At 38.6% G+C, this 121,896-nt stretch overlaps 1 long non-coding RNA gene across 2 annotated transcripts; it reads left to right on the top strand.

Moving 5' to 3' along the window:
- Nucleotides 1–5,892: 5,892 nt before the first annotated feature.
- LOC140608609 (uncharacterized) lies at nucleotides 5,893–75,306 on the top strand. 2 transcript variants are annotated; one of them, XR_012010587.1, is made up of 4 exons: nucleotides 5,893–5,988; nucleotides 6,128–6,335; nucleotides 13,050–13,157; nucleotides 74,066–75,306. It is a non-coding gene; the product is annotated as an uncharacterized lncRNA (long non-coding RNA). The 2 variants fall into 2 exon arrangements; XR_012010588.1 differs by lacking the exons at nucleotides 13,050–13,157; nucleotides 74,066–75,306 and adding an exon at nucleotides 6,872–7,017 and having other exon boundaries at nucleotides 5,895–5,988.
- Nucleotides 75,307–121,896: the final 46,590 nt, after the last annotated feature.

Here is a 121,896-nt window from a genome sequence, read left to right as displayed (position 1 = left end):
AGGACTTTCGTTTTTTGAGTGACTTTTTCTCCCTATAAAATCCCATGCTGCTTATTGCTCTTGTTTCTATTATCCCATATAAGCTGTAGGGTTTTTTTTTCCCCACCCCAGGGGCCTCACAATAGACTTGCCAAATTGTAATTATCATGGCAAATCTTTGTTCTGACAAATAAAACCTACATGTTTTATTTTATCCCATTTTCTGGAGCTACCTAGTTCAGCCTAAGTTTTCAAAAGTAATCACCAGTCTCTTTGAATCTTGGAAGGGTATTTCTTTAGACCCTGTAAATGTGCATAGTGTAAAACCATTTAGAGTTATATTAATTGTTTCTTAGAAATACTATTTCAAGTAATCACACCGAGAAAAAAAAGTGAAAATGACTATTTGCATCAACTGAGGACCTCACTGAAAGTTGTTAAAGGGTTGAAAAATAGGGGCTATAACGGAAAATTTAAGGAGAGGGACGCAGATTATTTAGCCAAGAGACAGGTCTAATAGTATCTACAGTTCAAGAACAGTATAGGAAGAAAGTCACCTGCTGTTCTCCACATCTAGAGAAGACATAAGAAAAGGAATTAAGTTTATAGTAAAATGCGGAAACTGTGAAACTTTGTAAGATGTTCCAGCTCTGACTTTCACCAACACAAGGAGGGAAGACCAACCAGATACTCAGATTTAAAAAAAACATGAGTGTGAACAATCCCTACAACTAACTCATTGATTAGGACCCTAAGACTTCCCCCATCATATGTGCAGAGGCTTCTGTTTATTCAGAGGTATCAAATTTAGAAGAAAGTATAAAAGGGACTAATGAATTCAACTGGCTTGGTAAAGTAATTAATGATCATCTCCATTTTATAATAATACAAGAAAAAAAACCCTAAGGAAACAAAGGTGTGTGTATGTGTTGTGTCCACTGTGTGAGGGACCCTGCAGAAGGAAGAACACAAATTATGCAGGTTCACAGCCCCCAAGCACTATGTGTCTCTCGCCTTCTTGAGAATGTCTATTTAGTTTCGTGACGTCTGTAAGAAAAGTCCCTGGGCACATACCTGACTCTGGTGTTCAGTCTAGCTCCTACACACGCCAGAGGGCTCCTTCTGTATCCTCTCTTCCAGATACACAGAGCTCTTTGGTTCCACCAGGATATGGTATACAGACTATCTGTATCCAGCACAAAGGCTGACGTGGCTTTCTTAGTGTCCACCACACACATGTATCTCTGAAATATGACTCTAAGGCCATAGGGTTCTTTTTACTTAGCTTTCCCCCCTTTACCTTCCTTTTTTTTCTTTTTTCCAATCTAATATTTTTGGTTTGGATTTTGGGAACCTTTTAGAACCTAGAAAAAACTGGATATAGCCTGGATTTTTAAACAAATAAGGGCTTACTAATACATATTAGTGTGTGTGTGTAGTCACATAGATGACAGATCTGTTTTGAGCTGGCCATTTATTTTTTAAAAGATTTTATTTATTTATTTGAGAGAGAGAGAGAGAGAGAACAGAAGTAGGCAGAGCAGCAAGCAGAGGAAGAGGGAGAAGCAGGCTCCCCACTGAGCAGAGAGCCAGACACAAGCCTGATCCCAGAACCACAACCTGAGCGGAAGGTAGATGGTTCAACCGACTGAGGCACCCAGGTGCCCCATGAGCTGTTCATTCATTTATTAGAAGCTGCTTCATGGGACCATGCATTCGTGTTGTCGTACTTGGTGATCAGCTCTAAATAGGTAGATCTGTCCCTGAGAGAGACTGTCTGGGGTTGGTTCAGGGCAAAGAAGTCATTTTTAGCTGATCGATCTTAAGGATCGATCTTTAAGGATGTAATGCTGAAGGCTAAACACCACATGGAAAAGAGGACCTCAGGCTGGATGCTGGTACTGGCTGTGACCTGGGCACTGAATCCTGTAGGGAAGGGTATGTGCATCCCTTACAAAGAGCCTGGGGTGGAGGCGGGGGCAGGAGAAGACACCACACACACAGGTGTGTAGGTTCTTGCAACTCCAAAATCCTGTAATTTCACAATTTTATGTCTCTAGCAATGTCCAAATATTCAGTGAGGATTCGACACACTGTGCATTTAATTCTATGTTTGAGTCTGAAACATCAGACATTTCTCAATCACTAAGTACTCTGCTCAATAAACATGCTGCAAAGGATCTCCTTAAAAATGTACAGTAGGAAAAAAATGTACAGTAGGAAATAAGCCTAAGGGATGGACCTGCAAATGGTGCACTGGAAAGCCAAAAGCTATTAACAATCTCCTTGTCCCCTTCCTTCTTGCAGAGTCCACCCTGGAAGGCTTCAATTTGTGGTTTCTCGCCCTCTCTGGCAGTCAGGAGAGGCCATTGGGCAGATTTCTACACCAGAAAAGGGATGTGGAAACTTCTGCTGAGTCCTCCCCTTCTTCATGCTCAGAGGGCAGAGATGGGGAAACAAGTCCTTGACCTCCCCCCAGGCTTTTTGTATATGTTGTGTGCAATTTTTATATCCCTTTCAAGGTAAGCCGGGAAAGCAGGAGTTTAGAGTATTCTATTATTTTAGCTGAGCACACATCTCTGCTGCAAGAGGTTATGTGATACAGTGAGTCGGGGCTAAATGATTTCAAGAAGACCCCAGATAACCAAAGCTATGTGGGTTTTTGTTTGTTCTAAGGCCGATACCATCCAGTACCTGTAAATCCCCCTAGGCTGGATGAGGTAGGGAAGCTTTCTCAATGGGTTTTGGCCATCTAACTCCTACTCCTCCCTCTTTGTTTCTTAGAGACTTAAGATAGAACTCAAGGTCACATAAATTCACCCATTAAAGTGTACAGATCAGTGGGGTTTTTTTTATGTTTGGAGAGTTGCACAATCATCACCATGATCTGCTTTCAGAACATTCTACTATCCCTAAAAGAAACCCAAGAACTCCTCTGTTTTCTTGGCATCCTACAGAAAGTGCTTTCATAACGTGCTTTAATTTCATGGCAAATAATTCTATTTTTACAGAGGTATCTACTCTAAAACATGAGCACCGGCTTTCACATTGGCCACACGAACTTGGCAAGAAGTATAATGAAGCCCATATCTAAATTTATACCTTGGGTATCCTCACATCTATCACAGGGTAGGACCAAAACGAGTTCCACGGCCACAGATTGGATAGAGTTGTTCTATGAAAGATGAGACTGTGATTTCCAAGCATTTGCCTATTGGGATGTAATTAGATTAGTATTAAATGGAGTCAGAGCACATTCAAAAAGAGATTCAGATAAGAGGATGGATGACCTGTTCTGGTTGTGTGTGGGTTTTTTTTTTTTGTTGTTTTGTTTTGTTTTTTTCTTTTTTTTTTCTCTCTCTCTCACGAGTAGCTCCCTAAAGCAGATTTGTGAAGTAAGAGAAAAGTTCCTTTTGGCTCTCGTCTTTCACACAATGTGAGTACACAGCTGCTGTAACAAGCATCCCGCCCCAGTGGCTGAGACAGAGCAGCCCTGAGAGGGGCAGCGTTCACACCCTCTGCTGTACGAAGTCACCCAGAACAGCACACAGGCCAGGCCACGTGAGGACACAGTGAGAAGGTCCCCCGTCTACAAGCCAGGAGAGGCCTCACCAGGAGCCAAACCTGATGGCACCCACATGGAGCACTTCTAGCTCCCAGATCTGGTAAGCAGCTGTATTTCTGTGATTGAAGCCAGACACTCTGGCATTTTATCATGGCAGCCCTAGCAGACTAGCACCCTAGATTACCAGCACTGCCTCCCCATTCCTGCACACAGGAAGACGAAAAGGGACATGGGGGGGGGGCATAAGCAGCTTCTTTTTAGGAATATACCATAGAAATTGCAAATATTATCTTTGCTAACTTCTCCTTGTCCAGAATTTAGACACAGGGACATGCTCAACCATGAGGAAGGTTAGAAACTATCTACTAGGTTGCCCTGCTTTTTGCTAAAACTCAGTGTGTGTGTTTAACTAAAAGGCAGAAGATGGGGACGTACACTGGGGACCTAATAGTCTCTGCAACAATCTTCCTCCCAGTGTTAGCATCTCTTTCTAGGTGCCTCTTGGGTTACTCCTCAGCTTCCCAACAGATGACTTCGTAGAACTGGCCTGTCAATAGTACCCTATATTCTGAACTTGGATATTTGATCCAGTTCTTCAAAGTTTTTTTTTTTTTTTAAATTTTATTTATTTATTTATTTGACACAGAGAGACAGAGAAAGAGAGAAAGAGGAAGAACACAAGCAGGAAGAGTGGCAGGCAGAGGGAGAAGCAGACTCCCCAAGGAGTTAGGAGGCTGACCTGGGGGCCCCCTGACACGGGGCTCCTTCCCAGGACCCTGGGATCATGATCTGAGCCAAAGGCAGACACTTAACTCACTGAGCCACCAAGTCCTTCAAAGCTTTTGCAATCCTGTTTCGTTCCTCAGCTCTATGTTCTTAGTAGCGATCTTACTAATTCATACTAAAATGTTAATAGATGATAAATTTGTGGCTACCGGGTAATAACGCTCCCAGATAACTTTCCTTTTTAATACAAACCTTTAGGAATTGCTAAATCCTCACCTAAATTGGTAAAACTCTCCATACCAAGTTTCAGATCCTCGTGCAGATAGACGAGTTAGAAATGGGGGGGGGGGGGGCAGCCCTCTTTTCGGCCACACGGAGACGCTGCAGAAGTAGCTGCCTGTGCTTAGAGGATTTCCTCCTTAAAGACAAAACAATGACTAACATCATGTCAAAGTCTTCTCATTTTTTAACCGATTGTCCCTTCCCCGCTCCCCTTTATTCTGTTGAGAGGGGACTTCCTCTTGCACGTTTGTATCTATCCCACGTTCAGAAAGACTCCAGAACATCAGAGAGGCGGCCAAGAAGCGCAAGCTCGGAGGGGAAGCCAGCGGGCTCAGGCCCTGGTTGGGGCATCTTCCTCTAGGAAGAGACGTGTGTTGTCTACAAAGGCGCTGGGGTGTCTAGAACCATCAGCAGGGCAGATCTGGGCCCTGTCTTCTCGGCGCTTTGAGATGCACGAAAAGACTGGAAGGGCGCGGTGGCCGGCGTGTCTGCGCTCGGAAGAGAGGAAGTGGAGGCCGTGGCGAGGGCTGCCGTCGCGGGTGAAAGGCGGGAGCCCGGGGCACCGCGGTGGAGGCACGTGCTCCCTCCGTCTCGAGGCCGTCGAGTCCTGGCCGGGGCTGAACCGCGGCCCGGGGGGAGGGGGGGGCACAGGCGTCCCCGCCCTGACCTCGGACGCCCCCACCCGCCTGTCGTGCTCGGCGATGCCTCCGTAGCCCCGCGCTCCTAGGGCACGGGTGACAGCCCCGAGGCCGCGGCGGACGCCAACGAGGAGGGGGGGCTGCGGCGCCATCTTCCCTGACAGCCGTGACACCTCTCCAGGTGGACGTCTCGGGACCTCCTGACAGGAGCTTACCCCGACAATGCAACGCGGCTGGTGCCTCCTTTCTAGGGTGGCTCTTCTGGGGCAGAGGCAGGCGGACTGAAGTGGCCCCCAATCCCATCCTGCACCCGGACGTAGGATCCCGAAGCCTTAAAACGCGCACTTCGGCCGCGTTTCCACCCGGAGCGTCGACGGTGATTTAGTTTTACGAGGCTCGAGGGGCGACTGCGGCGGGCGTGAGCGGGTCAGCGTGGGGTCCGGCCTCCGTCATGGCGTCCGCGGTGCTGGATGTGCACCGTCCATCCCGGTGCACGGCGGGCGGGGCGCTCCCCCCACAGCAGGCGGCGGCGAGGGCCCGGGACACCCGGCGTCTGGGCTCGACGCCTCAACGCGGCCTCCGTCCGAGAGGGCGGTCGGCGACCACACACCGGGCGACGCCCCGACGCACGTGCGGCGAGCGTGCGCTCACGTGCCGGGCTCCGACTTCCGGGTCACGGCCCGACGTCAGGTCACGTGCTCTTCCCGACTTCCGCTGGCGACCGTGTAGAGACGCAAGGGCCGGCCTGGGCCCCGGGGCGGAGCCCCCCCCGTCAGCCTGCTCTCTTCCTCGTTTGCGGTGAGCTCTCCCCACCGCCCCCCGCGACACGGCCCCGCGTGGGCCCTTCCGCGCTCCCTACCCCCGCCCCCTCGTGACATGGCCCCGCGTCACAGCGAAGCTGGCCGGCGGGCTGAGGCGTCTCTGTCCGGCGTTACAGGCCGCGCGGCGACGGGAGCGGAAGGCCGAGGCCGGCGGCCGAAGAGCCCCCTGAGGCAGGCGCACCCCGTCAGCTCCGCCGGGTCGCGGGGAGCAGGTCGCGGGTCGCGGGTCCCTCTGCCGCGCGGGGGTCACGTCTTGCCCGTAACAAGTGTTTGCACACAGGCTCAGAGAAAGTTCAGAGCGCACATCACAAGTACCTCTGATACGTAAGTGAAGTGATCTGTAGCGCCGCTAATTAGACCTAAATTCTTGATTTACTATTTATAAAACAAAATTGATTATTACTTCATCAACAACATTTAAAGCATCATTAAGAGAGGTCTGCTCCAGCAGCCTCAGGTTAAATTTTTTAACAAGCACTTTAGTTGCTAATCTGTGTTATTGCCAACATATGTAAACTTCCTAATGCTAATTGCATTCAGCTGTGAATCAAACAATGTCTAATTCTCTTCAGGATTAATTATGCACATGTGCTGCCTGCATTCCTAAACATGGTTCTCATAAATAATAAGAGATATATCTAAGCAGATGGGATTTTTTTTTTCCCCCAACTAAATGATCTGTTTATCATGAATAAAACAAATGACACATTCTAGACTTCAAATGCAGAGTCACTGCAACTTCACATGTTTTTAGCATTAATAATTACCCCCACAGTTGTTTGTGTGAACACATTCTTGAACAATCGAGCAGCAGACCATGTTTGCTCACATGCTATATTTATCTCTCACAACGTTTAAAGATCTTTTTGAACTGAGAACTGGGAACGGAGTCCGGATCTCAGGCACCGACCGGGTGAAGAGAATTGTGCACTGCAAGGATTCCACTCCTGTGATCCCCAGGGAGTTGTGTTTTTTTTTTTTTTTTTTTAAATGGACTTTGTAATTAAACCGATAAAATGTTACGCGGGCGCATTCTTACTTTAGAGAGCAGAACGTGTTTGTGGGCATCTTTTCTAGCGTTTGCGATTTCTAGAATCATTTCAATAGCTCCATTCAACGCTTTGTTCCTGCAACAAAGATAATTTTGAAAGAAAATGTGCTTGTATAAAAAAGAAAAGAAAAACACAGGCAAATGTATAGAATTGTTGCTAATCTATTCGATTTTTTTCCGTGGGGTTTTGTTCACTTGTGTAGTGTACCCGCGGTATATTCATAGTAATATGAGCCAACGTTGAATTGGAATGCCTCGGCATTCCAGAAAAAATAAGGATATTTTCCTAGGGGGAGGGAAATCCGTAACAGCTTCTTCGAAGTAGGGTTGAAACCTTAATACCAGTCCCACGGCCTTCTCCCTTCCTTTCTATCCTTTTTAATCACAGGGTGACCAAAATTTATCTTGTCTTGTCGCTGACCATTTTAACTGGATTTTGCTAGGTAGCGAAGCTAGTTGAAAAATTATTCCCAAGTATGGCTCTAACCAGAATGGAAGGGTACATAAACCTTAGAGGACACAAAGACCTGAGTTTGAATCCTGCCTCTGCTGCCTGAACACCGTGAGCTTGCAAGTTATTTAATCTCACTATGGAATTTATGCCCTTCACCTGTAAAATAGAGATGACACCAGCTCCCTGGATAGCTTCTTGTGAGGATTTCTCGAAACCTTCCTAGTTCTAGAAGATGCTTAGCGAATAGAAATTCTTTCCCTTTTTTCTTGTCCTTCCCCAACACACCATTTACCTCTTAGCATTCACATGCAGAGCCTCCACAGAAAGGGGACACGAGGCACTTTCAGTGGGAGATAGGAGGAGCAGGCTTTTCTGGAACTTCTCAACCTCACCCAAGTCCATCGTTTAACCTACATGGCCTATAAAAAACACAAAACAAAACAACCACCCTTCCTTGTCCTAAATTATGTAATCCTTACTTAGCTTCATCAAAGCACACACACTGTTTCAAAGCACAGACTTTGTGATTATACCAGTGAAATAATATAACCCTGCCATGTTTTTCACAGGACCACTTAAAAACATGACCTGTGTGATAGAGAAATAAATTAAAACATTCTACCAAATATTAATTCAAGCTGGCAAACCTGATAACTTAGGTTATTTGACTGTGGCAGTGACTATTTCAAGCTTACAATTACACATTTTTGGCTAAACAACCAGCCAAAGCCCTCCCTTCTGGTTTTATGAAGACATCCCAGGATTCTGGTCTCAATGTGGCCGGTTAGGAAGTGATGGTGTGAATGTGCTTAATGGTAGGTGGAGAACGTGAAGGGAGGTGTCCTCTGGCACAAGCTGCTTTATCTCAAACATTGCAGTGGGAGACATTCTTGCCTCTTCACTTCATATCCCTCCAACTGCCCCGGAACAAGGCCTTACCTCTCACCCCCACCCTCCAAGCGATGTGCAATCTTCTTGCCCTCATTCAGCATTTGGCTCATCTAGATTAAATGGAAACTGCTCAGATTTTTCACTTCTTTAATCAAATTTGTAGACTGAGAATTCAAACAGATCCAAAAGCAAAGCAAAAATGAAACAAAACTCTGGACTTAGTCCTGCCAATAACTTGTTTGCCTACTGATACTTTCAGCACAATTAGTTATTTTTGTTACAGGAAGACTGAGGCATTTGCGATACTGAGACATTAAAAAAAAAAAAAAGTGCATTTATATCTAATAGCTGCATTTCCCAAGTCAGGAAAGTAGGTATTTCAGATAGTTTCCCATCAGGTTAAAACTCAAATGGTTCTTGAACTTCACCTTGCCTCAGTCTTCTCATCTGTAAAATGGAGATAAAACTACTAGTAAATATCTTGTAAGATGATTTGGGGGAATGAAATAAAATAGCAATTGTAAAATGTTTAGAACAGTGCCTAGCAATAAGTGCTTACTACCGGTTTTCTTCTGTTACTGTCATTAAGGACTTACCAATTCAACCAACCCAAGCCCTCCAACACACTTTTGACCTTCATAGGACTTTCTTATTAATCATGGATTTGAGTTAATAATCTAAAGTAAATAATGCAGGAGGATTTTTAAAAATCATCCGTCCTTAAAACTGACAAGCATCCAAAAACATAAAAGGAAGAAAAGGAATAAAACACTGGATTAATGAAGGAAATGGTGCTATTGGGGACTCTGGTGGCTGCACAATATATCTGCCCTGGGCACTGAGCCCGAGGGTGTTTTTATGGGTTTCCCCCCTCCTTCACTTTTCTCTGGGCTCATGCCCACATGTAAATGCAAGCATCACTCCATTCTCCTCCCCATTAGTGTCTTTCCAGACTTGATAAGGATATTCATGCTGTTCCCGAGGGTTTAATAATTGCCAAAAGATGCATTAAATGATAACACTGATTGTGAAGTACTTTAAGTCACTAAATTCTCTTTTTTAACTATTAATTTCATATCCTTCCAAAAACAATTTTAACTGCTTGGCACACAGCATATGGTACTTAATATTATACTGACATTTAAACAAGTCTAAATTTGCTAGTTTCATTAACTAGCTTTACGCTAAAATTTATTTGATTTCTAAAATGTACGTTTGGCAACGAACGTGCTATCCTATGTAATGTAAAGGGTACGTGGGTAGGAGGCTGCAGTCCAAACATGGTCAATAGCTTGCTAATGGATGTTAGAGAAATTTCTCCTGCTCAGTATCAAAATTTTAAGTCTGGGGACTTGAAAGTGAAGTAAACTTAGATGCATATACAAACTCATTTCTATGTAGTTTATTTGAAATATAAAAAGGAAAAGCAGACAAAATTGCCTGCACACTTTTAACTTTAACTATCAAAAATATTCGCCTGTTGCTAACTGATATTACTAAACTTTTATACGTGAGTTAAAAAATAAGGCTAAAATGAAACAACAAAGAAAATGATTATCAGTGTTGAGTCATTAGATAAATAGGTATTTTATCTTCATAAGTGGATTGTACCCCCTGATTTCTGAGGTTTCTTCTGGTTTAGAAGTCTACCATTCCTTGTTCTCCTAAGATTTTGAATTTGCATATATAGATTTATTTCGGTCTAATTTAATCTGATTATTCTAAATACTTGAAAAGATGAAAGATAGCCATTACAAGGCTGCGTTACAGCTTTTGTGGGTCCTAGGAAATTGTCTTCCTCGAGCCTTCCTCCATTAAAAAAAACATACGACAAACTATATTTCACAGTTGTGCTTTTATAAAGCTGAATATATTGAGATCACGTATTAACACAGTTTCTGCTACATAAAAGTTTATTTTTTCATTCTTAATTTTTGTTAGATTTTTATTCTTCATGATTTCACAGACCCCTTCAAATATTGTGGGTTTTAGCCACTGTCTGTTCCGACAAGTGAGTTGGCCCCGATTCATCTACTCGGTGTATCTGCTAGCTCCCAAAGCATCTAGCTACGGTGGTGCTTCTCAAATATTCATCTGCATGAAAAACAGAGAAATACTGTTAAAATGCAGATTCTGATCCATTAAGTGTGGGGTGGGCCATGAGATTCAACATCTCTGAGAAGTTTCCAGGTTATGCTAACGGAGCTGGTCCATGGCCCACACTTAGAGAGGCAGGGTGCTAACAAATTGTTACAATCCCCATGCCCAGGACTTCCAAACATCCATATATTGTTCTTCAGCACCCACGCTTTCTTTAGGTGCTGCCTTGTAATCACTGGTCGTATTTTTCTCAAGCATCCAACAATATACTACTGCCTGCTTCACACACATCTATTTACCTACTGACATAGACTCATACTGGGACCCATACTTGTATCTGAATCTGTGTCTGGAAGAAGGTATGCCAATATATGAGCAGAAATCATTTATTTGTGGTGGAACTCTGGATGATACATAACGTTATCTGGGTAGTTCACTGTTTACCAACCCTTTTCACTGAGCATGTGCCAATTTTCTAAATAAAATATTTTTTATTGTAAATGGTTAGAAATAATATATAGTACAAATACATCCATGAAAAGAGAGCAATGTAAATCGGTCAGAGTATTATAAACAAAATGTCATTATGGTGATCTTGTTGGAAAAGATGGGGAAAATAAAACCTGGCTATTAAGGTAGTAAAATAATACTGTAATATGAAAGTACATGGAATAGAACTCACAGTTTTGCATGTACTACAATGAAAGCCAATTAAGCTGTAATGACATATTTTTTTAACTATGTGATGCTCCAGATTATATGATAGATCTTTTCACCTTCTGTGACCAACACATTCTAAACACTTACTTTGTAATTGCTTTCTAGTGAGTGAATAAATACATAAAAAGTCTATTTACTTTAATATTTTTGGCAACCACCAACCTAATCAATTATGAGCAAATCCATGAAGATGGCCTAAAATTCAGGGTCTGTTACCCAGGTTGTTATCGTAACTTGAAAGACACCTACCACACTATTCAATCCAACTCTTAAATATCATTGGCACTTAAACTTTAAAAAAATGTGTCTTTGGGGATCGACAACACTACCCCAAAGTTTACTTTTACAATTTTTTTAGAAGTTGAAACATTGCTCATGAAATATGTTCAGTTTATCTGAATAATATTAAGTGGTACTACTTCACTTTTTCCATGAAATCTTAATGGACATTATTTTTATCGCCTCAATTTATTATAAAGTGGTGATATTTTTTCTTCGAAAACTCATATTTTAACTTACAGTATGTGAATATTTTTTTCTAAGTCTTTCTCTGATCATCCATCAGGCTTTGATAGGTATAAATGCTAGCTTAAATCCAAATGATTTTAACAGAAAAGAAAATAAAAATCCGTAGTTTGAGATTGGACAAATATATTTTGCTTGGCAGTCAAGATCTCATATAACTGCATAATACAGTATGTCATCGCAACATAACAAATACAGTATATATGTATGTGTGTATATATATATATTATAATCTTTGAAGTTTTAATATTCTCTTTGTGCTATACCTTTTAAAATTTTATTTATAACCAGTATATGACGTATAAACAATGGAAAGCTTTCAAAGTTGAATTCATTACAGGTATTAAATGCACCCATAATTATACCTTTCTCCATTCACTTGAGGTGACCTGTTATTTGGCACTTTTTGGATGGAAATATTCTTATTCAATTCATGGAATGTTTTCAACTGTATTAGTGCAGTATGTAGTAACTGCCTTATCCAGACATATAATTCTTACAGAAATACTGGAATGGAACTCCATGAAATTAATATTCTGTGTTTCCCCTGCAGACCCTTAGAAAGAGGAATTTTATATGATTTTTGCAGAAACCTGATATAAGCCTGTATAACTTAAGGATCACATTCAGGTTATTTCCCATAATTACTTAGCGCCAGGCCAACACCCTGTGTACAATGCCATATTTATTTTAGGTGAACTATAGTTTTGAGGTTTTATAATTTCTTTGCGTAATGTGTATATTTAGAAAATATATACATAAGGTTGACAGACGTTATAACTATCCCTGCTACACAATATGGCCATTGAGCCTTTGTCTCTGAATCACATAAACATAATCTTATGAACTGTTTGAAACTTCAGGAAATAGATGACTTTATCCCATATTTCAAATTTAAAAATTTTTATGGCAATATGTATATACACAATATTTATACATGCTACAGAGATTCATAATTGCCTATGTTAAGTCTGTCTAAATTAATGTATTCACGTATTTCCCCTGAAAGGCTTCCAGAGTGGCCCTTTGGTGGTGAGAAACGTGATGTCATGGGAGAACCAGTGACCTAACCACAAGGGACAAAGTCACTTCTAGAAAATTAAATCATTTAGGGAGGCAGTGATAATTTTAATTATATAACATTTGAAATATAAAAAGAGTATATGAAACAGATATGAGAGTTGTGAAGCACAGTAGGCAAAAAAAGCCCTGTGATTCCACTCCACAACCTAAGAGCTAAGATATTACTGAAGGTGTTTCGTCTTTTCATATGTTCTCATTACTTTTCCTCCCTCAGAGGTGATCGCTACACTGAATTTTGTGTTTATCGAATCCTTTTAAGAATAGCGTCATCACAACAAAACATGTTACTTAGATTTGGTTGCTCCTGAGTTTTACAAAAACGGTAAGTACTACATGAGCATGAGTTTTCAACATTATATAGTAGGGCCTGGCAACCTACGGCCGTGGGCTAAATCTGACCATGAGTCAAATGGTCACTTCACTTTTTCCATGAAATCCTAATGAACATTATTTTTATCATCTCAATATATTATAAAGTGGTGATTTTTTTCTTCCTCCCAAAGCTCCTATTTTCAGGTCGGGTTACTCCACAGTGGGAAGGAGACCTGCAGGAACAGCTGGTGTGCCTCACTGTCTGAAACCAAGTCTCCAATAATCACTTAAATGATCAGAGATTAGTAACTTGAAGATTTTGTCATAAAATCCCCACAGGACTAAAAATTCGTTCTAAATTCTGAAGGACTAAAATCAAAGTTTTCACTTATTATTTTTTAAAAGATTTTATTTATTTGACAGAGAGAAAGAGAGAGCACGGGTGGGCGGGGCGGCAGGTGGAAGCAGAGGGAGAAGCAGGTTCCCGGCTGGGCTCCATCTCAAGGCTCCAAGATCCTGACCTGAGCCAAAGGCAGACGCTGAACTGACCGAGTCCCACAGGGGCCTCTGTTTCAAACCTATTATCCGAGTTAGCTAAAGCTGCCATAACAGAATGCAAAAGACTACTTGACTCAAACAGCAGATATTTATTATCTTATAGTTTTGGAAGCTACAAGTCCAAGATCAAGGTGCTGAAGGCATTAAAAGCTCTCTTTCTGGCTTGTAGGGGCCTGCTTTCTCACTGGGCCTCACCGGGTGGTAGAAGAGGGAGGGAGAAGGAGAGAGGGGTAGAGAGGGAGTTAGAGGGAGATGGAGGGGGGATGGAGAGAGAGTGAGAGCCCTGTGTCTCTTCTCATTTAGGGCACTAATCTCATCATGAGGGCCTCAACCGACAAGACCTCATCTAAACCTAGTTACCTCCCAAAGGCCTCATTTCCAAAAGTCAACATTTGGGAGCTATGGTTCAACATAGAAATTTGGGGGAATATAATTCAGTCCACAGCCCTGATGTTTGAATTCTGTACTTTAAATTCAATATATAGATATTAATGTAATATAGAATTATTATATGTAATTATATGCAGGATGATAATTGACCACGCATTGCAATATATCTGAACTTCCGTGGCTGGTCTGATCCCTTGAACACTCAGAACCACAAATCAATACACCCTATTCCATGAAGCGTTTCTTACAACATTGAAGCCATGACTGACTCTGGTATGGTTGAGCAGATGCAATCTTTACAATACAGCTGTTGGTGTTGCATATTTTTTTCATGTAAAAGCAGAACTTTCAGGATCACATAGTTTTGTTATGAGTCACATAACCTATCCCCCCTCACAGCCTTTTTATCACTCCATTCCTCACCTTCTCTACTAAGTACTTAAGATTTCCTAAAATAACAACTCTTTTCTGAAACACCCTTTAAATTCATAAATTCTTTCCTCTGTTCATTCAGTTTCCTTTGACCAAGTCATTCACTTAACGGTATATACTCCAGAAACACTAAAAGGTATATGTTGTATAAACATGTTTTATTTGCCTTTTTCAACTATAAATTCACCTTGTTGTCTTTCTCCAACGTGCAATTTAATTGATTAATTGCTGGGCCTTACTCCCAGAGTTTCTTATGCAAGAAGGTCTGAGGTGGAACCTAAACATTTGTATTTCTGTTAGTTCCCAGGTGATGCTAATTCCCTGGTTGGGGGACCACACTTCAAGAACTATTAATTATTTTTAGCCCTTCCAAAATCCAAACGATGTCCTCAGAATAATCCAGGTCATGGAAAGCTACACCAGATTATTTTGACTGGTATGTAGGCTTTTGCCAGCAGGTCATATTTGAAACATTTTTTTTAAAAAGTCATGGAGAATGGTCTTTAGATTTATTAGAAAGATGTTGGTAGTATGTGGTATGCATTAATTGGCTCCTTTATCCCTTGGCACATTGGCACTATACTACATGGGTTCTTTTTTTTTTTTTTTTTTTTAAAGATTTTATTTATTTATTCATGATAGTCACAGAGAGAGAGAGAGAGAGAGAGAGGCAGAGACACAGGCAGAGGGAGAAGCAGGCTCCATGCACCGGGAGCCCGATGTGGGATTCGATCCCGGGTCTCCAGGATCGCGCCCTGGGCCAAAGGCAGGCGCCAAACCGCTGCGCCACCCAGGGATCCCTACATGGGTTCTTTCTGTACCTGAAAACCTAGGGTAGAAATTTCATCAGGATTCAATGACTTACCATGCCTATTTTCACTTCTGAATTGTGTTAAGTAAATGACCATATTTGTGTCTTTGGGTTGATTCTTAGGCAGCTCAGAGGCAGATTTGTAACCCATCTCTAATAAGTTATGGGAGGAATTATCATTATTTGTGCACTAATTTTATACTTGGCTCTATCTTCTATTAATTATTCCAATTTCTTCCTACCATCCTCTCAACTTCCTCTTATTTTTATGTTTTTCTTCTTAGTGTCTCTATGGGTTGCTTATTTCAGAAGCGAGTAGTGGTAAAGGTTATGAAATAAGTGACCAGCTCCGCAATTGAACAGATAAATGCAGAACAACACAGAGGATGTCAAATTTAGTAAGATGAGGTTCAAATAAATTCCACTGAGTGTAACATAGATAATCTGGGGATCTGTTATATTTTCCCCTGAAGTATTACCCTTATTTCTTGGTTCTACTCCCATTCTTCTTCAACAGTGAGGTTTGCAGTATTTCATTGCTAATTGAAGTTTACCAGGAGTTTCACAGAGCATAAGCTGTGATTGCTTTACAGGAGAATATAGCCCACCAGGTCCAGGATTCTCTTTTTTTGCAAGGAAATGTGGAAGAGTACTTCATAAATCTACGTGATTCTGATTCCTGCTGTACATCTGGAATGTTATATTTATTATTGTACAGGAAAAAAAAGGTGGAATACTATTCACAGTAGATTATTTTTACTCGTTCACGTATACCATGTTTAATTAGCAGGGGAAATACTTGCCAAAGCAAATGTGGAGAGGGTTGTTTTGTATTGTTGTTGTTCAAGGTCTTCTGGCTCACGTGTCAGTGAAATATTCCTCATATATTGCTGTAATCTTGTTGATTTTTTTAAAACAAACATTGGGTCAGACAGAGGGAAATCATTTCCATATTTTGTGCCAAAAACATATGTTTTCTATAAAAAATTTTGGGAGATTTTTTTGGGGGGTTAATTGAGGAGATTAATTTACTAGCATGTTTCATGTTTCTCTACTCTGTAATTTGTTTTTAATTACACATGAATACCATATGTAGTTCATTGACACTCTTTATTAATTCTTGAAAGTAAATTTACTCACCACTCATGTCACTTGTATCATGGGGTGCGTGTTCCTTGTTAAGTGATTCCTTTCTAATTTCTAAATAATTAGCTAATTAAGGGCATGATCCTAGGGTTCTTATGCAAGGATAACACCCACTGGCTTGAAGACAGCAGGATTTGCTTTTATTGTGGATCACAGTGCTGAGTATCCTTATCATGTTGTTTTTTCTAATTAAAGTCATACTCATATTTGCAAATGTTCACCTGTGAAAATAAACTTGTTAAACCAGCTTCTGAATTTCTGTACTATGAAGGTGATGAAGTCATTGATGGTAGATGCTGGAGTATCTCAGTGGATTCCAGTTGGCTCCACTGATAAACAGCGTACTGCACCTACGACCTGGGCTAGCCACCTTGCAAACATCTGTAGTTGATCATAGGAACAGCATTAAATCAGACTAAACATCCTAGCCCAGGGACGCTAACCTTAGTACTGCTAATAAAAATGATAATAATAGCTTACAGTTTTCTAGCACTTACTATACATCAGACACCAGTATGTGTACTATATAGAACTCAGTTAATCGTCACGAAAAACTGTCAGAGTTTGTATATATTCTAATAATAGTGGGTTAATAAGGTCATTATTTTATTTAAGGACATCACATTTCCACAAATAACAGAGTAGTATTTAAATGCACTAGAAATACCAAGGTCGAAGACTGACATGCCCAAGTGTGTTTGATTCTGACCTGTTCTTTGACACAGAATTTGAAAAGGAATAGTGAGATTTCTTCCTCTATCATAATTTATTTCATTAGTTGGTGAGATTTTAGTAGGAAGGACACCTAATGCTGCATTGTGCAGAGTGAACCAACTGTCAATTAAGTATAATGGGAGAACCTTTCTCCTTGCTCAACTGGGCTGATAAGGAAGGTGAGATTTTCTGCATTTATTCCCCGTGTGCTTTTAAAGTAGAAAAGATCCACTGTGCTGTTTAACTTCCTATCCCATATACTCTATTTCTATCGTCATTTGTTGAATTCAAGCCACTGCTGCTTCTCATGGAATCCAGTATGTTAATGTGTGCGCTGGCTCTCCCTGTCTGGGGCCTTCCCTCCTTCCTGTTCGTTCTTCTCTTCCTAAGAGGAATCTTCCCACTGCACTCTTCTGAGCAAGCAGTCCCCCTACAGGAGAACCACGGGTAGGCCCCATTATGTCTGATAAGACCCCAGGCATTGCCAAGACATTATAATGCCTTCACAGCCTGGCTTCTACCCAGCTGCATGATTTTTAGCTCCCACACCTTACCTTTTCACACTTCCCTACTCTCCCCGTGCGGCACTGGCAGCCGTCTACACGGGACATACAGTGCTGAGTATGTCCTGAGCTAGCCATCTCTTACACTGGCTTCTGCTCTTCCTTCTGCCTGCTGTTCCTGCCCTCCCTCCCATCAACATAGAGCAAAATGCTACCAACTCCAAGTCTAAACATCATCACCTCCTCCAGGAAGTCCTTCCTGAATACCAGCTTAGTCAACCTCTTGTTGCTCTGGGCTTCCATTGCTCCACGCTTCAGTCTCCCAGCACGTATTCTGGTCTGTGACGTTTATTTATTTATTTATTTTTCATGAATGGCTCACTATCCCATTAGGAATTCTTTGAAAACAGTAATTGCCCTGCTCTGCCCCCAACTCCACTACCCAACCCCCCCCTACACACACACACACATGCATGCACACATGCCTGTGTTTGGCCTAGCATCACTCTGCAGCTAATGGAGGCCTCAGGGCCCGTGTAGGTTAGCAGTTGTTGTCTTCCAGGTGGATAGTATCTTTATGTCTTTTGTCTTTTAATTTCCCTTTATTTTACTTAGAAGCAATGTAACTTATTATTCTGCTTTTAGATAACAGCCATCCCTCAATAAAATGTAAACCTCTTTAACATTAGAGTTGTCTTTTTAACCACCTATTTATCCCCGGCACTCTGCATACCAGAGTGGCTAAAGAGTGCCTCTGGAGCCAGACTGGCTTCACATCTCCACTCTGCTCACACCACATGGCAGGGCCCCGGGCAAGATATTTAACCTCTCTGACCTTCACAGGACATCTGCAGAATGAGGAAAATGACCATGTAGACCTTGCTGGGTTGTGTGGGCTTAAAGAAGATGTACAGAGCTGGAGTGACACCTGGCCCAGAGTGAGCCCTTGACACCTGCCAGTGGTTCCTGTAGTGCATGGGATGCCTCTCTTCTCTCTCCTGGACCTTTCCCCCCGCACTCCCTTCTGTCATGCCTGGGCTCGGGATCCTTGTGGTCCAGAGGTAAGAGCGATTCCCGTGGAGGCCCCACTAGAAGCTCCCAGAAGACAATTCCTGGTCAGTTCTAGATGAAACACATCTTGGGTTGTATAGATTGCTGCGAGTGTTCAAAAGTGCTGCTGCTTCTGAGCATTTCTCTAACCACCTCTGCCCCTCGCACTACATCCCTTCTGCATCGCTCAGGCAAACGCTAAGAAAAGCCTGAGCAAACAGGTAGGCCTTTCAACTTGTACCCTGAATGCACAACTAAATCCAAAGCTAATGAAGTTCATTCAGATTAAAAGCACTTCATATGCCTACGACAGCTCTTTATATAATGCAGTTAGGGGTAGAAAATTCATGGTATTTCATGCCTACTTATATGCTTTTCATGTGAAAAGATACAGTATAATAAAAGTCGAGGATTACTCATGTTAATTTATTATATTTTGCTGATATAGTCACATCAAGGGCTTAAGAAATATACTTCCACAGCAGTACAAATGAAGGAAGGATGGTTTAAGACATGGTGCATAAATGCTCTCCTTCCTGCCGCTTTTAATGACACTTCATTTAGAAATACACCCTCTTTCATATGGATAACACTATTTTAGAAGTAGACTTCTTTAGGAAAAGACACTATAAAATGCATTGAACTGATTGTTTAGTAAAAAAATTGAGAAAATGATCTTCATATAAATGTACTGAAATGTAACAAAACATGAAAGGCAGATGCCCCACAAGTCTCCTCAGAGTTAATTTTTAGAAGAAATCTATTGTACATACCCATTTAGTTTACTCAACACATTTTTTATGACATGTAAATAAAAAGAACTTTAATTTTAATTGGGTGGGCTTGGTGCCTTTGGGATTATAGTTGGAGCAACCTATATTTAAATAAAAACAAGTTGTGCTCTCTTCACTACAAAATGGATCTTGGAAATCTCATCTTTGATATGAATCAACAAATACTGAGCACCTACATATGCAAAACACGAAGTTGGGTTAGGGGTGAGGGTGGGAACAGAACCAATACCCAGGGAATTGGTAATCACACTAGACATTTTGTAAAATCATATATGCATGTCAACTTAAGTAACTGTATAAATCCATCTGCAATGCAGCCTAAGTTAGAGTGCAGATAATAAGTGCTAGAAGAATTCAGAGGAGAAAAATATTGCAGTGGGCTTGAAACACTTTTACTATTTGGGTTGGCAGTAGGTTATATTTAATGAGCAGAGAAAAGGGAAAAGATCTTAAAGTGTGCAATAGGCAGAGGAAGACGGACTAGGAAGGAAATGAACTCTAAGGAGCATGGGTCCCTCCCCACACCTGTACTCCATGTTGTATTCATAATTCTGCCCTTTCCCTCTTTCCAATCCTTCTTAAAGGAGACCTTCCAAGTCACATAAAATTTAGACCCCACAGAATCCCTGCTTATCTGATAAAGAGAATCAAAGTTGATGGGGAAAAATGTTAAGACAATAAATGCACTGGTCTTCATTCAGCAGAAGGCCCACATCAAAGTGGCCCAGGCCAATGACTGGAAGTGTAGTCCTAGAGACCGACTGTTTCTTTTCCCTCAAAATTCATGTGCTGAAGCCTAATCCCCAAAGTAGTATTTGGAGGTGAAGTCTTTGGGAAGTGATTGATTAGGTGATGAGGGTGGAGCCCGCATGAATAGAATGGGTCCCCTTACAGAAGAGATCACAGAGAACTCCCTTGCTCCTCACATGGACACAGTGAAAAAGAGGCTGTCTATGAATGAGGAATTGGGTCCTCAGTAGACACCAAAACTGTGCCTTAATCTTGCTCTTTCCACCTTCAGAAATGTGAGACATAAATTTCTGTTGTTTATAAACCCTCCACTCTGGTATTCTGCTAGAACAGCCTGGGTGGATTAAGGTAGGTGGTTTAAGAACAAATTGCCCAAGTCATTCATTTTCACACTAAAGTAGTAAGTCGTTTGAAAATTTACCCAGTGTGCAATGGGAAACCACCAGAAGATTTTAAGAGGATGAATATATATTAATTGAGCTCTTATAATACATATCAAAGATGGATTATCATGAATCTCTTCAAGGTGTCAAGGTCATATAGTAAGCGGTGGTGCTGGGACTCTAGAACACATCTCTTTGACTCTATGTAACATCTCCCTATCCATGCAGTAGAGAAGTGGGAAGACAAATCTGGAAGTGAACCAAAATAAAATTAGTGTGAGAAGAAGAAGGAAGAAGGAAAAACAAAACAGAAGAACAGATCGTCACGGATGGGAATCTAAGGAATTGGGTGATATGAAGCATCACAGCCTTTCCTGTTGTTTGGAAAGCAATGAAATAGGCAAAAGAAATACAAACTTTCAATAAAATGATATTTTATTGCTGTTAAAAACCACTCTGGGTTAAAATCACCCAAATCACAGAAAAAAAAAAAAAAAAGCTTAAATCTTAGTTATGCCTAAAAGGTTTTCTTGATTTGCTAATTTTTTAACTATAGAAGATGTGGTGGTAATTTCTAATAAGAGACTACTATCTCCAATTCTCATTAGACCTCTCATACTTGCATTGTAATTACTTTGGAACACATTTTACTAGATTATCACTTTGTGGAGGGCAGGGTCTGTGGCTGCATGTTTTAGCAGAACTGAACTGCAGTATTTTACACATTATTATTGTTACTGTTAATATTTACTGAAAACACACACATGCTCACGTGGATGGCTAATCCCATTATAGCCATGTTGATGTCTAAAGAATGGCTTTCTTTTTTTTTTTTTATTTATTTTTTATTTTTTATTTATTTTTATTTTTTTTTGGCTTTCTTTTTTGGACATCATCTTTTCAATATTAAAGGAACTGAGGAAGAAGATGGTGGGGCTTAGATTCAATCAACAATCAGGTCAAGTGATTTTTGAAGAGAGGCATACTGAATATTCTGAAGAGAAGCCATTTGGCAGACTCAGAGATGTCAAATGGGACCATCAGTGCTTTGGAAAGTTTTATCAAAAAGGATGACTCTTAATTTTTAAATAAATTCTTTGGTTTTCAAGCTTTCATTATTTTTTACACCAGGCATATTGCCCCCCTTCCTTATGAATGTTGTTTTTTATTAGTTCTCCACAACTCAGATTCTTCTTCTTTTTTTTTTTTTTTAATTTATTAGAGAATGCGTGTAAAGCAGGGAGGGGGAGAGGGAGAGGAAGAGAGAAGCTTTAGCAGACTCTGCACTCAGCACAGAGCCTGACACAGGGCTTGATCCCACCACCATGAGATCATAACCCTAAGATCACAACTTGAGACAAAACCAAGAGTCGGACATTTAGCCAACTGTGCCACCCAGGAACCCCTGCACAACTTAGATTTTAAAGTAGTATAGTAATTAAGAGTGAAGGTAGAGTCACACAAAATAGCTGAAATCACAGCTTTAGGCAAGTTTTTGTTTTTCTTTGTTTGCCTTTGCCTCACTTAAATAGTTATAATGAGAAGTTAATCAAATGAGCCATGGAAATGGGCATAACACACCAATACTATGTATTAGTATCTACATTAGTAAACAGTTTTCAGAGTAACAGGACAATAGAGTGAAGGTGGAGGAAGGAGGAGGAAGGGAGGAAGGAGGGAGGGAAAGGAAAGGAAAAGATTTTAAAGAATTGATTCATGGGATTGTGAGGACTAACACGTCTGAAATTTGCAGGGCAGACCAGCATGCTGGACTGTAGGGCAGAAATATAGGCAGAATTGCTATGTTACAGTCTTGGGGAAGAAGTCCCAGCATTCCTCCTTCTCCAGGAAACCTGTTTTTGCTCTTAAGGCCTTCAACTGCTCAGATGAGGCCCACCCACATTATGGAAGATAATAACATTCACACAGCTTCACAGCAACACGGAGACTAGAGTCTGACCAAACACCTGGGAATCATAACCTAGCCGAACGATACATAAAACGAACCATGACAGTATTATTACTAAGAACAAACCTGACTTCCTTGTAATTGCTTGAAGATCCATGCCTTCTCATGCCTGTGTCTCATTAAACCACCTTCCTCTTTATCCTGAAACAATCTGTCCCTACTTCTCTGGCAAACTTGTCCTAATCCTCCAGGTTTCAGGTATTTCCTTAAATTCCTTGCTCACCTTCCCTTAGTACTCCCGGCAGCATCTAGCACATCTCCTGTATTCAAACAGAGCTTTGTAATCTTCTTGAAAGCGACACCATATAAAATTAGAATGTCCCTTTCTGTTTTTATATCCTCAGCACACATACAGTTGGGATAGGGTAAACATCTGAAGGTCTGAATGAATTTTTCAATTATAGAAAGAAAAGGGAGAAGGAAGCTAAGAAAGTAAGGAAGAGGAGAAGGATAGAAGTAAAGGATTTTTAATTTCTTTTTATAGACTGCTCTTGGACTATCCTTAGTTGTCTACAATATTTTCACCTTCCCATTTGACTCAGGGGATGAAGTGTGATAATTTGCCTGCGATCTTCTGAAACTTGAGAACAATGCAACGTACGTGGTACATGTTTATGTGCAACGTAACTACTCCCTATAAAACCATCGCAGAGCTGAAGATTTTGTGGTGGGATCTCAGACCGAGGTAAAAACTGATTGAGCCTATAATTTTTTAAAACAATTTTTTTGTTATTACTTTTCATGAAAAATTAGGGAACTCTAAAATATTTTATCAGCTATCCCATCATGTGTTACATGTCTTTATCATGTTTAATGTGAGAATCAAGCCTGAGCCACCATATCTATCTTCTTGTCAATGCCTTCATGCAGATAATTCCTGGATATCCTACAAGTAAGAGGTCATGAAAACCATTTTCTGGAATGATGTTATTATGTCTCACATGAAAAGCCATCACTTATGGGTAGATAATTCATGGTGCTGCCTTCTGAATGGCTGAGGCTCCTCAGCCGGTTTATCTCCTGGTCACCTCCTCTGCAATCACTTTCAAGTATGATTTGCTACTGGACCCTTCAGAGTTGACTGTGACACACGGGAAGTCAAAAAACTCCTGTATTGTTTATACCTAAAAGAGAGGTGGCACACTATGCTAACTGTGGCCCCTGCGGTGAGAAGGCTTAGAGTGTCCTTATTTTAAATGGTTATTCCACATAAGCAGACAAACCAGTGACAAAACACTGTAGGGCTCCATGCGCCACCATATAACCAAGATGCACATGAGGGGGCACCTGGGCAGCTCAGCAGTTGAGCATCCGCCTTTAGTCCAGAGCGTGATCCTGGAGTCCCGGGATCAAGTCCTGCATCGGGCTCCCTGCAGGGAGCCTGCTTCTCCCTCTGCCCATGTCTCAGCCTCTCTCTCTGGGTCTCTCATGAATAAATGAATAAATAAAATCTTAAAAAAAAAAAAAAAGATGCACCCTTAGTCTTAGAGAAGAGAGATAAATGAGCCTCATGACTAAGTCAATGAGCAAGGAGAACTTTTTATTGTTTCAAGCATTCATTTCACCTCAGTTACCCTATTTCTATAAAAAGTAGTGCTCTCCTTTTAAGTCTTTGTTATTATCTCTGAATTCTGTTGAGGTGGGTTAACAAAACTGTGATATGGGGCTGTATTACAGTAGGTAACTCCTGAGCAGTCACCAAAGACCTTGGAGAACACCCAACAGTCGGGGTGGGGACAATCAGAGAGGGAGATAGTTTCTCTCCCAGCCCTTAGAATTACATTACATACACATATTACATTTATTTTCATTTTTTGGTCATTGATACTTTAGGTTAAGTTTTATCTGAAGTAAAGCTCTTTTTTAATTATTGATTTTATTCACTGTGGACTGTGTTGTCTTCCTCTGCATGCAGTTCCTTCAATTGTCTTAGATAATTGGGTTTTCGGGGTCATTATGAGGAGGAGGTTTTTTTTGTTTGGTTGGTTTGGTTTGATTTGATTTTTGGTTTGTTTTTCTTTCTCTTGGCCTAGTTCTGATCACAAGACAGTGCTTTATCCTCCTGCCTCCCTAAGCCCATAATTTGCATAAAACCATAATTCGGATACTCCGAATTCTAGCTTCTTTCATGAGCTGAGAGCCCTAAGCTATCCCCTTGCTTCCAGCAGAGGAGCTGGAGCACAGGAACCGAGCCCCTACCCCCCACTACCAGCTTTTGGCTCAGGAGCCCAAAAGTCATTTATATTCAGCCACACTTCCCAATTTTTCTAGTCCAAGGAGATGTTTGGTTTGTTTTTGAACCAGGCTTTGTGTTAGGGTGTTTTCTTTTTATATTTTATCTTTCACTTTTAAGTGATAAGAGTGGAGGCGTGCTTCAAAACAGCTCCTCACAGAGCCATTGTGACCAGATGTCCCCAGGGTCCTCACATTATCAAGAGTTCTTTGATATTGAGCCATAGACTGAAAATAGGTTAACTATCCTCTGATGATTCAATGGTTCTCAAATTTTCATATGCCTAAGGGTCACTCAGGTCTTTGTTACAGAGCAGATTCCCAGACTATATCTCTAGAGATCCCAGTTCAATATGGTTGGGTGGGAGGAGGGGAGAGGAGCCTACATATCTCCAGTTTTAATCCACCTAAGTGATTTGGTCTGTCCCAAAGGTGGATAATTGATAGATTCTCAGAGACCAATAGCTAGAGTGTATTACAATTCAAGCACGAAGAGGATTGGTAACAGTGGCAGAGAATTCTATTCTTCTGCACTGGATGGCTATTTGTGTGACCCTCTCCAAGAATCAGGACATCCTGTGAAGAAAGGGAAGAAAGAGAGAACACTAATGACTATAGTCCCAATGTGAGCAATAGAGAGGAACATAGCCAGCACATTCAGTCAAATTCTGTGTAGCACGGCTGACAGAAGGGCATCTCAGATCAGAGATGCAACACAAAGGGAAAAAAAATTTAAGTTTAATGTAGTGTCTCCTATTCAGTCTCTTAATATAACTGTGCTGAGAGTGTTTGTCTTACAGTCTAGAAATGCCCATGAAATGCTGGGGAAGGCAGAGAGGGAATGCATTCACTACTCAACAATATTTTGTGAAATAACCTTTTATGGGAATTAAAATTGGATGGATTAAGGTGCTGCATTTATGTTGAAGAGAACCTGGCTAATAAGTGGCTTAAGGACAGTGATATGAAACAATGAAGAAACAGCAGACCATAGTAGCTGATGGATTCTTTAGTATATGCTGATGTGAAAGTTCCTCACTACAGAGAAAATGGCAAAGTCTTTTTTTTATCTATTTGCATGTCACCCTATGCTGTAAATTATAAAATGAGTGAGCGACCGGTCTCAGGACCTCCTGGCTTGTGGGAGCTAAATGGCACCAGTCCCATACTGTGACCCGTTAGTGCAAAGGAAGAGTACCTAACCTTGGGAAAAGACCATTAGATCATTCTGTGTGTGTGTGTGTCCCTCTGCCAAAAGACGTATCAAAGAGTTCTAAAACTGAACAAGTTATGATAATTCCTTAACAAAACAGACCTTAGTTGCTATAAAATTCCTCTATGCCTTCTGCTCTCTAAATCATCTTGTATATAAGTGGGAGAAAGGGCCCAAAACTTGGTTGCTTTTTCTATTTTCTACTGCAATCTAAATGGGCTAGGCTGGGGCGTGGTTTGACATTTAAATTGTGGAAAACTTAGGCCGGTTCTTCCATAGCTTTAGCTAGAAGTCTCTTTAGCTAGAAGTCTCAGCTGGGGCACAGGTGCACATCGGATGAACCTACCTATGATCCTGCAAGGGAAGTTTAACCCGAGGAAAGCCTGGATGACACGTGTTTTCTAACTTGGGTTTATACTTTTGGTAAGTGACAGATTCGCCCAGCTAAGAGAGAAGCTGAAGGTGGCTATGGGTAAAAGGAAGATCCGACCGAAAGAAAGTGCATCCACGAGGGAAAATTTCAATTCAGAGAAATAATACATTTTAAATACTGCTCTCCAGGAATACGCAGTCTTCACGTGAAGGCAGCATAGTTCAGTGGCTAATATATGGGATTTACAGACAGATCTTGGACCAACTGGGTCTAGGCTCTATCTCTGTACTACATACATGACCTTGAACTTTAGTGCATCCTTTGTCATCTGAATAAAGGAATTATGCAAGATGACGAGCGCAGAGCCTGCTTTCTAGCTCCCCTGGAAGTGTGTACTCGGGGGGGGGGGGGTGGCGGGAGGAGGGGAGAGGGGCGGTAGTGGTATAAAGGGGAAGGATGAGAAGAAAGAAGCAATGGATACAGCCTGTTACGCAAAATGTGCTGGTCTGCGTATGAGACATCAAAACACAAGTGATCTGTGACCTGAAAGCTGGCAGAGGTGGGTCAGGGACTCACCACCTGTGTTCTCAACAAGACAGCTGTTGCCCAGCTGCCAGGAATGCTGTCTTTACACACCCTCCACCTGTCAAGGCCAAGCTTCCTCTTCCCCGGATGGTCCACACCTGACCACTGATGAAGGTGGAAGTATCAAGGCCCAGCTTTGCTGCGGATTGGGACACGTATTCCAGCAGCTGACCAAGGTTTTTGCAGGCTTTTACCACCATTCAACTTCTCCCTCCCTCCAATCCTACTTCCTCCTCATCCCATCCATAGGAGGAGACCACTAATAAACACCCTGTACTCCAAAGCACTCTCAATCTCGAGGTCCAGAGAACCCAGCCTGTGACACAGTGTACCAACTCTGGTCACAGCTACAGAGCACGACAGTCCCGGGGAATAAGCGCACTATAGACATTGTCCTTCACACGGCCACATCCCGGGCAGCCCTGGAGTGGAAAGCTTGTGAGATGCGTAAAACAACACGGTTGTACAAAATCTCTGTGAACGCTTATCTGAATACTCAATGTGCAGAATTCTTGCAAGGTAACGTCCAGGTAGCCAACGTATACAAACAGAAGCTAAAAGCACAAACAAAAGGACGGTTATGGGGCAGAAATAAATGGTGGCTATTGTCGTGGCAATCATTTGGAGAAATCTTCCCTGTAGCCGTGATAGATTTGCATAGGCTTATTACATTCTCTTTTTTTTTTATCTAACGTGCATTCCTTTTTTTTTTTTTTTTTTTTTTTTTGTCTTCTGTTTCCAAGTATAGACATTTGCTAGGTGGCATGCTGGCTTGGGGCTATCACCCCTGACCAAGGAATTTAGTGACAATTGATGACCTATTTTGAGATTATTCTTCAGGGTGAGCTAATCATAACTGATGATGGCACAGCTGTGTCAAAAATATCTCCACTGAGACCTTTTATCTGGAGCTTCCCTGCCAGGTCTGTAGCAGAACAGAGTAAATGTTGTTATTATTATATAAATTATGGAAAAGCTAATAAAACATTCGTGTACCAGCCAAGAGGGTGAACCAGAAGGACTCAGACCTCTTCTACTTACTTAGTACAGCAGAATTCATAGAAGTCAGAGTGTAATATGGGACAAAGACTACTAAGGTGAGTCATCAAATGTCGGGAGTCAAGGTTGGATTGTCAGGCTGGGTTTGGCAAGATGTTGATTTCTCATGGAGCAGAAGATAAAATAAAAAGACGTAATTTCAGGAATATAAGAACTAAATTAGGTCACCAAAATAAATTCAAGGTTGAGAATCCTAGGAAGGGAGAAGAAATAGGTGGGAAATATCAGAGAGGGAGACAGACATAAAGACTCCTAACTCTGGGAAACGAACTAGGGGTGGTGGCAGGGGGTGGGGGAGAATGGGTGACGGGCACTGAGGGGGGCACCTGACGGGATGAGCACTGTGTGTTATTCTGTATGTTGGCAAATTGAACACCAATAAAAAATAAATTTATTATTAAAAAAATAAAGCTATAAATATATGTGGACTTTGAAAAAAAAAAAAAAAAAAAAAGAGAATCCCAGGATGTAAAAAAAGAGGGATAGGGGAAACACTATATCATATGTCCATGGAAGAGCTGAAGTAGTTTTATTAGTATAATAATACGACATTTAAGGAGCATTTACTATGTGCTGTCCACTGGGCTAAGCAGTGTACATGGATGAGGCAACTATTATTATTATTACCTTTATTTCACTAGGTTTGGAGAGGTTAAGTAACTTGTTCAGTCACACAAGTAATGAGGGATAGAGGCAGGATTCGGTTAAAACCTATTTAGAGCCCTCGATATCGAGCATTATGCATCATGGCCTCTACATGGGGTGACCCAAGAAATAGATTCCTAGGAGAGAGAAAGGAAGTGTCTTAAAGGACTTGAAACCATTGATTCCACCTGGCGGTACTTTTGTCATGCAACAAGGCTCTACAGGTTAACCCCTTCATGCTGAACTTAACTTGGTTAGCCAGATAATCGATCTAAATCAATCAACCTTAATTAACCGTATTTTAGTATGCGTGTACAATAGGAATCACTTTTAGAAAAAGATAATCATCACACAGAATTCCTATGTGTCTGATCCCATTCTGTCAGTTTGGGGCATTTCTGTAATAATATAGGACAGTTGTATATAATATATACAATGTTATATAGAAGATACAGTACATAACATAGAACCTCACAAACTTCAAGAATAAAAATATTCCTTGTAAATGATTTAGCCAACTCCACCAAGAGATAACTGTACACCATCCATTAAACAATTACGCTAAGTATATAAAACAATGGAAATGATTTAGAGTGGGGTCTGTTATAAGTTTTCAATACCCAAGTGGATAAAACTCTTCACCAAGTATAGTTAAAGAGAATTTCTCTAAAATAAATCCATTGTTGATCTCCTCCCCTTACCCCCATCCTTGGGTCAACTGTGTTCCGCTGGTCTTCCTCATAATCTCTGATGTTCTTTCCTCAAACATCTAACCCTAGCTCTGTTCCTTTACCGTGGAAGGAAGTAGTTGTATAGTCCCCCCAGTGAAATGGTCCATCCGTCAGCCAGCTGAGCACTCACACAAAATATAAAAGAACCCACAAGGACAACCTTACTTCAGGTCCAAGGGATCTATTCCAATCCACGCAGTCTTTTTGTGCAGGTACGTGACTGTGCGTGTGCGGTGGACGTGAAGTTTCTGAGATATGTTCACTATTCCACTTCACGCATCCCCTCAGCTTTTGTTTGGACTCTGGGGTCCCTCTAGTGACCACCTCTTGCAGTGGTAGACAGACCTCTCCTGTTTCCCTCCCTTCCTCCCTTTCCTCCATGGCCCCTCAGTGTGTTTAAACCTACTGTCTTAGCGCCTGCCCTACCATACAACATATGCCTTTTCTTTTCCTCTGTCACCCTGGGAGCTGTTGGTGTCCTGCTGCTGCTTAGCCGTAGAGGTTCCAGATCCCAGCTGGCAGTTCTCTGGGTGGACTACCTGAGACCTAAGCAGGTAACATGGCTCCCAGACATTACTGATGGTGAAAGAGCATGTGCCTTCCTGTGCTCAAGATGACTGGCTGTGCATCTGCCCAAGCTCCAACCACAGCCTGGGTGTCTTAAACATTGACTCGAGCCACTATAAATAGAATCTTCGCTAAGCAGAAGCTTTTGATAATACTTGCACCCAAAACAAAGGAACATTCTCTGTGAATATAAGCTCAAGGAGATTACTATTCGATCATTTCATGTTCACTTGGGTGTGTGGGTGGGGAAGGGGTGAGGTCCATCCTTGCCCAGAAACTGTAAACTCTCGGTACGAATTCCCTTCAAACACAGATTTAAGAAGTGAAATGATGGTTTCGAACCACCTATTAAGATTTTTATTTAGGAAAAACATATTTTAGCCATCCTCTCTGAGTTCGCTCATCTGCAAGTGGGAGGAAAAAGGAAAAGCCGAACTGTGAGGTCATTGATATTCTTTCTGGTGCTAAGATCCTATGATAATAAAGTACCTTGAGCATGTTGCTTAAACAGTTGCAAAAAATCCAGAGAGCCTAATGTATCCAGCCTATTCATTTTTTTCAATCATTTTCTATTCTGAAACTGTTGAAATGAATTACAATGTAATAGCTTTTTGTATTATGTAATAGCTGACTTTATTAGAAACCACCTTATGGTTTCTGGTGAACATTTGCCCATATTGTGAAGTCATCACACAATCTGGCACAGTGGACACCTTATATTTAGAAGAAATTTAGGACTACAGCCATATTGCAGGTCATAACTAATATATTTTGGCAAAGAAATGCTTGAATGTTTATTCTTTTTTTATTAAAAATCATATATTTACAGTAGGCTAGCAAGGTGCTGAGACTATATTTGTTTTGTGACAAAAAGTCATCACACTGCCATATTTTTCCCAAACTAGAGCCCTACATTAGAAAGCTGTATCCGGAAGGACATAAATGAGTATCTCAGCGGATGATTTCTAACGCAAATGCACATATAAAAAGATTCCTTTTTTTCCTATCAGGACAATGCTGTCTTGTTACAATCAAATAGGGTTAAAAGAAAAATGTCCTAACAATATCCATTGAAAACTGGGTCTTTATGCTATCGAAAAGCTAATGATAGCATGATGAAAATCCAGCTATAATGGTCCAGTAAAGTTCCTAATTATGCTGATATAAACATGATGATGTTTACATGTCTAGGAAGAAAGTGTACCATTTTACTACTTAGTAGTGTTAGTCACAGAACACTTAGAGATAGGTTTTAAAAGAAGTATATGTGGTTTTAGCTGCATGACTCCCATTAAGGTCAATGAGAATTACACCATTAAAGCATGGTACACCATTTTGAAAAATTATCCCAGAGGGCTCTAATATGGCTTTTTATGACTCACCCATGCAAATCCTTTTATTTTCCAATAGCTCTTTGGTGTGGCGGAGTAAGGTAGATGAATTTAAGCATTATTCTTAAAAAAAACAAAAAAAACAAAAAAAACAAAAAAAAAAACCTGTCCCTTTAAGAATCTAAGACAGTAGGATTCCCCCCCCATTCCTAAGTAGGAGTGTAGCAATTTTTAATATATTTTAATGACAAAATACAGTTCTTTCAATTGAGAAGAGTTACTAAGGTATTTTTAGAAATGGAAATTTTGTTAATTTAATTCTGCATATTCTCTTTCTGAATCACCTGATACCGTAGCACCGTACCGTAGCACCATTCTAAGTCTCGGTTTAACTGTGAGTAAAACAAAGTTCCTGTTCTCTTAAGTAGCTTATATTTAGAGGGGGGAGGCTTCATAAGTGAATTAAAGAGAAAAACAGATACTGTTTGACTATTCCATTTGTCACACAGTCGTAAATTTCCTGCTGAAAAGAGATGTAATAACTATTTAATAAAGTATATTATTTCATACTCAATTCTTCTTTAAATATTTATCCCCAAATAGTATTCTTTTATAGGAAAGGTGTTAAGTCTCAGAGAAGTTACAATACTTGACCAGAGGCAGAGGGAGAGACAAGGGCCAGGGCTTATATTCCCCTGATATCACCTAATATGAGGCCAATGTTTCAGAAATAATTTTGAAACAATATATAAAAGAAAAAAATTACAAATGAAAACTAATAAAATAAGACACTATTAATGATATGAATAAGAACAAGAGTGAGGTAAATATTAATAAAATTTAAACAGGGATATCTGAAAGAGAAGATGAATTAAAATATGATAATGAAATAAATGACAGAGACACATGATATTTTGAAGAATGAAGGGTTCTCTTTAAGTAAAAGGTTTTGATTCCTCATTTTTTTTTCTTGCTCACTGATCCAGAAAAATTATTTGGGGTGGTGGGACTTTCCATATCACTGCTGTGTTTGTTTACTTGCTTTGTATATTCACATTTTAAGAGGACTTTAGAAAGGGACCCCTGATTGAGCCTGCTTTATGCTACAAAAAAATGAGAAGGATAAGCCCTGGTGACGATTATAAGGGAGAGTCCAAAGTGACAGGAATGTGATGTTCGCACACATTTGATGAATCCAAGTAGGTGGATGGAGGTAAACAATTATTAAGAAGAAAAGCAGAGAGTTTTATACTGAATAGGAATTACGGTTACTTATATAATTAACAGTCATTGTCTCTGTTGCTGAATGAATCAAATCACGGACCCAGGATTTATTAAACCCCTGTTTGTTTTTATTTTTTATTATCCTTCACAATTGAGTGAAAATTTTTGTAGATGTAAGAAGCTGTATGCTACACATTTATCACTTTTTTTTTTAGAGCACTGCCCATTTTTACATGATTGATAAAAATTGTTAAATAAGGCAAATACTGTACATGCTGCAGTGTAATGAGGCCTATCAGGCAAGGGGAATACTGCTCATCATGATATTAAAATTAAATGTAGCATTTTTTAAATCTTTGACATAAATAAAGAAGTTATTTCTCTGGACCACTGCTTTTTCCATAAACTCAATGTTCTGTATAAGTCATTGTCATAGGATATATTTTATTTTGAGGCAACCCAGTCATTTTCCCCCCATAAATAAGTATCAAATAAAGTATCATTTATCTAAAAATTATGTCTCGTAAGGTCTATAATATGCCAAAGATACTAGTTAGGGGACGTTGACAGTACTCCTGGTAATTTATACCCATCTTTTGAGATGACTCTCACTTTCCTTCAGATAGACAAACGATGCCTTCAGTTTAAAGGTTAGTTGGGATGGTACATACTTACATCAATTTTTTTTAGCAACAACTCAGATGTTTTTGTTTGGGACTCAAGATTCTGGCTAGGATTATCTAAAATATTTCTTTAGAAATATATGGTAGAGGAAAAATAAACAGGAAGCTTCCAGATGAAGATGAATAATGGTAACAGTGAATAATGGTAACACAGGGAAAACACTGTTCTTGGTAGTAATCATACAAAATAAGGGAGCATCCTCTTATGGATGATGATCTGACATTACGTCTCACCCTTCATTTAAAAACAAAAAGTTAAAAAAAAAAAGTTTTACAGGCAAATAAACACTATTAAAATACCAAACAGGTAAGACAGCTTCACAGTGCCTTTTGAATCTTTTCTCTGTTTTCTCCAGTCTATCATATCCACAAAGCAAGGAAGAGATAGAGGTGTTTTAATTACAGGGGTAGGACTGAACTGTACGATCTTGGTGAGCTTGTCTAAGGAGCTTGTAAGGGATAAGGGCAGAATTCAAACTCAGTTCATCTAGTTTCCATCCTAGGAGTCTCTGAACTGCACTCTCGCTAAGGACCTGTGTAGAAAGAGTATTTTATCATGCTATGAATTGAAAACCACCAAATATTAAAAATAATACTTTTAAGAGATCACTTAAAAATTACCATCACTATCAGCCCAACAGTTGAGTGCATCCAGTGAGTAGAGGACTTGCCAAATCTCAACTAAGAAAAACTCCAGGTGCAGGTAATTTTGCTCACCTTCCTTTATAAAACAATTAAAATTATACTTGTTCAGCGTGTTTTGATTACAAAAGTATTGCATATTCATATTTCAGAACAATTTGAAAGTAGGATAAGAAATATAAAAATTAATACTCTCATCACTGTGAATTCTTAATATATATTGGATATACTTTGTAGTTATTTTCAACTTTTCTATGTATCCACATATACACAGTTTTATTTATCTATTTTTATTTTTTTTACACATAGTTTTAATAGGAAATTTATACTACCTGCATTTTAAAAAATACAGGTAAGATAGGGCAAACTTGAACACTTTAATATGGTTGATTTTATCAATTTTTTTTTAAGATTTTTTTTTTTTTATTCATTCATGAGAGACACACAGAGAGGCAGAGACATAGGCAGAGGGAGAAGTAGGCTCTCTGTGGGGAGCCTGATGCAGAAGTCGATCCTGGGACCCCAGGATTATGCCCCAAGCCAAAGGCAGATGCTCAACCATTGAGCCACCCAGGTGCCCCTACTTTATTAGTTGTTTATTTTGTTATTTTCCCCATTGCTTTAGAAACTCCATTCACAAACTGAACAAAAAAAATTTAAACCTGCCTGGATAAGGATTAATGTTTTTAACATATGGAGACTCTGTACAGGCCAATGAGAAAAATAGAGAACACAGAAAGAGAAAGAAAGATTAAAGATCAGAGACAACTCACGAATAAATACAAATGGCTAATAATGTATGAATATGATTGATACACTCAGTAACCAAAGGAATGCACATGCAAACAACAATGCTAAGTAATAAAAGATCTAGAATGAAGGTGGGGAGGAGAGGACAAGAGGGAAGGAGAAAGGGAAGCAGGGCCAAGAGACGGGGGGTGTCATATACTATTAAGAGGAGACCACGAGCAGGAGCATTGGACTGATGGGTAGGGAGATAAATTGCATAAATTGCATAATAAATAGATAAATTTCATAAATTGATGACAAAGACGTGCAGGTAAGGGACAAAGTAAGGGGAAAGAGCAGAGGGTTTGAAGAATTTATCTTGTAGAAAGTCCACATTTAAGGAATAGTAATAAAGAAAGAGACAATGTTGGCTCAATGACCTAGGACACCCTTCCATGCTTTCATTGTCGTCCCTTCTATCATCACCCAAATCCTACCTAATTTCATCCCTTCTAAGCTCCAACCACCATCTTGTTATTTTTTGCCCCAGTTTTTTTTTTTTTTTAATTTCATGCTGTTTTTATACTACCAGAATATTCTACTGAATTCTCTCACGTTAAATACTTAAGGTAAGTGTAAGCAGTTCTTCTCAAATGGGAGGGGACTTTGTCCCCACAGGCACACTTGTCAATGTCTGGAGATGGTCTTGGTTGTCGCAACTCAGGGCAAGGGGTATGTGCTCTCCTGGCATTTGGTGGATGGAAGCCAGGGATGTTACTAAACATCATAAAATGCACAAGACAGCTTCCTCCAGCAAAGACCTGTACCTCCTAGAATAGAAATCGTGCCAAGGTTGAGAAACCCTGGTTTAGATTAAAGATGTGCCAAGTAACTCCTAGTTTAGGAACTGCTTTTCTAAGAACAGAAGGAGATAATAGGTTAATAGGTGAGAAAAGGCCCATGTAGAGAATTAGTTTCTAGTTTTAATGGTACAAGAGCCAGCTAGTGAGACCCATTTAACAAGTACATGTGGACTGTAGGGGTGATTGTGATAATGATGCATTGTCCAGTGTTCTCTTATGAAGCCTACTTGCCATGGATTTTATTTTACTCCTTTTTTGTTTTACCCTATTTAAAAAAAAAAAAATCTAAGCAGGATTGACTTTGAAATAAAACCCAACATGTTTTCCAGTTGATCTTGATTTAAAGGAAACCTTTGGTAGAGGGCCTCAGGGTATGCTGCATATGGCTATTTATCTTTATCCTAGTAGTTTATATATTTTAAGAAAATGATGAATGGAAGCTTTAAAAAAACTCATTATGGTAATTGATTATTATAGAAAAACCTTGGGAACTTTACAAAAGAGAACTGTATTCTCTTGGTATCTTAGCTTTAAACCAGACGTGTAATTAGAAGAATCCATAAACATTTGTCACAGTAAGAAAAGCCTGATCGCTAAGTTTAGAAGGAAACTCTGGAGTCACTTTATTGTCCTGAACTGAGATGACACACAGTAGTGGTTGTCACGTGTAACAGGAGATTAATATGTCCTCTGAAATAAAAGACCACCCACGTGGAACCAGTGTAAAAAGTAGTGATAGCAAAGCCTGATTCATTTCTTTAGAAAGGTTGAATGTGATGCTTTCCTTATAATGTCTCAGCATCTGTGAGTTGAGAAAATTTTTAGTTAAAAATGCCATTTAGACAATTACTTTTGATTTTTATCTTGTGCTTTTACTTTCTCTAAAATTTTAAAGGAACAACAGAAACATGGCCTGAGAATACCATGTAAATATACCCATGTCCACATACTCTCCTCTTCATACACACACACACACACACACACACTCACTCACACATTAAGAAAATGGGACTCCATATGCCAACTCTATAGAGAGCACAAATGATTGTTTTTTTTTCTTATAAACAACGATTTCAATAAGGATTGAGAAAACACTATGGATAAGAGCAAATTATTTCAGCATTAGGGAAAAAAGTAAAGTTTGCAATGGTTATGATAATGACCTGTGATAACATAGTATTGTGCAATTTTTACTCTTTAAAACATACTCTGTAAGTTGGGTTGAAGATCATGGCTTCAGCTTCCAAGTCATCTTGAACCAACGTGACTCCTCCTAAAAGGAGGAACCAAGGCCCCATTTAATCCTGCCCTGAGCCACTGGAGGAAAATTCTTTCAAAACCTCAAAGAGGGCATGTGGTGTGATGAGCACTGGGTGTTATATATACTATATGTTGGCAAATTGAATTTAAATTTTAAAAAAGTGAAAAAGCCCCACCTCATCTCAGGGCTTCCCAGTCATAAGACTGGAAACCTCAGGACTTGTCATCACTACATCCTGCTACAACTCCACCCGGTAGGAGGCATACGGGATCCCGCAAGTCTTATCTCCAACCATCTATACAGAACTCTTTCCAACGTGCATTTTCTCCCAGATCTAAGAAGGACTTCAAGTTTCAGTGCTTAGAACATTAGGCCTCCCAGCAAACTGAACATTTGGTTAGACTGAAAGTAGAGAATTCTGGAACTGAAATAATCTCCCAAGTTCAAAGATCAGCAAATGTAAGAGACTCATACCCTGCCCTCTAAGACCGATGGCAAAAAGCACGGACTGGCAGATTTGTCTTTAAAAGATGCCAAGAGAACTCAAGAACATGTTCTTTTGGGAGCTGAGCAATTAACCTGGGGATTGACATCATCAGGAGGCCTATACAATTCAGCTTCTTGGATCTACCAGTTTCAAGGAAAAGTCCTTAAATCTATCATTTTTGGCTACGTCTCCAGATGCAAGGCCCACTGGCTGGCTGTCATATCAGGTACTTACAAACCTCCCCTACAGCTGCTTAATGCCCTAATTTTCTTCCTTTCACTACTGACCTCCTTCCCGTGACTATTTCCACTGACCTTTCTGAAGTCATCAGTTCATTAAAAACAAGTTCCCCTATCTCCCATGCCTCTTCCTTTCATCCATCCAGGTCTTCTTTTTCTAAGTTGAAAACTGGCTCTAAATCAAGGGCAGTATTTTCTCTGAAGCCTTCCTGAGCATAGCTTGATCATTACCCCAAAACCTACGTTTCATGGGTTTTAAAGGTGGTAAGGGCAGTCTCGTACTTTGATGATACTCACCTAGCCTGTTGCTGCTAATGAACTCCCCCAGACCTTCACAGGTTTGTGAATCTTGATCAATGAATGTAATTGACATTTTCTGTTGGTTGAATTTTTTATTTGCTTATTTGTCTTGAATAACAACTTCTATGAGGCTTTTGAGAGTGATCAGGCATTGGGGTTAGAGCATGTGACAACTCTCAATCATTTGTACAGCTACTGTTAATAAAGTGCCTAGTATATGTGAGATATTGGTCTAGGTTGAGCACATACTGGAAACGAAACAGAAAAAAATCCCCTGACCTCATGTAGCTTATATTCTGATGAACTTCCTGGGAAGGGCCTGACACCTGGGCCACCTTCCACTGGCCTCATTCACAGAGACCTGGCAATGTGCAGGTCCAAAAAGAGCTCTGCTTACGTTGTGCACAGTGCTGAAGGGCAATCAAAGGAAAGTCCTATGATTTCTGGAAGCTTCTGGGAGCACTGTGTGACACAGCTCTGCCATAGGATGATGGTGTTGCTTTGATCTCTCACTCCCATTGAGTTTTCTGCCAGAGATTTTAGGATTTGAGAATGGACCGAGGATATACATAAAGTTGAGAACCACTGCGCCAGCTTTCTCTCTCTCTCTCTTTTAACCCCTTTATCATGACATTTTCAGGAAAATCTCCTCTTTCTTGGAGGTTTACGTCATCAATCTCTATCTCAATTTGGATGAGTCTTCCTAAGAGGCAAGAGCGAATGTTGCTTGAGAATATGGACTCTGAAGTCAAACAGCTATGTGACCTTCAGCCAGGGTCACTCCAGGGTGGCAAAGGCTAAATGGATTCCTACAGATCCAGGTGCTAATAAGTCTGCCCAGCCAATAGAAAGTACCCCATGAAGGGGAAAAAAAAAAAAAAAAAAAAGTCATTTTTCCCTCCTCCCGATACTCCTCCACCCGATTCTCCATCTCACTAAAGGGCAGCGCAACATACTCAGTTGTTCAGGCCTGAAGCCCAAGCCCTCTGACCTTTTACTTCAGTTTCCTCTTTCAATCCTTTAACAAAACTCACTGGCTACCTTCAAACTGTGTTCCTTGCCTGAGCACTTCTCCCACTGACACCCGCCCCCAATATCACTGGTAAGTTCCTAAGAAATTCTACACCCTTACCACCCCTACAACATTCGCAGAACTATTTTTTTTTAAGATTTTATATATTTATTCATGAGAGACACAAATAGAGAGAGAGAGAGGCAGAGACCCAGGCAGAGGGAGAAGCAGGCTCCATGCAGGGATCCCCATATGGGACTTGATCCCTGGACTCCAGGATCATGCCCTGGGCCGAAGGTGGGGCTAAACCGATGAGCCACCCAGGGATCCCCACAGCACTATTTTTAAAGTGTCCATGAAGTTGCATCACTCCCTTCTTCAAAAGCCTCCAGTGGTTTCCAATTATACTCAAAATAAAACTCGAGCTCCTTATCACTGCTTTCCTTCTTCCAGAATTTTATCCTTTTACTTCTTTAATCAACGATCTATTGGTGGCACACTCTTATTCTGCAAGTATTCTCCTGTATTGGGTATCCTGAGGGTTCACTATCATGCATATTTTCATTTATCTTCCTTGGGATTTATGATACTCAAATCTGAGGAGTCCATTTTCAATTGGGGAAAACATTTCTCTCCTTATCTCTGTATAGGGTTAATGTCCATATCTCTTTTCCATTCTGTTTCCTCCTTCAGGAAGTACATTTATGCATAGAAGGGATTTCTTGTTTTGCATTCATGTCTCTTAACTTCTCCTTGACATTTTCTACCTCTTTTACTCTCCATGCTGCATTCTAAGTAATTTGCTCAGAAATATTTTTTAGTTTGCCGTCAAACTTTTCACTGTGTTCAACTTCTTGTTCAGGTATATGTTGAACATTTTATTATGATGATATTTGTTCTTTCTAAAATTCTAGTTGGTTATTTAAAATATCAGTTATTTTTCAAAATATTTTATTTATTTATTCATGGGGTACACAGAGAGAGAGGCAGAGACATAGGCTGAGGGAGAAGCAGGCTCCCTGTGGGGGAGCCCAATGCGGGACTCGATCCCAGGACCCCGGGACCATGACCTGAGCCAAAGGCAGATGCTCAACCACTGAGCCACCCAGATGCCCCTAAAATATCTGTTCTTTACTAATAGTGGCCTATTCTTATATTTTGAATACTTTTTGGGGAATATTTTAAAGATTTTATTTACTTTAGACTCTTTTTTGTAGCATTTTCCCAGTAGTTCCCTAAAGTTCTTGGGAGTCTAAATCGGCCATGGAACATGCCTGCTGTTTAACCCTCAGATATTCTGTAGTTTCAGATTCTAAGTATATATTCAGTGGAGGATTCATGATATAAGCCATATTCCTCCAAAAAGTATTTTGGTTGTTTCTGCTAGATGCCACAGGGTTCAGTAGGGCCCTTATGCACTTTTCATATAAAAATTTAAGCTTAGGAGTTTGGACACCATACAGATAATATAAAATTTCATCCCAAAGCCCTGAGGGGTACTATTCTGAGGCTATATTCTCAGGGCAACTTTTTGTCCCAGTCTGAGCCCAGGTTGAAAGACAGAGTTCCCACTGTCTCCCTGTGCTTAACGAACTTCTCCTCTAGTTTTCCATTATCTTAGGCTGTGGAGCTTTAAATTTTGGAGCTCAGTGCAAAGGGCCTTTGTCATAATACTGATTTTTGCAGGCCCAGGGTCCTATTGTCTATCCTTTTCTGGACATTAAACCAGGCCTCTGAGCTATCACGTGCTGGATGTACTCTAAAGACAGGCACAACGTCAGCTCTAATTTGCTGTTCCCTCTCGATTTTGGTTTTGGAGATTTTTCTTTCTTTCTTTTGATCTTCCCAGGCACATTTTTTTTTTAATTTTTTTTTTTTAAGTTTGTAATAGGCTCTCCAGCATTTACAGCACTTTGTAAAGGAGGTTTTTGCATGGCACTCAGAGCATTTCCAAAGTTTGAGTTCACTTGTTTATAGATATTCTTTCCTTCCATTTTCCACAGCTTTTACTCGCTATAAGTTGTCATTTCACTCATTTTTCATACCTTGTTTGATTGCAGAAAGCAATTGAGATTGCGTCTACCATTACACATTTCTTGGTCTTTACCATTCTCCACTTTAAAAAATCCTTATCTGGTTTTTCCTTCATTTTCCCCCCTTTTTGGATCATATTTATAAAAACATAAGAGATGATTTGTACCATATTCAAAGAAGTCTCATGCTTTGAATTTCACTTCCTGTGTTTATGAGTTTTCTCTCATTAAATAGATTAACCGGTATAATTCCCATACAGTGTATGAACTGGAGTTTCTGAAAGCTATTCTTATTTGTCTTTTAGCTAAAATAAAGGAGAGCATGAGGTCAAGACTTAAGTTTGGAATCTGAATGCTTTCACATGTTAAAGCCCATAAATCTTTATTCTATAGGACTACTCTGCTCTTTAGATTGAAGTTTCTTGAGGACAAGAAAATAGCTTTTATTAGAGCAATTAATGAGATACTTACAACATGCTGGCACCCCAAAAGAATTTACATTTAAACTAGCCATTTTGTATAGCAATATTATGGAGAAATAGAACTAAAATCCTAGTCTTACTGAGCTATGTGCTACGTCAGGCTCCAGATTTACAGACCATCTCTCCCCTGACAGTTACTGACTCGATCTGCTGCCGTCTCTCACTTCATCTTCCCTGTACTCATTACATTGTGTTGTTATTTTTTTGAGTCTACGTATTTGGGAGATTTTCTTTTCTGCCTTCCCCCAGAAGCTTAAAACTAGATTCGAGGTGTATGAATCAGAAGTTACGTATTGAGAACTGCATATCGAAAATTGTGCTCGAATAAGTATCGGCCCTCACTACAGTACCGAGGTGCCCCTGCAATACATCCATCCACATAGGACCCAGCTCCTTCCCCCTGTGCACTCTCATTTGCTTCTGACAACCAGCAGTTTTAGGCATTCTCCCATTTGACTGAATGAGAAAACTGATGTTCGCGGGACTCAGGTAAGCTTGGGAAATCTCCTAGGATTTTTAAATGGCAGAGCTAATGGATACTTAAACCCAATGTCTGACTCTAGTTTCAATGGTCCTCTCACTTTTTTTTTTTTAGGATTTTTAATTTTTTTGTTCATGAGAGGCAGAGACACGGGCAGAGGGAGAAGCAGGCCACCTATGGGGAGTCCGATGCAGGACTCGATCCCAGGACCCTGGGGTCACCCTGAGCCAAAGGCAGACGCTCAACCACTGAGCCACCCAGGTGCCCCTTTATTTATTTTTTTTAATGCTGTCTCCTTCTGTAGAAGCCACAGAGATATATGCACTGTGGGCAGGACAAAAAAAAAAAATGTTGACTCTCTTTGTTAAGAGAGGTGGAATATCTCATTGTGAGACACGGCTTGACCCGATTAAGATTTAAATAACAATAGATGTTCAGTAATACAGGACAGTATATCAAATCAGCAATATAGACAATGAGGGCTTGCTTATGCAAAGAAGTAAAAACGGAATAATCAGAAAATGTCTCAGAGTAGAAGCAGGATTAAGACCAGGCATTGGGGGCAGCTGGGTGGCTTGGTCAGTTGAGTGTCTGCCTTTGGCTTAGCTCGATATCCTGGAGTCTACTTCTCCCTCTGCCCCTCACCCTGTTTGTGCTCTCTCTCAAATAAATAAATAAAAATAAAAATAAAAATAAAAGACTGGGAATTGAAGGAAAAATACGTTTTGAGTCCCCAAGTAGGATGGAGGATAGGATACTAGGGAGGAGGCTAGGAGAGGCAAAGGTGCAAAAATATGGAAGGTAGAGGAATAGTTAGGGAAAAAAGAACCTATGCGATTGCAGTAAAAGGTGTGCTGCCAAGTAATACCTAAGTGTGTGCCATCAGTGCTGCCCCATGTTTGCCACACAATTCCTGTGGTCTAAATGCTATTACCTAGATGGTCACCATGCTCACTGGACAACTTATCCTGCACAAACTAATAACTGAAATAACAAGAATAAATTCAGAACTATCATCACATGCAAAAAAAAAAAAAAAAGCTCCTTGTTTGGTTAGAGAAAGGACAGGAAAGGTTACATTTTCATACTATATATTATCTGCGGGATTGTTGATTTCTTTATGCACTGAGGAAATCAGTGGCATTTGATACTCAACTCAGAAGAATAGGGGCCTTTTGCAATTCCAAATCGGCAGACCAGATTATCATGCTAGACAGCTCTCAGGGACCCTGTGCACAATTAGCAGGTGATCACTGCCATTTTCGGGGCACCAAAGTCATAAGAAACACACTTTTGCAAATACATTTGGAGTCATAATTAAACCCCTGTTGCCACAATAGGCTGTGCCTATTTCACATTACGTACACGTGATTAATACAAAGAAATGGAAAATGTCAACATAAGAGTCAAAACTCACACTTACAGCTTTTTGCTATTCTGAGATGACATCTGAAAACGAGCAGTTTGGTGGGAGAATTTTCCATTAACATTGCTGATCAGCATGTGCTATCAATTCTGTATTGACTTCAATTATTAGCAGTTGCTTTGAATTTTCCATTAACTTTAATGATTGGCATCGGCTATGAAATTTTAGTGCTTTCTATGACCAGTATTTGCTGCAAACTCTCCTCCTAATTATTCTTTGGTCACTCTTTGCTATGATTTTGCTCTGGGTTCTATTTGCTTTTATTTTACCTTTACTTTTAATAGTTAGCTAAAGATCTAAATTCTTGCCAAAGAATAGCAGTCAGCATTTGCTATGAAGTCTCTATTATTTTTTTGGTTACAAATGTATTTCAATTTAAGCCAAATGAATTAGAACCTATAAAACAAAGGAATTCTAAATGCAAGATGCATGTGTAATGGAAGACATTAGAGAACCCACAAGGTTGGAGTCTTAGAGCATGTTTGATAACCAAAATTTCAGCTCCTGACTAACCTCAAATGCTCCTGTATTAGACATCAGCTACCAAGCAATGATTTATGATCAACAAGTTGTAAGATAGACTGTTCTAAGTTATTTTATTGTGTTTATTCCCCAGGGTAAGATATAGACAAGGATGTGATGAAAGACGAACAATCTTTTCGCAGACTGGTCAGGCTTTTATACTTCTACACAATAATGAACTAAATGCTCCAAATGGTTTCCTCAATCAGTAACTTTCATAGTGTGTGTGTGTGTGTGTTTTTTTTTTTTTTTAGAAAAGGAATAAGCCATAATAGATGAAGAAAATTATATTTCTAGTAGAAAGATCATTCTAAACATGAGTATTATTTTAAAAGAATTCTTAGGAAAAGTAACGAAAGGGTGTAATCAACGTTCTTGACTCCTGACTCCCATCAGCCCAGCCTCAGATGGTTTTTTCTGCTACTTCTCGGTTTCTGCTTGGTCCTAGCCTGCACATCCCAGCTACCTTGCAGATTCCTCTTTAGCAAATCCAGTTCTGCAGAATGGGCTGTGGTTTTCTTCTCTATGCTGCAGCAACATTTTTTTAAAATTATTATTATTATTATTATTTATTTATTTTTTTTTTTGCTTTGACAATGGCATGTATCTGATAATTGCAGAGGGCACCAACTGGCTGATTTTTCTGGGAGGTACAGTAGGGAGAGCATTTGGTTTTTGGTCCCTGACAGGTATTTATAGCACATAACTCTGATAACCAAAAGTTAATGGTTTAATGGTGCCTGTCTGTGGGTGAAATAATCTTTTCCTTCTGCCTGTCTGACTGACTCCTGGAGAGAAGGTATAGGGGTGTGAGAACTGAGTGGCTTGGAGAGATGTCATTAAAAGTACCGTGAATCTTGGTTTAGCTATCATAAGCTGCTGAGGTCTGAACTGGGGTCAGGTGAAGCTCAGGACTGGGGTTAATTCTGATTTTTGTCATGATCTTCAGAAATAAGCATTATTTGCAAAATATTGCAAAATACATAAAGTATTTTGATTTTATTACTTTGGTGTACATTTGTAAAGAGATTTGTTTTCTTTAAAAGTTGAGCTGTCTTATCCTGATGCCTTAACAATCTTGGGTTTCGTTTTTTGTTTTCATTTCGAGTCTCATCAACGTTTCTTTTCCTGATTGGGAATTTCACTTTTAAAGTCTATGCTGAGCTTAGAATCACCTTGCAAATGACATTTCCCTAAGTTGCAGCTAAATTTAAGAGATTTGTATAAAATCATAAGTCCATGTTGTATGTGGTTTTATCACTTAAGAATGCATTCCACTATAGAAACATTCCAAGTAAAACTTTCAAAACTTTGAACTTGATCTTGCAATCTGTCTTACTCTACTTTTTAATAGTATGCTTACCAATCAGTCATCTTCCTCATAAACCAGCTCTTTCTGAGACAATCCAGAAAGACACTCACAGCCATGATATAATGGCACTTTTGTCAGGGAACTTGGGCTCCCACCTCTTTAATGTACATTTCATAAGCATTTGGGGGGCACTAAGTTGTTAGTTTTACGTTTTCTGCTTTAAAAGAACCAGAAGGTGAAGAAGATTACCTTTGGCAGTTCTGCTCTATGCCATCACTTTGTTGTCATTCTTGGAATGTCTCAGAAGGTTTTATTAGGTAAAGGCCTCTATAAATTCCAGGTGTTGACCATATGTTCATCATGTGTCCACAAACAGAAAAACGGTTTTATTTTCAAATCTGACTTCCTTGTATAAGTACAGCAAATCCTGCAGACTTGTTAGTACATAACTGTGAAAATCTTTACATAGTGTGAACTCTCTTTGTGAGCTAAGTTTCAAGCCAAAGGAAAATAGAACAGCCTATTCACATTCTCTCATTGTTCCACTGTGTTAGAGAAAAGTTTTTGTGAAATTTAGGAGGGAATGTTATTTATCCCCTTAGTTCATCTGAGGGCAATGATGGTGGTGGTGGGGGGAGGTGGTTAGGATTCCTGCCCCATTAGCTTTATCATCATATCTAAGAATGGTTTTGGTTTGCTTTTGGCAACTATTAAAAACAAATTCAGTTCCAGCAGCTGTGGTTTTATAGTTCCATCATGCTTTGTAATTGGTCAACAACCTAATGTATGTGATGCCAAACCCAATGACAGTGGAAAGTCAGTCAACTGACCCTGGATGTCCTGATCTAGTCCCAACTATGGTTTTCATTTAACTTCCTTTTTGGACATTTGGGGAAAAGGAGACAACAGAAAAGGGTGGGGGAACTGTCCACAAAGATGACACATGCACTGAAGCATCTTAGTGAACCATGAGCTACCAAAACTCTGCTCGTAGTATTTAGCTATAGTTTATGGCTTCTGGGCATTTCTGCTCAGGTTTTGTGCTCAAAGAAATCAACTCCCAATAGTTTAATAATCTTTAGGTTAGTGCCAGTTTGCTTGTGGAGCAGAAGCACAAAACTATTTTGTTTTTGTTTTCATCTATGCCAATTTATCTAGAATTATTTATCTAACTGGTTAACATTATAGACATAGTTGGGAACACCAGCACAATAGAGATGAATACATAACTAATAACCAAAACATTCCATTACTTTAGATAGTTTTCCCCCCAACTCTGGAAATGTGCTTGTTTGGGGTAAAGCTTTTAGTTTTCATTACGAAGCAATAAAACTGTCTGTATAACAAATATATTTTAGACTTCAAATATTTTATATTTGGGTAGTAACAAATTGCACACTATCAGAGGCACACACTTTATTTAAGCTGAAACCAATTGTCCTTCGACATGAGATTATGAACTAAATTCTAACATCTGTTATTAATGGTTCTTAAGGCATATATTAGTTTATTACAGTCCTTTACCTATTAACATATGCACAGTCAAATCTTGAGCATATGAAGAGAATTTATGAATAACAGGACAAATTATTAGAAGCGATGTATAGGGGTGCCTGGGTGGCTTAGTTGGTTAAGCGACCATCTGACTCTTGGTTTCAACTCAGGTCATGATCTCAGGGTCATGAGATTGAGCCCTGCATTCAGCTCCACACTCAGTCCAGAGTCTGCTTAAGATTCTCTCCCTCTCCCCCTTCCCCTCCACACCACTCATGCGTGCACATGTGTGCACTTGTTCTCCCCTCTCTCTCAAAAGAAAAAAATAAAAATGAAATATAATTTTTAAATGACTCATATTTGACTTAGATATTGGACAACATACTAGTAAACACAGTATTTATCTCTTTGATCCAAAAAAATCTATATTACTACTGATGAAATAGTAATAATATGAATGCCTTCACTACGGTTGCCCCTCATGCCTGCCCTTGTGTCCCCATCTAGATCCAGGAAGAAAAAGCATCACCCCTCAAGTTAACACAGTATGAAACTCTTAACTCCCATAAAAAGCTCATTCATATGTTTCTTAAGCTGTTCATTTTACTCATTTTTCACTTTTAATGTCTAACTGATTAGAGCCACGTAAGATAGATTCATGTCAACTGATTAATCAATTAAAGAGAACCTGTGATATGGGTGATCCTTATAAACATGCATTAACTTTTTAAAAGTGAATTTTTATAGTACCACTATATGATTTTCCTTTCATTTCAGATTTTCTAGTGATGAATCCTATAGTCTTATGTCTAAATAATTAAAAATATTTCTTAGGCAGGTAAAAGAATTAAAGGAAACTTCCTTTACCTTTATCGATAAACTCAAGTTCGATGTTTTTAAAGTTCACCATTCCTAGTAAACCACATGTCTTTTGAACCTTGTAATTGACTTGGATTTCCTTGTGAGATTAGAAAATTAAACTCAAAGCAGGTAGGTAATAATAAATTCAAATTCCTGAGACTTTCTTTCCTACTCCAGGCAATGTTCTGTTCTTTCTTTACCTTCTCTAGGAGAGATAGTTAACAGCCTGGAGTTCAGCATTCACAATCTCAGCTGTGCAATGTATACTCGCCTTGTTTCTTTATTTGCTTAAGCCTACTGAAGGCAGGTGACAGAGATCATGCCTCTTTTATATACCTAACTGTACCCAGCATGGAGAAGTACACTGATGAATCAATTTTAAAAGAAAAAAAAAAAAAACATTTCACCGTTTAGTTGTTTTTCCTAGAAAATCTAATTCTCTTTTGTAAAATAACGCTGTTTTGTTAAAACCATCACTTAGTTCATAACTGTTCTCTCCCTTTTCCCGTTTCTATTGCCATTTTTAAAAATAGAGCACCCTGTCTCTACTATGACTTTTGTCCAGTCTTAAATTTGTCCTAATTAAGGCAGATTTCCTTCAACTCACTTTCAATAATCACAACTACAGTCTTGTTAATGACATGCACTCTAAGTAACTCAATGCTGAACAGAGTCCACTGTAATTGGGAAGGAAATGACTTCCATTGGTATTCCTGGGACCCAGAGCTAGAACTGACATTTCGTTATGCATGGTGACATGGCCCCTCTTCTGGAGGAGAAATAAAAAGTATTGCCTACAAATAGGCAACAGGCACCTGACCTGTTGGATCAGGTTACATCAGGTTATGTTGTGTTACATGATGTGACATGCCCTGAAGTGACCTGAGGCAATGTCATTCTGTGTTACCCTGGTGGAGTAGTGCTGCTCTTTATTAAACAACCATGGGAAGGCTCATCAGCGGTGGTCACAAACCATTTTCATGCGCCTTTGCAAAGAAGTAGAGAATCAGCCACAGTCTGAACTCTTCCTCCCAGGAGTCATTTAAGGAAATCAAAGAACACAAGAACCACACAAGTTTCCACAATGGAAATTGTTTTAAAAGTGGAATTAAAATTCTCAGGTATACAAGAGAGACATATATTTCTGTGACAAGGATCATACGTGGCCAGAGGACAGCATGTGCTTTAAAATAAAAAATGTTCCATTATAAACATTTCTAGTATTCTTAAAATAATTACCAGATTCAGATCAGTTTACTTTTTAAACATAAGGCCTGCCCATAATGACCCTTTCAGATGATTAAAAGTGATCTTTTAAAATTATACATTGTGTAAACTAGAAGCCCCAATTAAAAGGTGTGATGAAAGTATGTCTTTAGTCTTACCCTTGGAATGATTTCTATGAAGACAGAGGCTCTCAGGAAGAAACTATCTTAAATTATTACATTATGTGATATTATGTAAAAGGAATCCATTGTGCTTGGTCATTTTTTCTAATGATTTTAATAGTATTTTCCTATTGATATATCTTGCATATAAATTTAGTTTTAATGATCTGCATAAAGAACTGAACAATATTACATAGGTACATCTATCTAGTGATTTTAGAGTAATTACTGGTGCATGGAACAGAATATAACCTTTTGGTTATATTCTGCAGTAAAAGGAATAGGTTAGAGAGGTTTTTATGCAAATTAGAAATGCTCTGTGTTGGAAGCCTAATTGTACTTTTTATTGTTAGACAAGTCAATACTGCTTTAATACACATTTTATAAGCTTCTTGCTGAAACTGTATATGAAAGGGATTGGTTTCCATAGATGAAAGGCATAATCTTAACAATGAGGCCACATAAGCAGAGTGGTTGAAGTACTGATAAAGGATTTGTTAGCTCCAACATAGAATAAGTCTTATTAGCCTTATTAGTCACCACTGTTTGACCCACTACTATTAACTGTGTGAGTCACATGCACTGCAAACTAAGATGGAACAGCACTGTGTTTGACCATTTAGAGGAAATGTAATCTAATACGAAGAGCATTTCAACTGCAAAGAAGTAAGGCCATATCTTGTCCTTTAGTGTCCTCTTCATCCTCAGGGAATTGTCTGAATATTGGGAATCTTAATTTTCAAAAACATTTAATATTTAGGTAATTGAAGCTCAGAAATATCAAATGTAACATTCAGTTTCTCTTCATAATCAACATGACTTACATGGGAGGAAATACAAAAATAAGAGGTCATTGATATAACATTAGGGAAATTTAAGATGAGTAAAAGAAGATTAAATAGAAGTTCTATTAAATCCAAATCATGTGCATTCATCCTTTGTGTCATTTTTGTTTACAAATGATCATGTTTCCCCCTTCATTCAATGATGCGATAAAGAACAGCTGTCATATACAACTAGTATTGCTAGAAAGAAAATTCTAGAAATAATAAAGTTTAAAAATCTAAAATCATAAAAGAAAGACAAGAAAAGCAAATGCCCAAGCACTTAATTTGTATAATAGGGTTGCAGCAGTGTCAGAGTGGATAATGTAGCTGCTCCGAGTCCTACCTACTTTTAGGACCTGCTTTTGTAAACCTCTTGCCAATTTTTTCTAACACATGTATTTACAATAAATTTATTAACTGTTTAATCAATAATTTCTCTTGCTTTTAATTAAGAATCCTGACTAAACCATATATTCCTTAGTTTGCACTGAGAACAAATATTTATCAAAGATATATATATCTTATGTATATATTTTTCTATATAAATTATATATATTTTTATATATAAAAATATATATATGTATAAAATATACATAATCTAATTACAGGTAAAATGTAATCAAACAAAGAGAAAACCATAAACCAACATAAAGGATAGCTATATATGTGATCATTTTACTGGGATAGACTACATACAGTCATTACAGCATTCATAAAATATTTAATATTTATGATATTCCAGGAACTGTTCTGGGCAACTGGACATATGGAAGCAAGGTAGGCAGAAATATTGAACTGTAGTTAGATTTTGAAAACAGAGCAAACAGAACTTACTGATATAGTTGATAGGATGTAAGAATATGTAAGGCATCAATAATTTGTTATGGCAATTAGAATTTTGATTTGTCTATTTGCTAAGATATGAAAGGCTGAAGGGAGAACAGATTTATGGAGAATGAATATCAAGAGTTTGGTTTTGGAGGCACCTGGGTGGCTCAGCTGGTTAAGCATCTGCCTTCGGCTTGGGTCATGATCTCAGCTGACCAGGGAGCCTGCTTCTCCCTCTCTCTCTGCCTGCTGCTCCCCCTGCTTGTGCTCTGTCAAATAAATAAAACCTTAAAAAAATAGTTTAGTTTTGGATTTGGCTTGAGGGTGCCAAGCAGAAATCTAAGAAGCACTGAGAAAACAGCTGAATGTTTAAGAGTCTGCAATGGCATCCAAGAGCCTATGGTAGGCAAAATAATGGCCCCTCCAAGATGTCTGTCCTACTTCCCAGAACCTATGAATATAGCAAAGGGAGATTTAGACTGTTAACCAGGTGACCATAAAATAAGGAGATTATCCTGGATTATCAGAGTTGGCCCAAAGTAATCCCAAAGGTCTATAAATGAGGAAATGGGAAGAGTCATTGTCGGAGTGATGGGATATGATGTGAGAAAGACTTCGTAGGCCACTGATGGCTCTCAAGATGGAGGGAGGGGCCACAAGCCAAGGAATGCAGAGGCCTCCTAGAAATTAGAAATGACAAGGAAAGAAGTTTATCCCTAGAGCCTCCTGGAAGGAATGTAGGCTGTAGGCACCTTGACTTTAGCTCAGGAGACCCACTGCAGACCTCTTTCCTCCAAAGCATAAGATAATTTTGTGTTGATTTAAGCCACTAAATTTATGGTAATTCAGGTATCAGGACAGCACTGGATGTCTCCACACTAACAGTGGAGGAAAAGAATAACAACAGCAACAATAGCAATGCCTTCTTCCTGAAGCTACAGATTGGAGCCGGAAGACCAAGGCTCCAGGAAGGTTGTTCAAGGAAAATTAAAAGGAACTTATGAATTATAATTTAAAACTGATATATTAGACTACTAATTACTTATAAATGTTTGAGTGAGTTGAGAGATTGACAGGTCTGGGAGAAAGCTGGAGCTGTCAAATTAGAGACTGATATAGAGAAAACTAAACAAAAATGAAACTCAAAAACCAACAGGCAAATGGGCAGTCATATTTCCAAATTAAGAAAAAGTTGTATGAAAAAGAAAATGTCGTCATAATATACACCATAGCTTGAACTGTAGCAGTATTTACCTATTTGTAACAAGCAAACAGCAATTCTTTAGTTAACCAAAAGTGTGGTGTATTAGGAGGATGAAGACAGAGAAAAGAGGTTAGCAGTGGAGAACGGCTGTAAAACCTCTAAAACAGGAAGAGAGATAAAACTGAACAGTCAAAACCCAGCAAATTAAATACATTATTTAGAAGTATGAAGGCAACGACACAAAGAACTAAAAAAACTGAAAGTGTCACTGGAGAACAGGACTGCTGTATGTCATCGGAGATTTTAGAACTATATGATTTAAAAAAAAAAAAAAAAGAACTATATGATTTTTAAAACTCTACATCTATTACTTTGATATAAATGAAAATTAAATTTTAAAAGTTAAAAATAAAAAAAAAGAAGTGTAAATAGATTGCGGGGTTAGAGCCAGCGGCCAGGACAGGATAAATACTTCCTGGAGATCAGTAGAGACTCAGGGAAAAAGTGATCTCCATTAGGTATGGGCTGGGCCAGCCCTAATCGAAATTACCAGTAGGCAATTATCTAAAGTATCACAGCATAACAACATGAAGAAGGTTAAATGTTTTTAAAGACATGTTATGACACTCATAAAATGACATGACTAGGATGGCGGAAACTCTTTTTATAATACTGTGTTCCTTCCTACAGACATAAAATTAAATTATCTTACAAGGTATTTTGGCTTAAAAGTGATCGTCTATTTCTTTATAAAGAACAGTGAAGTCATTCGATCCCCTTAGTTTAGGGGAGACACTGATTCAAAGGGAAGAAAAGGCCCTGTCTGGCCATGAGCATTACCTGTAAGATAAGGAAATAAGCCAGCCCCAGATGTAGTCTAGAAGAGGAAAGAGAAAGGATGAATGAAGGGAGGAAACTGGGATGATGCTTTGGAAAAAGATGCTGGAGAAGCAGAGGTTAAGTTGGTAAAAATTAACTCACCAATTCATGAGCCACTGGACCCAATGCAATCTAAAAAGTCCTTCCACCTCTAAAATTTAATGTTATTCAGAGGCAACACCTACTCTGTGTGTGATGTTTATATGGATTACGTGCTGCTAGGGGGCAGGATCTCAGTCTCACTTCAGTGTGTGAAGGGCAAGGAACAGGGGGGCAGACAGGGAGGGTCCCCATGTGATTAACTGTCCAAGCTTAGGGCATCTTGAAACAGGAAAAGGCGGTGCCACTAATAACCACAGGCTTGCATCGTGACTGGTCCCGAGCAAACCGAACGTACAGTCAGTCACTCGGCACAAAGATGACTTCTTAGGCTGCGCTAACGATACCTCAGCCACTGGATAGTCAGCATGAAATAAGCAGCTGTGTTGGTTTTTAAAGCGTACCTAATTGATGAACATCTGGTGGCAGGTAGCCAGCCCATTAAAAATCAATTATACTCAACGACTTGCATCTGAGCCATACTGCACCAATCTCCTCTCACTCATCAGATCCACATGTTCCTGGATAAACACACACACACACACACACACACACACACACACACACACACACACACACCACTCAAGCCAGCGCCTCTGAACTTTGTGCAGTTGGAAGTGAATCTTATCAGTGGCTTTCCTCTGGCCCGCTGCGAAGAGAAGAATTCCTGTTGGTCCACTCCTGATTGTTGACTGGTCGAGAGACCCGGCGGCAGTTGGAATAAAGCTCTAAATTCCAGGATAACCAGAGCAGTCACTGCTCTTCGTAACTTTTTAGGGTAGCGCAATATAGATAGAACATAAATACCAGAAGCTTTGGAACAATACAATTAAGGAGTAGACGGTGATCAGGAACTAGACTTAGGGTATGATCGGGGAATTAGAAGTTAGTAATCAAAGCGAGGGTGCAGCTCCACAATAGGGTGTGGAAAGCTTCCCCCACAAGTCTCAGCTCAGAAGCTGGATTTATCTTTTTATGTTGGGAGTTTCTATCTGCAGCATAGACCAGAGAATAATGAACCACCAGCTTTCTGAGAGGCATAATCCAACTAGTTCTTAACACCAGGGATCGGTGTGTTGGAAAAGAGGATGGGCCCAGCGCCTAGAATACCACCCTGAGCAAAACCAAGATTTCCTCATTAAAGCCATCCTTGGATCATAACCTGAACAGTACCCAGGATGCCTGGAAAAAGTACTGGATCTTTAGTAGACCATGAGGGCTATAATGTAGAGTGCATTTAAGACAGAAGATCAGATCATTTTTAAAAATAACTTTACATTAATGATCATCTAAGAACTACTTCTGCATACACAGGAGTATGGTTGCAATTGGGTAAGGTCATTACCTGCCTTTTACCTGCCTAATAGCTAACAGGACAGTCACAGAGGAGGGTTTTACATTTTTTCCTAAGTATGATTTAGAATGAATAGGAACACAAATTTATGCCATGCCATGCCATGCAAAGGACAGGCATAAAAAATATAAGATCTCTTCTACAAGCATCACTTAACTGAACTTTCCTATAGATCAATGTAGAGCTTTAAACATAAAGTACATAAAATAAGTGAGTTAATTATCTCGGCACTTTTTTTTTTTTTTTTCCTATTTTACACTACAGGATTGTCTCTTTGTAATTACAATTCACTTTGGGAAGAACCTTAGAGATCACTTGATTCAAGCCCCTTCTTCATGATTGAAATAATGGAGGCCTTGAAGGGGGACCCAGGGTCAGATTTACATCAGGTCATGCTCTTTATATGTGGGGACTGGAAACTCAAAGCCAGATCTCCTGGCTCCAGGTCCACTGCTGTGTTTACTTAACTTTTTTTTTTTTTTTTTTGATGTAAGGCTTCTATTTTATATTGACATGTTTATGAAGAGCTAAGCCTGATTACGGTGTAATAGAACTTAAACCCATACTGAATCTTTGGAAGTGAAATATAAGCAAACTAACACTTATTAAGCCAGCTAACTCTTCCTTCCACTGGCCTTAATAATCCATCATCTGACCTTTGCAATATCTTTTGATGCTCACTTATACAAATATAACACACATATACAGACTTATGGCTATATATATATATATATATGTGTATATATATATATTTATGGTATATACACACACACACACACACTGAATATTCATGTGTGTACATATATTTTTAATTTATACCATAGGGGCACCTGGGTGGCTCAAATGATTAAGCAGCTCCCTCCTAATATTGGCTCAGATCATGATCTCAGGGTCGGCAGCCCTGCATCAGGCTCTGCGCTGGACATGGAGCTTGCTTATGATTCTCTCTCCACAAAAAAAAAAAAAAAAAAAAAAAAATTAACTGTAAATTATAATTGTATATTAGAGTTTAATCTAGAAAAATGGGGTCGGAATTTCCAGGCAATTCTGTATAAGGGATCATTCACATATGAAAACTCTATAAGCTACCACTCATCAAATTTATAATTTACACTCATGCTAAATAACTCGATGTTTTGGTGCAGCTTTTGGGTAGTTGCATCTCCAGCCGAACTAGTTTCTTAAAACTACACGCTCACTCATCAGAAGACAACATTCCATTTCCCTCCAGCCTCAGAAAGAATCATTCCAGTACTTTATTGCGTGGTGTGACTTTTTCTGACAACATCTGTTGCTCTGAAACAGAAAAGTACCCAGAGTGACAAAGAGGGTGTTTTCTGCTATTTTACCCATGCCGAAAGAAAAAAAAAAATGGGCCAGAGAGCCGTACAGCCCATAACAATGTGAAAATCTTTATATGAAGTTGTTCACCAGAGACTTGTCAATAGGCTGAGCCATATTGGAGCTGGCAGTCTTTCTACTGGGACAGTATTTGCCTTGAAGTACTATCTTTTCTCTTTTTCAATGTCAGCCTGAAGGCTCTTAGACAACATATGTTCATTTCATGTCTTAGAGATATTGCTTCTGGTATTGCAAATGCATTACCACATTGAGCTTTTTTGTGAAACAGATGGTACGTATTAAGGTCCCTGTTTCTTGTACGATTTCTGTAACAATGGCACCGCATTCCTCACATTGACAAAAGTATCATCAACATCATGCAGTGCGGCCCTCGATTATGTCAGGATGGTAAATGAACACTTCAAACGGAAAGATCGATGACGCAGGTGAACCAAACCCCTTAGAGAACTCCAAACTGGAAACTGGTCATTTCGTGACACTGTGCTCTTAAAACTTTAGTTTTGGAAATATCTAGCTCTTCTGGCCTTTAAAGGCCCCCTGTCGAATGGCTTCTCAAGCAGCACAGAAAGCATATATACAGAATAGTCAACACTCAGAAATAAGGTTATGAAGTAGACTCCCCTGACCTCTCGGTCCGCCCAATAGCTGTCAGTGAAGTGATATCTTAAATGAAACTGCTGTGGTAGGATTTGTAGGGAAGTGATTTAGCACCAACTGGAATCACTCTAGAAGGTCAGGCTATCATCAGGTTTGAAAATCGGGTTTGGGGGGCTCCTAGAGGGGGCTCAGATGGTTAGGCCTCTGCCTTCAGTTCAGGTCATGATCTTGGTGTCCTGGGATCGAGCCCCACATTGGGCTCTCTGCTCAGGGGGGATTCTGCTTCTCCCTCCCTGTCTGTCCCCTCCCTGCTCATGCATGCTCTCGCTCTCTCTCTCTTCCTCCCTCTCAAATGAATACATAAAATCTTTAATAAAAAAAAGAAAGAAAAGAAAAGAAAAGAAAAGAAAGAGAGAAAGAAAAAGAAAAAGAAAGAAAGAAAGAAAGAAAGAAAGAAAGAAAGAAAGAAAGAAAGAAAGAAAGAGAAAGAAAGAAAGAAAGAAAGAATCAGGTTTGGGTTTCCCTAAATAAGCTTATGGCATCAGCTGTTATTCATAGAATATTTGGGATATTCTATTAAGTTCATTAAAGGAAAGAATGTTGAGAGCAATTTCTGGATTCAGCAAATCTGTATTTGGAGATATATAGGAGACTCTCCTATCCCCCACATGTCTTTGTCTACAAAACTGACTTCTAATCTCTGTCTCTTAGACAGAATGCTTTTGGTTTTCTTCATGGATAGGAAGACTTTAAAATAAAGTACATTTACTTGTATAATGCTCTCATTTTGTGTCGATTTTGTTTTGGTACTGGTTTTGGTAAAAGTTTTTCACTGAAAAGACAGAACCACACACAATTAAAGAACAATGATCTACTTATCAAATCCCTATCCTATGACAAGCAGTTTTCGAAATACTGGAATAAAACAGAGAGAGAGACACAGACAGATAGGGAGAGAGAATTCCTACCCCAGTGGAGCTTATATTCTAGGAAGTCAGAAGATAAACTTTTAATTTTTTTTTATTTTTTTTAACTTTTAAATTTATTAATATTAGTAGAAAATAGTGCAAGCTACAAAGAAGAGGAGAAACTATTTTCCTTTCATGAGATAAAAATAACTTGGTCTGCTCTTTCACTGAAAACATTTGATACACAAGTATGCAAGTGATACAACAGTACTTACTGTAAGGTCAGATGCATATCCACGGATCTTACACTGTTCCTGGGACTTGACTACTTAGTAAGAGAGGTTTCAACTTATTTCAGCCAACTCTAACCTTGCTACAAAAATAACGCATTCTGAGAAGGGAGATTTTTACCCGAGGACCTGGGGCTTCAATGCCCTTTGGAATCCCATGCAATTTTAGGACTCTGAGAATAGGGTTGTCATCGGCAAACAAGCCTTTAGTGCGAAATATTCTGTTAGACCGAGGGAAACCAGTGAGATAAGATTTTATTGAAAAAGCTTAAATCTAAGAATAAAGCAGGACACACACATGGAAGCTGAATGATAGAACAAGATAGTTAAGTGCTAAGATAATCTAAATGATATAAAAATGTAAGGGCTACAAATTCAGAAGAAGTGATGATTACCAAAGACATGTACTCAAGAAGACTTCACACAAGGAGTGAGAATTAAAGCTGGACCTTGAAGACTTATGGACCACATGGCCAGCAGTGTCTTGTCTTCCTGCTTCCTATGCCTGCCTTGTTTGGAGGCAAGTTACATTGTAGTAAATATAAAGCATTCAGGAGGTCTACACATTTGATCACAGGCATGAAGAGCAGAGAAAGAAAATTTAAATGCAGAATGCAGCTTTACTCTGGAGAAGACAAATGACTTCTCTTTCCCATGAAATGGTCCAATATGGTACCTGCCATCAGGTCCTAGTGTACACACACAATGCCATATCTGGTGTCAGCTATCGGACATTATTGATAAATTGTGCATTCTATGCCTCCCACAATGAAGTCATCTTTGCTGCAGAGACACCCAAATTGTTGAGCCTACGTAGGACTTTTACTTTGTCTCCTTATGATACTGTTCATGAGCTCATTGAGTCAACTCCCCATAAAACGGAGATGACCAATCAAAACCACAATGAGATACCACCTCACACCAGTGAGAATGGGGAAAATTAACAAGACGGGAAACAACAAATGTAGGAGAGGATGTGGAGAGAGGGGAACACTCTTGCACTGTTGGTGGGAATGTGAACTGGTGCAGCCACCCTGGAAAACTGTGTGGAGGTTCCTCAAAGAGTTAAAAATAAAACTACCCTACAACCCAGCTATTGCACTGCTGGGGATTTACCCCAAAAATACAGATGCAGTGAAAGACCGAGACACCTGCACCCCAATGTTCATAGCAGCAATGTCCACAATAGCCAAACTGTGGAAGGAGCCTCGGTGTCCATCGACAGATGAATGGATAGAGAAGCTGTGGAAACGATGAATCCCCGCCATTTGCTTCAACGTGGATGGAACTGGAGGGTATAATGCTGAGTGAAGTAAGTCAATCAGAGAAGGACAATCATCATATCGTTTCACTCATACGGGGAATATAAGAAATATAAGAAATAGTGAAAGGTATTAAAGGGGAAAGGAGAGAAAATGAGTGGGGAAAAATCAGAGAGGGAGACAAACCATGAGAGACTCCTAACTCTGGGAAATGACCAAGGGGTAGTGGAAGGGAAGGTAGGTAGGGAGATGGGGTGCCTGGGTGACAGGCACTGGGGGGGCACCTGATGGGATGAGCACTGGGTATTAGACTGTATGTTGGCAAATCGAACTCCAATAAAAAATATACATATATGTATATAAAAAGGAGGTGACCAAACAGTCTTAACAATCCTTCTAGTAAGAATTCTCATATAATAATAATAACAACAACAACAACAATATTTGCAGGTCCTGGGGGCATTTTGAGTGGGCCATTCATTAATCTTGTCTCCAATCTTCCTTGCCATCAATACTTCAATTTTTCTTCATCCAATATCCTTCATCACCAAGTTACATTGTTAGATACAGTCAAGTGAATCTTATAGCTCTTGACCTCACACTACCTCACCTTCTGAGCAGGATAAGCATCTTCTCGCATTCGTGACCACTGAGATGACTCAGATGTTCTTACACAATAGCAACACACTTCTATTTAGTTCCGACACGCCATAAGTTACCGAGTATAGCCCAAGTTTGAGGTGATTTTATCCTCAGCTCACCAGTGAGTAAAGCAGACCATGAGCATATATGTGTGATTTAAAATGGTGAATATCATCTCTGGAATAGGTCCATTGCAATGAAACCTCTTCATGTTTCATTCACCAGAATGCATTACATATTTATTTGAGGAGCATTTCTGGGAAGGGAAACAGAATTTTCAGATTGTCTCCAATGATCAAAACTTACCCCATGTAGACAAGGCTGCATTATATCAATACAAAACTTGGTTCCACAACAAGGAAACAGGTGTAATGATTGTTAGGAAGGCAGCCAACAGTTTGCTACAGTAACAGCAACTAAGAAATCGATCCAAAACTTTGACCTCCTCTGTTGAAGCAACCTCAAATCTATAGCCACAAATTTTCTTCAGCCACTCAACTTAAATGACTAAATTAAGCAATTCTTTAAGTACCATTTTTTACTCTGATTATAAATAATTAAAAATAACAATTAATTAATTAATTAGTCCTTCAGGCTATGTCAAATTCAAATTTTAGTCACAACATCATAATAGAGGCTGGTGAGAATTGGCGTCTTCTTTCCAGAAGGAAGACTTAAGAAGGAACATTTCAGAGGAGCTTGGAGACATTTCTCGGGTTCTTCATGAATATTCCCATTCTAAGTATTTAGATCCCACTTTTTCGCTGCCCTTGCTTTTTATAAAACTGACAAGAGTCCAACTTCAATAACTACTATCATTCAGTAGGAAGAATAAATGCTTTCCAGTTTGTTTTTCCAATAACCTCCACCTAACCACTTCAATCAGGGTACAGTTTCTAATAATAGTTCAAAGTATTGTAAGTTTGGGTTAAAGGAGAAGACAATTATCAACTTCAATGCTAGATGGATTCATTAAATAAATAGGACCAAAAAGAGAGATGAGTCTAGAATCATGGCTCCAGCACTTATTAGGAGTCTGACTGTGGACAAGCCATTGAACCAATCAGCTCATCTTCTGTAGGTAATAACCTCACCTAGTCTCAGATGGAGGTTGAGAGGATTAAGTAAGGTACTGACTGTAAAGTGCTTACAAGAGTGCAATGCACGCCGTGACAATGGTGCCTCCGTTAATAATAATAAGTGAACACAGCTGTTTGAGACTGATCTCAAATGAAGCAAATTAAACCTGCTTTTCCTATATGTAAGAGAACAGAAACTGCTTGTCACACACAACTTTACATAACTTACACAACTTTAGGAATTTCCTTTAACGTTTCTTGTGGTGCAGATCTGTTAGTAATGAATTATCTGAGTTTTCTTTCCCCTTAAAATGTCTTTATGTCACCTTCATTCTGAAAGGATAATTTTGTTGGATACGTAAGTGTGGGGTGACAGCTTTTAGTTGCAGTATTTTAATGACATTCCCACTATTTTCTGGCTTCCGTAGTTTCTGATAAGTCAGGCAACATGTAAGTTGTTGTTCCTTCACAAGGAAAGTATCGATGCACTTTTCTGCTTTTAAGATTGTTCTTTTTAGTTTTCAGCAGTTTGATTATGATGTGTCTTTAAGACATGCATCTTTGTACTTTTTGCTCAGTAGATTTGCAGAGATTCTTGAGTATTGATATTTAGATCTTTATCAAATTTGGAAAATGTTCAACCATTATTTCCTAATGGCTTAATTTCTTGTTACCATTATTTTTTGCCCACCCCCTATCCATTCTCCTTCTGAAACACCAGTTATACACATAATAATCCTTTCTGATAATGTTTCATGGGTCTGTGAGGTTCTCTTCATTTTTTTCAACCTCTTAACCACTTTTCAGATTGGATATTTTGTATTGAAATACCTTAGTTTACTAACTCCAACCTCTGCTATGCTATGTGCAGTCTGCAGTGGGAGCCATTCCCTGAGTTTTTATTTTCAGGGATTCAGAATTTGTCTTTCTTTGCTGAGATTTCCACTCTTCTCATTTATTGTGAACACAGTTTCTCTTTTTGATCTTGAGCACAATTCTAATAACTGCTTTTACATGTTATGTCAAATTTCAATATTCAGACATTTGAAAATTGGTTTCCTTATGATTATTTTTTCTCTTGAAAAGAGTTCATATATTCCCTCTTTGTCTCAAGTCTAGTAATGGATCCTGGATTGGATGTAGATACTGGACATTGTGCTGTTATGGTTTTCAGACTCTGGATTTTGTTACAGTCTTCTAAAGGGTGGTGATATAGATAGATGGATCTACATATACAGATCTATCTATATCTGCCGATCAATCTATATATAGGTCTATTTCTTTATTAAGTGAGACATTAACTTGGTTCGAAGCACCAAAAAAAAAAAAAAAAAAAAAAAAAAAAGCTCTCCTGAGCAGCAGATAAAATGATAGCTTAGGTCTTTATGATTTATGTCTCAGCCAGACATCTGGACAGGGTTGAAATATCAAATGTGGGACTTTTGCTGTCTGGTTCTCTTCCTTTGGGATTTCTCCTTCAGTATCTGAAAGGCTCTTGTCCAAAACCTGTTCTCTGGTTTTTCAGACAAGAAAAACTAGAAATTTTCTATCACTTAACTCGCAGCTAAGAGTTAAAGAAAATGGGGACGACTCCGTTGTTCCCTTCCTTCGAGTGCTCACTCTCCTTTATAATCTGCCTGCTTGTGATCACTCTCCAGTTCTTTCCAGTCATTGTCTTTAGTATTCTGACCACTGTGTATAGTGGCATTCTGTGGGAAGACGAGAGTCAATTAACTGCTTAACTGATGAAGCTCAACTGGAACTCCTGCCCCAGCGTGTTTGAAGCTATGTCAATCCTACCACAGAAATAGCATAACTGGGATGGTAAAATTCACCACCACGACAAAAACAACACAGATGGAGTTTACAAAATACCTGGTGATAAATCATCTACATGAACAGCATAATATGAGTAGGTGAGGGGAAAACATAAATAGTACAATGTGGCATCTGTAGGAAAAGAAAAGCAATAGAGTGGGCTTCAAAATATCCAAAAGACATGTATTAGAAAGGGTGGCAGGCCAATTGGACAGAGCAGCCACCATGGAGAGAAGTCTGCACATTTAACACAGTGAAAACATGGGATTCATATCAAGGTGAGAAGGCTGAAGCAGGCATAGGAATACGAATACTCCAAACTAAAACAAAGCAAAACAAAACAAAGAATAAACCTGAGTTCTTTTCCTAGACAAACACGCACAGATACAAAATAAATTACTTAAACTAGGATATAAATTAAGCAAGATGGGAAGAATAACAGCAAAATAAAGAGAAAGGTCTGGATAAAAAGGAGGAAGGAGAGCAGGGGCAGCAAATCTCAGAAAGTATTCTGATCTTTTTGCAAAAACAACCCAAGCAGGATCTCTAGAGTCAGTTCTTCTAGAGAAAATAGAGAAACTATCCTGACCACTCCTTAAGAGTTTAAGTAAACTAATTTTATGTAAAAATGTGCAATATAAAAGGAATCCCAAACACCATTGTGAGAAATAAGAACAAAGAGAATAGCATCCTCTTGGATAATAAAAGCATGCCACAAAAACCTGTCTGCAAAAGGGATACAAAGTGTAACCAAATATTTCAAAATGAGCTCAGTGAAAATAAACAGAAGACAGGAAAGAGCACCATAAATGAGAATTAGAAACAGCCAGAAAGAAATCTGAAAAAAAAAAAAAAGAAAGAAAATCAAAAGTTCCTTTCACAAAGAAAAGTTAAATGAGAAGAAACACAAGCTTGAATAAACAACGGGCAAAACTAAAACACATAATTCAGGGATGCATACAGACTAAGAATGATTACAAAGAAAACAAGAAAATTACTACTACAAAAGTCAGAATAGTAGGTAAGGAGGATATTGTGATCCCATCTCATGACCTAGCTAATAATTACAAAGGTTATTACTCATTCAATTGTATGTTCATATATGATGCCTTTTTTTCTATGTAGAGATCACATCTCACAACTTTTAAATGTTTAAAGCGTTTAAAAGTTATACTATATCATAACCTAAGTGTGAGCAAGCTCAATATATTCTAATTATTCTTAGGATGATCAGGTTAATATCTTTTTTTAGGTTAATATCTTTTTTTAGGTTAATATCTTTTTTTAGGTTAATATCTTTCATATACTTTAATATCATGTTTTTCTCTTTCTGTGGATGTCCCTTATTATTGGTGCTGTGAGCACCTGCTTAGCCACCCTGATGAAGACTGGTGTTAGATGCCAACATGTTTCCAGGCCCTAGAGATGTGGCTGTGAACAAGCCCTGTGAGCGCCTCACCCTCAAGGAACTCACAGTCTAACTTAATTTCTCTAAATCTAAAAATGTCATCATAATCCGCTTAAGACCAGAGGTGTATGGGATTGCCCTAAGAATTAAATATCTGGCTTAATGCCTGGCAACAGCAACTGTTCAATAAAATGTAGTTCCATCCCCCAGGACCAAAAAGGAAGAGCAGATTTTATGTTTCTAGTTCCACCACAGGAAAAAAGCAAAAACAAACTATGTATATCAAATTGTATTCTTCATTCCATTAGTAGATTTCATCAATTCAAGGTACAAATGAAAACTTAAGATTTTTTAAACTAGGGCTCAAGGGTCAAATCTGCCCCATCTTTTGTGTATGTAAATAAATCTTATTAGAACGTGCACACACACGAGAGTGAATCGACAACAGGTATCTGAAGAATAAGTGGAGGGTGAAAAAGAACAATTTTAGAATCCAAAGATCCTAAATGCTACGCTGTGGTGCCTTACAAAGGTGAAGGCATTTAGCTGAATCTCAGAAAGAACCATTCCAAGGTTTTGAAATAGACAAGATATAAAACAAATCAGCAAGTCTTTATTCTTGAAAAACTGCTCTGAAAAAAAAAATAAATAAAAATTAAAAAAAAAGAAAAAAAAAAGAAAAACTGCTCTGTCTTTGGGTAAGAACAGCAGGAATCTGTGGTCCTTCTGTCCGCAGGTACTACCATACGTCCCCCTCTTCTGGCTTCACCACACACACACACACACACACACACACACACACCGACAAGCTTAGGTGCTTCAGATCTGTAGCTTTATTGGAGTGGAGACGGCTGCAAAACCAACAGTTTTGCTGTCAGAGAGGAGAGAGTCAATTTGGAGCAGGAGGTTAAAACTTCTGGCTTTGTCAGATAAACATGGCAATTATGGTAAGAAACAAACTCCTATAGAAAATACATGGGAAAGCCCACAGTTGGCATGAGAGGCAAAACCAGCCAGAGTTGAAGAGAGATCTAGAAGGATTCAGAATGAGATAAGATAACACATCTCTGGCTGACCAGGAGACTGTGAACATCTACAGAGGAGACTCAGGGGAATACAGAGGAAATTAAAAGGCAGGAGAGAGATGTGAGGACCAGATGAACAATGAATGGACTCACCAACTCACACATAAATCGATCACAGAAGGTGGGAGCCTTATGAACTTGACACATTCTAACACAACCTCTGCCCACATCATTGACTGCCTTATAAGCCATGTAGTCACAGGAGAAAGGCAGGGAAGCCAGGCTTAAATAAAAATAAAAATAATAGTAAAAGAACCGAGCAGATCTATGAGGACTTAGGAATACAGAAAAAAGATTTCTGGAGTAAGACAAGTTGCCAAACCAAACCAAACAAAGTGCCCTCCAAAATAAAAAAAGGCGAACAACAAAAAGATGATAGAATAATAAATTAAAATGTGGGGTTACCAAAACAGATTGTCTACAATGTTTAGATCTCAACCAAAAATTAGGAGAAATTCAAAGAAATAGTTTTTTACCCACACCAGAAACCATTTGTAGCTGATCTCAGATTTTGTAGTTAGCAAAGACTTTAAAGAAGCTAAGTGCACGTGGAACATCCTATAGGTGAATGATTCTTTGATCCTTGTGTTATTAATAAATGAACTGCATAATTTCATATATTTGAGGGCTTTCCTAACTTCTTTTTGTTCTTGATTTCCAATTTAATTCTGCTTTACTTGGAGATTTTTCATCGCATTATCTCCTTCCTTTTAATTTATCATGGCTTGTTTTATGCTGTAGCATAATATGATGAAAGTGGTCTTAAACTGGATCATAGTGATTACTGTTCAAGCATATAAATTTACTAAAAATTGAAGGGGATGTACTTTATGGTATGTAACTTATATCCCAATACATAGGTTTAAAACCATACCAAAGGGATAGCAAGTTTCAAGAGACAGTCACAGATCTACAATATAGGAAAAGAAGATGAAATATGATAGGTGTCCTCAAAGAAGAAACCCAAAGCAGTGGAATGGAACAATTACTGAAATGTGTAATTCAAGAAAGCCTCTTGAAATTAAAAAAAATATGTTTACACTGAAATCAGATACTGAATGAAAGGGCACCATGCACCTCTAGAAACATTTACTCAGAACAGCCAACACCAAGACACAGTTTGCAAATCCAGTTATCATTGTTTGAGATAAGATCAACAAAGCAGATAGTCTCTTAGCTCACCTAACCGAAGGCGAAAGAGAGAAAACACAAAATTAAAAATAGTAAGTGGAAGATACCTGAAGATTTTTTTTAAAAATCACAAAATAAAGACATATTTGAGTATCCCTGTGAAAATATACTTTAAAATCTAAGTGAAAATAATTTTTAAAGAAATACCGTACTCACCAAATTGACCTCAGTAGAGAAAGTCTAAACAGGCCAATCACTTTATGCGAAAATCATAAAGACCTCACTCTACTTCTCTAACTTAAGTGTAACCTAAGTGTAAGCAACAGCTTCCCCATCCCTAACACACACAATACATCACCAGGCCCAATATTCTCCTTGGGTACTCCACCAGACATTTAGGTCTTAGATAATTTCTGTGTTACTTGAACTATTTCAGAGTTTGGAAAAGGAGGGAAACTTCCAACTTTATTTTTCTCTATTAAACACAACTATATGGTTTTGGTAGGACTATGTTTTTATTTTTTTAGATTTTAAATTTATGACTAACAACTTTGAATTAGAGTCATAATTTTCATACCTTAAAAAATCTGTCATTTTAAATGTACAAACGAACAATTTTTAGTAAATTGCCAACCTGTGCTATCATCATCACTACGATCCACTTTTTGAGCAGTTCCATAACTCCAGTAAGATCCTCTTGCCCATTTACAGCTAATCTTCATTCTGACTTCTAGCCCTAGGCACCCACTAATTTACTTTCCAGCTCTAGAGATTTGACTTTATTAGACATTTCATATAAATTAATTCATACAATATGTTGTCTTTTGTGTCTGGCTTCTTTGATTTAACACACTGTTTTTCAGGTTCACCCACACTCTAGTATATATCAGTACTTCACTTCTGTCAATTTATTTTTCAAAAGTATGATAGGGATTCCAAAATATGACAAGAAAATTAACCAATAAATAAAGCTACAGATCAAACTGACTTTTAAATATCAAAGTTAAAATCTCTAATGAAATACTTGCAAACAGGACCCCACCATCTTATTAATAGAGTTAAGGAGAAAGGCTGTATGATTATTTTTATGCATACGGAAAAATATTTGCAAAAAATTAACACCATTTATTTAAAACTCAACAACTCAATAAAATTGAGTTGACGAATACTTTCTTAATATGATAAAATATATATGCTGTAACCCAAAAGCCATGCCCTTAATGTGAAGATGGAGGCTTTCCAAGTAAAACCAGGAATAAGCCCACTGTGTCAATTTTAATATATTATTGTTTTAGAGGATATCAGCCAAAGCACCCAGATTCATACAGATTGTAACAAGCATACCTTTTCAGATGACATGATGATATGTCTGCAAAACTGAAAAGAACCAATAGAAAAACCACTGAAAACAATAAGAAAATTTCGTCAACTTCAGGTGCATTCATTTCTATCGCTGCTGTAACAAATTACCAAAAACATAGTAGCTTAAAACAACAAAAATGTATTATCATATAGTTCTGGTCTCACTAGGTTAAAATCAAGGTATTGGTAGGACTACATACCTTCTGGACGTTCTAGGGGAAAATTTATTTCCTTGCCTTTTCCAGCTTCTAGAAGCCATCTTCATTTCCTTTCGTGTGGCCCCTTCTACCTTCAAAGCCAGAAACAGCAATTCGAGTTTTCCACACATCACACCTAACAACAACTCTACGTCCCTGCGTCCCACTTCTGTTTTTATAGGACGCTTGTAATTGCATTGGCCCCACCTGTGTAATTAGGATGCTCTCCCCCTATGTTAAGGTCATTCAATCAAGGTCAGCAAGCTTGATTCCCCTTCCCATTCAACCTAACATTCAGATTCTGAGGATTAGAATGAACACTTTTGGGGGAGGTGGGGTGGGTAGCTCGACTCTGCTTAACCCAGGAGATTATAAAATCAACTTACAAAAATCAAAAGTATTCACACATAAGTACCAGAAGAGAAAAAAGAAAAAAAGGAGGAGGGAAAGAGTGGTGGGGTGGAAATACTGGAGGAAAAGACTCCATTTATCATAGCAAAGAGAAAAAACACAAACATAGATTTAACAAGAAATATACACAATATTTCTGAGGAAACTGGAAAACACTCATAAAGACACAGAAGTAGACTTGGAAGAAATGGAAAAATGTATCATGTATTCAAATAGGAATGTTCAATGTAAAAGTGGCAGTTCTTAATTTATATACTGTATTTAGTGACCCCGCTCCAAAAAAGAAACCCCTACTATGTTTCTGTCTGGACCTAGAGAATATAATTATTTGGTGCAATGTTTTTTAAAGATTTTATTTATTCACTTGAGACAGATACAGAGGGAGAAAGCATAATCAGGGGGAGGGCAGAGGAAGAGGAAGAAGCAGACTCCCCGCTGAGCTGGAGCCTGATGCAGGCTCAATCCTAGGATCTTGAGATCCTGGCTTGAGCTGAAAGCAGATGCTGAACCATCTGAGCCACCCAGGTGCCCCAAATGGTGCAATTTTATGAAAAAACAAGCAAAAGTAGTCTTAAAACCTTGGGAAATGATGAGCAATAAAAACATACCATAAAGCCTATGCAACGAAAATTGTATGACATTGGCTCATGAATAGATGGATGCATTACTTACCTATTACTGTGTAACAAATTTCCCCAAATCATCAGCATATATTCATTATTTCACTCATATTCTTAATGTCAGGAATCTAGCTACTGCTTAGCTGGGTGGTTCTGGCTCAGGGTCTATCATGAGGCCGTAGGCAATTAGTTGGCTGGGGTTGCAGTCGTCTGAAGTTGAGCAGTCTTCCCACGGTGACATAGCGGCTGGCTTCTCCCAGGTTGAGTGATGAGAAACAAGGAAAGAGAGAGAGAGAGAGAGACCGAAAGAGAATCTAAACCCAAGATGGAAGCCATGTCTTCTATAACCTAATCTCCAAAGTGACATATCACATGTGCCATATGCTATTGTTTGGAAGTAAGTCACTGGGTGTTATACTACATGTTGGCAAATCCAACTTCAATTAAAAAAAAAAAAAGAAGTAAGTCACAAAGTCTGGTCATCACTCAAGGGCAGGGAAATTAAGTTCCACTTCTTGGGATAGGGGTAGAGGATCAAAAAACTTGTGGTCATATTTTTCAAAATACCATGGAAACAGATGTAATAAATAGTCCAGAAGTAAACACAATTGCATATGTGAATTTAATATATAACAAATCTATACTATATAAGTAACATATATAATATATAATAATTTGACCTCTCTGATTAGTGTAAAGGAAATGGAAATTTTAATAAGTGGTACTGGGGTAAGTGGATAGCTATGTATCCATTGATCCCTCTTGTGAGAATCTATCCCAAAGATACACTGACAAAAATATGACTAGTTATAGCATAAAATGGAAACAACTTAAATGTCTCTTAACAGAGAAATGGAAATGGATTGAACTGTCTATGGCAGCTCCATACAACAGAAGGTCAGATGGCCATAAAAAAGAATAAAGAATCTTTATTCTACCAAGAAGTGATCTATAAAAATATTATGTAATTACAAGCAAGGTGGAGGAAAGTGTGTATAGTATGTAATTATTTGATCTAATAAAGGAGGCATACAAATATTTGTGTTTGGTATCACAAAACAGGGTAACTCACGAAGTTGAGTCATCTAAAGTAGAATAAGGTAAAGGAGACAGTGTTAAAAACTTACCTTCTTTGAATGTGCCTGCTTATGTAGATTTAATGTTGTAATTCTTTTATAAATTAGTATAAACTTTAGTCTAAGATAAGGATGAGATATAGTATAAAATTAGTATAAAACTGAACTGAAAAAGTAATTTTTAACTATTGAAAAGAATAGGAAAACAAATGAACCTTAAATGCTAGAATAACTACACAAAAGAGTAACTATGATAAGTGACTTTAAAACCCAATTGGGGATCCCTGGGTGGCTCAGTGGTTTGACACCTGCCTTCAGCCCAGGACGTGATCCTGGAGTCCCGGGATCGTGTCCCCCATTGGACTCCCTGCATGGAGCCTGCTTCTCCCTCTGCCTGTGTCTCTGTCTCTGTCTCTCTCTCTCTCTCTCTCTCTCTGTGTCTCTCATGAATAAATAAATAAAAAATCTTAAAAAAAAAACAACAACTCCAATGATTTGACTGTATATCCTTACTGGCATATGCAGAACTGCAACAAATTCTTTTCTTTCCAGATTCTATACATTTTTCTTTCTTTCTTTCTTTCTTTCTTTCTTTCTTTCTTTCTTTCTTTCTTTCTTTCTTTCTTCTTCTTCTTCTTCTTCTTCTTCTTCTTCTTCTTCTTCTTCTTCCTTCCTTCCTTCCTTCCTTTCTTTAAATTAAATTAGCCAGAACTGCAACAAATTTTTTAACTGTTTTCAATAATCGTGTTATGCGTCATAACATTTACACTGGCATTCTGAGACTGTTGTGTACATAATATTTTAATTCTGTTTATCCTTGATTTCATTGAGAAGCAGGCTTCTCAGGTTCTGAGAAAGTAGATATAGATGTAAGATCCAAGAAAATTTTTAAATTCCTGATGTTCTGATTTTGAATTGAAAAATCAATATGAAGCCATGACATATTTTTACCTTAAAAATAAAAAGTAGCAGTACACTAATCAGAGGCCATTAAACTAAAGGACGTGAATTAAAGTCTAGATGGGCCAATCACTGAGGCCAGTGCCTTGGAGATAGGAATCAATGAACTCTATATTTAGACAAGACATTTGGCTTTGGTTATTATCCAATGCACTTGATAGAAAGGAAAAGGACTGGAGATCTTCCTAGTAGTACAGAGAATTAGGGGAGCCTGGGTGGCTCAGTCAGTTAAGCATCCAACCCTTCATTTTGGCTCAGGTCATGGTCTCAGGGTGGTGAGATCGAGCCCCGTGTCAAGCTTGGGGCTCAGTGGGGAGTCTGCTTGAGATTCTCTCTCTCTCTCTCAAATAATACATAAGTAAATCTTGAAAAAAATAGTAGGAAATTATATTACTTAAGAACGGACTGCAATCCCAAGTGTAAAGTAATTTCTAGGCCACAAAACTTGCCCCCAACAGGTTGCCTGCTAAAGCTGCTCCACCTCCAAGAAAGACTTACTCCCTAATACCAACCTTAGGTGAGGCCAAGGGATTCAATGAACAAGGCACCTATTCCTTTGCCAGAGCACGGAGGCTTTGTGGACATATGGGGTTCCTTTTAAGTAAAGTTTACAAACTCTAATGAGGAAATCTCCAACCCAATGTCTGTGATCCTTACCATAAGAGCAATATAGAACAGATTCCTTATAGGAGAAACAATTACTTACCCATGAAGGGAATAAGAAAGCCCACGCCTCTCAGGAAATAATCATCAACACACAATAGAATGTATACGGTTCTGCCCGTGTTGCTGGATCAGAAACAAGCAGGAAAAACTAAAATGAAAAATGAGTAATTATATAGAAAGCTTAGGTTGTGTGTGGAGCTATTTGTAGTGTTTGAAGACAAAAATATGAACCTGGGGGGCGAACAGTAGAGCCTAAATTCCCACATACCAGGAAATTCTTTTGTTCACATTGGCTGGTATTTAACTTCAAGACAAATTATATTTGAAAAACAATATTTATTCGAACATTTAAATAGTCATGCTTTAAATTTTTTATTGTCTCTGGGATTTTCTAAAGGATTCCAGATAACTTATTTGTATGTGTTTAAAATGCAAACCGAAGTACACATTAATATTGCTAATGAAATTTGGGAATCCTACATTTATGTAATTAAAGCTCCACAGGTCCTAAATCCTCAATTCAAAACCACCTCCTTTCCAAATCTAGGTTACGTCTCCCGACATGAATCAATTACCCTGTAAGTCCCTTGATTACACAAAACCTTGTTTACCTAAATGTTTTGCTGTCCCAAAACATTTCTGATAAATAGTGTTATACAGTCTGATAATGCACCTTGAGTTCCATGCATTATGGATCAGAATCATTTCCTGCACACCTGTCACCTTGACACTACCTGACTGTGGTATGCAGTCAACAGTCATTGGAAATGCAAATAACTGTAAAAGATTTGGTTGTACAGCTAGTCTTTTATTTGTCACAGGTTCTGTTACCCATGAATATAGGAGAGGTTTTACTTGGAGTCACATATTCGATAGGTTGGAACCAATCTGAAAATGGGACCCCTTAAAAAGCTCTGTATTTGATCAACTACATGAAAATATTTACTCTGTATTTTTCCTCCTCTTGGCTATGAAGGAGGTTTTTGTTTTGTTTTGTTTTGTTTTGTTTCATTTTTTTTTTCTTGTGGTGATGATGCTGTCATCGTCATTACACCTAAAGAACAGTTGGTCAATAAAAAATTTTGGAATTGAATTGTCACTAAAATTTTTTAAATATCCTCAAACCCTCAAAAAATATATGAGAATTTTAATTAATGGAAGAAGAGGATCTGAGTAACCTATAAGCCAAATCTTCACTTCAAAGGGATACTACAGTCAATACAATGCTTGCAAGATATTGCTATTTCATTATTTACAGCACTGGAGATTTAAAATAAGGATTCATAATGGTCTGGGGAGATTTAACCAGGTTCTTCTTCAACAACTGAGAACAGGCTATATAAATGTACACTCTTTTCTACAAATATTATTTTTTAAAGAGTCTTCTCCTTCTCTGTATATTTCTGTAAGCAAGGAAGCTAGCCCACTTTCCCCAGGACAGGCCGTGAGATAGATTTTCTAACAGGAGAAATAAAAATAGACATTTAATCCCTAAATCATGAGGGAATCTGGTTTATTAATATTAATACATTTAAACATATTAGAAAACTAACAAAATGTTTATAAGTAATATGATGAATTCAAGTTAAATACATAGTTTTTAATGAAACAAAACACTCATTCGTGTGTTCATCAATTTGGAAAACATTTACTTATTACTGCAGCTGGTACTCACTTATATCAATTATAAGTTCCAGCTGGAGATATATATTTATTTATCTGTATCAAAGACTTAGTTTATGAGATTGTCCAGGGCTGGCTGGCTAGGCGAATCCAAATCTAAAAGATAGGCAGCCAGGAAGGGCAGGCTGAAACTCTTGGGTAGAAGCTGACCCTACAGTCCATAGGGGGAAACTTCTTCAGGTCTGCTATCAAGCCCTTTACACTGATTAGATCAATCCCACTCAGATTCTCCCGGAATAACGTCCTTTACATAAAAAAATCACCTGACTACAGATGTTACTCATACCTTCAAAAATACCTACATTCCTGTTTGAATAACTGAATACTTATAGGCTAGCCAAGTTGATGCATGAAACTACCATCTTCTCACTTGGACATACAGAAAGAAATAAATAAGGTCTGTGATATGAGGAGACTCAGAGTTTATTAGAAGGTAAACATATTTCTAAAAAAAATATTTATTTACTAGAGAGAGCAGGAGAGCATGCACTCGGGAGGAGCAGAAGAAGAGAATCTCAGCTGAGCATGGAGCCTGACTCGGGGCTCGATCCCACCACCCCGAGATCATGACCTGAGCCAAAACCAAGAGTCAGAGGCTTAACCAACTGAACCACAGGTGCCCCGGAAGCAAAACATATTTGCTTTCTACATTCATAGGAGGGTTGGAACACATTTTAGATTAATACGAATAATTCTAAAATGTGTGTGAATTGTATGTTGTAGTGAATATAAGAAATATGATGTGAAAAATCCAGCTTGCTTGTTTGTGCATAAGAACCAGTGGAGGTCAGAGAACATTGCACTAACCAAGGAGTTAAGAATCCCTGGTTCTACTTCCCTATTTGCTGTCAGCTAATCGCTGTATGATTTTGAGAATTCACTTAACCTCTCTGACCCTCAATTTATCTGTAAAAACTAAAACTGGTTAACCATCAAGCTTCTACACTCAAATTCCTTTTGTGGACATTTAGGAAATAGAAACAAACCATGCAAGTTGGGTATATGAAAAGAGAGCATTTAAACGAATTTTCCAACAAACCACATTGAGGGAATCAAGTTACCAGCGTGTTGTGTCTGTACCTCATGTTCTCTCAAGTTCTCTTACCTTACTTTATAAAATATAGATTTTCAAAATTATGCCTGCATTTATAAACATAGGCAAAAATCTACATCCACACCAAATTTATTACATGAGTGGCAAACAGGATTGGAGAGTGAAGCATCTATTTGTTTTGTGACAGCAAATCGACATTATTTCATAACTAAAAAGTACTTTTTACTTTTGTAATTAAAATGTAGACGTGAGAGAAAAAAGATGACCTCATTCAGCAATCTTATAAAAAAACTGAATTCTGTGAAGATGGAGTTCAAATGCGATAGTTTGTTATATTTATTAAACATCGCGCATCGTTATGAACTAACGTGTTAATGACCTAGTGCCTCTTTCAGAAAAATTAAAGAAAGCTATTTCTAATAAAGAAAATCTTTGTTGTAGCTCGTAGGTGCCCAGCTGAGGTGGAATGGACATTCCTGTGTGCGGGGAAGGCTCATGCAGAGGCCTCTCCTGACCTGTACGTGTGGGGGCAAAGCCATTCCGAAGCAAGAGAACCACTGCTTACTAACCACAGATGTCTGGGAATGCTCCAGCAGCAGCGAGCAGCTACAAACCTCACCTATGATCTTTATTGAAATTAAATTTTTGTGGTCTCTTCTCACACAATCCTTTTCCCAAAACCAATTTACATAATTTGGTATAATTTGAAATGATTGACATGGGTTGCTAATTGTTGGGGTAGAAACTAGACCCTCACAGTAGCTAAGTCTCGAAGGCAAAGGTTAGAATCCAGCAACCGGTAGTGTGGGTCGAATTGATATTAGTTTAATAATCTGTAAACTATGCAAGAAAATGTAATTGTCCTACATTACAAGGGTAGTCCTTCCACTGCACAGTTTATTCAAATGTATAATCTAAATAATTGAGTACCTCTGCCTACAATAGAGCATTTCCTCATATGCAAACACCATTTAATAGACAGTTAAATCCAAACAGATGGATAAAAGATGCCAGAACATAATTGGTTTGCTTTTGATTATTTCATTGATACCAATTTACTTAAAGAGCAAGTCTGGACATGGTAGGATTTTTTGTCACAGAATATTCGGTTTGACAGAGAGGAGTTAAGGGATTCAGTGATCCTCGTTCAGCCTCCACACGTGAAAGCTTGGGGAGAAATGAAATCTTGACCAAATGTTTGGCTTTGTCTTTGCTTAGAGCTAACAACACAAACCTTTGATAAAAACTAAAGTCTTCTTGTTACTTGAGATCTTCTTAATGGTTTCTTGGTTTCACAGTAGGTATCCACCTACTGCAAATTCTTCTGAATAGCTGGAGAACACTCCATTTTAAAAATATAAGAAGTAATTATTGATGATTGTTTTTAAAATGCAGCTATACTTCCAAGTCTTAGTTAAATTACTGTATTTTAAGGGATCCTGGATGTTTTCTTTAAGCATGTTAAATAAAATCTGAAAACTGAAGGAGTATAGCCGTGAAATCTCTCCTCTCTCTCTCTTTCTCTTTCTTTCATCAACACACAACCCCCCCCCCCCCACACACACACACACGCAGAGGTAGGAAAGAGAATGGCATCATTTCCATTTTACAAATAAGAAAGTTGGACTCAAGGCGATTGAATAGTTCAAAGCTGCAGAGTTAACAAATGGTGAAGCCTAGATTTGAATGTATTTTGTCTCATTGTGAAATCTGTGCTCTTTGGAAAGCAATGCTGCGGGCCCTTGCCCTGAAGCTTCTTAAAGTCTCTTGAAATAGCTCTGTGTCTTATATATGAAGATTTCAACTGTTTTTTATTTTTGTTTTTCGGTGAGCACACCAGCCCAAAGGGTTAAACACAACTATTATTTTTAATACCTTGTATCCAGCAGAACACTATGCTCTGCCCACTTATGTTAAAATCCACATTTGAAAAAATAAATCCACATTTGACTGTGCTTAATCCTATTTTGTAGCTTACAGTAAGCATGAAACTTAAAAAATATGAGGCTTTAAGAATCGCTAAATGATTCTTTAAGCTTATTTGTTTGTTCCTTTGTTTTTTAATAGGAGCTGTTGCATTTAAACTCAATAACAAAAGTCTATGAAGATAAGACCTAAGAATTAAAATAATTTCGAAGATCTCCCTTTTCCTTCCTGTCAACATGAATTTTTCCAAAATTACATACTATAAATACAAATGTTCATATAAATGTTTATAAATGTCCATGCCAGCACCAGACTTGCTGAAGTTCCATGGATCGCAAACGGTGCTTATTGAAAAAAAAGTATTAAATGCATCTACTCATTCCTAATAAGTGTCCATTTCATTGAAAAAGTTGCAAAGGGAAATTCTTCACTTCTAATAGAAAAGTGTTTTCTATTTAGACAGTCTTCTAATATAATACTATTTAGATTTCAGAGCTTTCTTTTAAAATATTTAAAATAGGCATGTATCTTTCTTATGTAAATAAGTATTCGTGTAATATATTTATTTATTGCAAAAGTAATATATGTTGACCGCAGGAAATTTGAAACGTGGAGAAGTGCAAAAAGGAAACAAATTACTTTATGTATCAAAATTATCATCTGATGCCTAATTTTATCTGCAAATCTATTCACTTAGCAGTGCTTAAGAAATATTTTCTCATAATCATGCTTTTTTTTTTCTACAGCATCTTTTCAATGGATATATAGTTTCCTTATTTGACTCAAATGTAACTGGTTTAGTCAATCTTTTATTTTGAGATACCATGTTCCAATTGTTATATTTGCACAAAACTATATCCTTCAGATGATTTTTTACAAGTGGAACTTGGGATGCAAATCTGAATTAATTTTTGTATGACATTGTATTTACATTGCAAAATTATCCACCAACAAGTTTATATGAGTTTTCACTCACGAGTATATGAAAATTTCTTCAAGTTCTTGTCCACATAGACTCCTATATTTTTATATTAGTTCTAATTGATGACATGCTTGTCTGTGGGGCTGACGCTTTTACTACTTAGGTCATATAAAGACAGAGGCTGCCAATTTCACCTGGAAAGTGAGGAAAGATGCACTTACCTACTTAACTGCCACCTGACTCTAAAGACTGTTTCCTCCCTTTTTGACATACGAAGAATGAAAGTGTTTATATTGCTTTTTACACCTTTCTCTGTATCACTCTGCCTACCAGAGAAATACAAACATCAGGAAATTATTTCCTTGCTGCATTACAGTGCAACACTTGGGTTTTATGTGTGTACGGGAGATGTGCATTCATGCTGGTGTGAGTCTACGAGAACGTTTGCGGATGTATGATGTGGTGAAGATAAAAGGAACGGGAATTTTCCAGTTTTAAAGTTTTCCTTTTTTTAATTGACCAAATACTACGAAGTTAATCAAATCGGTAACATTTTATTGGTGGACTGACAATTGTCCAAGACGCTCTTTTTGATCTTTGCGAGGAATTGTAGGCCTCACAACGATAAAACTAAACAATTTTCCCCCAGATTTGTTTCTAAAGTTGCTTATGAGCAATTTGTGGGGCCTTTTTTTTTTCTTTTAGTGAAAATGTTCAAGGGGCTTTATTACCATTAATCTTTTTTGAGGGTGTGTATAATTCATCTCACCAGCCATCAGAATTCCCAGAGGGTAAATTACTCTAGAGATCTCTGTGCCCTCACACTGTATCAAATTGACCTGCTTCTTGTTTGCCATTTTTGTGTACTACATTGCTTATTTAACAAGAAACAGAATGATTGTAATTCTGAGAAGGTCCTTTGATAGTAGTTTTGACACTCTGCCTGAATAATGACCCTCATTATGGTGCCCGTGACAGGCTCTGAAAGTCCTGATTTATGAATATATCACAGGTTCAGCATTAGAGCTCCCCCTACTCACTGACTTCCGATACAGACCGAGATAGGGACAAAGTCCTTTGAGATACAGGGAGGCCGAGATAATTGCACGATTATGACCATTCAAATCATCCCTTTCCCTGATTTAACAAAGCTCTGCCATTTGATTTTGATTGTCTCTGAAGTTATTAGGGCCCTCTGACAAAATGTTTATTAGAAGAATGTGTTTCCGAGAAACTGTGCTGGACACAAAGGTGGAAGTTATTCTTACTTTTCTGGTCCTGAGCTTCAGCTAAATTTCTACTGCAAATACTCATTAATGGCTGATGTGATAATAGACTGTTAGAAGCAAGATTAGCTAAGAGCAAAAAGTCTGTGTCCTTGATAAAACAAATTACAAGACACTCTGTAAACACTTTTTTTGTGCAGAATGTTGTTGATTTATTGTTTCCTCTATAGTGATTATTTAAATAAATGTAGCTAATTTAGTTCATTTGCCAAACTGTATAATTTTGTTCTTTGTGAAGGGGTTATATGTAAAAGCCTCAAGGAATCACATCCCCATTAATCTTTTTACAAGTGCAATAAATAAATAAAGAGACATGGTTTAATTTTGCCAGTTAGAAGATATTTAAATAGCACTGGTGGTAAACTGATTTCTTTTTCTACTGTTTGAAAGAGCTGTGTAAGTACACTTTTTTCTTGTTAATGGTTTAATGACACACAAGAAAAACCCAACGCGACTGTTTTTATTGAGGCTGTAAGAAACAAAGGTTTTTCAATCATGCGGGTTCTGTACAATGACCTTTAAAAAAATGCTGCTCATCCCATGCTTTTCTACTCATAACATTTAAAAAATATCTCCAGTGCCGGTAAAGTCGTATAAGGAAATTTTATTTCTGAAAAAGGCATGAGATGTGATATGCTCCGTGTAAAAAAATAAATAAATAAACTCGCGATTGTTTTCCTACAAGATGCTTTGCTCACCAGTGATAAGAAGAGAAAGTCTCCTCATGATTTCACTAGAAGTGGGGGAGAGCTGAAGATTCTCTCCAGGTATTCTCAGCTGATGCCTTTCGAGACTATCGTCACCGGATGACCCTCGAGATTAAAAATACATAGTTACTAAGGGCAGTGGTTGAAAGTTAATTTTAAATGAAGTCTGGTAATGACCTGGAGTAAATTTAATAAGGGCCCTTCATTTCATAGCAAAAGCAGTCACTTAAAACATAATACGATGATTCTGAAATCTTTAAACAAAGTGATCACATTGAATTCCTTTTAGCAAGCTGAGAATTTTCAAAAGCTTTCTTCCCATCTGCAAAGCCTTTATTCTTAATTCATTAACATATTTTTAGAAAGTCTATTTCTAAAGGGGAAAATGTTTGCCACCTCTGCAGTGGAGGTGTCATTAATGAAATGGATCTTTGAGAAACTTCCATCACCTATTTCACTGCACGGATTTTGTGTAAAAAAAAAAAAAAAAAATCTGAGGATGATTGCTCCTTCCTTTGCCTTCCTGCTAAAACAGGCCTCCTAGAGGAGAGTAGGGCGGCTGTCCGAAGCATATGGTAGGGCATAACAAAACCTTCTGGACCTTAATAACTGTACGCGACTGAGCTTGTCCTCTCTAGCAAGGAGTGAGGTGGCATAGTGACTACAGGTGCACCGTCTACACTAGCCGTATGGGATGCCCCCAGGGCCGTGGCGGCCGTGCAAAAGGCCTGCTTGGTGTGTTCATCATGAAGGGAAAGGGTCACAGGGGCAGGGTGGACTTGTGGTGCATCAGGCCTCTACGAGGAGAAACGCCTAACCTCACTCCATGGCAAAAAGTAATTACAGAGTCATTGTTTCTATGGTGCTAATAGTATTTAAAAAAAAAAAAACTATTAGAAGTTCTTTAGAACTTTAGAAACATGTTCTTTAGAAATGGTTCTTTAGAAACATGTGCTGTTTAGTTCTTGAGTTGACGTCTGCGCCCTGTTCTATTTTATACAGAGCCCCCAGACCAAAGTGCAGAGCAATCAAGGGGCTGAGATCATTTCGCTCTTACAGGAAGTCAACAACAGACAGAAAACACAGATAAAGGAACAGTTTGAACCCCGTAGTTAAGTTTTATGCCCAAGTTAGCTAATTAATGATATAGTCTGCCCAACCAAAGTTTAGAGCCTTGTTCCTTCCAGGACTACGCGCTCCACCTGGAGTCTATCATTCTTGCATTCTGTGGATCTGCAGACTCTTCGATTCGTATTTTTACATCGCATGGGCTCTGTCTGTGTGCCTCCCCCTCCTACGCTTAAATATCCCCACCTTCGTCTACACACGCCCTTGATGCAGGTGTTACTGAGAAAGCACACCGATTGTGTTCACACACACACGTGTGCGCACATCACTAAGAAGCTAAGTGGATGCCACTGAGTAGTGCAGCAGCAGAAAGCTACAACAGCTGGCACCGGGGCAAGTCAAGTCAACACACCGCATGCTCCGGGAGGTGACATCCAGCCTCTCGGCCAAAAGTTATTGCCAACTCTCAGAAGGATATGGACGCTGGCTCCTCCACTAGTCAGGTCCATCTCTCCCTCTTCTAAGGAACCCCACACAGCACGGTCTTTCCTTCCCCCAGGATGAGGGAAGACAACAGGATTCGGTAGATGTGCAAGAAAACAGACTGTCGCTCCTGGATCCGTAGCTGGGACCCCGAGAAATGTTGAGTGCTTGACTCTTAACAACCTCTCTACTTCGGAGTTTACTGAGAGCAAGACATATAGGCTGCATCGGTAAACACTGCTGGTCACACGGCCCTCCAGCGGGAGTGGGATGTTCCAAGGTCCACAGGTGCCATCTGGGTGTCATCCCACGAGGTTTGGGGTAACTGTTCTTCTTATCTGACTACGAATCAAATAACAAAGCTGTGCTTCACCTTGTTGCATTATTCTTTTTTTTTAAGATTTTATTTATTTATTCATGAGAGACGGAAAGAGAGAGGGGCAGAGACACAGGCAGAGGGAGAAGCAGGCTCCATGCAGGGAGCCCAGTGTAGGACTCGATTCCGGATCTCTAGGATCACGCCCTGGGCAGAAGGCAGACACTAAACCACTGAGCCACCCAGGGATCCCTTGGTGCATTATTCTTGAGACACTAATTATTGTCATTAAGTGGGTAGAGGTTTCGATGAGGAGGAAGCAGGGAATCTATGAAAGGAGGCAGACAATATTCTCCGAGGAGGAGTTTTCGGTTAAGTATAGGTTGTGCATCATTTGGAGACACTTTTGCTTGTGTTTCTGCTTCCTGATAAAGGCCCTGGAAGATTTTCACTCATTTAAGTGGATTAGGCAGACATATGACTGCGGAGATAGGATGTACTTTAACAGCAACTTTCTGCAAAATAAGTCTTCGACCGGTCTTCTTTTCCTCTCTTTTATTCAATGCAATTCAACTCATTTCAATATCTTATCTAGGTGCTTTTTATATGCCAGGACAGGGTTAAAACAAGGATTAAGCTAGTAATTTAACTGCATGTGTAAGGTGCAGAAATGACACTGAGAATGGATAGACAACTTCCACTCATCGACAAATCCTGTACTTTAACAGACTACAGGGACAAATGCCATAAAGAAGGAACCACCTGTCTGGGTTTTGAGGACTGAATAGGAGTTTGCCATTTCACCACGTTAGGTGGAGAAGGCATCTCAGACAGAGGGCACCAGCACCTTGAAGGACACAGGAGCATGGGGCAGCATGTCTTTGGGGACTCGCAGTTAATTAGAAAGTATGGGATAAAACTACAAAGCGTAGGGAGGGGGATAGCAGATGGGGCTGAGAATAAGTAATAGGGGCATCTCATGAAGGGTTCTGGTTGGTCAAACAAAAGAGCTTATACTTTATCCTATAGTTGGGTAGCCGCTGAAAAATGTAAAAAAAATGACATGATTAAATTTTTGTTTTTAAGAGTGAACGGGAAGAACGAACTGGAAAAGAAAAGACTAGAGTCAGGGAACCAGAGAGGAGACAACTGCAAGGGCAGGGACCAGAAGGCCAATACCAGAACCAGAGCCCAGAAAATGGAGATGGGAGATTTTTAAGGGAATAAGGACAGTACAAGAGCACACAGAGTAACCTCAGACTCATGAGACTGCCTGGCCTGTCTTCTGTTGTGACCTGCCTAATCCCAATGTTTCCAACATACGGATCAGACTTCAACGGGACACTCTGGAAGGATTTTAGGATCAGCATGAGATGATGGGCCCTGTACCACAGTGAAGTCAAATGAGAGTGTGTGGCAGGAAATGAAGCATCCTGTCACTTGCCTCCTGTGACTTTCTCGGATGTACCCTCCATTCACCATGTTGGCTTACTCTAATGGCCATGCAATTTGAACTACCTGTTTCCTGTTTTGGGGAGCTCTTCCCTCCTTTTCACTGTCTGATATTTTTCTTCTTATCCCCAAAGTCTGGCCTCAAGCACTATGGTCTCTGTGAAGGATTCCTTGATGCCCTGTCATCCATCCCTTCAGGCAACACTGGGTCCTCCCTTTCATTGGGTGTCGTGCTCCGTTGCACCCCTTTATTGGAGTCTGTACTGCAAGCGCCCCTCGGTCACCAGGTTAGACAGTAGATGGTCAGAAAAGCTGCTGAAGGACTCGAGAGAATGGGAGGCAGAGCCACCACAGACGGGGATCTAGGAACAAGTTGGTGACCTTCAACTTATCCTTCAGGGTGACCTTTTGTTCCATCCTGAACTCTCTCTCTTCTTGAGCTTCAAACCCATACTTAACGGCCGGCCTTGCAAAACTGGGCTTAAGAAAGGGTGGAAGCGGGATCTCTGTGTGGCTCAGCGGTTTGGTGCCTGCCTTCAGCCCAGGGCCTGATCCTGGAGTCCCAGGATCGAGTCCCATGTCAGGCTCCTTGCATGGGGCCTACCCTCTGCCTGTGTCTCTGCCCCTCTGTGTGTGTGTGTGTGTGTGTGTGTGTGTGTGTGATGAATAAATGAATAAAATCTTTAAAAAAAAATTGGGTGGAAGCTTTGAGCTACAGGATAAATGAAGTCTGAAGGTCTGGTGAATCTCATGGTGACTCTAGTTGATAACACAGCTGCGGACGACTGAGGTTTGCCCAGAGAGTGAAGCTTAAGGGCTCTCACCCCAAAGCCTGAAACCCCCAAACCCAAGAGGGCCAACTGTGTGAGGTGGTGGGTGTATGAACTAACTAGGTGGGGGGGATCTTTTTATCACAATATACATGTCCATCAGAAGCGCGCTTTGAATATCTTACCATCTTATTTGTCAGTCTTGCCTCGATAAAGCTGGAAGGAGAGAGAACAGTTTTCGGGGGGCTATTTGAATGTAAAGCAAAAAAAAAAACTAACGTTACAAAAAGGGAACTGGTTGCTTAAGATACGGCTAGAGAGTGAGAGAACGCGCTGAAGTCCCTAGAGGAGGCCTTGAGGAGGAACCCGGCTGGCCGGCCTAGCACGGTGACAGGAGGGACAAGGGGGAAATCGTCGTGAATCTCAAAGGAGCAAGGAGTGTGACCGCACGGCGCCTGGAAGGTTCTCTAGAAAGCACAGTGGTGGCCATGGGCAACGACGGTGTCCCAGGCCTCAGCTCTGCCTCCCTCTCTCTGTCTCTAATAAATAAATAAGATCTTAAAAAAAAATAATTTAAAAAAAGATCTCATAAAAAAATAAGACTTTTCAAATGGTAATAATTAAGCGACAGCCAAAGGACAGTCCTCACATAGGGGCCTAACTGATGGAGCCATGTAGATTTCACTTAAAAGCCATCTGAAAATAGAAATAAATTTGATTTCTGCCCCCCTCTCTCCCCATAACCACCGCACGTCGTGGTTTTTGGATTCCAGCTCAATTTTTCCGGTGACTTTCTGTGTCACCTGCAGTAGAATGGGACACCGGCCCCCGCCACCTCTCCCCTTGCCACAGCGCGCACGGCCGCCCTTCACATTGTCATCTCTCACTTATGTTAAAAGACAAGTAACCTTCGCTCCCTGGAAGAAGGCTTGGTTGCCAGGAATCAGGAGCCACACGTGGAATTTTTTTTCCACCGTCAAGAAGGGAGTTGTCTGCTCCTGTTGTGCCCCAGACCTTGGATAATGGCCCCGTCACCTTAGTGCCCACTTGGCCGGTGGCGGTGGCCCTGGGGCTGCTGGAGGCCGCCTGCCGGTGGCCTGTCTTCCTCTCCCAGGTGTCAGGGATGAAGACTGATCCTCAGCTCCCTGTGACTAAAGAGCCACAGCGGACATCCCTGCATTTTCCCACCTCGTGGCTGGAACTCCCATAAACTGTGTTAGAGTAAATCCCATCGCAATCACTTAAAAAGGGGGGGTGGAAAAAAATAAAATAAAATAAAAGGGGGGGGTGCAGGGTGGGAGGGATCTTCTGAATGCCTTTCTTCTTTCTCCTTCACAATAGAATATAAATGTATTTTTAAAAAGATTCTTTAGCAGTGCCGTATGTTGCACACGCAGTACATTCTTTGCCCATTCTTTCCCGGTGTTAACTTTTTCCCTTGTACCCGTTATTGTTATTGACAGCAGCTCTAAAGCCTTTAAAATAAAAAGAAATTAAACAGTGAATCAATAAAGATTAGCTATTTACTGTAGATTACCAGCTTATCATTCCCACAATTACAATAATGGCTGCTGATGGAAATTCTATTTATGTGAGTCATTTTATTCCTGTTATTTACTATTATTAATGTTACTATTATTATCTTCTTACCCTTCAGTTCACAAGATGTATCTTCTCAGTGAATTTTAATTCCGGTGTCTTGCTATTATACTGTACATAATCCTATCAAAGACTGTCCTTCATGCAACATTTTCAGTGATATATTATCATAGAGACCATTAATGAATGAGCTTCATATCTTACTAATACTGTTTTAGATACTATTTTTATTAATTTCCCTGTTGTAATTCTTCATATACTACCTGTGCCTGTCTTCTATTAAAGTTGTGTTTTCAATTTTTACATGGAGATTTCAAAGGAAAGCATTAACTTTGTGTCTTTAAAAATACATTTTACTTCACAGATTCTCAATGATTACATTATCATAATGCCCATGCTTTGTTCTCTTATACTTGTAACAAGTTAATTTTCACAATTTTCCTTTACTTTGGATTCCAATTTTATGTTAACAATCAAAATTAAAACAGTGACACTATGATCTTTCCGACATGCAACTGAAATAAGAAATAACTTGAAAAACATACCAATTGCACTTTGTCCTTTGACTAAGATCCAGACACTATAGTCAAATAAAGAAAATAATTATGTCGACTTTTGTACATACTATCTCTAAGCATTATTACTTGAAAGTAAATACAGTCATCGTACAGAAGGTACTGTGCTCCTTGGAAATAATTTATTTCATTGAAATGCCTTATTTATTTTATTTTAAAGGGATTAAGAAAGTGAGCAACAAGAAGGCTGTTTGTTTAGCTTTGTTATCGTCTCTTTTTCTCCGCTATATGATTCGGACTGTGAGTTGTTGTTATACGAAATAATTCGTGCTGCAATTTTTGTTATTTTTGCTCTTTTCCTCACACTGGGAATCTTGTAGAATGGTATGGATTTCTTTTCATATGTTCCTACAGGAAAGGTCAAACAGAGAGAATGTAGATTAAATAAGCTTAGATTGTAGCTACATTCTTTTGTAATTACATTAAAACATTCTGACAGTATAAAATTAGTGGCCGATATTAAAATGTCCTTAAAACTATGCTATGTATAGAACATGTAAATAAGCTTAGATCCCTTTGAAGGAAAATTAAATATACATGTGATATTCTGTAGCTCAGATTAATAGCTAGGGAGAAATGCATTATTATGGTAATATAAACATAATATATTTAACATATAGCTGTAGCATTCTGCACAAACAACACACATCCTTATTACTAGTTTGTTGATATGTCTCATTAATCTTAGGATCTACTTGTTTTTCTATACATCTTTAAATTTATATACGTGTAGCCTTCCTGGGCTAACTGGACCAGTGGCAATTAGGAAGCAGGCTGAAAATGGAAGGAAGGAAGGAAGGGAGGGAGGGAGGGAGGAAAAGGAAAGAAAAAGAAAGAAAGAAAGAAAGAAAGAAAGAAAGAAAGAAAGAAAGAAAGAAGAAAGAAAGAAGGAAGGAAGGAAGGAAGGAAGGAAGGAAGGAAGGAAGGAAGGAAGGAAGGAAAAAAGAAAGAAAGAAAGAAAGAAAGAAAGAAAGAAAGAAAGAAAGAGAAAGAAAGACTTTTTTAAATTAAATCTAAACACTGAAATAAGCATCTGCCCATCTAAAGGAAAAACCAAAATAAGAGAACAGTTGCCAATATAAGACTATATTCCCAATATAAATAGCACACTTAAAATAATCTTTTGTCCAAGATGGTGGTGGTTTTGATCTTGTATCAGTGGGTTTAGATATATTTGATGCTTCCACTTCCACAATTACGGTGGCACTAAGGGAAAAATAGCTAACATTTAGTGGTGACTATTATATTCCAACAATGCTTTGATAGTTTTACAGGTATTATTACCTCATTTAACCTTCAAAATAACCTCACAAGATAAATACTATTATTACTTTGAGAAAGGTCACACAACTATCACGTGTGGGAGCTTAAGGTGTGATAATTGGACCCCAGAGTCAAAGTGAGCCACAAGAGTAAAACTGATCTATTCACTTGTTTTATAACCTATCACCAGTAGGCAAATTCTGTCAAATTAAATTCTGTCAAATTCTTTCAAAAGATCTGTTTTTTTTTTTTTTTAAATATATCTCCTCAATGAAAAACAAAAACAAAATGCTGCAAATCTCTTGAGCAGTTTGATGAGTCCTTGCAAGCTGACTCCAAATTTCAGGTGTTTGAGTTCCATTTGAAAGACAAATCCTAATGCTTTACTGGAAAGTTCACGATTCAAGTGTGTTCTTGCATTTTTCATTATGTGTTTGGAAGACTCAAATAGACTTTTATATTTTTTCTAATGTGTAAAACCAAATTTATTAACATAACATCCTACAAAGTTTTAAAATAACTTCTAGCAATAATAAATAGAAGACTATTCAAATCTTAAAGAACATAAATATCCCATCCTTGGAAAATAACATTTGGAAAATCGGTTGACAGTATCATTATTAATCACAGCTATATCATAAACAGGTAGGCTTATATTTTGTATTTGTCACCAGTGATAGTGTTTTACATATTTTAGTTTCATGAGAAGAGAATACCTGGCGCAGAGTGGGCAAACATGAAATGTTTCTTGAAAAAGCAAGTAAAAACTAGGATAGTAATAAGACAATGAAGTTGAATTTTTATTTTTTTAAATTTTTTTTGAATTTTTAAAATTTGCTCTTCTGCTTTTTTACGTATATTATCAACACTGAAAAAAATGCAATATTAACAAAATTCTTAAAAATTCAGAATTAGAATCTTGGCATGAAACAAACATAAGGCACCTTTACACGGGCAATTTGGGAAGAGCCAGCCAAACAAAGAGATCAGTGTTCAGGAAAACAAGAGCTGTTGTCGCATCTACTTTGGGCTACAATCTCGGGGGCTTTTACTAATGAAAGGATTTTAGAGAAAAGGCAAAAGAGCAGTATCAAGAGCCTGGGGAGACTGGTCTGTTCCGCTGGCTTTGGGCTGTGGTCCGTCAATACGAGACATGTTCAAGAGACGAGGGGGAAAGAGGAGAGTGAACTTGGAATATATCCCCCACCTCCTTCCCTGTTGATCATGGTGGTTGGCTGTGTCCTTTCACGTCATGTCCTAACTCCCCTTATCACCCTCTCCAGACACAAGCCAGCAGGGCCCAGGATTGTGTGGACAAAGGTGAAGAGTGAACCCGAGAGGGAGATAGATGTTCAGCACCACATATAAAATTCAGATTCCATTTTTTCCCCGTCTCCTATCCTTAATTTTGGACCTCAGGTTTTAAATACTTTGCAGTTATAAATAGTCCAATAACAAAGAATTTTGTCCACATTTCCTGTGTTTGGATTACTACTTGGTGAGTTTCACTGCTGAGACTAATGTACACGATAAAACAATATGCCGGCTTTTGTCCCATACCACCAACCAAACTGTTTTCCAAGATTTTTACCCATCTGTCCTTCCACCAACAGTAAAGAACTGTGCTTATTTCATTACTTCTGTCAGTATTATCACTTCTGTTTAATTTTTAAAAATAACATAACAAATCATGAATTTGAAGTCAGCTCTGAAAAAAAAAAAACAAATGTTAGCTCTGGCTCTCATGAACTCTAAGAGTGTACAAATATTTCCTTATCAGTAATGGATGAATGTCATAATACTGACTGTTGCTTTAATTTAACATCTAAAATATATTGATCTAGGCCATGCAGCTATCTGCTAAACTCGCACATGGATTTATGCTTCTTTGCTCGCTAACAAGACTGTATATTTTTTCTTCATATTTAGTAATTGTATTATTTGTTGTTGTTGAAAATCTTTTCAGGATTTATCCATTTATATTGAAACAACCATTTCCCTACTAATTTGTATAATCTTCTTCTATACATAGATGCTTATAATTCAATTATTATGTTTACTGAAAATATGACCTGATATATCTCTCTTCTGAATTTCTGAAAACTTAAACTCAGATATAGTAAGATGTGAGTTTTGCTAAATTTTTGAGTTTTGCTTTTCCAAACTTAGTAGATATCTTAGTCTGTATGGGCTACCACAACAAAAATACCACCGACTGGCTAGCTTATACAAACATTTATTTTTCACAGTTCTGGAGGCTGGACAGTCCAAGATGAAGGCATCAGCCGATGTGGTGTCTGGTCAGGGCCTGTTTTTTCCTGGTTCACAGCTGTTTTCTGCTGTGTCCTCACGTGGTGCAAGGGCCAAAGGCTCTCTCTCAAGTCTCTTTTATAAGGGCTCTAATCCTTTATTTATGAAGGCTCCATGCTTTGACCTAATCACCTCCCAAAAGTCCTACCTCCTAATACCATCACACTAAAGATTATTTGGTTTCAACATGTGAATTTGGAGGACACAAACTTTCAGTCTCTAGTAGCAGATAAATAATCATACATTGTTTATAGCTTCCTTTTCTTCTTTGTTAAGTTGGCCCAATGCAGGGCTTGAACTCACGACCCTGAGACCAAGACCTTAGATCAGTCAGATGGTTAACTGCCTGAGCCACACAGATGCCCCAATAGCTTCCTCTTCTAAAAAGCTTCTTCTCTTCTTGGCAGATGGATGTATTTTGATCTCCTCTAAATTCTTAGATCACTTCGGTTTTACTTCTTATGTTTGTCATATATTTTCTAGAATTTTAATTATTTGTCTTTATGTATAATCCATACTATTAGTTTATTGGTTCCTAAAAGGGGCTTTTCTTCTTATCCCATTTTGCATACAAAACCCTATAAGGTAGGCACTAAATCATTCACATTGATTGTATGATTAAGTATTATTTAGGAAATTCTATAGGTTCAGGCTTTAACTACTTAACATAAAACATAATATATACAAATAAACGCTCTTTCTTCGTGACTCCAGAATTATTTACTTACTCTAGACTGAATTATTCATTTAAAAACTACTAAAAATAGTTTATATCAGTTATTTGTTAAAAAGTTTAGGTTTATGGAATATATATGCTGTTTTTGCAAAATATTCTGGTTTTGAGATCATAATGAAGAAATACAGCATCACTTCACTTAAGAATTTTTAATTCTTCTCAAGTGAGACTACAATAAAATAAAATAAAATAATATACTATCAATTATTATGCACCCATTATGCGCTTGGCCCAGAGCCAGGTGCTCTAGACACATGTAATTATACCAATAAGAACTTGGTCTGACCTGAGCAGAGTCAGAAATAGGCAGAAGAAAGAGAAAGGATTTTTCAAATAATAAAGCCAATACTTTATAAAGAAGAGACTGACAGTAACAACATAGAGTTCAGATAAGATGTCCAATACTTCCCCTAAAAAAGTAAGTGTGAATTTTGCAGGGGAAATCAGGAATCTTCTAAATTCCACAGCTAATTTTCCTGTTTGAAGTAGTAGAAGTAAATAGAATTAAATATTAACTGTAAACATCTGAAAAATACCAATTAAATATTTTAATTAGTTATAAATATTAACCACAAACATCTGGAAAAGTTATACTGTGGGACTGAGTAATACAACTATCAAAACTGTTTTCTTTGTCATATATATAGAGAGAGCAATAAATAAATATATGTATGAATAATTTGCAGATCATTTTAAGAAATTTCGAGCCTGCCTGACCCAAATGTAGCCATTTATTGCAATAACACATTCTGAAACCTGAACTGTTGACAACAGTTTCCAGTATAAAATGCCTACCGTAATAAATACCATTATTTCTCAGAGCTCACGCACGTACTTTTAGAGTGCTGTTGTTAAGTCTTCCTAACTGGTCGTTTTGCTTAAGAAATCAGAAAGGCTGCTTTAGGCTAACTGGAGGTTATATGTTCACAATAAATCTAGACATGAAAATCAATAGAAATATTTAAACCTGTGATGTTGGAGAAGTGCCTCTCAAAAAAGATCAAATGCTAAGAACTGAATCTCATACTCACTGTTGCACATCATCACTACTGAGGGCTTGTTGACACTATTCTGTTTCTGTATCAAGGCAGCTGCAATACGATTTGAAAAACTATTTAAAGGCTCTTCAGGTTTGTTGGCGAGGTCTCCCAGGCTGTGGGGGACCCGGCCCCCAGAGCCCTGCCAGCTTCCTTCTTCCTGAAGCCACCTGCGGGGTTGCTTGGAAGCCCAAGGCCTCACTGAGGCCCTGCAGGAGGGAGGGGGACTGGAAGGAACAGGGGTACCTTTCATATTAGGGAGGAAGGGGGGCCTTCAAACACAGGGAAGAAAGGGAGAAGATATAGATAAGATGGATGAAAAAACAGGACAAATTCACACACTTATTGCGAGGAAACCCCCTTCAGTCTCTCAGGTGTCTCTCGTCCTGTAACAGCCCATATGTCTTTCAAAGTTTTACTCCCACCTGAGTGGCCTGCCATTTTCTAGCAAGTTCATGTGGCTCTGATACTTCCATTTTCTCTCAATGAGTTTTTCTCTGGACTCCCCAAATACGTTTTATGCCTATTTTCAGTTCTCATGGAACTGAAAGTGGACCATAAGTGGGGGCAGCAGCTGGATCAACTGTGCAGCGCTCCTAAGCCTTATCCTAAAGCATGCTAGGTCTTTGAGAAATCTGTGTTTGGGGGAAATCGTGAGGCTGTGAACTACCTTTTACACTTATGAAAAATAATAAGACTTCTTGATTTGTAAACAGACATTTACACACACACACACACACACACACACATTTCAATCAAAAGCATTCCTCTATGTCAACCATTCTTAGTGAAAAATAATGTTGGTAAGAAGAGCAATAACCAAAACTCAGCACTTAAGGATGCTCCTTTTTTATTTTATTTTTTTTTAAGATTTGTTTATTTATTCATGGAAGACACAGAAAAAGAGAGGTAGAGACCCAGGCAGAGGGAGAAGCAGGCTCCATGCAGGGAGCCCGATGTGGGACTTGATCCCAGATTCTGGGATCACACCCTGAGCCGAAGGCAGACGCTCAACCACTGAGCCACCCGGGCGTCCCAAGAATGCTCCTTAATTTGAGAGTAATGAGGGGCGTGTGTGTGTGTGTGTGTGTGTGTGTGTGTGTGTGTGTGATTTAAAAAAAAAAAAACCAAAGAGCTCAATTACAAAACAAATGCCAAAAAAGCAATGAAGAGGTATTCTGTATTACTGAACTAGAAAAAATGAGTAAGATGAACCTATCAATTTTCTCAAAATGTAATCATAGGTTTAATTAACTACAAAGTCTTTATTCCAAAAACTATTTGGAAATGTATGATAATACAACAGAATATTAAGAAAAACAGGGGCAACAAGAGGGCTCTCTAAAGTGTTAAAGTTTCCTATGATCCAGTAACAGTTAAAACTCCAATGATGACATTAAAATACAATAAGAGAGTAATGCTCACTGTTTATTTGCTTGAATTTTAAATAAGAAAAGGCAGGCAAGAAAATAAAGGTAGGATAATATGAAGGAGCCAGATGCCAAGGTTTTTAAGAACCCCAGTAGACACTCATAAATAATTCAGGATAATGTAAAAATTATAAAATAATAGGAAAAAATCAGAAATGATCTTAAAAAGAAAACCAACTCAACATTTTCAGTGACCACTTTCTACAACTTATGCAGTATTCCCTTCCTTAGGAAGATCTGAGATCCCTGGCCATATTTTACAGAAGACAAAATTGGGAGTTCAGATATACTAGGAAGCTACTATTCTTTTTATTATGCCACACTATCCGTCCAAATAAATTCATGATATCTTAATCAGTTCTAGCCAATAAATTAAAACATTTGTCAGTCTTGGAGTACATTTTTTTTCCTAAAAATTTTATCAGGTTCAGAAGAATATTTTAAAACTGACATATAATTGAAAGGACACTGAAGATTTGATTTTATTTATTTTTTGACACTGAAAATTTTATATGAAGACAAGCAAACCATTAGACCACCTAAAATTATAGAACTTACAATTTTCTTTGTTAATTAAAATCAGAATTGGTCTAAATACTCGTAAAAAAGCTTAAAATCATATTAAAGATACACAAAATAACCAATAATTTAGTGTTTATGTAAAAAAGAAATGTGGTACTAAGGTTAAAGCCAGTCATTTATTTTAGTTATAGAACTACTTTGTTTCCGGGGCATCTGGGGCACTCAGTGGGTTAAGTGTCTGCCCTCAGCTCAGGTCATGACCCTGGGGTCCTGGGACAGAGCCCCCATTGGGCTCCCTGCTCAATGCCCTCTGCCTCTCCTTGTCCCTCTGCCTCTCCCCCTGGATTGTGAGCTCACTCTCTCTCAAATAAATAAATAAATAAAAATCTTTTAAAAAAAGAACTACTTTGTGTTTATCAGATAAAACTTGGAGATAAGCACAATTAACAATTCGTGAAAGTGTGTGAACTCTAGCATTCTAAGAGTTTTGACAGTCCAGTGCTGTTTCCATCATTTTGCAGTAATAACAACAGCAAGAGAACATTTCACACTGGTCACTTCATTGGCTAAAACCACCAATCAAAATTGACCATGGGAGATTTAGTTTTGAAAATTGTCTCAATTTTTAATATCAATTTCAAATTAGTCGTACTGACTTTATTCGCAAAAAAAAAAAAAAAAAAGAACACCCCATCCTATTTGCATGTGTTATGTTTTACTGCCTCAACAGGATAGGAGACATTATTTAAGGATATTACTCCAACAATTTGAAAGAGATCCAATAACTTCGCTGAATTGAATTTAATTGAGGACTCCTTTTTCCCTGGGTGGACAAATCCTGGTAGTTTTTCTTCAGAACAGAGCTTTTAAGTGAGGGTGGGGGAGTTGGAGATTAAAGGAATAGGAGTATCTTTAATTTTGTAATCCTGATTTAATGAAATACCTTTTAACAATTTTACCAAGGTCTCAGGGATTCAGAATATGACGGCCACCTGTCATCAGAGACTTATTTGAACCCAAACAATTTTACATCACAAAACATCATGATTCTGATTTCTGAAATAAGAATATGAAATTATTCTCTGACTCCACCTGATTAGCATTTTGCCATTCACAACTGTAATAATGAAAGAGCATATTCTCCTACATCTCTTGGTGAGATATAAAGCGAAAGTTCTAATCTAAGCTGTACTTATCTTAAGTAACAGTTATGAATTATGTATCCAGCTCTTCTTTTCTATTTTGAACCAGAAAACAGCTTTAGCACAGAAAACTGATTCATAGCAATTTCTTCAACATCTGGCACAATTTTTAAATATTGTGAAAATAGCATTTATACAATGACTCAGCCCCTACTGCTTTACTGATGATTGTTTTCCAAAATTTTCGGAGGACTGATGTGCTAAAAAAGACATGGGGTATCTTGATTCAATGAAAATCCAAAGCTTGGGAGTCAGAGAAGCTTACGGCATCTCCTAGTTCCATCCTTGGTCTGCAAGCATAGAAAGGTAGAGGCCAGGCGGAGTGAACACTAGAACACTGCTCCTCTACATACAAGACCCAGGCTCTTTCCAGAAGGCCATTAACATCCCATCTCCCTAATATGAAATAAGGATGAGGCTTCAGAGAATGTTAGAGACTCAAAGCAGGTTTCATAGAACCTGGTCTGGGTGTCCAATTGGTCATTAAAATCTTAAGTGAGATAAATTTTGCATGATTTGGGATAATGGCAAAAATGAAAAATTTATCATGCAGCTACCATCACAATTCAATCTCACATTTTCCGTTTGGCTCCATTTTTTTTTTTTTTCTCATGCACACACACACAGGTAAAATAAATAAATAAACAAACATTGGCCATTTTAAGAAATCTCTAAAACATGATGTTTTCAAAGATGTATTCATAGGAACTGGAAATTAATAGCAAGCTATTCATTTATTCATCCCTAAGGGTGCCTCCTTTCAGTTCGACTGAGGAAAATAGGTTCAGTTTTCCTTTATATAATATAAATAACATTGGAGTAAGATTGCATCTGTCATAGATGAAAATACCATATTTATGTCTTCTTATAATCCATTCATTGCTTTATGGACCCAAAGTCCTCCAGGGAGTGTCACAAATCCACATAATGTTCCTGAGTGTTACGTTTTGCATTTGGATCTATGATTTAGCTGACAGATGTGAATAAACACTTGGAGTCAGGGAACTCTGATAACTGCACATGTGTAGACAGCAAAGAGTGCAAATTCCTTTAAGGTCACAGTAGCTTTTCCTTAAAACTCTCTTCGATGATCTCTTCTTTGCTGATGCCGAAATAACCTTCTGCCAAGGGATCTACATATATTTCCTCAAGTTTCTGCTCTGCCGTGTTTTGTTCGTTTTCCATCAAATTTTTAATACGTTAATTGAGAATGTTCTCATTCTCACAGAGTCAAACCTTTAAATGTCACAATTTTGAGACATACTATCTAACAACCATGAAAAGAAAATTCCAGTTTTTCTCTGATTGTTTTGGAGAAACCTGAAGCATCGTACAGTAACACTGTCACGAAGATAAGCTTATGTAGGGCGCCTGGGTGGCTCCATTGGTTAAGTGTCTGCCTTCAGCTCAGGTCATGATCCCAGGGCTTTGGGATCCAGCCCCACAGCGGGGAGTCCACTTCCCCCTCTCCCTCAATCCCTGCCCCAGACCCTGCTTGTGTGATCAAATACCCTCTCTCTCAAATATTTTTTTAAAGCAAAGCTTATTTAAGGATTTTTAAAAAGTTAAAATATCTCATGGGCAACTGGAAAAAATTAACAATAAGAGGACACTTTGCATACATCTTTCTATTTAACATTGTTCAGTGTTTTGTTTTTTTTTTTTAATAATCTCTGACCCATCAATAACAAGGTCGCCTACAGCTCAGAAGTTCAAGTAACATGCCTACCTCTTGCTTTTTCTTTTCTCGAACTCAAACCTGATCTCTCCTCCAGGCCACTGCGTCTCTTGCAGCGCTCTCACTCTGGGGACCCTCCCTTCTCTCATGTCCAACATATTACAAAACAGGATGTTGTTGGCATTTTCCCTCCATTTTTACATTTTTCTTTTGACGTCTGTGACATATAACCAGCTCACCCTCCTCTACAATTTTTCCACCATTCAATTCAACTAATTTCCAGGTCACTTCTTCACATTCCTCCAGCATTTTGAAGCCTGTCTTACTATCTGCCAGCCAACAAAACGCATCCTGCTATCCTGTAAAGTACAGACCACATCTTATGTAGAAAATATTTTAATACCTCAGCCTCACAGTTTGGTGATTTGCTCACCAATTAGCACAGGACATCATTTCACCTAGTATATTTTCTCTTTGCCTCTGAAACATTTGCAAGTCAATCTCATGCATTATGACCACTTACTTCCAAACACTTAAGTATTCATCTCCTAAAAGCAAAAGCCTTCTCTTACACGGCCACACTACAGTAATCCAATTTAGTAACTTTAGCATTGACAAAACATAATTATCTAATATACAGTCCATTTTAAAACATTTCTAATTGTCCCAATTCTGTCCTTCAGAGCAATATTGCTGTCGTCCAAAGTCTAATCTGGGACCATAAATTGCATTTAGCTGCTATGATTTTCAAACACCCTCATGTTACGGGCTGAATTATGTCAGCCCCAGATTCTCATATTGAAGTCCTAACTCCCAGTACCTCAGAGTGTGGCTGTACTTGAAGGGGCGGTTTTTAAAGAGGTAAGTAAGTTAAAATGAAGTTATGGGAGTGGGTGGTATAACTGGTATAACTGGTGTCCTTATAAGAAGAGATTAGGACACAGACACACAGAGCAAAGGGCATGTGAAGACCGAGAGAAATGATGGTCCTCTGCAAGCCAGAGAGAAGCCCCCAGAAGAAACCCACCCCATTGATACCTTGATTGGCACTTGGAGCCCCTGGAATTGTAAGAAGAGTAATTGTTGCTGCTTAAGCCTCCCCCCCTCCCCCGCCCCCCGTCCATGGTACTGGCAGCTGCAGTCAATGTATCTTCCCTGGTGAAGGGACATCCATGTACTGTTTCCTCAAAGAAGAAGTTGAAATTCAACGTCCCACGGTCCTCTGAGGCCAACCCGCAGGTGCATCACGAGGGCGCCCCGGCGAGGTGCAGGCCGCAGACCAGCCGAAGGTCCAGCTTCAGCGACAGCTCTGATAGGGGGGCTTCGGGGTAGGACACTCTGCAGTTTGGAGCATCCTCCGAGGAGCCTAGTCCCGAGCTTTGGTCTGTGCTTAACAAGTGAGTATGCTCCTGCTGTATACCCGATGAAGCCCTCTGCTGAACCCAGCCAGAATCCGCTCCCCTTGCTCAACGTGGAAACACTCTAAGATCGTGTCAGCCTGCTTCCAAAACTTTCTCCAGCAAGTCTCTGTGGCTCAGAAAAAGAGAAAGCAGATGATTAGGGTGATTTACATAAATTCAGTATGTTAATGATTCATTCTTATCGAGGTAGTAAAGCAAAGCTAAGAAAACCCACCTGACAAAATATCCTAGCAACATTCTTCCATTTTTTTTTTAGCTTAATAAAATAACTCTAACCCAAGAGGAAATGTAATTAAGAAAGAAAATACGTTCCCCTGTCATCTTCTCACCACGACAAGGGTCCCACCGCTTGCTTTGGGGGCGTCAGTCCTGTGTATTGCGGTGTCCCTCCCGTCACAGGATCGGAGCACCTGACAGCTGGCTTCTTACTGGTGTCCACCCAGGGTCCCAAAGGAAACAGGTGGCCCAGTGAGATCGAGTAATTTCGGGAGAGTTCCATAAAGGGACGGTTGGAGAAGCTGTGGGCTGGGCGTGGACAGCACCCTGGGGTACTGGCCGGGTGGACGCCTGGGCACAGGCCCACGAAGCCCCAGCAGGCCAGGGCCTGCAGCTGAGAGCACGAAGGATCTGGAAGGCAAACGTAATACATGCACCAGCACCCGGCAGAGCGCATACATTTTCTAAAGAGGACTTATCTTGGTTTGCTTAATTACTCTTCTATTATGGAGCTTTTATATTGTTTTTCCATTAAAAAGAAAGGAGCAACGTTTTATGAACGTCTCATTATATATTACATTTCTTTTGAATAATTCATAAGAAATGACACCAAAAATTGTATGATTGTTTCTCAGGAAAAGAACAGTTTAACGGGAGGAGGATCAGTTGTCCTAATTTGTGTTTTTATATCATGTTTAAAGTGGTTAAACTGTATCTCATTAAAAATGATGTTAAATTTGTGTATGGGAAAATGCTTTCAGAATTCTTAGAATAAGAGAACCTGGGGGGCTCAGCGGTTGAGCGTCTGCCTTGGGCCAAGGGCGTGACCCCGGGGTCCTGGGATTGAATCCTGCATCAGATTTCTGTTTGCTCGCCCCCCCTCTTTTTTTTCTTTTTTTCTTTTCTTCTCTTCTTCCTCTTTTTTCCCTTCCTTTTTTTTCTTTTTCTTTTCTTCTTTCTCTTCTCTCTTTTTCTCCTTTTCCCAATGCAACTCGTTTTTGGCTACTCTGCACTGAGCAAAATGACTAGAAGGAAAACCTCACCTCAAAAGAAAGAATCAGAAACAGTCCTCTCGCCCACAGAGTTACAAAATCTGGATTACAATTCAATGTCAGAAAGCCAATTCAGAAGCACTATCATACAGCTACTGGTGGCTCTAGAAAAAAGCATAAAGGGCTCAAGAGACTTCATGACTGCAGAATTTAGATCTAATCAGGCAGAAATTAAAAATCAATTAAATGAGATGCAATCCAAACTAGAGGTCCTAACTACGAGGGTTAACGAAGTGGAAGAACGAGTGAGTGACACAGAAGACAAGTTGATGGCAAAGAGGGAAACTGAGGAAAAAGAGAATTAAAAGATCATGAGGATAGATTAAGGGAAATAAGTGACAGCCTGAGGATGAATCCTGCATCGGGCTCCCCACGGGGGGCCTGCTCCTCCCTCGGCCTGTGTCTCTGCCTCTCTCTCTGTGTCTCTCATGAATAAGTAAATAAGTCTTAAAAAAACAAAACATATTTTGACACGGGAATCACATGCGCAATTGGAACAGGAAGAGAAGATACCTCCTTTAGGAGATGCGGACACTGAGCTTCGGGCTGTTGCCTACAGGCCGCGTGGCCAGTTACAAATGAACAGTGAGCAGAGGGAGCTAAGGTCTCAGGTGTAGGAGAGTTTCAAGGCTTCACTCATGGTAAAGGTGTACTTGTTCAAAACCCACGTGACTTCGAGTCCATAGAGCAGAGGAGCAGGGCCGAGGGAGGCAGCAGCCAGCACCTTCCATCCCACAGCTGACTGGAAGCTGCGTGTGTTCCATGGTCCATTGGTCTGATCTTAGCCAGGGGCTCTCACCTACTTTCAAGGATGGTTGGGAAATCAGCCTCTAGGTTTTATCAGGAAACGTTCTATTAATAAAGGAGGAGGGCAGAAAGGTCAAGGAGGACGGCTAGCAGTCACTTCCACGGTGTCACTGTGTGGCCGCCCACATGTCAACCTCCATCTCCGCCGTGCACATGAAGCACTCTCATGCCTTCTCCAAGGGAGAGAAGCCACAGTTGGAGCCAACAAGAAGTCCGTATGTCTGGGTGAAGCACAGTGCTTTCTGGCACAAGAAGTGATCCTGTGAATTATAAACTAAAAGACACACACTCTCCACACATGTACCTGCTATAGGATGTCAGGGTAGAAACAATATAACTACAACACAAACTCAAATCCAAAACAAGAAGGAAAAATATGTCCCAAATCCCACTAACTGTGAATTTTCAAGACTTCATGCTGTATGAGTTCCTTGGTTAGCCCAGTTTGCCACAGGTCCTAGAAATAACTCCTTTGTCCATTGTCCTTTGGAGTCCCTTCAAGTCTTCTTGTAGGTTTTTTTTTCCCCCCTGTGGTCTCAAATGAAAGTGGGACTGAGGAATGTGTCCCTGTAGTCTTATAATGCTGGTGCAGACTTTGGGAAACAGGTTCAGCAACCATAGGCCAGATTTGTGTAGGCCAGACTTGTGGTGAGCAATGATTTCTTTTCATCACTTTGATTCTGGTCACCTCCATTTGAAGTCACCAAAATGAAAGGGATCTTCTCTAGCTGTAGCTTTTATGACCTTAGGCTTTCATTTATATACTAGTTTCTGGGCTCAGACTACTCTCTCAGCCATCTCGATTTAATGGCGTTTACCTTGAGGCCACCTGAAACAGTTGCCTGGATGGGAGGAGAGTATCTTTAACCTGCCCTTGGATGCCAGCTGCTCTAATTTTCTGACAAAGAATATTTAATATGGCAATTTTTCTAGAAAGGCTCCCAGCAACCATCCTCTCTTCTGCTATTTGGGGTTCGGACATAGTTGGCTTTTCTAATGTAAGGTCCAAGTTACTGAACTCAAAGTTGATTTTAGATTAACCTTCTTTTGAGAGAGAGAGAGAGAGAGAGAGAGGAGGGGAAGAGGGAGACAGAGAATCTTAAGTGCAGAGCCTGACGCAGGGCTCAATCTCATAACTCTGAGATCATGACCTGAGACGAAATCAAGGGTCAGGCACTTTAACCCATGGAGCCACCCAGGTGGCTTTTTTATTTTCTTTTGTAATATAAGACATCTGTTTTGGTTACACTCTTAGTGTTTTAACACGGATTTATCATACACAGACACTAACATTTCTTCTTTTTAATCTATTTGATATTTTACCACCCTTTTCTTTCCAATAAATTCACCCTTTGACAGTTAAGTTGCCCAAAAAAGCTGGTAGGTGGTAGGAGTGAACCAAAATTAAGCTTCCAATCAGTCTGTTCTCTCAACTTGAGATGCCCTATTTAATCTAATCCAACACAATCTTGACTTTGAAAGATCATTTCTGTGGCCTCTTGAGCGACATCGACACTGGTTTCATGACCAGAAACACCTTCCTGTGAAAAAATATCCTATCTTTATATGTTACGATCAGTACTTATTTTTATTAATAGAGCAGAGAGTACTCCATTAGAATGGTTTTGTTACCTTCCATTTCTGCTTGCCACTTGGTTAATTGACTAAATCCATTTCTCTCCTAGTTACTAAAAGCAGAAATCATCTGCTAAGTACACCAACACTTTTACTTTTTCTAGCCCCTGATGCAGGAGCTGCAGTTCTAGGAAAGATGTGCCCCACCTCTAAAATTATTACAGGCAACTGTTTACAAAATGTTTTGTCCCAGTATGACAAGAGTCACCAGCTTTCTGGACTATAATATGTGTCCCCCTTGCCTTCCACCACCTGCTGGCAAAGCCACTAGGTTTTATTGGGTTGATACCCTACTTTCAGATACTCATCTTTACATTAGGATACTGGCTACATTGTTGTAACAAAGAGACAACAAAATACATGATTGATATGATATAGATTTAAAATACATCATTTAAATAACACAGAAGGACCTATTTTTTTCTCATTCAGCTGTAACAGAAGAAAGTGATCCAGGGCGGAAGACTGACCCTGCCATTCTCAATATATGGTTTTGATCTCAGATCCAAAGCAATTGAACCACTTACATCCATTTTTCTAGCTTGAAGAACAGGAAAAAAAAGGGGGAAGGTGGTTGGGGGAAGGGGAAAATAAGCACTTTCCTTTTGAAAGATGTGACTTCGATTGACTAATTCACTCAAGTTTACACTATTTTGGCCAGAAGTTAGTCATACTGCCGCACCTATCTAAAAGGGGAGCAAAAAAATTTTATTTGGCCAGGCAGCCATGTATGTGGTTAAAATTCAAAAAGTTTCATCAGGAAGAGAGAAAAAAAATGGTTAAGGCAGTAAAATGAGCACTACTGTGCTCAATCCACTAAACTGATCTTAAGACTTGACTTTTTAGAAATCTAAATTAAGGGAGAATTGAGTACCAAGGCTAAAAACAAAAACAAAAACAAAACAAAACAAAACAAAAAACAGTAGCTTCTGGGATGCAGAGTGTGAGAAAATATTTACTTCTAAATTTTTACTTAGGTGAGAATAGATGTGAACTAAGATACTAAGTTATATAGATCTGGAGGAGATTTTCAGAAACCAACTTGCCTTCAATTTGGACCATCTCTAAAGCATCCTGGGAAAATGTTAGCCCAATTCAGCCTTCTAAGGTATCTGAAGAAGGAAATCTCTACCTTGCTTTGGCAATATTTTCTACCATTTCATCTTGAGAGAGAAGGACCATGAGATCCCTTTCCTCATCTCCAAATCCACATTTTTCCACGGTAGAGTGTAGTGTGGTGTAAAGATGGTGGACACAGAGCCAATCTGCAGGGATTCAAATCTAAGGAACTGCCACTCTGCCATGTACCAAGTTAGTGAGACTAGAGCAATACTCAATCTTTCCAAATCTCAGTTCCCTAAACTATAAAAAGAGAATCATGTTTGAACCCACTTGATAAAGGTGTTGAGAAAATTATGTGGCTTAAAAATGTGTAGAGTGTTGGGGCGTCTGGGTGGCTCAGTGGTTGAGCGTCTGCCTTCAGCTCAGGTTGTGATCCTGGGGTCCTGGATCGAGTCCCCCATCAGGCTCCCCACAGGGAGCCTGCTTCTCCCTCTGCCTGTGTCTCTCTCTGCCTCTCTCTCTGGGTCTCTCATGAATAAATAAAATCTTTAAAAAAATGTATAAAGTGTTTAGAGCAATGGCTGGTATTTGGTCAATTCTCAATGAGTAATAACTATTATAATCTCCTTGTAATTTTTCTCAGGTCAGAAGATGCTCCCATAGAAATAATACTGTGACCTTTACAAAAGCTATTAAATTACATTAATAACTAAAATTAATCAGACAACATGAACCTACACTATTTTATATTATTAAAAAGTGTGTTATACTGATACAAATTAATAGCATAAATAAGACAAAATTTTAGACTACTTAGGAGTGAAAGCCCAACAAATCTTTTCAAGTACCACCTTAACAGGAGGTTCTGCATTAGACATAAAACTATACTAATTACAAAATAATTCTCTTCTGTTTGTTAAAGCACTTAAACAGTCTCTAAAATTACATCTCGGCTCCAACTTCCAGTGTTCTTGTTCTTGCAGACTATTACAGAATGAAAGCAATAAAATGGAATACTCTTTTTTTCCTGATTATAATAACAGTATAATTGAAAGATCAAAAAATATAGAAAGTATAAGAAAGAAAAATTATCTGAATTACCTGAAATTCCTCCAATATAAAATAACTACTACCTACTATTTGGTGAATATTTTCTAGACATTTTTTTTTGTTAGGTACTATCAGTTAAAAAAAATTAAGCCTTTCTGGTAATGATGGGAAATCCTTCCTACAGATAAAAATTATAAAATATGAACAAAATTATTTAAAAAATAACTACTTGCAGGCACTGGTAAATTATGAAGTCATGCAAAAATCTTGGAAATAGCTTCCTTTCAAAGATGACTGCTGTACGGGGTAAGGATTGTGAGTTTGTGGTTTTCTTATCTTGAGTACTCCACAAGCTACCCCACGTCTTCAAACCAGGTGAAGAACTACAGTCTTAGCAGCTCAAGGCAGCAGATATTTATTTCCCCCTTGATATTTAAGAGGGAAACCCTGTAAACAAAATAGCCACAGAAGAACTGATATTTAAACATCTAAATACAAATACTGCTCAAAATCTTGGCTGTCTATAAACTGCCCATGAACATGGAAGCCCCCCTGAAAGAAAAGAAAGAAAGAAGCAGAAACTAAAAGGGGATCTACTCTACGTTTGAAAGAGAAACCAACTCCTGGTGAGATTTGTGAGTCTTCTCACTCTTGACCGAATGCAGTCCCCAGCCTACTTAGGGCTGGAAAAGAGACTGAGAAATTTACACTTACCACTGGGCCTAGAAACACATTCAGAGGACATGAAAACCTCTATCCACGCAAAGATTTGTAAACAAATGTATGTTGGAGCTTTATTCACAAGACCCCAAAGGGCAGTCCCGGTGGCTAGCGGTTTAGCGCTGCCTTCAGCCCAGGGTGTGATCCTGGAGACCCGGGATCAAGTCCCGCATCGGGCTCCCTGCATGGAGCCTGCTTCTCCCTCTGCCTGTGTCTCTGCCTCTCTCTCTCTCTCTCTGTGTGTCTCTCATGAATAAATAAATAAAGTATTAAAAAAAATAAGACCCCACAAACTAGAATCAACTCAAATGTCTAACAAGCAAAACAAATTATATATGTATTATGTATTTAAAAATGAGCACTGTTCAGGAATAAAGAGGGAAAAATATGAAGATACAGAACACGGGTGAAAGTCTACAACATTATGCTAAGTGTAAAAAGCCAGACACAAAGACTACATACTGAATGATTCCATTTATAAGAAATCCTAGAAAAGGCAAAACTGCAGAAACAGAATGCAGGCCAGTGGGTGCCTGGGGCTGGGAATGGGGGATTGTGATCAACTTCACAGTGAGCCATAATGGATTTCTCAGACGTCAGAAATGTCTCATATTTTGGTGTGATGGCTGTTTCAACATCCTGTTCATTTGCCCAAACTTATCAAACTATATGTTTAAAATGGGTACATTTTTATTGTATGAAAATTATGTCTCAATAAAGCAGTGACAATAACAATACTCCCCCATCTTACATTTTACATGCCGGCCCCCTCCCCAATAACTTTTAACACAATATATTGATCAAAATGGTCCTCTGAAAAACAGTGGTGCTTGGCTTCTCCCTAACCTTTGGGCACCCAAGGATTTGAGCTAATAAAGCCTCAGAAAAAGACTGAGACTAACCACTGCTTTAGCTGCATGAAACAAATTTTGGTAAACTAAAAATTTTTTTTTATTTAGATCGAAATATTTTTAATATCTGTTATGATTTCTTCTTATATTTAGAGGGTTTTCAGGTATTTTTCTATCATAGACTTCTAATTTAGTTCTGTTTTGTCAAAAAAATAGTCTTTATGACTTCCAATCCTTTTAAATTCGTTCAGACTTGCTTTTTATACCAGCATAAATATAGCTTAGCGAATGCTACATTTGAGCTTATAAAGAATGAGTATTCTGCTATTGTTGGTTGGAGTATTCTATAAACGTCAATTATCTCAAGTTGGTTGACAGTGTTATTTAAGCCTTCTACATCCTTATGGATTTACAACTTGTTGCCCTTCTTCCATTTCTTCATTTACCTGAATTCTACTGCTCATCAAGTCTCCAGACTATAGCAATTAACCATACTGTATGTTAATTCTTTATACCTGCTTGATTTCCCCACTATACTTGGACAACTAATGGACAAGAATAATGCCTTTTAATCTTCATCACTTCAGTGCTAGTATATTGCCTGATGCCCAGCCTCTTCAGATGCCTTCATTCTTGGCACTCACCTTGGACCCCTGGGACCCGCACTGTGAGCAGGGGCTATCTAGCTCCAACCCCAAGCCATCTTTTCCAGGAATCCTGGGTGGAGCCGACACAATCACAAAGACCATTATCTGAGCCTATTTCATTCATCCTCATTCTCTCATTTCGCAGGAGCATTTCTGAGTCTTTTCCAGACAAATAGTTTTCACCTTCACAGGACATAATGGGATGAAATTGGAGTTGGGCAGGTCATGGAGCATGGGGGACAGCCATTTTCCAAATCTTGGCTTTAATAATAAAAACCAACTGCACTGGAAAAAAAAAGTTTAGAAGTTGTCTACAAGTGTTTGATAAATGCATACTCAAATGATCTACCAATTAAATAATTATGGAAACCCTTGTCATTAGTAGAATATAAATCAGAATGCTATGGACTGAATTGTGTCCCCCTCCAATCATATGTTGAAGCCCAAACCTCAATGTGATCATATTTGGACACAGTGCTCTCCGTAGGTAAAGTTAAGTGAAGTCCTAAGGGTAGCATGTTAATTCAGTAGAATTGGTGGTTTTATAAGAAGAGGAAGAGATTTCTTTCTCTCTGTCTCATCCTTTCACTGTCCATGCACATGTAGTAATGGAAGGTTATGTGAGCACATAGTGAGAAGGTGGCCATCTGCAAGTCAGGAAGAAAGTCTTTATCAAAAACAGTCCAGGCTGGCAGCCTGCTTTTGGACCTCCAGCCTCTAGAACTGCGAGAAATAAACTTTTGTTGTTTAAATCATCCAGTCTAGGGGCACCTGGGTGGCTCAGTGGTTGAGCATCTGCCTTTGGTGCAGGTCATGATCCCGGGGTCCTGGGATCAAGTCCCACATCAGGCTCCCCTTAGGGAGCCTGCTTCTCCCTCTGCCTATGTCTCTGCCTCTCTCTCTGTATCTCTCATGAATAAATAAATAAAATCCTTAAAAACAGCAACAACAACAAATCATCCAGGCTATGATATGTTGTTATGGGAGCCCAAGCTGACTAAGGTTATACCGCAAATATCTTGAGCAAAACTTACTCACTTAATATGTACTGTCAAAAAAATTTTTTTACAACCTTCTGATATACAATCTTGAGAAACTGTTTTATGAATAAAAGACTTACAAAAACAAATTTGAATTAAAATACTTTCATAACATATTTTGTTAAAAATAAAAAGCAAGTTAAAGGTTAACCCCAAGAAAATGGATGGTTCTACAGTCGAGAGATGAAATAATATAGAATAATTAAGACACATAATTTCAAAGGAAACTAATATCTTACCAAGTATAACATCAATTTCTCTCCACTAACATATCACCAAAACACCAAAAAAGCTCAGAGATAATGTTATTTTTATTTATTGAATATACAAGGAAAAGCATGATTGAGATTGTCCTATAGATTAACTCCAGGAAAAATATACTTTAATTTCCCAGTCATATTTTATTTGAAGTATTATTGATATCTACATTATCATTTAATAAGCTTAAGAGACTAAACCACATGCCCTAATCTACTCTCTGCACAGCTAAGCAATAAATGCAATCTTGTACATATTACAGTAAATACCTTTCATAATGTAATGTTAGGGTCCTGTAGTTCAGTGGGAAGAAACTGCCACAACAGTGTAAAGTAAAAGGAGAAAATCAGAAAGACAGGATCATATTTTTCTCTCAAAAAGATGTCAGAAAGTGAAGACTTGCAGACTTCCCCCATTACCTGCCTATAGTATGCAATTTGGGTTCAAACGCAACACAGTCAATTCACTGGAGAGAGAGACAAAGTGAAAGAAAAAGAAAGATTCTAAATGGCCAATCTTCTCTTCAGTGAGCTACTTTTCAAAGGAGGGTGAATAACCAGTGTACTGGTACGTCTGGTATTTATCAAATACCTAAAGCGTTTTCTATTTTGAGAAGAGAAGATTTCATATGAAATTGTACGGAGCCAAATCCTACTCAGCAGTTTTATTTAACTCCTCAGTTTTTAAATAAACATGGTAATATGGATTATGAGACCTTATTCAAACTTCTATGTAGAATTAAATAAAATAATCAAAAACAGGGAAATGCTCAGATACAGCATTCGGCTTGGTTAAAGAATGTGACTGTGTTACATCAGATTAGCAAGGGAGGCTGAGGTCTGGCCAGCCCCTGACTTCCCTGGTCTTCCCCACAATGCACACAGTCCTGTTTGGGTAGCTGCTATTTATATTACCGCCTTGAGGACAATCTTCCAATTTAAAGGGAGGTGAATATAACTTTGGATATCCAGGTGTTCTGCTTCGCACTGGAAATGTACATAGGATTATTCATTTGCCAGTGTCAACTCACCTCTGACTGGAGATGAGCAGAAATGAAAATAAACAAAACCAGTGAATTTAATAGAAAGTCCGTTTAGGACATGAAGATCGAGACAGGAATTTCTTGTGAATGTTTGAGAGAGTCTATCCTTGTCAAGTGTTTGAGAAATTCTTCCCTCCTGTCTGTTCACTGGTAGCATAACTGGTCTCTTTTTAAAGCAATTGTGTAGTTTTGAGCACACATTATTTGCAATGCCCAGTAGCTGGCAATACCATAAATATACCTGTGAGGACGTAGACGTCCCAGTTATTGCCCTTAAAGAACCTTAAGCCTTACAAGGGAAGATAATATAATCATACTAATAACTTGGTGAAGTACTATGTGCTACGTCTCGTAAGAGTGGCACCAGGAACACCGCTCCTTCTAGGTCTAAGGCCCCAGGGGTGTATTCAGCGCATCAGGAGGGCATAAATCCTAACTTTATTCCACTCCACAGTCTCAGAGGACAGGGCCAGAGATCTACTCCCGTTGAGATCTATGGCTTTTGCTACATGGACACCCCCCCCCAAAAAAAAAAAAAAAAAAACCAAAACTTATTCCTGATGACACGAACTTCTATTTGGCTTGGTTAACCTGCTCTTACTTCCCTTAGGAAGGTAATTGAAGTCAAAGAAGTTGCATGTAGTGATTTGGAGGTTTGCAACTAGGAAATTCTTAGATTTAGGGGCATATGTAGCCTTTCATGTACAAAGTTCTCATTTTAACCTACCTCAGTCTACTCAGCTTTACTGATTTATAGTTAATTAGGATTGAGATTTTCATTGAAAATTTGAATACTTATATGCTTTTTTGTATGCATTTCAGATCATGTTGGCTGAAGCAAATAATTGTAACAGCACTCAAGAAATGAGTGAATACCACAGGGAAGAGCTTCAACCACCCCTGCCCCTGACAACCTGTAAGTAAATCCTGCTGTGCTCCCTGTTCACAGAAATATCTTTCTGACATCACTTGTGATAGCTGAAAGGTTTCTTTTCCTATCAGCTAACAAAATCCCTATACCATTTCCTCACTTCTTAACCATGTCTCAAAATCCCTAAGAAAGTTTCTGCTATTTGCTGTTAGACTTGAACACTAGAATTAAAGTTCTTTGTACCATACTGAGGCTTCATTATTATATGTGTGTACAAGTCCAATTGTGATAAATGAACATCATTTGGGCATAAGGTTGACAGAGGAAATCTGTATTAATTATGGCAAAGAAGGCATAATACATTGTCCTCAGAATGATTCAACGAAATTATACCATGGTGCATTCAAGGCATTTGATACAGAATTCTAGTAAAGAAAATTCTTCATACTTAAGGTAGGAAAAGTCTAAAAGATCTATTTGCATCTTTTAAATGTGTCAATGAGTAGCTGTAAGTGGGGTAAGATTTTCTTTGTTACTAAAGGTCAATTAATTAATTAGCTAATTAATTCAAGTCTAACCTACCTATACCTGTCCATGAATATTTTTTCTAAGCTATTTGATTTTTCCTGTCTCTTACTTTGCACCTTGCTGCTTATATGCTGTTTATGAAAACATTTTACATATTAAACTGTCTGAAGTGAAAATAGCGTCGTTGTAGTTAAATTCAGGTAGAACTATATGATTTTGCCTATTATTTCGGTCATCAAATCAGGATCTCATGGCAACAAAATGTTTAATCTGTGTTCACAGATAATTAGCTAGCACATTAATTTCTAAAAATATACCATAATATTATATTCAGATTCACAAGGAAAGTTTTAAAATTATCTGGGTAAAGAAAACACGATAAGCTAGATATTTTGCCTTTTGGAAGGTAAAATTAATGAGACCCCGTAGAAGAAAACAGTTTTTCTGATATTCAAACTGATTTCTTGCCTCCTTTTGAAAGTTCATTTATTTTTAAGTTCAGTTGCATGCAGTGATACATTTCTGAATACTGACCACTTGAGAATTCACAATACAATATGCTTTAGCAGTACCATGTTATCTAAACACATTTTGTGTGATCTTCTGAAAAAAAAAAAACTTAATTTAAAATGTTTTCTTCTATTCACTTAACTCTTAATTTCTCGGTGAGAAGTTGCCTCTACAGATTTACCAAAATGGGCACCTAAATATCACTGAACATTAACTTAATATAGAGAATTTTCCACCTGAAGGGATGCCTTTCCTCACTAACTTGACACCTCACCTCTTAAGATTTATAGTTCTTGACTAAAACTGGAAGTAATTTATAGTTTCTGACTGAAAAAGAAATCTGAAGACTAAAGATCTATGGTTCAGCCTCACCTAACCGATGGCAATTGAATTATATGAGTGCCTGTTACTTTTCGCTGGTCAAAACACACCATAACAGCACACATGCACATGATATTTTAAATAAAAGTCTGAGTCCTGTGGTCATTTCCAAGGACTAAGCTGTATACCTGTGGGTAGCAGGTTTAAAGAAAGAAGATGGTAAATGACATTATAATGACAATTATATTTTTACAATTTTTTTTAACCGAGGAGTAAGTCTGACATTGAATATGCTACTTATAATTCTTTCTAACACAGTGGAGTTTCATGATATGCTATGGTGTTCTTTTTCTAGACTAGCAAGACGGCAGTTTGGTGATTTGTCTTCCTATCAACAAAACGAGAAGTCCATTTGGTCATTATATTTGAATCCTAAGAATTAGATTCCCTTAAATGTCACCAGGCACTATGGGGCACTGGGTGTCATTTTAGCACCTCAGACCTGATCCCTAATTCATGACTCAGGAACTACCTTCACCTCTCAGGACTAGAGGGAATTTTCTCCCAACAGTACCAGGAGTGCTGTTGTCACACTCTTGGGATTTTCAGTGGTCAAGGTGACTCATCTCTGGCTTTGTTGAGACCATTTCTGCAGAGCACATCTGCTGATCTCAAACTGCATTGCAAGAAACTTTTAGGATATCTACCATGTAGAGTGAAGAGACACCTGAAGCAAGTTGTGTTAGGTCTATTTTTGAGGACAGGGACTGTAATTTATATTGTTCCTTTCTTTAAAACGTTGGGATCTCTTGGTCAGTGAGTAATAAAATCCTACACAGCAAAGACAGTGGAAATTTTAGACGGTGGGTACTGTAAGAATTTTTTTTCTTTTTGAGCTACTACTTAGTACTTAACTTTTCCTGCCTTTCCTTCCCTTTTCTTTCTTTATTCCATGACATAATTTAAATACTAATATTGGGGCCAAAAGTAGGCAGTCCCAAGCTGGGCCGTTTTGGCATGAACAATATTTTGAGTTAAAAGCAATCAAAACCCAGCAAATTCAGGAAAAGCTCTTCATCTCTCCTTCAACTGCCTACCTGTACCAGGAAGAGAGCTATTAGCAGAGATTCCTCTTTACCAAATAATATTTATCTGCAGAATAGGTCAATTTTGTTTTCCAAACATCTCTCACCTGCAATAGTGTTTCTCCCCTTTGCAGAGTAAGACTCCTTCCCTTCTTCTTAGCTCACATAAACATCATGTCACCTCACAGTCTTCGGAATTTCTACGTCTGTGTGGATGCCCCATACCTACATGATTAAATATGTTTTTCTCCTATTAATCTGCCTCATGTCAATTTGATTCTTAGTCCAGCTAGAAGGACCTTGAAGAGCAGAGGAAATACTTTATTCCCAACAGTAGGTTCATTTTTCTGCCCTGATCATAGTTTCCTTTCTGCCATTACTTTGCATGTGTTTAGGAAAAATAGACTGAGGCGAGAGAAAGAATCCAGGATCTAGAGTCAGACTACCTGTGTACTAGTCTTCCTGAATCACTCTATACCTTCCCAAGCCCTATCACCTCATCCAAAAAGCAAGAATGTTGAAAGGTATGATCCCTAAGATCTCTCAATGTGCTAAAGTCTTTTGATTCTATAACCCAAGCATGGCTGTATTGTACGGATTGGCTTTGATCTAGAGAAATATCGAAAATTGTATACAATATAATTGTTTATTTTCTGGAAAATAAGTGAGATCTCATCCTTAGCATTGACCTCTCTACTGATAGAGATATCAATTGCATATTGATATTTATATGTCCTAAGATTAAAAAGGACAGTGTAGGTCCTAAATGGGGTCATTTAGATCAAGTTCCCAAACTGGGGCTTAAAACGCAATACAATCACACTTTGAATGTTCCTCAGCAAAGTAATCTTAAATCAATCAGTTCAGAATTATTTAATCATGCCAGGGAGCCTGCCACATGGGTCCTCTCTACCCACCCACCCCCCCCCACCACCCAAAGAAAGAGGAGGTAATCTAAGCGGTAAGATCCTCTGCTTTTTCCCTAAAGGAAAGGCACCTTACCTGAAACAGTCCTTTCCTTTGGCTAATTCTCTTGCCCCACTCGCCCATAAAATCCTTCCATTTTGTACAACTCTTTGGAGCCCCCTTACTTGCTAGATGGGATGCTGCCGGATTCACGAATTGTTTAATAAAGCCAATTAGATCTTTAAAATTTACTCAGTTGAATTTTTGTAATTTAACGGACTCAAGGTTATTTATGCTCTCGGTATACGTAGTGATTATGACCGGGGACTTTGGAGGCAGAAAATTTGGGCTCGAATTCTGAACTAGGTACTTATTACCTCTGAGATTATGCAACTATCGAAGCTTTTTTTGTCAATTAGGAGTAATTCTTACTCCATAGTCATTTTGCTGGATATTACATAAATACACGTAAAGCATCTAGCACAGTGTCTGGTATGAAATACAGGTTTAAAATGAGAATTATTATTTTTATTGATTTTACTTTATGAGGTTTTTAGTCCTTCCTGAGGGCAGAATTTGAAAATAGAAGTGTGAATATACAAGTGCTATATGATAAAGAAGGAATTCCATCAGAGGACAAAACAATTATAGAATATGAAAAAAATTAATCTGCTACAAAACATTCCCTAAATCCACAATCGCAAATGCCATGTTAACACTCCCTTCCAGCTTCCATGGTAGACATCACTAATCATCCTAAACCTAATGAGCTACGGTATGATCTCAGAATCCTAGAGTTTCAGATAGGCCGTAACAAAAACTAAAAATCTAAATAAGGAATGTACATAAACTGGGGATTAAAAACCACAAAATAAATTTAAAAGTTAAAATTAAGTCACAGGTACTATATTTGCCTGTCTTGCTTTATTATTTAATCTCTAGAATTCTTTCATCAGCAAATAACCCATGATTCATTGTAAAATCATTCTGACAATAACACTGTAAATCACACTACAGGGCATTCTGGGATGTATTTATCAATCCCCCCCCTCCAAAATTATTGGAAACCTATTTTGTACAAGCCACTGTGATTTTAAAAGTATAATGAAATTTCCAATATACTTCTTGGAAGGCACTTTTTTGGAATCCTCGACATGATTTTGTAGAAAGGAAGAAAAGAAGGAAGGAAAGCTTCCGAAGTGCTGACTGTATGTAGAAATACTTCCCAGAGAACTACAAAATCTAAATCGACAACGCTGCACAGTAAGCCCAAAACATGTTTCAGCATCTCACTCTTATCTGAACAACCCAGGAGCAATGCTGACAATCCGGTGTGGTACTGAATGTTCTGTTGAAGGCAACTTTAGAAAGGTAAGGCACTATTAGAATAAAAAAAGTGTCATAATTGAAGGAAATGAAGGGTAATTTGAGGTATCACAGTTTGTGAGAAAAAAATATCTGAATCCAGTTTAACCTGTCTACCCTCTCTTTTGAAACAAAAATTACATCTTCTAAAACATCATTAATTTATCACCCTTGTTAATAAAGTTTCAATTTGCAGATAATGCTACACCTTGTATTTTACTTCCTAATACATGTGATATAAGTGAGTGAATAGCATATTTGGTATTTTGAAATATCTCTTAGTGGATTTAAAATAGATTATATTACAATTGATTAGATATAATTATCTAAAAAGACACTTGCCATTGTTTTTATATAATTACAAGTAGAAATTTACCAAATTTGAAATTATTTTAATAGTTAAAGAGTGATTATAATGTACTTTCTTTTCCAAAACTAATTGGAGGTTAACTATACAGCAAATCAAATCCTGATTTTTTGACAGTATATTTGATAAGGATATTTTTAATGAAGGTATTTTAGAATAGTGATCATGGGCTTGTCAGATTTTGATGGCAGCTGTAAAGTGATTGAAGCTGGTCAGGTGATGGAAAACGTGTGAATACGCCACCTCCATTTTGCTAGAGTTAGGTCAGAATTAGTTACAGTAATGAATGTCCTGGAGTGTAATTTCAAATGTAATGAATGATGTGTGAAGAAAAGAAAATGCTTCTTTTTTTTCAACTTTTTTTTTTTTTTAATGGAGCATCAATTAGATGCTAGAACTGTTCATTACTACATAGTTTAATTCTTTCAACAATTTCTTGTGGTTGGTACTATTGTGTGTATATTATAGCTTATGGGAACTCAAACAGAAAAACTTGGAAATTCACATGTTACAGACCTCATTTTCATAGGATTCTCTTCCTGATTCACCATGTTCCTAATATCATGACTACTACTCTCCAGTTCCCCAAATACTTTCAGTGCTCTCTCATGGGTGTTATAGTTTCCCCTGCCTGGAATACCCTTCCCTTGGATAATAGTACAACAGATTCATTCCTAGATTTAAGAACTTATCCAAACTCTCATTTCCCCAGAGAGGACTCCTTTGACCATGCTATTTGCTTTTTTTTTTTTTTTTAAGATTTTATTTATTTATTCATGACACACACACACACACACACACACACACACACAGAGGCAGAGACACAGGCAGAGGGAGAAGCAGGCTTCATTCAGGGAGCCTGACGTGGAACTCGATCCCAGGTCTCCAGGATCACGACCTGGACGGAAGGTGGTGCTAAACCACTGAGCCACCTGGTCTGCCCTGACCATGCTATTTGAATCAGTCCACCAGCCTCCTCCCTTTCATTGCAAAATACCTACGAATACTGCCTTTAGAGACATATCTTACTCCCTGTTATGGGCTTTACTGTGTCCCACCCCCCCAAATTCATATACTGAAGTCCTAACCCTGTGCCTCAAAATGTGACTATATTTGAGATAAGGCTCTTACAGCAGTAACTAAATTAAAATGAGGTCATATGGGTGGGCCCTAATTTAATATGACTAGTGTCTTCATGGAAAGAGAAAATTACCCACAGACATATAGAGGGGTGAGACCATGAGAAGACACCAGAAGAGCCCATCTTCAAGTCAAGGAGAGAGACCCTCAGAGAAAGCAACCCTGCCAACATCTTCATCTTGGACTCCTAGCGCCCAAAACTGTGAGGAAATAAATTTCTGTTGTTTAAGTCACATAGTCTGTGGTACTTTGTTATGGCAGCCCTAGAAAACTAATACACTATCATAATAATTGATTTATTTTTCTCTTGCCCTATTTCTAGAAAATAAAATTGCAGATGCAAAGACTCTTATTGAGAATAATACTCATTGCCTGGCAAAGTGACTGGCAAGGTCACCAGAACTTACTAAGTTCTCAATAAATTATCTCTAAATGAAAAAAAAAATGACATTTAGTAGATAGTAAAGACAGAATTTACATCCATATTTGCCTCAATCTGATTTTTTCCCTTTTCACCATAAACTAGGTTATACCAAAGCCTCTTAGAGAGAAGAAATGGGTTCAGACTCCAGTTATCCAAATGGAGGCATTACAATATAAGAATTAAGGATTTAGGGGGTATCTGGGTGGCTCAGTCAGTTAGGTATCTGACTCTTGATTTTGGCCCAGGTCATAAACCTCAGGGTCATGAGATTGAGCCCCATGTCAGGCTCTGTGCTCAGCACAGAATTGGCTTGACATTCTCTTTCTCTTTCTCCCTCTGCCCTCTGACACAAATGTGCATGCGTTATTTTTTTCTCTCTGTCTCTGTCTCTGTCTCTGTCTCTGTCTCTCTCTCTCTCTCTCCCTTTTTCTCTCTTGGTCAAACAAATAAAAAAATCTTAAAAAAAAATCAGGATTTAGGATAGGGACATTATCCCAAGGAAAAAGGGACCTACGGGTTCCTTGCTTGTGTAGTCTATGTGGAGGAAGACATGATGTTAAACTCCACAGTGATGGCTTTAGACTTAAGAGCATACAAAGGAATAAGGTGGAACAATTTAGGTACTCCCAAACATAGTTAATACAGTGCCAATAGCTTAGAAATAATTGAAATAAAGAAGAGCATCAATAGATCAGTGATGAGGAACTGGGAAAGAGAGAGGCAGTGGAAATGAGATACTGTCTGAAATAGTTAACTCAGGCCATTTCACCCAGAAAATATTCTGTAGCCTCCCAGGTTATTTGCTTCAAAAGCTCTCTGTGTCTATGTTTATTATGTTTCCTACCACATTGTAGTGGTACTATATGTTTAAATGTATTTCTATTACCAGAGTGCACTGTTCAGTTATCCTGTCTTCTTTATGTTTGCATTTCTAGCACTTAACAAAATACCTATCATACAGTAGATGTTCAACAAGTGTTCAGTAGAAACAAAAATGGATAAAAGGATAGCCAGTATATTTATAGGACATAAAGTAGCCAAAACAGATGGAACACCAAGTAGACCATCAGGGTAAATGTCAAAGAATGGATGAGATTGGTCCAAGTATCTGAAAATGGTAATGAATTAGCCAAAAGAGATCTACGGGGAAAACATTCTTGACAGAGGAAAACAGCTGGAGCAAAGTCTCTGAGAAAGAGTTTGCCTAGTATGTTCTAGAAACAAATAGTTTCGTGGAAAAAAAAAAAAAAAGGAAATCATGTCTACATAGGCAATTTATCAGCTGTGAAGAAATATATTAATGTAGATGGTGTCTATCTATTTAGTGTTCTATCGCTAAATACCCATAACAACTTAGGCAAGTTAACTCTTCTTGGCTCCATTTTTTAATTAATTAATTAATTAATTAACCATTTAAAAAATTCAGGTATAATTAACATACAGTGTTATACTAGTTTCAGGTGTACACTAGAGTGACTCAACAATTCTATACATTAAGTGTACTCTTCACAATAAGTGCTCATCACAGTAAGTGTACTCTTAATCTCCTTCACCTATTTCACTCATCCCCCAGCCCACCTCCCTTCTAGCAACCACCAGTTTGTTCTCTATATCTAATAGTCTGGGTTTTTTAAAATAAATTTTCTCTTTTAAATGGGGATCTTGCAAACTTAAGTCCATTCTAGCATAAAAATTCTATGACTAAGTGTAATTTTGGCATTTCTTTTAGTCTAGCATTTTTCATATGCACCTACTGTAACAGAAATGAACCAAACAAAGTTGAAAATGAGTATAAACATTGACAAGAGAGGAAAGGAGTTAAACAGCAAGTTCTTTGCGAAAAGAACTACATTTCATCATTGAGCCCATAGATATAAGCCATGTTCTTTTTTCAATTCATAAAGACTGCATATGCTTCAAAATACCAAAGTCATGATAAACAAGGAAAGAATGAGAACGTGAAAGATTGTAGGAGAGCAGGAGACTTGATAAATGAAAAGCAGACCCTAGATTTGATCCTGGAATAGAAAAAGTGGTAAAATCCAAATAAAGTCCGTAATTGAGTTAATCATGCTGTGACTATGTTAATCTATTAGTTTTGATAAATGCACAATGGTTATGTAAGGTATTAACATTAGGGGAGACTGGATAATGGATATGCAGGAACTCTCTGCTATATTTATAAGTCCTTTATTCTAACATTAATTTGAAGTGAAATGCTTCTTAAGAAGTGTATAGGGGAACATTGTCTCATGATTTATATTTTCCTTGAATCTCAATAGTCATTACTTATTTTCAGTTACTGGGAAAGAAGGGAAAATAAATAAAATAGGAATAGTTTCACTAAAATACAAAAAGAAGTATAATATTTTCTTTGAAATACAAGTTTTGTGCAAATAATTTAAATGGAATACTATCAATGAGCCCAAATGGAGGAAAAACACAAGCTATAAAATTACTGCCCAAATAAACACATACAGAGAAAATGCTTAACTGCAAAATGCAAACAATAAAATGCTAGCCTCTTTGAATGCTTGTAAATAAAATCTGGATGTGACTTCCTACAGAACTTTGTACATAATAGATGAAGAGTATGCATTTGTTTATTCAATGTAAAATCACAGCTCCATTCAGTTATGAAAACCTGCCTACGTTTTTAGTGAGCAGTTTTAATGACAATGTTTCTTGCATTGAGATATCCCCAACAATGTTTCTGACAGAACCTGGCATAATCTTGTCTCTTTTTGCCAAAACTCCTCCTTGCCAAGAACCCATGACTTGAAAAATTAAGTTGGCAATTCTTGTCGTTGACCTTGAGAGAATATTACAAGAATGAATCAAATGTTTGAATAATGCTCTGGGATCTCAGACAAAGGGGACTCTCACGGCAATGTAAGAAAAACAAGAATTTGTCTCTTTTGCCTTTTTCTTCTTGAAGCTGGTGATGATTATAATGACGAATGTATAAATCTGTCCCAAAGCTCTGTGTGACCATTTTTATGTCTCGGGAAACAATTGGCCTACCTCCAGTCAATATATCTTTTTCTCCAACAGTACACAACTTCTTGGCAGCAAATTGCAAGGAAATCACACATCACTAACTGGTCAGCCAGCAGGAGGCTGTACGTGCTATCACATTGGCAGGACGTTCCAAGCTTGGGACAGCAATACCGAATTTGAACCAAAGAATCTGCAATCTATCATACTTCTTGACTTGTGCCAGCGTACAATACTTGAGCTTAAGAGGCAAAGGCTACATGTAGATACTATCCAGAGTGATATAGTCAGGGCGTGGAGAACAGAAAGACAATTTAGAGTTGTCTTGTTAAAATAGCCCATCCGAGAAAACAGAAACAGGAAACAATTTTACCAGAAAAAAAAAAAAAGTAAAATCTAGACCAACAGCTGAGCTTTCAAATAGAAGGCTTTTATAAGCAACGTTGCCATGAACAGCCATTCCGAGCAGCAGAGAGAAAAGAGCCTTTGGGATTTGAAAAGGATTATCTTGCTTCATAAAATGGAAATGTGAGGAACCCCAAAACACAAAGTGCACTGAGCAAAAGAGGGAAAAAGACATCATAGTTCTCTCCAATCCTCATTCAAACTTGAACTGTAATGTGAAAAGAGACAACAACACAGAATTTCCTGATGACGTGAAATGGCTCTATCGGGGATGTCTATATAATATTTCCAAGATGAAGTGTTTGTCTTTTTTTAAAATTGGATCCAAGTATTTTGAAAGATCTAATCAACCTCGAGGAACGAAGGGATTCCCTCATACGTGCTTTGGTGGTCACTCTTAATTCTGCCTTTTGTAGACTGATAGTCACTGAAAAAGCTAAAATAATTTCTCAGGGATCTCTTACTTGATCATGTATATTGTTTCAATACAAAAACTAATTATAACAAAAACAAAAACTTAATTTGAAGTAAAAGTCAGGGTTCATTTGTTGTTTTCTTTTTTTTAACAGCAATGGCATTTTCTATTAAAGCAGAAGAACAATGACTAGTTTTAAGAATTGACTCTTCTCATGAGTAATATTTTATTCAGATGACTTCACTATAAACTTCATTCACAAAAAAGGATAGACGGCACTTCAGTCCAAGAAAATAAATTTTAAAAGTTCACTGAACTATGAATTATAAATTTGGGGTGCTATTTTCATTCTGAAAGTGATTTTTAAATCCACAAAGAATTTTTAAGACGCTAACACCTTGAACCCCACTGCATCCCGTCCCACACACTATTACCTTGCCATATAGTCTAAATAATTTTGTTTGTCCAAGATAAGAGTATTTAAAGTATGCAAACCATTCCATTCCTCTGCTACTTTAAGGAATTGATCAGAAGGAGCTAAACAGCCAAGGGTCTATAATTTGTAAACATTTTGCTGGTTTTTAATCAGCATCAGACAAAATAAGACATCTTGCCTTTCAATAACCAAACATGTAAACAATTATTCTGCTTCATTTTATTTCTACTACAATGCATGTATCATGATGAATTACTAACTCAATAGAAAGCAATATGGCATAATGAAAGGACCAAGGGATTTAAAGTCAAAAGACCTTTGTTTGAGTCCTGGCTCTGCAATTTACTAGATATGTGACCTCAGGCAATTGATTCAATCTAGCTGAATGTGTTTCTTGCTGTGCATACCTCTTGTGGGGATAAAATGGGGTAACGTCTGTGAATGTCTATTCCACCCAATAGTAGGCATGAAATGGTCAAAAGGCTGTCCTCTGTGCTACCGCAACCAGGGAAAGTGTTTAACAGCATCACACAGGAGTATCATAGTGCAGAATAAAGGAGGAATCAGTTTTCAACTTCAACCTCAAAAAGAAAGTTACTTTTCAGCCCAAGAGAGTACAAAATAATCCTCCCCATGCCTCAGTGTGGTAGAGAGAACACTGTGGATGAGAGATGAATACAGACATAAAACAGAACACCTTTTCTCCTAACTGGAGAATAAAAAGAAACACCACTCCTGAAGCATTAAATTAATATAGCAGACATAATCCAGCATAGATGGGAAGGAATAAACTACCAGAGAAATAACCTCATAGAAGAATGGGTGCTGGAAGGGAATTACGGACAATGGCAACAAAAGACGCTGAGATAATTTATAAATATTAAGTACTGTGAATAAAGAAAATAATCCTTGGTATATATGGAACAAGAGCATGATTATAGTAAGTGAGAATTAGGTGGATTTGAAAGGTAAGAATTACATACCACATCAGAAGTAAAATTTATTTCCCTAGTTTTTACACACACAATACATGTTGAACACATACATCATTTATTATCTAGGAAAAGGTACACAGATTTCATTGTAGGGTTCAGCCCATCTTATCTATGATGTTTTCCCTCCCCCCAGAATCTGAGTTACTTCAAGAACTCTCTGGATGTTGTCGCAATTTGGAACTGGAAGGAAAAGACTCTATCTCAGATGTTCAGTTAGGGTACTGGAACACTCAGTTTGCATTACTGTCAATAAACCAGCTCACAGAGCGAATCGACTATTTTTGTTTGGAGGTGCTCTGCAAGATAAAAACTCGTAGGAAACCCAGAAGCTTGTTTGAAGGTTCGTCTAGTCTACACTGTATTTCAGGTACTGAAATACCTTTGTCCAAAAAATGGGGCCTCCTCAGCCTGGGAATTTCTTTGAGCAACAGCTCTCAAAGAGAGATGCCCACTGGAGAGACATCAACTTGCATCAATTCATCAGTTGGAGTCAGTCTGCTGAAACACAGAGGCTTGACAGTCTTTGATATTACAGTAAGAAGGCTCTTATATTTAACTTTACAGAATGTAAGACATTTTGTAAATATAAGGGATGATGATTAGAATATGAGGACTTTTCAGTGATTTTCCGGTAGCTCAGTTATCACCATCACTCAGTTATAAGACAAAAAAAAAAAAAAAAAAAGAGGGTTCTCTGTGTTCATGGTGACTAGAAGCTGTGCCTACAAAGAGCCTGTGAGGGATCTATCTGGGGAATAAGCAAAAACAAAATAGAATCGAATGAGCGGGTGTTTTACTGTGCTTTAAAATGAGAATTCCTGTCTACTGGAAAAATGTATTGTCAAAAAAAATACAGTAACTTAGAATTCTTATAAAAGAATTTATATGAGTGTTCATCTTCCACTGCAGCCTGGTTTCCTCTAGGAGGTATATTTACACTTGTTAACTATGGACCTAATTACTTTTTTAAAAAGCTTATTTATTTACTTGAGAAAGAGCAAGTACGCACGTGCACACATGCTTGGGCAAGGAAAGAGGCAGACGGAGAGAGAAAATCTCAAGCAGACTCTTCGCTGAGTGCAGAGCCCTACACGAGGCTCGAACTCATGATCCCTGAGATCATGACCTGAGCCGAAATCAAGAGCCAGATGCTTAACCAACTGAGGCACCCGGGTGCCCCACCCAATCACATTTTAAAGCACACGAGCCACCTTGAGAAATGCCCTACATGCCGTTTGATTTTTCACTTTGTGGGGCTTTTTGTGTTTTCGAATGAGGAAGTTTTCTCTCCAACAAATTCCTACAAGAGTGATTTAGAAGGCTACTGAGAGGGCTGATTGATCCAAAGAAGACAAGACCTTTTGCAGGAAGTATTCTTTAACTCCAAGATGACTCCAGGAATCTACCCAGCTGGGGTATCAGGAGCCACTGCATTTCCTTGGGAAGGAAAGATTAAGCAAGCATCCCTTTCCAGTACTTGAAGAGGTTCCTTCAATTTGTATTACAAATTTGCAGTAACCTGAGAAGAATTTGTTTGCACGGTAGGATAAATTATATACTGCTACTGATAGCTATTGTTTCCATAAATGCTATATGGAAAAAATAAATATATGCATATGGTTCTGGTGCTATAAGCCCCTTCTCACTGGAGAATGACGAGCCCTTCTCTAGAAACGGTCAATGTTTCTCGTCTGATTCAGGTCTGGACCTCCTTTCAGCTTTCTTGTTTGTGTTTATGCTCCCCTCGGGCTCCACCATGATCTAGTTGTTTCCTAAAATCATTATTGATAAATTAATTACAAAGTACATGTATCTACTCTGTCTTCAGAGGTCATGGTTTCATTTATAGAATTTAAGTTGACATTTATTTTTTGCATCAGAAGATTTTACCTTTGTGTTTTAACTGTTCTTGTTTTTTTTTTTTCTATTTCTGTTCATAATTGGTATTTTGAGAACCTGTGCAAATTAGAATTACCAGTAAAATACTATAGAACTTCCTTCTAATGTAAATGCACAGGTCTTTGTGATTTTAAACAGGAATCTCCTTACCTAAATGCTACTTGGAAAATGTTCTTCCGCGAGTAAGAATTACCAACACTTAGAATGCTTTAAGCCAGACAGTCTTCTGGGTTTTTAACATAAAACTTTTATGTTTTAGGGACACCTGGGTGGCTCAGTGGTTGGGCATCTGCCTTCAGCTCAGGGTGTGATTCTGGGTCTGAGGATTGAGTCCCCATCGGGCTCCCATGAGGAACCTGCTTCTCTCTCTGCCTGTGTCTCTGCCCCTCTCTCTGTGTCTCTCATGAATAAAATAATAAAATCTTTAAAAATTAAAAAAAAACTTTGTTTGATGTGTACTTTATTTTAGTATTCATAATAGCCCTATAAAAAAATATTCTCTTCCACAGATGGGAAAACTGTTGC

Source organism: Canis lupus, chromosome 18 (genome assembly GCF_048164855.1).
Source record: "Canis lupus baileyi chromosome 18, mCanLup2.hap1, whole genome shotgun sequence".
In the NCBI taxonomy this organism is placed as follows: Eukaryota; Metazoa; Chordata; class Mammalia; order Carnivora; family Canidae; genus Canis; species Canis lupus.
The sequence above is the reverse complement of the archived record's forward strand: the minus strand, read 5'-3'. Positions and strand labels throughout refer to the sequence as shown.